This window comes from Puntigrus tetrazona, chromosome 9 (genome assembly GCF_018831695.1).
Source record: "Puntigrus tetrazona isolate hp1 chromosome 9, ASM1883169v1, whole genome shotgun sequence".
In the NCBI taxonomy this organism is placed as follows: domain Eukaryota; kingdom Metazoa; phylum Chordata; class Actinopteri; order Cypriniformes; family Cyprinidae; genus Puntigrus; species Puntigrus tetrazona.
Genome location: NC_056707.1, coordinates 3776100 through 3897506, shown reverse-complemented (window position 1 = coordinate 3897506; position 121407 = coordinate 3776100). Strand labels below are relative to the sequence as shown.

The 121407-nt window shown below is 38.1% G+C and overlaps 1 pseudogene; it reads left to right on the top strand.

The window, feature by feature from the left end:
* Positions 1 to 1437: 1437 nt before the first annotated feature.
* On the top strand, positions 1438 to 66281 carry LOC122351450 (annotated as a pseudogene).
* The last annotated feature ends 55126 nt before the right edge of the window (positions 66282 to 121407 follow it).

Genomic DNA, 121407 nt, shown 5'->3' with positions numbered 1-121407 from the left:
CTGTCGTGTTGCAAAATCCAATAAAAGGCATGATTAAGGTATATATAAGTCTATAAGCCATTTAAATAGACTTAAGGATGTCTCAAGGGACAGTTCACCCAAAAAATTATATTCTATCTCCTGTTAATTACTCACTTGTGATTCATTTTGATGAATTTTGAGAGCTCTCTGACCCTCCACTGTTGCAAGAGATATTTATGATCAACATCCAGAAGCGTATCAAAGGAGATGAAGATATCATTAGAGCGGCAGACGATTCTACTTGCTGCGGAAATTACCTTTGTCACGCCAAAGAAAATATCATTATTGAACAATTCTTATCTAATACTGTTATTGTTTTATTCTTATAGCTTCAAAAATTCTTGGGATGTTCCCTGATTTCACATAGACTTTATTTTACCGTTAGTATAATACGTTGCTGTTTATGTGAGGGTCAGAGACTCTCAGATTCCATCAAAAATTTGGTTTCAATAAGATAAATGAAGGTGAAGGCACAGCACTTTATTTTAGCAGTTTCCACTCTAGTAGTGGCTTATTACTTAGACCATGTACTAGAATGTTAAGCTAATCCTACCAAATAGCTCAACTTGACAACTACCCTTGCTAACTATTAGCAAGCAAATAAAGAATTTGTTGGAGGAAAAACTGGTAGTTAATAAGTTAGCAAGTGTTACCTGAGGAGCTTGCGGGTTCTGGGCACGCCGAGTTAAAAACAGTTTTGTTTATTTTTGGGTGAACTCAGCACTCCCTAATTTTATGTATGTTTACTAATTAGTCTGACATAAGATTAAGGTAATCAAAAACCTGCTTGGACATGCTAGATTCTTAATCAGTCTTAGTTGAGTTAAAATCTAAATATTGCTGTCTATGTGGACGTGCTGAGCGACATGTGCCAACTTGTCACTAAGACACAGTAATCGTACTGAAACAAAATGTTTATTGCCCTTACCCTTGATGCGCGCATTCCTCTCAGCCAAACTAATCAAGCGAACCCCCAAAAAACAAATTGCGAACTTGCGCTCCTAGTGCTGCCGTGTGGGTGCATAGAGCTACTGGAGCTAGGCGCGTTTACCGATGCTAGTTCATATCTGGCTTTCTCAGGCCTCTGCTGGTATTTTGTACTAAATAAACAGCGGGTAATGTTTTCTGGGTGGAGAGCTCATTTGCGTTCAAAGGCTCTTAAGGCTGCGTCATTGAGCTTCTATTTCAGATGGCGCTCGTTGTGTACATGACTGGTGCAGTGGTCTGATCTGGGGCTGATTGCAGATTGAAAGCTGCTGATAGGCGGATCAGGAGAATTCTGGAGCACACTGGGCATTATACTTAGCGCTGCAATGAGGAGCGACACATGTTTGGAGACTGTAAGCAGTCCCAAGCCCCGCACATTACAATGCTAGCCTCCATCTCATTGCAGGAATCATCGGCAGACGCAGAAGAATGGCGCTGCTCCACCCAGGATACCTGATCAAATCAAATTTGCCGCGCAGGACGGGAGGGTGAGCGTCCTCTGACCTTGTGTGGGCTGGTCTGTGGAACCAGGAAATCATTTGTTTAGGCAACACTCTGGACTACTCGCTCTGTTTCTGCTGGCACCATCCAAGTAGGCAGAAACCTTCACTGACCTTTCCTTTCAGCCTGGGAGAGCACAGTGGAGGGCCTGCTCATTCTCCACAACACATTTATCAGCTTTTTGTAGACAAATACGGTCTTTCCAGAGAAAGCGGGTTTTGGTTCTGCCAGAACGTTCTGGGAATGTTAGGGTTTGATTCTCCGGATCGTTCCCAGGACTGAGCTGTTGAAGTTATTTTTAGTAAACAGGAAAAGCTTGTAAGAAAAGTGTTTGGAAGTAGAAGTTGCCCTTAGGTTCCATGATGGCTCAGACAATGTTGTACATTGTTCAGACTTTATGATCAACTACCTGTTTGGGTAGAAAGCCATTAAGAATGTCTAGTTGGGTTATTTTGCTATTATTTTCTATATACTAATGACTAAAAGAATTTACTATTGACCTCTTTTGACACAATTGTATTTTGTATAAATTATAAATAAAGGAATATTAAAGTATTGTTTAATATTTGTAATTAGCTTTTGATAATTGTTTCTTTATTTGGTATTTTTAACAAACTGTTTTGTTAAAATTATGTTTATTTCGATTAACTGTCAAAGGAAACATTTCTAAAAATTAAAATTGAAATGTTTCATGACGAATGTAATAAATATATTTTAACAGCTGAAAGTACTATAATTAAAGCAGAAACTTTCATAAAAAATACAAATAATATAAACAATTGTGAAATACTAAATAATGAACAAAATAATATAGAAATAATTGCTTTTTTTAGTTTTAGATTTTAATATTATTATTATATAGTCTAATTTCAGCTATGTTTAAACTTAAAACCAATTTTTTAATTACCAACATTATTTATAATTTTTATGTAACTTAATGCATCTTAATACATCCTTTTTCATTACTGTAATGCAGAGAAAATATACTACTTAAATAGTAAAGTGTAAACACAGTGCAGTAATATTTGTGCAAATGCAGCTAAGACTGCCACTTCAGGTTAAAAAGAAATAACCAAAATGCTGCTACAGAGAATTCTTTAAAACCTGCCTATTACATTAATGATAATCACCACAGAAAAATGGGAATGAAATAAGTTCAATGTAATGCAATGAGTGTTTAATGTACAAAGAATCATAATTATCCCAAATGCTGTTTTAATTTTCTTTTATGCAGGGCAGTGTTTTGGCTAAATTAGCCTTGCACTTACACACGATCTGGTTATAAAACAAAGATCAGTCTAGAACCACCATAGTTAAATGCAAAAGCACAGATAACAAACATGGGACGATGATGTGACGTGCTAATGTCGCCAGGCCACATTGTGTTCTCGGAGCCCTTCCATATAGGCCCCATAAATGGGCTGTTGGTGGTGTGCCATTGGTGTGTTACAAGGCAGTGTGTATTGATTCAAGGAGAGGTGGCCTCATTTCTCTCCTCTGAGGCGCCATTGTGGAGGTTCCAGGACAAACAGAGGAGGCTCTGATCAGTGCAGGCCTCTCTGAGTGCCTGGCTGAGCTCTCCTAAGTGCCTTTTACTTGATTTACAAATGGACCACTGACTGAGGAGGCCTGCTTGCCGACCCGTTCGGACGCGTATGTGAATCCATGGACATTCATCAATGTCAGCGTATTGAGTGCAGCCCGTAGTGCCGAGAATCTGTTTAAATATTCACTCTGTTTGTTTATCCTCAACACATGATCACATGCAGCTTGTTGGCGTGTTTGAAGATGTATAAACTTTCGGAAACTTTGTTAGTTAAACTGCGGCAGAGCTCTCGGGCCCTACGACTGGTTGTCATGCAGTGCCAAGATAACTAACAGGAGAGGCTCTGCGGAGTCTCGGCTGCACTGGCGCTCTGAAGCTATCATGAGTCAGGTCAGAGGGTCATTCGGCAGAAGACTCTTGAGAGTGTCGTGTTGGCAGTGATTGAATTAGCAGTGGAAGTGAAACCCATGCATGCGCTTCAATTATAAGTTCGGCTTTTCCCATGATGTACCAAACAGTGGTCTCAACCCAGCATCTAGTGATATGTTTTAAACTTTGGGCCCCAAACTCCTCTGAAAATCAACCGTCTCTCTGCTATCGAGACATCAGAACCAGCTTATCATGGTGAAAGTCTGGATTGCACTTTAATTCTCCTTGATTGTTTTCTGCAGACCGCTCATAGTTTATTCATAATTGATTCCATCTAATAAATAAATCCTGTTTAATCTTAGGTTTTGCTATTCCAAATCTTATATATAATGATCCATTTAGCCACCATTCAAAATAAAATAAGATTACTGGATATGTCACTACATTTTGGCTGAGTGCCTGAGCTTATTATTTCTATTCCTTCTATTCTATTCTATTCCTATTCTATTCCTATTCCTAATACAGTCATAAATCACACCAAAGATTTAAAACACCTCTTTAATGAAAAAATGTTCAGAATAGAATAGAATAGAATAGAATATTAGAATAAACGAATAGAATGGAATCTTTTTGGGTGGGATTTTGTGACAAGAAGAATTACTATTGTTATTTTTATAAAAATCCCCCAAAATAATGTGTATTATTTGAAAAACTAACAACCAAGTAGCTTTTTTCCCTTTTTACAGAAAATTTTATTGTGTGCATGTATCATTATTATTATTGTTTAATAAAGGCATATTTTAATAAAAATATAAAGATATCTCCTTTTCATGATCTCAGACACCCTTAATTTCAGACATTTTGAGTCAGACAGTACACGATTGTGTGGAGACAGACCTGACCTTTGTGGACTTTGCTCTAGTCTCCCTGAGAAGGACATCCACTGTAGGCTTTTTCTTTGGAGGCCAGCGGAAGTCAGATACAGTTTCACAGGCAATTGGTTTGAACAGTCACTGAATAGAATACGACTATTCCTGTATATCCTCTGCCTCTTCTGCAACTCACTATATAAAGAATACGCCCGAAACAATCCGCTTGCTTGCCATTCTTCGTCACATTATACTCCTAATGATTGATGGATCCACGTATTTGTACCAGGGAGAGTCTGCTCTCATATCATATCAGCGATTGCGATCACACAAGACTCCTTACAGCTTTCCGTTCACATAGCCCAGAGGGACGTTTTATTTTTATTAATCTTAGCCTTTTTATCACGTAGCTACATCTTCCCATAGGACATTTTATTTCTCTGAGGATTTCTTTCATGTTCCAGATGATTTAATGCAGAGATCAGTTCATTCCATTCATTCAATCATTTTTTTGCTTCTTTCTTTCATGTCTTTCCTTATTTCGATTTCTTAAAACGCTAAGAAATTTTATTTATTTACACTCAACTTCAGTAAGAGTTGATATTTGTACTTGAAAACAACATTAGTTAATACATTTAGTTAACATCAAGCTAAAAAAGAGTGCTATACCTCTAAAGCATTTATTAGAAGACTTTACTAATGCATTGAGCGATTGAATTTTTATTAACTAAGATTAAGAAAGATTAAATAATGCAATGTGTTTGCTCGTGTTAATTAATGCATTAATAAATGTTGCCTCATTGCAAAATGTTACCAATTTTGCACTATATATATAAATTCAATTTAGGTAGAATTTCATTCAAATATCTTCATTATGTTGTTGTCAGAAACAATTCATTTCACGGGATTTATTTTTTCTCGCTGTTTGTTTGCGCGCTTTGGGAGCTAGCTCCTGAGATTTCTTCCCAAACTTTTGCCCCCCATTTGCTCTTCACCTGCGTTGCTGTCCAGAAGCGACAGATTTTTCATTCCTCTGGGGAAGATTCCTTTCACGGCTCCGCGTTGTTCCTCGGCCTCCCCTCCGCCGAGCGTGCGTCAGTACAGCGAAGAAAAGATCGACAAAGTAATAAGATCATCTCTCATATCCTTATTAGGTGGCTCCGGGAGGCGCGTGTGTGTGTTCTTGTTAAGAGCGAGTGCTGGGGCCTGGATGAAATGCCTCAGCGCCCCCTCTGCAGCGCTCTCGCGCTCCCCTTCCTCGCCTGTTAGCGGGACTGGGCCCCAGGCGTCTCCTGCGCAGCGCGCGTGTAATCAATAACAGCCCACCGCACCACACGCACACCTCAGCACGTCGGCGTTAGACACACAAGCGTATACATCATGCCGCCGCACTCAGCGCCGTGAAGATCTGAGCGTCGGGAGCCAGCCCGGAGAAAGAGCAGGCGCAGCTTTGGGTAATGTCATTCAGCCAGCGCCGCTGCAGTCAGAGGTTGGAGAAGCGCGTCCGGCCGCTTGACTTCTCAGGCTTCTATTAAAGAGCTGTCAAGACCGGCGCGCTTCGTAGTGGAAACTGGGACACCTTTCTCTCCGTCGCCGCCCGCTTCACTGTGCAGCGCGCTCTTCTTCTACGCGTCTCCTTTGTTTATTTTGGCCTTTAACGTAATTTATTTCTATTTATAATATACGGTCGCCGTCGGCGTGTCAAGGCGTCGTGAAATCAAGGATGATCAAAGGAAATCTGAGTTTTTCACGCACATTCAAATGAGAGTCTAGGTTCTTCTATAGAGCAAATGTTTTCTTGTTTGGTGTTGTTTTCTTTTGGTTGAAAGGTTTAGCAGTTATGTTATTTGCTTTTGTATTACATTATATATTTCTATTAGGGCTTTTCAAGTTTTATTTTTAGCAATTTTAACTAACTTTGTTTTTATTTCAGTTATTTTGAAAACAACATTTTCATTTTAAATGTAAGGTTTGTTCTTTGTTTTTAACTTTTAAATAATTAATTTCTTATATTTTCTTTCCTCCTATCCTTACGATTAATATTATTTTATTTTAATTCAATATACCCCCATGAGTATTATTTTCCATTAAATCCATTTATCATTTATTTATAATATTATATATTATATTATTCAGCTTTATTTATTTAAAATGGCAATTAAATGTTTTATATAATTTTACTTTTACACATTGTTAAGCTTTTCTGTCATTATTCTGGAAAAAATATGCTCACTCAGAAAAGTAAATAACCAACAACCTTTTAATTTTGGATGAACTATTCCTTTAACAACGCTGAGACAACCCCCGAGCATTTTCAAGATAAACAAACACAAAAGAGCACATGTAACTAAGACCTTCCAGCGCGTCTCCACCTCTGAGCTTTCAAATGCTCCTCTGGGCTCTTTGAAACACACTCTGGCCACATAGGTGTGTGTTTATCACATTTGGGACTCTGATTATGCAAAGGTAACAGTCAGATTAGATTTCCTGTAACAAATGCTATTAAGAGCACCTGCATTTTTTCTTCATCCTCAATTTGTGCAAGTCCCACGGAAACCTCGGAGAGAAAGCGGGTTAATGTAAACCTGCATTCCCATGCATCACAGCAACTCTCAGCGCCCGTCTTCTCGCTTTCAAGAACAGCTCTCAGGAGTAACATCAGGCACGTAGGTGCGAGTGCACTGGTGAATGTCATGCAGATTGTGAGATAGGTGATAAACATTAATGATATGTTAGGCGGTTGCCCCAAAATACCTTTATTAAAGCGAATGAAAGGTCTTCTGCTGGATTCCCAGGAAAGAGGAACCTGACCTCACTGCATTTATAATAATAAAGCCCCTTGGTTTTCTTGCCATGAAGCAGACTTCAATTGATTGTAGGAGGATGGCGCTGACTTGACTTTGGTTCACCAACTCTGTATCAGGTTTGAACCTTCAACAAGAAGGAAGTGGAATACAGATGTGTGAGGCACAGTAATTAGCTCATCATGATTTTCCTCTTCATTCACGGGTAATGGAATGGGATTCTCATGAATAGGGAAGGATGAGCTGATGAGTACACTTTAATAGCAGAGATATATATTTTTCCATTTTTGAGTGTATTTGCATAATTCATGCAGCCGCCACTGAATATGACATTAAAGGAGACTTTAAGAGTATTTTTTAAACACACTTCATCACATAGCTCTGACTTGGCTTCCCAAATTTTCATTTCCCGGAGGAAAAATTAGCTCATAAGCGCCAGTTTTGCGCTCCCATAGCTCAAAGAGACTCAATTATGTTTCAAGCCAAACAAACTTTTTTCAGATGTTTTCTCCTAAAATTCCTCAGGTAAAGCCACGCTTTGTAGCCGTGTTGTTTTCTACGGTTTCAAAAAAAGTTTCTGCTAATCTAAAAAAATAATGCTTAAAATTTATTGTGGTTGCAACTTTTTGCTTACACACCAAATACAATTTTACTACTTTTTACAAATTTTGCTGTCATTACAAAGGTATGTTTTATAACAGATGACATTTGGTAGAGACTTAATTATTGTTTATATAGAATGATTTACTAAATTGATCCAAAGTGGAAAAAAAATCAAACTATATGTGAAAATATGTTAGAAAAGTTTGTTTCGGCATTGTTCAGTTCATCTTTGTGTCCCAGCATGCACGCATTTTACTAAAATGTATTCATATGGAACACAGTTATTTCAAATTATAACAACACTTAACACATATTTTTATTGACATTTTAAATAAATAAATGCACCATTGGTGAGCAGATTATTTAATTTTTTTATATTACTGTAGTGTTCAGTAATACTGTTCTACAGAGTTTCTTTCTATGATAGCATTTCCTGTTTTTTCTTATCTAGGTATTTTTAAGCTTTTTAATGGCCTTTTCTCCGTGCAAATTCTTGTTTCCGTCACCCTTTCCGCGTCAACGTTTTTGAATATAAACTCTGGCTAACTTCTGGCATTCGACGAGTTACGTACTGGCGCTTCAAACTTTGATATTTTGGCGGTTGACTTGACAGCTGAAGACACTGTTGAAGTCTTTTCCAGAAACTCTGCTGTCTAGAAAGTATATTTCTTAGCTATGAGGTCATAAGATCCGCTCGGATGTGCGTGTGGCGGCCCCATCACGCACATCTCTCAGCGCTGTGGGTACAGCTATTAGTTTGTTTAAGTGCGTGCGGATGAGTTAAATGTCTTTCCATTGTGTCTGCCGATGCATATGGTCATGTGAAATGATTAAGCTCCATTAAAAGTGGCAGCATAGTAATGGGGTAATGAATAGCCCTGTTGGCTAGAGACTCCCAGCATCTAATTTGTCTTTCCTCTTTTGTTGTCTCCTCAGCCTGCCGGCCCGGCTTCTATAAGGCCTCTTGAGGAGCGTCAAGTGCTCCAAGTGTCCTCCAGCACAGCTACACACACCAGGAGGGCCGTACACTGCAGCTGCGAGAAAAACTACTTCCGTGCAGAGGAGGACCCGTCTCCATGGCCTGCTCACGTATGTAGAACCGCATTTTATTCACATTCTTCAGGTTTAGGACTCGGTTTGACCCACTCTTGATTTTTAACTGCTTGAAACGCTGGTTAAACTGCTGATATCTGCTTCAAAATGCATGAGCTTTTTCTCATTTAGGGCCGTCAAAGTTTTCGAGCGGATGCTGTAGGTGTGTTTGGAAAGATTAATAAAAACTCTAAAAATAAAAAAAAATTGACAATTTTAAAATTGAAGACCGTCGTTAACTTGAAATCGAAGAGTTGTCTTCTTAATCATCCAATCATAATTTACCATTTTCTCATGCATTTAGGTTTCATAGTCAAAAGAAGTACAAAACTGGGAAATTATGTTTTTTAAATATCACTAACTAATCTGTTGCAGACAAATATATATTATTTATTTTATTTTAGTTTGTAGTTAAATGCACCTTAGCGTGCAAAGAAGTGAAAATAAAGGAAATGTAAAGCTAATTTTGAACCTACAAATATTTGGCTCAAATCGACCCCTAACAGAAAAAAGGCCAAACTGTTTGTTTTAAAATAATATAAATTATTTAAAAATAAATATATGTTTTTAAATTCAGCTAATCGCCAACCCACATCATTTCTCAGTTTCAAAAATAACTTCATGCGGAAAATAACAATATAATAGTATTTACCAAAAACACAAAGAAAACTAAATAAAATGAAATAAAATAAAAATGTAAATAAAATTTAAATAAAAATGGAAAAAGCGAGCATAATAACAATATCAAAATATTAATAAAATTATCGTAGTATAAGTAGTCACACAAAAAGTAGAAGTTTTTTGTTTTTATGATTTTTTTCTTCTTTTTGTCGATCTGCATAAAGAAACCAGTTAGTGTCTGTGTGACCGCGCAGCTCAAAGCGTGCGCGGATGTTCAACACAACAGTGCAGTGCAGTCTGGCGAAATCTCCTGAAGCGTTCAGAAGTGATGTTGTAGTGCGGATAATTATTTATGTTACTTGAAGCGCGCAGCGTTCCTCTTAGCCGCGCAGCCCTCAGAAGCGCCAGAGCTTTTTGAAGGATGGTGTTTGTTCAAGGATTGATGAATTTGTGTTAGCTCATTCTGACAAAGCTTCCGATACCCCCTCAGCGGCCTTCAAGCCGTCCCATCGAGAATAGCCCGTGTTTGCTTATTTTTAACCGTTTCAGCCCGGCAGGCCTCATCCTTCGCCCGGCGAGCGAAGCTAGCCATTCTCTTTTTGGAGAAGCACGCAGATGGTAGACAGATGCATGCAGCGACTGCCAAGCATTCAAAACACGTTATCCGCCAAATCACCGCATTGCTATCAGTGCTGATTCATATCACATAAAACCACCAAGAGCCTTATTGAATTCTGCGGCCAAGTTTAATAGGGTGTATCTTACGTGACATCCGAAGTAGTCAGCGCGTCGGATCACGCCACGCACATGCGACTCGCTTTTTTTATTTTGGCTGTCGGAAGCAATGGCGAGTCTTCGTTTCCCTTAGCGCTCATTGCCAATGTTAGCTTAAGACTTTGATGGGTACAGTGAGCGGAAAAGGCGCTTGGCGGAGTGTACGACTTTAATTTCTCCACTTCATACTGTCATAGCCCTCGAGTTCGTACATTTATCTTGATAGAATCTGCTCGGATGCAGGCAGCGGAGCGGATCGCTTTAAGTGCAGCTCTGAGGCGGAACTGCAATTAAAAGAAAGGCGGACGTCACGATATTATCTGCAATAATTGTGGAAGGTCATTGGAGTTCTTTGGAAATGTGTTTTTTTTTTTTTGCATGTGAATATAATTCAGGCCATGGCTGTATTATGCGGGCAGTTACTCCGTGAGTTACAGCTTTGTAAAACTTACAGTTTATGTTGCGAGCTGCGTTGTGTCAGCGGAGGTCGGCATTTAATCACCGGCGAATGTTTCAAAGGGATACATATTTATGCCTGTTTTTAGTACGTATAAATGGACCTGTTTATTTCTGGCGGCCTCCTTTTTATGAGCTCATAAAGGCGATGTTCTGCTGCGTGAATCTATGAGCGTGAGAAAATGTCAGCGGCAGACACGGTATATAATTGGACCCAATGCTGGGTAACTGATTACATGTAATGTACATCTGGATTAGGCAAGCAGATTTCAAAGCTAAGTGCATGTAATTGGAGCATGCTACATTTGAACTTGTTCATAATCAGATTACGGATTACATGATTACATATTATTCACACAATTCGCCTGTTCTAACTCCCAACTCTTGGACCCTTTGGTGTCCCTTTTTGATGCACAGGGTCCTCTTTGCAATTATTTTTTGATGTGCAGGGTCCTCTATTGTTTTAAAGGGGTACTCCACCCCAAAATGAAAATTTTTGCCATTAACCACGTACAAGCTTCACAGTTTAAGGTATTTTGTATGTAAACCATGAGGCTTGCATCTCCAACCCTACCATCAGGGTTCAGCCATAATATTATGAAGCTATGAGAATACTCTTTTGCACAGAAGAAAACCAAAGTAAAGAGTTTATTTAGCAATTCGACAAGCATAAAAAAGTCACCGTAGCGCCATTTTGGAGATCATCTGGTACACAGAATTATAAATGCATGATTAGCAATGGAAAGATATGTCTTGTATGTGTATTTACGCTCCGATTTGTACAAACAGCGTTATAAAATATCTTAAATTGTTTATTTGAATAATTGAATATTTTACTATTAACTCTATACGATATCATATTATAATGCTATTGAAAATATTATAGTGAAGCTATGCTCAGAGTTTATATTTACAGTAATATATTAAATGATGTGTCACACAGAAACATGAAAATAGTGTAGATTGGTCTAAAATTATTTATAATAATAATGAATTTATTCTACTTAGACACTAAGTAGAATAAATTCATCCATTTAACAAATTTATTTCATTTCTAAAAATCCTATAAATAATTTGCGGTAACTATTTTACGGTTACACCTATTAGCATGCATATTACTAGAATATTAGCCATTTATTATTGCTAATTAGCACATATTAATGCCTCATTCTACACGACCTTATCCTACCAACAACCTAAACTTAACAACTACCTCTCAAGCAATCAGGTCGAGTATGAAGCAAATTATGCAGATTATTGATGTAAAGCTGTGAAGTTTGTGTCTTCATCCAGTGCATTGGATATAAAGCTTAAAACTAGTTTGATTAAAAAAAAAAAAAAATCTAAAAGTGATCTAAAAAGCAGTCAGATAGCATTACCTAAAATGGGTAACTTAGATTGTGTTATTTTCTACAGTTTTCATCATGTCTGTACGTCTACACTGTCCTGATCATATCTTTTATCAATACCAGATCTTCCATATGTCACAGGGATAATTTTATGGGTTCATCATCGTTCAGGACTGCGGTAATAACAAGGCTGTAGTCACACTTTTGTGGACTGCCTGTCCGAATAATGGATGGCTCACCCTGACACACCCCACATCCTCCCGCTAACAGGCCAGCGAGTCTGTTAACATTACCTGCTCACTGTGATTTCTATTATATGTCAGGATCAAAGGACGCCATGCTCTGGCAAAGATGTTACCTTGTGACATATAATGACTTTTCCTCCATCCTATAAAAAGAGACTTTGGTTTATGCTGTTGCCACTGCAGACTGAGCCACATTAATGCATTTTTTATCTGCGCTGACACAGACAGCCTCCTTTTTATGATATCCTCTTTTTTTTTAAAAAGGAAAGATTAAGGTGTTGTAAAACAGAAAATCCACTATACGTTAAAATAATAAGGAAGGTTGTTCGGTCAAATATTAAAATCCTCACCTTCATGTAATTTCAAGCGCGTAATGTTTTCTTTCTTTCATGATACACTAAATGAAATGTTAAAAAGAAAGTCCACTGCAGTTTGTTGTTATTTATTTAGTTTTCATTTTCATGTTTCATATTATTAAGCTTAGGTTTTAGTAATATTGTTACAGGTACATGATGATGATGATGATTATGATTGAAATGTTTCAATTCACTACTATGCAGATTTTTGTTTGTTTTCTACTAATTTTTATTAATTAGTATTACTTAAAAATAGTTCTTCTAGTTTCTGTTGATAAAATGTGAAAAAAAGTCATAGCATAAAGCGGTATAAAAGTTTGAGAAGGTCTGGTATAAAATATATATATATATGGTTATGTGCTGTATTCTATATCTATTCTAAAGTCGTACCATTGTCATGTGAGGACCAGACCAATATTTAAGACTTTCAGTCTGCCCCTCCTTAAGAGCTGGTAAATGTGATTATAAAATTACATTTTGAGTGAATTATTCCTCAAGGATTGTTGCTCTTCTTTCTGTAAGTGCTTTTGAAAAGGCCAGTGTGGTGAATTCTGTATTTGACCTTGAAGCTAAACGTCTGATTTATGGTCGTGTCAGAATCAAGGGAAAGCAACAGGGAGTGTTCTGGAATGTTCCAGAGTGAGTTTGTGGAGGAGATTCCTTTGTGTAATGTTCTATTTCTTAATGTAGGATCAAATCCTATGTCTCCTCCGCTTTCTTTCTTAGACGAAATGTCTGTCAATGTCTGTTCTCAGGTCGAATCAAACCAACCCAACACCGCACTCCTGATTTCTTCATTCACCACCATTTGTAAGCCAGGAATGTAGTTTTAGTATAATCATACCCAGGGGTCAGATATTAAATATTCCAAAATTATTTACTGGCTTTGAACTGCTGTCCGTCTCCTTACTCTGATCTTACTGAGATTTCACTCTTGTTCATATATACGCAGAAGTCTGTCACTTATTCAAATAACAGCTTGCTTTGCAGGACTGCTTTTCCAATCAATAGAGCACCTGGCCACACTTCTTTCCCTATTTTTTACCGGGACAATCTTTTAAAGTTAATAAAACAATACAGAGAGGACACTTGCGAACTCTGGAGAAATTCTAGAGGCTTAGCCAACATTTTAACAAGGGAAGGACATGCCTGCCTAAATTCCGTATCCATCCATAACTGATGACTTTAACGATTAAACCCACACTTTTTAAAGTAAATGTACTTCCCCAGAGGGACATTTTATTGCTCTTTCATAGCTCATGAGATTTAATGGAGTTCTCAGTTGTGTTTCTTTTAAGTATAAACTTTGTCCCAGATGTTTCTCCTGTCATCCCTTTGTGAACCGGACTTTAAAAAAACACAAACGAGTTTCTCTGCAAAATGAATGAATAAATCAATAAATAGTTTGAGCTTGGTGTAATCAATGAGAAATGTTTGAGTTCCAAAAGTATCTCCATTTAATCTCATTGCCGGAAAATAAGGTTCCAAAATGGGTTTTGGCAGGAGAAACGTTTTGGGTTCCTCAAAGAACGTTTTAGTGAACAGTTCGTCATGTGAACAATATTTTAATAATCTAAAGGACTGAGGTGACTATAAAGAACCTTTTGCGGTTTTGTGAATGTTAAAGGTTCTTCTTGGAACCATGAATCTCAATAAAGAACATTTATTTTAAAGAGTGTAGAAGAAATGATGGGTTTCCTGGGTCAGTATTGGTTCACCTCTTCAGCGTTGAATATGCATTTCGTACAGCTGAAATTGATTTTCATCATGTTATGCTGTATTTTTATAGCTTGATTTAAAAATTATGAATAAATATTATATCACATATCTTCTTTCCTCAGGGCCTCCATCTGCCCCACGGAATGTGATCTCTGCCATTAATGAGACGTCAGTGATTCTGGACTGGACCTGGCCGGCTGACAGCGGAGGGAGGAAGGACGTGATATTTAACGTGGTCTGTAAGCGTTGTTGGCGGGTCCCAGGCAGTGTGAACCCTGTCGAGGGGCCGTGCGCTTCCTGCCCCGTGCCACCGGCCTCACTAACACCACAGTGACTGTGGTGGACCTCCTGGCGCACACTAACTACACCTTTGAGATCGAAGCCCAAAATGGAGTGTCCTCCCTGGCCCCCACGATCCGACAGTATGCTGCGGTCACCATCACCACCAACCAAGCAGGTGAGTCTCCCACCTCAGAAGAAAGATTTCACCACCCTTTCCAAAAATAACCAAAAAAACAATAATAATCAGGGGAAAGATATAGGTCATGGCTGTTCTTTCAGCCATGAAACAAAAAAAGGTGAATTTTTGAAGAATATCTTGAATCTTTTTTTCTTAAATTAAACTATCAAGCTCCAAATTCTTGATAAAAAGCCCTAAATGTATTATGGAAGAGGTAAATATGATTCAAGCAATGTACTCAAAGCCATACAAAGCTTTATCTGAGAAAATGAATGAAATAAAAAAAAAAAATCTGAATCTGTTTATCAAATGGCTTTAGTGCCATTATATGGCCATCCTATGCTCCGTGCATAAACCTCAATGCAATGCCTCTGCCTACACTTTTGTAGAAAACCTACCAATATGCGCATTTTATTCCTCTAGAGGCAGTAAATACAAACTACTTTTGTTCCTTTTCACACGTATTACAGGGGCAGATCAATGTATTTATTATCAATTTAAAAATACCTTGGTTTAGGGTTGGTGGTACATTTTTTAGCACCATTAAACCAGATATTAATATGTACAACTAATAAAATACAACGTTTGCAGGTTTACGTTCATTTAACGAATAAGAAGCAAAAAAGAATAAGAAGTAAATAAGAATAACATTTAGTTGCCACAGGCACGTTTTTCAGAAGAGTCTGGGTTGAATATAGCATGGAATATTGTAATAAAGCACACGTCTTAACATTTCTGATCATTTCATTGTGCTCTTTTTGCAATTTTGCGGCATGGCAGGCCCATTCATTAAGGAATAGATCAGCTAGGATTATCTTCAGACATTCACCTTTTGTGTTACATCACAGAGGTTCAGAACAATGTGTGAACTCTCTATTTAATTCTCCCGGGTCTTCTAATGGGACATTAACACAATATTCCCAAAAATGACACTTCATTCAAAGCCACGTCTTAACAGGAAAATTGTCATCACGGATTTCCATTGATTGAGTGAAAGGTTTTAATGGTCCCCCGAGATAGATTGAGACGTATTCACGAAGACGATTCAATTTCCACTCGGCGATGTGCGACAAAGCTCAGCATTCCAGTCGGAAGGAAGAAAGGAACCGTTTAATGCAAAAGCTTATTGCTCATCACAGCTGTCTGTGGACGTATCCTCCTGCAGGTGCTGGCCTCTAGTTTGGCTGCCTGAAGGTCACGACTCCTCGGGTTACTAAAGCTGAGGGATGCTGAACGGCAGGCCATCTGCCTCTCATTCCATGTGGGCTTCCTTTGTGAAGACTCGTGTTTCTGTTCTCCGCCCTGTGGGGCTCAGGCCTCTGTCGGTTCAGTGCCGGCTGTGGAGTGATAGGTACAGGTCCTGTCAGATGATTTAGAGTAGGCTTTGGTCCGCAGATTACAGGCTTTGGGGTCTGGTGTCATGAAATAGTAGGCAAAGACTACTTGGACTACTAGAGGTTCAAAGGCTAGGGATTGATAGTTTTGCACCCTTTTACCACAGGGAGCAGTTGACTTTGCCTGGGACCTCATAAAATCCTTACTGTCATTGCAAGAGGACTGCATTTTCACTCAGCAGATCTTTCATCTTCTGTCGTAGAACAGATGCTGATTTATCTGTGAAGAAGGCATCTTCTTTCAGGGTGCTTGGGCTCTATGTTGTCTTCCCTGTCTGAGTCACTCAACATTCATGTTTTCAACAATATTTTCATTATTCTTGGGTAATATCATCTTAGATTAAAATGATTTAACAACAAGTGATATTGAGGAAACGAGAAAAAAGTATGAAATTATATTAAATAAACACAGTATTAAATAAACACAATATTTAGCTAGAATATTCCATATTTAATTAGAGAGGGTAAACAATAATTACTAAAGTAATAATATTAATTCATTAAAATTTAAACAGAATTTTATTTGTAATTGAGCTTTCTTATTCTTCTTCTTATTATTATTCTGAATTTAATGGTGCCTGAATGAGCGTTCATTTAGATTTCGAGTTTTCCAATATACTACAACATATAGATGGGGTCATAAAAGCGTACTGTATGACATAGAGTGACCCTGGCTACAAGCACCAGAGTTTGTTGCGGGTTTAAGGTTTTTTAGTGTTGATGGGTCACAGCTTCGCTGTTGAAGGTGTTTTTGTCAGAGGAGGATACCTTGAGGGGACAGATTTGTGGCCCCTCAGACCGATGGGCAGTAAATATGGATTTAACGCTTCTCTTCTCTAGTCCTTTCAATGCATTTATTTTTTTCTAGAATATGAAGGCCATTTGTTTTTAATCATTGGCTGTTGATTTCCATAGCCTTATTACCCTCTAAACAATTTATTAATCCCTTTAGACATGCACACTCCCACTCGCAATTCTTACTTGCTTTCAAAGCACACAGTACAAAGAAGCATGCTTTGGCTAAAGCTCTCCGGTTTATTGCGCCGCGCTGGTATTCATTTCCTCGCACAGAGACAGCGCTACACCCTCATTCTCTGTCTTTTCGATCGAGTTTTTCAGTACAGACTGTTTCAGAAAGCGAAACCAGGAAGATCCTGACCTCTCTCTCTGTTCTTTTCTACTTTTCGCTCTTAGACAAATAATCCGGCTTCCTTTACTGTCCTATAAAACACAGCCAGAACAAGGAGATGGATCTAGTGAGTCGGGCCTGCAGAGAGCACATTTACGAGGGGCTCCGAGGGCTGTCATCCATCTAAACAGAGCCAGCATGTGCTCCGCAGCCCAAGGGAGACAACACACTCAAGCTGCCCTCGGTCTCTGCTCGGCTCTCGACCTCGTCGGAGCTGTAAAACGTTTGCGTTGAGACCCGACGCTTCTGCCGTTATAACCGGCTGATTCGGGGCAGGGCAGAGAGCTTCGGCAAAGCCGGAAAAGCGTGTGGCCTAGCTTTCAGTAATTCCAAGTCTCATACTGCTGTGCTGGGAATGTTTTGGCACAACTGGGAATGAGGAGCGAATTGAAAAAAAAGTACCGTGTTTGAAATATTTCTATCACTTTCACTGCGTTTGTTCTGTATCATCCTCTTTAAATGATAGTTGATAAGCTGTGAATTGCAGTTTTGTGACCTATTGGAGCCGGTCACATTTCAAAAGTCTTCAAAAGTGACTGAAGAATTGAATGCCATTTCTGAATAACAGCATTTATTTAAATTTTAAATACACTTTATTTAAACCAGAATCTTAAAAAAAAAGTATAATAGTTTTCACAAAAATATTGGTCGACTGCTGTTTTTTTTATTTATTTATTGTTGTTGTTATATTTTTTTTCTATTTATTTAAAAACAGCAAATCATCATTAGGATTTCTGACGCTGAAGACTGGAGTAATGATGCTGAAAAAAATTACATTTTGGTGTGTATTCAAATAGAGAACAGCTATTTTAAATATTTAACATATTTAACAATTTTACTATATTTTATAAAAGCTGCAAAATAAGACAGAGTAGTGTATGTTGCAATATCAAGTAGTATAAAAAAAATGCTTTGTAGAATCGCTCACATTACATCAGTTAAGGTCAGATAACATTCTTTCAGTTGGATTCAAACCATGAAATGTTGCAGTTCCTTATAATGTTACCAGTCAACAGCCGGAGCCAATTCTGACTTGCGTTTGGCACTCGGCGAGTGTTAATTTTGGCCCCGATCTGCGTGGAAGTGTTTAGCTGGATCACGGCATTACAGAAGGTTTTCCATGACTCACCCATGCATTCCTGAAATACATTGTTGCGGTTTGCCTCTTCTGTTTGGCGTCTGGAGTTTTTTGGGGGAGAAAGGTCTGCACCCACATTAATGCCACGTCTCTGTCCCACATCCACAGAGCCATGTGGAGGACATTTTGAGACCATGTTCTGCAGAATGTCATAATCCCGACGCTAACGTCCACACTGCAGCGCACTAGCAAGTATAATAATTGTCAGGCACACCTGTAAACACAGCGCTCCGATTTCACTCCTCTTCTGAGCTTGCGGCTCAAGAACAGCGAGTTCCCTCCCCTTCTGCGCTTTCCGTAACTCGAATATTCTTGCAGCATCCCACATACAATCATGCGGTTCTCTTTGCCGGTGCTTTCTTCTAGGAGGTTTGTGGGATTTCTCTTGGCTTTGTAACAGAGGTGATCTGTTCACAGGGAGAAAGCTGAGAAATGTACGCAGCTCCAAAACCGAGAGAACATCCTGTTGAAAGATGCGCGCCACACACAATTATGAAAGCCTTGACTCACGATTGTTTCTGGTAGAGTTTGGCATTAGCGTGTTGCTAAGCCAACAATTCAAAATTCATCTTTTAGCAATTCAAAACTGTCAACCAAACTCTTGTAACTCTATTTGTTTGTTTGTTTTACCTGTCACTAATTCTGTGATTTGATACTCTGTGAAGGATACTATGTTAGAAGAAAAAAGCATGAAATTAAATCTAAATATCATCAAGAACTATTTGGATGCATCCCAATAGTGAACCTATGTTGCCATAAAATGCTCACTTAGTTTCGAAAACATAATCATATAATAAGTCACATTTCTTTTACTTTATTCACCAATTGTTTGCCAGTTTTTACCTCAGCTTGTTGCTAATTGGCGCTAATTCTTTGATTTGCTCCTCACTGAAGGTACATACAGTATCTTAGACCTTTTGGATCCTTAACATTGAGGCTGTATCTGAAATCGCTCTTACTCCTGCTTACTCTCACTCACTATTCCCCACTAATACAGTCCACTGAACAGGTGAGTGACAATAAGTGAGAAAATTCAGGCGTCAAGGACACAAGAAGTGCTGCGTGCACCATTTTCTGGCAAGAGTGTGGAATTAATTCATTGGTTGTAACCTACTAATTGAGATGCATTATGGGAATGAGTGCACTTGACAATATATCTACTCGGCTGCTGGACATCACTTCACATTTGTCTCTGAAATAGTGCACTAAATAAGGGTACAGGGGCAATTTTGTAATAAATTATATGCTAAATATTATACTATAAATAACATTTTTGTCACTTTTGATTATTTTTTTTACTCATTTGGTTAATTAAAATTATTGAATTTCAGCTAGCTGCCAAGACGATATTTCTCATTTAGATTAAGTCGAAGTGCTAAAATAACTAAATGCTAATATGAATCAATAAAATTAAATGCAATTGTAAAGATTAATTGAATAAATGAAAATAAAAGATAAAAATGGCAAAAAAAGAGAAGTGAAACAAAAAGTAAATATAAAATGTAAAAAATTATTTGTTTATTTATTTATTTTCAAAATCCAGTAGTGTAGCTATATGACATTAAATGCTCCCTAATAAGGCTGTTCAGTTGGTTTCAGACACATAATCATAATCTCTCACTTTGCTCTTTGCTGCACATTCCTTTAGGTTTGTATAAACCAGTGCTTTTTTATTTGATTTTAAGACAAAGTTGATCTATTCACGCTGTGAACACTGAGAAAGATACACAGTGTCAAATGAGCCTGCTGTCCAGACATTATAAATCATAGCTTCCATAAACTGCGGCCACTATAAAACTTCAATAATTCCTCCCCTATCAGAGTGCCGTAGGGAAGGAGCCTGTGCAGCGGGGCTGCAAACTCAAACAGACTGAGCCCATCTGGATTCATTAACAAAGAGAAATAGACGAAGAAAAAAAACCCAAAGGGTTCCAGGGGAAAAGAAGCATTTCAAGGCTGTATAATCACAATCAAGAAAAGCTTGAACATTTGAAAGAACAACATGTTTTTTCCTGTGGTCTAATAAAATTAAAACACAGGCAAGTCAGATGCATCCATGGCCTCATTGCTGCCTTGCAATTACAGAGCTGTAAAGTTGAAAAAGAACACGAGCGCCAAGCAGAATGAGAGCGAGACTGGCTCTGACTTGAATTACACTCACAGATTGTGACCATGTGAAGTGCCAGAGCGGAGCGAGACTTTGAGCTGCCTGTAGCACACTTAGAGATGTGCATATACAAAACTGCATACACTTTTTTAAATAGTTAACTAGTTGGAGGGTTATGTAAATGACTAGATTGTAAATCTCTAGGATACCTGGAATAATCTGGGTCACCAGACCTTGATCACTCGATGGAAAGGTTTTGAGACACATGTGTAAAATTTACAGTTATCTTGTAGGCTGTAAAGAAAGAAAGCAAAGATTAAATCAGCATTTTGGCACACTAGAATCGTAGGACCTTAAGGAGAAAGGATAGAATAGAATAGAATAGAATAGAATAGAATAGAATAGAATAGAATAGAATAGAATAGAATAGAATAGAATAGAATAGAATCTTAGGAGTTTATGAAGGAATTAAATTGGATCAAATCGCAAAAATTTAAAGATGAATAATAGAATAGAATAGAATAGAATAGAATTAAATCATGAGAGCTTAAGAAGGAATAGAACAGAACACAATAGAATAGAACAGATGTATATAAATACATGAATTTAATATGTATAATTAGTATGAGGACACATGCAAAGGAGAGTACAGACATTTATAACGATTCAAAATATTTATAATAATATATTTATTATTATATAGTTTGTATTTTTATTAATACGTAATTATTTATTATAACAGTTAATAATGATTAGAAGATATATTTATCATGATATTTACATCACATGACAAGTTGTGTTTTGGTTACTGTATTTTAGTCAAATAAAGGCAGACTTTTAGATAGATTTTAGCAACCTCAATTGTTTTGAAAGGTGTTTTCATTACCTAGAAACTGGGTTACTCATGAATGGATTACTTCATAATTGGGGTCCTTAGCATCAAAAAAGCCCTGAATTAATGAGCCGTGCTCTAAATGTAGAGTATTGACTTGACATGAAAGTGGCCACTGTTTGCAGGAACCAGCCGTTGCCTGATTGCATCAATTTGTCTTTCAGTCCCAACTTTCCCAACTTTGAAACTGGCCCCCAGGAGAGCAAACTCGATTAGGTCAACAGGAACCAGTTCACAGGATGCAAATTGTTGAATGAAAATGTCAGCTGAACTTCCTGTGACCTTAGGCTTTATGTGCTTGTAATACCGTCACAGCCAGAGTGGAAACAGCTAATCCGCTTTTTTTCCATTTATGTGTTTCTCTCTTTCTCTCAGCTCCATCTGCAGTGGCTGTCATCAGGAAGGACCGAACATCCAGAAACAGCATCTCACTGTCATGGATGGAGCCTGAGAGACAATGGGATCATTTTGGACTACGAGGTCAAATATTATGAGAAGGTGGGGGCAGTTTAATTTTGATTCGCTGTGGGCATTCACTGCATTAACATTTCCATTTGAATCACTTTGTCCTTTTATTTGGCATCGTTAGGAATCGTGGTCCAGAGTGCACATCTATGTACCTGGGAGCATTTCAAGTTATTAGTCGATGTTGGCTTAATTTGACTATAGGGGGTGAAACTGATTCTGTCTGCTCTGCCGAAGGATGTTTGCCTCAAATGAAAATTTTAACCCGGTTTCAATGTTTCCTTCAATTTAGCTTTCATTCAGCAAAACCTATTTCTGTTGGACAGACCCTTTAGACTCCTGAACAGAATCATTCCAGTCTTCACTGTGTCTGATATCCTCCTATTTTTTAACAGTTAAATGCTTTAGAACTATATAAAAACCAGCCGCATTTGAGATAAAAAGTCAAGTAGTTTGCATCATTGGATAGCTGTCGGCCATTAAACATTCATATCATTAAACAGTTGACTAATATTAAATTATCTGCAACTTCCCTGCAACTTGCATCATTCTCTTTCAACATTAAATAGATGATTTGTGCAGAAAATCATTCTCCGCTGCTGTGAACAGTAAAACTCACCTACTTTGATTCGATTGGCTAATTATTGACTTTATTTATTACAAACTGACCATTTCTAGTTTATATATAGTGGCATTTCATATAAAAGCCAGTACATTAAAACAGTACACAAAAAATGCGTAAACAGAAAGCAAAGTAAAGAAAGAAAACAAATTAGCATATTTATGCACGATTTCTCACAGATCCAGTTCCATCATGGATCCGGTCCATTCAGAATCAATGGACACGCAATGCATGAAATGGACTTGGGTTTCAGTATTGTGTCTAATCATCTAGTTTTGTTTGGAGAGCTCTCTGTCACTTCTGAGACTGCCTACTGCACAGATTTCTGTCCCTGTGTGTAGGAAGTGCATCAGGCAGCTTAGAGGAAACATTGCTTAGTGCTCACTGACCAGGTCTGTTCGTTTTAAGCCTTCTTAACAATCTGTGAAAGTGCCAGATGAACTCAGAGGCACTGATCTAAACACCACCTGCCCATTAAAGCTTGCGGCCTACAAGCCCATGCTCGCCCATCTAAAACAACCCTCACAATCTCTGTAGTCTGGACCCAGTCCGGTCGGCCCCTCGGCTGCTTTCCTACAGATGCCGTATGATTAATGAGCCGTGCAGGGACTGGGTCTTGATTGAGGGTCAGTATTGTTGTGCTACATCGGCGCTGCTCTTTTAGGGTCAGTTTTCAGAGGGCTCTTTCATGCTGTCAGATCCTGTGATGTCTTCTGCTCTAGGTGAAGTGGGTAACGTCTCCCTCGCTCCGAAGCAAGCACGTCTCTCGGTTTGGAACTTAACTGGGCCCTGACATTGTGGGAGTCTCCTCTCCCGAACTGGCAGGGGATCTGAGGGTGTGAAAGAAAGCCCAAGAACAGTCTCCAGTGGCAACCGTCCAGAATTCTTCCCGCAGCAAAAACATTCCTTTGCTTTAGTGGCTAAATTTCTTGACTGTATGACCACACAGAGACAGGCATATTGAAATTGTAGACAGGATTCGGTTGCCTCTGAGACATGGTTCATCTTCATCATGACAAAAAGGTCTTAAGTTCAAAATCGAAAGCTTGTGCCAATGCTTTAGACCGGCAGCTTATTTTATCCTGTACTTTTCATTCTCCAAATGCTAAGGCTGAGTGATGCAGCTTAAAAAGATGGATAGATAGATAGATAGTACTATTTGGCGAATATTTATCACACAATTAATCTGTAATGAGTTATCTTAAAGTAAGCATTATCTGTTAAGTAACTTTGACGTTGCTTTTGGAGTTAACAGATTTATTTCCAAACATGGTTTAATACCATCATAATTGTGCTTCATTTTTACCGCACTGAACACAAAAACAGCCATTATATAACCTAAGCTTCTGCAGAATGAGCTAATAAGTTAACCATAGAATCGCTGTAAAAAGTTAAGCCTAAATGTTTCTTCTGAATCGTTCTTGAACGAGCAAACTTTATTAGTTGACCTTTTGAGGATAGCAGCTCAACTCTCTCGAGCCGAGTTACGCTCAGAATGCCTTCAACATTTACATTCAGTCCAAATATGCTGATAGCGCTTTTCCATCTGCTTCCTACAGAGGACCTTTGTGAAGCGTCTTTCTGTGAGATCAGTGAGGCCCAAATCTCAGCCAGTGGAAATGCTTTTGCTCGGGCCGTAATCCCCTTATTTGCAAGCAAAAGGCAGCTCATCGCGGGCTATTTTCACCGTCTGGCACAGGTACACTCGGGGGCTCCTGAAATCCCCCATGTCTCATTTGACCCTGGGTGGCACAGTGTTCCCCCTTCACAATGAAATCTAGTCCGTCTCTCCATTGATTCCTGTTAATTACACAACCTTGCGAGGCACTGCCTCATCAGGCATAGCTGGAGTCGCCCAAATCCCACACAAGCGGTGCTGCCATGTGGAAAAGCCAGGGACACCCTCGGTAAGACCCTCGGTGCCCCTTGATCTAGGCTGGCAGAGGATAACAAGCCACCTTCACCCTCACAAAACACACACAGGGAAGGAAAGGGGGCCCCAAATCTTCTTACCGGATTCACTGACGCACAGGCCGCAGACTCGAACATATAAACCTCATAAAAGAGAGCCAGATCCGCTAAGTGACTCTGTGGCATCAACAGGCCGAGTTCAAAAACACCATGATGTTTACACTGCATAATGTTGTAGAGCGCAAAATCAAACAAACTGCTCTTAATGGATTCCCAAAAGGGAATCGAGATGCACGGTAACCCGAGTGATGCGGCTCCTGTGAGAAAGCGCCGTCCAATCCCAGAGGTCCAAGAGATCCATGTTGCTTCGCTTAATGTAAATCTCTTTTTGATTATACGCCAGGGGGAATGCTCTGCTCTTTGTGTGTATATATCAAATTAACAATGCTACGAAAGAGGAAAAGGGCCTTACAATTCAAGCATCTCTAAATACTTGAGCGCTCTGGTTCATGTTTCCCTGACGTTACAGCACCCCGAACGCGCTCGTCTTTTTGGAAACGCTCTAAAATTAAGCTTTTTAGCGTTCTGGAAACGTTGCTGATTTTGTCCGTTTATCGTATTGATCTCGGAGCGTATTCGGGTATGTTTACTTCTCCTCCAGCTTGGAATGCTTTGGAAAAGCCATTTCGTATTTACAGAATTTCTTCTTTAGCGGAGTGGAAGGCTGTAAGCCCAGATTGCAATATTTAGACTGTCAAAGTAGAACATGACAAGCATATTAAATTCCACCAATAGCGCACTTGTCGAAAAGTAACAATTGCACGCCTTGTCAAACCCCGGAGCTGGGAGGTGGCTGATGCGGACCTAGGACATATGGTAAGGATATAGTTTTTTGCAGCGAAAATTTCCACACACCTGTATGTGATTTCCAGCTGATCACATGATGTCGTGAGCGGTGAACGGTGACAACCTGTGAAAAGATTTATGACTCGAACGGAGACGCGTACAATACGACGCGAGGTATTGGTTTCGTCTTCCGTGGAAGAGCGAATTTTTATATTCGGGGCCTCCTCGAACCATAAAACCTGATGCGCTCCATTTGTGGCTTTACATTCAAGTCTGGAGGTTTGAAATGGTTTGTGTGCTGCGTTTGGGAAAGGAGTAGAAATGATTGTCGTCAGATCCAGATCAAATGTGATGTTTGCATTAGTCACTGGGTTTCCACTGGAGTCATGTGTTCGTTTCTTTCCGTGATGGGTTTTGTCAGTCGACGTCCTACCGCATTTATAAAACTACTAGATATATACAGATCTACAGATTTTTTTGCGAACAGAGGCTCGCTGGTGACACTTACAGGCTCTTTGGGCACCCCGGAAAAAGCTGTTCTGGATTAGTTTTTCATTTGAAAAGTGCTGTGAGAGGAGCAGGAACACAGTGTTTCCAAAATATCGCTTCCAATTTAGGCTTCTGGGGATGTATTACAGAAACTTTCGATCTGATTTCTCGACGCAAGATCTTTAAAGGTTGAAATGGCCTCGGTTACTCAATAGATCAGATTCAGAGTTGATTCAAAAGTTTCTCTAATACATCTTGGACATTTTAACAAAACTTCCAAAGCTCAGATGCATTAACAGATGTAAGGCCCAAAAGACCATCTAACAGAAAGCCTTGTTTTGCCATCATCGCAGTACGTACTGGCTCTTTGTGAATAAAAACCATGCAATGCTGATAAAATATGGCTTTTCATTTATTTTGAATGCTTTAAGTAACGCGTTCGGTCTAAACCAGCGGTCTGCTTTTGATTGTATAAGTCTGGTCAATGTCAAATATTATTACTTATGTGGTGAAATGTGTATTTAAGCAGTGAAGACGCATATTGCCTGTGCATGTTTGTTGCTTTTATTTTTTGCTTGTATTCCACGTCTTCCACAGGATTTAGCAAATCCATGTGAGGTCATTTATTCAACATTTGGATACACTTACAACTGAAACAAAAAACACTATGCATCATATAGTTTTTGCTATTATTGCTATGTTATTCAATCAGAATTCTATAAATTCTAATATACCAACATTCCATTAAAGTAATAGTTCACCCAAAAATTTAAACTACTGCATATTTTACTCTCTGAAAGTTTGTCTGAAAGAAGAAATTAATATACACCAAGGATGGCTTGGGGGTGAGTAAAATATGCTACAATTATCACTTTATTTATTTAAACAAGAAACACTCAAATAAAGCATATACTCTACATTTCTAAAGTTTGGAATCAGTAAGAATCTCTTTCTGCTCATTAAGGCTCCATTAATTTGATACAGTAAAAAATATATAGTAAAATATTACTGCCATTTGAAATAGCTGTTTTCTTTTTATATATATATATATATATATATATATATATATATATATATATATATATATATATATATATATTCAAATAATGGCAAAACAGAATTTCAGCTCCATTACTGCACTCTTCAGTGCCACAAACATCGTGCTGGTTTTGTGGAAATAAATAAAAAGTTGTCATACTTGTGGCGTTTAATATTTTCGGTGAAAACTGTCCTACATTTGGTGATGAATAGAACGGTCCAAAGACTCAATTTAAAACATTTTCTTCTTTTCCTCTTTTTTCTCACCCAAAGCTTTAACTTTTGACGTTGAATCTGTTTTTCCATAGTTCCGTGTGCCAAACTTTCAAGCTTTTTTTCTGAAAATCCAAAAAACAAAAGCAGCGTTTTAGCGTTTTAAAAGCTTTGTTTCTTGTGTACTTGCAGTCGCCTCGGCGCAGCATTGTTCTAAATGTGGCTGCGCTAACATTGCTGTTTTATTTGTTTCTGATTAGTGGATAAGCAAAGGATATTCAAAGAAATCCAGCGTATGTAACTGTACCCTCTTCTCTCATCCAGTGGCGTCTGACAATTGCGGTCCATACCAGCGCGCATCAAAAATCCTATTAGCATTTGTAGTCTAGACATGAAACCCAATAGAGCTTTAATCTGTTACGTGTTTGCCGACCCTCGAAAAGATACTCTCAAATCTCATTTGCCATTAATTACTTCAGAGTGGGGAAATTCGATATCTACAGTGTGGACAAGTGAGCTATTCTTAGAGGTCAACGATGGAGCAAAATGCAAATGAACTTTTGAAGGTTTGCCATAACACTAGCCCTGGCCGAAGACTGATACGTTACATGGATGAATGTGCTGGATAATACCGGCAAATGAGTGATCCCTCTGTTTGTGGGATGTTTTCCCTCGTTTCTGGACTCCTACAATAAACAACAGAAACCTCGGTTCTCTCTCCTTCCACCCCTGCCTCTTTTTTTCCAGTCAGAGAAACATCTGGAAACAATGGTTTGAAAGCAAAGACGCCCCATAAATCAGTTCGGTTTTTTCGCTTGTAGAGAGGATCAACGTACCACAGAAATCTTTAGGAAAGCCATAAACATGTGAGGAGAAGGTGGCAGTATATTAAGATGAGCTTGCACTGTCCCAGGCATCCTTGTATGCTCCTGACGAGCACGCAATTTCACATCCGGTGAGACATCCCTCTCCTGTCCGCTCTGACGCTCACATGTCAGACAGACGGATGTCTCTGTGTGCCTCTAATGAGATATGATTCACTTCAAATGCTCGTTATTCCTCTTTGAGACAAGGCTCTGCGTAAGTGGCCTTAGGTTGCTCTGAAGTCTCTTTAAGGCGGTTCAGTGCATATTAGAGTCCCGGGAAGATGTTTTCTATGTAGGTGGCAAACACACATCTGCTGGAGCAGGACTTTTAAATTACACCCACTTTTATAAAAAAAAAAAAAAAAAAAGAATAAAACAAGCCTCACATTTATGGCACATTTTCTTGTTGAAAATCCTGCTCTGCTCAGAAATGTACTAGCAAGCTTGGGGTCAGTTTTAATAGTGTAAAAATTAAATTGATGAAAATTTATGCAGACATCTGTAATGTCAAAATGTTTATTTTTCAAATAAACGCTGTTCTCTTAACATTTGTATTAATCAGACAATCCTATATATATATATATATATATATATATATATATATACATATATTTATAAAGCTATATTAAGCTGCTCAACCATTTTGAGCACTGATTATAATATGAAATCAGCATATGAATTATTTCTGCAGGATATTTTGGAATATTAATTATTTCAGTAAAATGTGTGAATAATTTAAATATTTGATGTTGTTTGTACTTGAGATTATTAATTACATTATGTGGTGAAAAGCTCTTCATGTTGACTTTTATCTTTGTTGTTCTATATTCTATTCGCGTTTTCAAACAATTAAAAACGATTGATCACATCCAAAATAAAAGTTTTTGTTTACATACAATACATATTTGTGCTGTGTTTATTTATTGTATGTAAACATCACATTTTTCTTAAATATACATGCATGTGTTTGTATTTATATAAAGTATACGCAGTACGAACTCATATGTAAACACAAACTTTTATTTTGGATCTGATTCATGACAATTATTCATTCAACAGTATTTATTTCTATCTATAAAAGGTGTATTTGACTCGACATCGATCAGATTTTTTAAACTGGCGAAAGATGTTTATGTTATGCTAAAACTAACTTACCTCTTGTTTTCCTCTTATTGCTTTCTATCTTACAGCAGGAGCAAGAGACGAGCTACACCATCCTGAGGTCAAAGGGCACAAACGTTACACTAAACGGGCTAAAACCCGACACGACCTACCTGTTACAGATCAGAGCGCGCACCGCGGCCGGATACGGCGGCAGCAGTCGCAAGTTTGAGTTCGAGACCAGTCCAGACTGTAAGCATCAGCGTACTTCCTTTCATTCTGTTCTCTATTTACAGTCACATTCCCTTGCAGTCGCAACCCATTCGCAGCTGTGTAGCCCAATGAACAATACAGACAAAGGCTCACAATTCCCTGCTTTCTGATCCGATACACTGTCGCACAAGTCATTCACACAGTATAAACCACTTGGTTAAAACGATCGTGTGCGCATCTTTTGTCCCACGCTGGCAGCTGTTGTCTGCAGCGCGTTAAGCACTTAGATCGAGTATTTCGTAAACCCTGTATTGTGTCGCAGCATTGCTGAAGGCCTTTTATCTAATGAAACATTTATAGGAAATCAATGCACACTCATGTAATGAAAAGATACATGCGAGTGGCTCTCCGCTGGTTTCTGAGCACGATCGGTGATCCATAGGCGCCTCTGAGTGTATATCTGGTGTGAAATGTACACCAAGGCGCATAATTTATGCATAAAATGGAGTTATGTTTCAGATATTCTATAATGAAAGAAAATGTGTTATGGATATATGTAGGATAGCGTAAGAACTGTGTATTAATCTGTGGGAAATAATGGTAATCTACGTTATTGTTAAAGGTTTATTTCTCAACATTGATTTTTTCTTGTATTAATTCATCTAATGGCTTGATTATTGAGTACTGGGATGAAAAGCTACAGATCCAAGAAAGAACAAATCTCATCAGTATAATCTGCTGTATTAATTTACAGCGGCGCCCAGTCTCCTGCTGCTTCCATTTCTTCACAGAATATGTTTTCTTTGCCATCACTCAATATGTGTCAACGCCATCTGATAGAAAAAGGACCCTGCGCTGTCATGTCGCATATTCACGTTAAATATTTAAAAACTAGCATTCAGCTTTGATTAAGAATGGATTGAGAATTCAAGATTGTTTCAAACTTACTGTCAGCTCCATCTACTGAAGAAAAACAGACGTGTTGATGGAGTGACAAAGTGAACTTTTCACATCACACGTGTATTTAAAAGCAGCTGCGATTTTATTTTTCTGGCTTTTTGACTACAAATGGCAAATGCTTTGAATGTGGGATATTATCCAAAAATTACAAATGCTGTTTTTGAGTTGACGCATTGTTGTGACAGAAAATATGCGTACAATTACTTATAATTTACACTTAAATTCACATCAGTCTTTGTGACCTTATCAAACTCTTAGTGGGTGAATATAAAACGACTAAAAGACATCAGGACTCTTGTTAAAAAGAACTGCACTTTAAATTAAATGCTGAAGTGACTGGAGTGCTTTTTTGTGCATATTTATATGTAATTTCCTAATTACTAGTTACTGCAAATGCTTATGTTTGTACCTAAAGGGTCCATTTTGGTACCTTAGTACTGTCTTACTTATTATTATTGCTACATATTAGTGCTTAAAGTGTACATATTTAAACCTAATAGTTACAAAAGTGTACTTTATCTGCAATACACACACACATATACACTAGGGCTGCACCATTACGACGATGATTCCCTTGAAAATGCAATTGCATTTATTAAGTAAGAATTGGACGACTTACACTGAAAGATGTTTATACCATCGTTGGAAGCAACCGCATGCCATATTTTTACATTAACATAAGTTCAATTCCTTTACTTTTAGAAAACTGTACATTTGCGTTAATTAACCTTCAACAGCTACATATCTGTCCAATGTGTTTTTAACACGTCTCTTATTCTGTCTCTCTCTACAGCCTTTTCCATCTCCAGTGAGAACAGTCAGGTGGTGCTGATCGCTGTCTCCTCCGCGGTGGCCATCATCCTCCTCACTGTAGTGCTCTACATTGTGATAAGCAGGTCTGTCTGTCAGTCACACACACAGAGGTTTAAGTGTGCCCATCTTGAAGCTGTCACTTCGCTGTCTCAAGTTCCTCCCCAGGACCCTTGATCTCCCACCCTTCAGATATGAAGTATGAAAACGTGTGCCCTTCATGTCTGCCGCCTATATATAGTCGTAGACGATTCCCTTTGGCAGAAGCTGTGTTATTTTTCCTGCCGAATGTAACGGGCACCGGAGTGTCGTGTCATGCAGAGGGGCTGATTTTGGCAGACGGCACCATCGAAAGAGTGCATGAATCTATGGCTTATTATAAGACCCCAGAAAGCTGTCATGCCTCATAGAGAAGCAAAACAGTCGAGTTGTTCCTGGCTCTGAGTTTTGTCTGTTCAGGTTTTAGTCACTTTGTACATCGTTTAGAGAAGAAAAAAAAAGTTCCAATTAAAGCCGTTAAGAATAATTAACGCTTTTCGTCACTTTATTTGACAGGCTCTGTAGATATAGCAAGTCCAAACATCCAGATGAGAAGAGGCTGCCCTTTGGCAACGGCCACTGTGAGTATATGAATACCTCAATAATTCTTCAGTCTTGCGAGTGTTCAGGTTCTTTCCAGGAGTTTCATTCTCATTCCTCACAAGTAGTAAGAATCAAAACAAAGTTTTGCTCTAGTATTTATTTTTTAATGTCATACAGCCCCACAAGAACCCGGGAACGGCGGAGGTTTTTATAATATCCCTTTGCTCCAGAGTTACAGCAAGCCAATTGTCCGTATGCTGCCATTTTTCACACTGGCAGAGGTATCAGGAAGGAAATTTAATGGAGGCCCACACAATTTTTCTTAGATTAACCTGCATGAGGTGCCCTGTAGGACTATAGCTTAGCTAACTGATTAGGTCATCCATAATAGACCTATCCATCTTCAAACCCAGCAAATTGCATTTCTTGACACCCTTAGCTTCCTATCGTTAAGATTCAAATCAACAACCTCAACGATGGAATATGTTTTTTTTTTTCCACTGGACCTCCCAAGCACAGCAAATGCTGCTCACAAGCATCAGTATTTTTACAGTGCAAGGCTTTTTTTGTGAGATAGCACCCTATTAATAGTCCTCACACATTCTAATTACAGTTTTTTTTCTAATATGTCACCCCAGAATACATGATACGTGCAGACATACATAGGAATTACACAATAGAGGGTGAAATGCAACACGAAAAAATTTATTTGCAATTTAAGTAATGAAATAAAATATAAAAAACATCCATAATTGCTTTAATTAATGTACAAATGATAAATTATAGTAAATTATGTCACGATTCCTTTTCATGTTGATTGTGCGATCACAATTTAGCTTTGTTCTGTCAAATTTTGTTAAAAAAAATCAATAATCAGCCTGATTGACATCCGGTAGAAAAAGAAATTTTAGACACTACTGCGTGGGAAGAGATTCATAACTTAAAAACCAAGCCAAAAATCTCCCTTTAAATGAACAGAATGCTCAACATCAATGATCTTCTCTTCTGAATCAATTCAAATACTAAACTCTACTTGATTAGTTGTTTGTTTTTGGCACCTAGTCAACCATACAGAGCGAAACAGTTGGGTTCGAGAAATAAAAATGCCTTTCATATTCTCCATAGGGAAGTTGATTTTTAATGATAAACGTAATTTTTTAAGAAAGGTTGTTAATCGATACGCTTTTAATGAAGCCATCAGTTTGCATTATATCAGTTGTAGTTTTCCACCAGGGATTCCACTGTTAAACACATTACCCATGCTATAAAAAACACCAGAGATGCAATTACAAAAGAAATTACAGCATGCACCAAATGAGCACGCAAACTCTATCCCAAAATGAAAATGTTGTCATTGATCGTTTTTGCTCCATGTCATTCCAAACCCCAAAAAAGCTTTGATCGTCTATAAAACACAATTTAAGATATTTTAGATTAAACAGGAAGGCTTGTGACTATTGGTCTCAAGGCGCATACTGGGCGCACTTTTTAGCAAGCATTACATTTCACTACGTATTTACAGAGTTTAGATTTTTACACAATTACTTGAAGTATATCATGTTCCCTTTCAGTCGGTCACTCCGAGTCACGTCGGATGACCGACGAATTGGGATCTCGCCTCGAGAGACCAATCTACTTCGAGTGTATCTAAACAAGCCAATTGAAGATTGGCATGCGCTAATCGCATCCAGCTGCCGCTGATCACAGCGCGTGTATAAATAAGCAGCGGGTGCAGCGCATATTCAGCTTTTCGCCGAGCGGGCGGCGTGACTGTTCCGCTCCAAAGACGATCTACGAGTGTTGGAGTACGGCGTTTCAGCGGAGGTCGTTTTCCTGCGTCGAGTGGATTGCCACAATCAGGCTGCACTACCCCCCTGTTTGTGTGCAAAACGGCTATCCCCTGTTGCCGCAGCACTAAAGAGCATTCGCGGGTGCGTCTTTTTAAAGACGACGTTACGTCTGGCAAACTCGACGCGTCTTGGAAGACAGCGTGGGTCTTGCTTCAGACTACGATACACCCGTGTGTTTCTGGATGCGGTTGTTACCTGGTGTTAGGTGATGGTCACAATCGTTGCCTCGTGTGCCTGGGCTTAGCACGCTGAGGTGGCGGTTGTGGATGAATCATTTCTCGCGCGGGAGATGGTCATCTCGGAGTGATGGGCGGGCTCTGTCGCCTTGAAAAAGGAGGCGGAGCTTGTGTTTGCTCGACTTGGTTCTCATTCTGGCTGCAGACAGGTGGGCTCCATTTCGTTGTGACACAAAGCTTAAACTCTGCAACCAGTGGAGCTGCAAAGGGGCAGTCTGGACCCTCACGTGGGGTATCAGCTGTACCCTCTTGGGCTCCCCCTGATGATCAGAAGTCAATCGCTGCATCGGAAGGTGAGCCAGACATTTCTGGAAGTGAAGATCCGGTTGCTCTGCGTCTACCAGGCGTTGAATGTACTGGATACAGATCTAGAAATGGTGGCTATGCTTGCCCAGGCCGTCGAGGTGATCGGGATCAAGTGGAAACCTCCACTGCTTCCCGGGCCCTCGAGGCTGGACGATTGGTATTTAAGGGTGGCTTGCGCTGGTTCTCAGGGCCCCACCCTGGTACCTTTCTTCCCGGAAGTGCATGAGGAGCTTACTGGGATGTGGAAAGCACCTTTCACTGCCAGAAACTGCCCCAGTGGCTCCTCCTCCTTCACCACCCTTGACAGTGGCACAGCCAGGAGTTCTGGTGATCGCCCCAGTGGAGCGGTCAGTTGGGATGCAGCTGTGTCCCAATGCCGTTTCCGCTTAGTGCGGTGATCCTGTGCTCCCCTCCGGGCCTGCAGGTACTGGCGTCGCTCTGAACGGCAGTGCCTTGTGCGGCCTGTGGACAAGCTGCGTCTGCAGTACACGCTTTGGCGTTGTTGCAGGTTCATCAGGCCAAGGCACTGAAGGATCTGCACAGGGGTGGTCATGACCTGGAAGTTCTGAAAGAACTCTGTATCGTGATGGACCTCGCGCCACGGCGCGACGAAGGTCACAACGCGGTCTCTGGGTTGTGCGATGGCCACTACGGTGGTCCAGAAACGCCATCTGTGGCTGTGTCTGGTCGACATGCGCGAGGTAGACAAGACACGTTCCTTGAATGCCCCATGTCCCAGACCGGCCACTTCGGCGACGCAGTGGAGAACTTTGCCCAGCAGTTCTCCGCTGCCCAGAAGCAGACTGAGGTAAGAAACATCCTGCCTCGGCGTGCAGCTGCTGCCTTCACCCAGCCGCCGACAGCCCACCTCAGCCAGCTCGTCGCCGAGGGTGCCCCTGCTGCCGCCACCGCTCCCGTGCAGTCAACGCAGCAGCCCCCATCTAGGCAGCACCGTGGAGCTGGCAGCAGGGCAGCCACCCAGCCTGTCCAGGCTCCTGCCAAACCTGGAGGAAGCGCAGGTGCAAGAGGCCCTCAGATCCGGGATGGAGGGAGCTGCTCTGCCGGGCAGAGAATGTTGCCGCTACCTAAAACCTCGACAAGGGCGGTTTCCTCTGTCTCTGGGTCCCCAGGGAGCGAGGAGTTGAGCGGGCCAGTTCCGCGCCACTCACGCTCTCCTTGGGCTAATATGCAGCAGTGGGAAGACTGGGAGGACGAACCAACAGCCTACCCGCCTCACTTCTGCGGGATGCAGGTAAGAGTTGCACACACTCAGACCCCGCTCGGACCGGCCACGAGACGCCCGAGCCGGGTCCCTGCACTCCCCTCGCTGCCCCATCGCCTGCACGCCGGTGGTTCCGCTCGAGCCGCTAGTTCGGTCTCTGGATGCCTGGTTGAATCTTCCCAGGCTATCCCGGTGGCTCCTGCGAACCCTTCGACTTCGGCTATATGATTCAGTTCATCCGGCGTCCCCCCCAAGTTCAGTGGGATTCGCTATATGTCAGTGAACAATGCGTGTGCCCCTGTCTTGTGGGCGGAGATTGCTGTCCTTCTAGTGAAGGCACGATAAAGCCGCTTCCTCCAGCCGATATGAGGTCGGGGCTTACAGCCCATACTTCATAGTGCCCAAGAAAGGCGGTGGGTTATGACCAATCTTGGATCTGTGAGTCCTGAATCGAGCACTCCCGTTCAGGATGTTGACACAGAAACGCCTATTCAGTGCGTCCGTCCCCAGGATTGGTTGCAGCGATCGACCTGAAGGACACGTGACTTTCATGTGTCGATTCTTCCATGCCACAGGCCATTCCTGAGGTTGGCGTTCAAGGTCGAGCATATCAGTACAAGTCCTACCCTTCGGCTCTCCCTGTCGCCACGCCGCCTTCATGCAAGTCGCGAAGCAGCCCTTGCTCCACTGAGAGAGTAAGGCGTTCGCATTCTCAACCAACTGGATGACTGGCTCAGTCCCGGGCTCAGTTGTGCGAACACAGGGATCTGGTGCTACAGCACCTCAGCCAGTTGGGGTTTCAGGTTAACCAGGAGAAGAGCAAACTCTGTCCAACGCAGAGGATCTCTTTTCTTGGGATGGAGCTGGATTCGATCGATCAGATGGCACACCTCACAGAGGAGCGTGCCAATTCGGTGTTGAACTGCTTCAATATGTTCAAGAGCAGGATGGCGGTCCCACTGAAATATTTTCAGAGGCTCCTGGGGCATATGGCAGCCGCGGCCACAGTGATGCCGCTGGGACTAATCCATATGAGACCGCTTCAACATTGGCTACACGATCGAGTCCCGAGGTGGGCGTGGCAAAGTGGCACTCACCGGGTTCAAATAACACCGCCTGCCGCCAAACCTTCACCCGTGTGGTCAGACCTCTCGTTCCTTCTCGGGCGGAGTGCCCCTGGAGAAGGTCTCCAGGTATGCTGTGGTTTCACGGATGCCTCCACCACCGGCTGAGGGGCCACGTGCAACGGGCATGCAGTGTCAGGGGTTTGACGGGCCTCAACTGCAATGGCACATCAACTGCCTAAAGTTGCTGGCAGTACATCTCGCCCTAGGCAGTCTCGAGAACTGCCTTGAGGCCAGCATGTACTAGTCTGCACAGACAACATACTGACCGCTGCGTACATCAACCAACAAGGTGGTCTACGCTCCCGTCGTATGTCGCAACTAGCCCACCACCTCCTCCTCCTATGGAGTCGGAAGTTCTGAGGTCGCTTCTCGCCATTCACATTCCAGGAGTGTGCAACCAGGCAGCCGACGAGCTGTCGCGAGCTGCACTACCCGGAGAATGGAGACTCCATCCCCGGGCGGTTCAGCTGATTGGGAACGCTTTCCGAGCCACTCAGGTAGACCTGTTTGCCTCTCCAGAGACTTCCCATTGCCCACTGGCACACAGCTGGCTGCGGGGCCTTTGCAAGTATGTATTTCCCCAGTGAGCCTTCTTGCACAGACACTGTGCAAGGTCAGGGAGGACTAGGAGCAGGTCTTGCTAGTAGCACCCTACTGGTGAAGACTTGGTTCCCAGAACTTGTGCTCCTCGCGACAGCCCTCCTTGGGCGATCCTCTGAGGAAGGATCTTCTGACTCAGAGATGGGGCACTTTTGGCACCCGCGTCCAGACCTCTGGAAACTCCATGTCTGGTCCCTGGATGGGATGCGGAGGCTCTAGGTGACCTACCTCAAGAGGTAGTCGACACCATTTCTTCGTCTCGTGGACGGCACTCTAGCCAGGCCTATGCCTTGAAGTAGAGCCTGTTCGTCGAGTGGTGTTCTTCTCAGGGTGAAGACCCCCTATCAGTTGTGCTTATCTTCTTGCAGCAAGGGTTGGAGCGAAGGCTGTCTCCCTCCACCCTTAAAGTCTACGTGGCTGCAATCGCTGCAAATCATGACCCCATAGATGGGAGGTCTGTGGGTAAGCATGGCCGGATTATCAGGTTCCTGAGGGAAGCCAGGAGGTTGAATCCTCCACGGCTCCCAACAGTACCCTCTTGGGACCTGTCTGTAGTGCTGACAGCACTGCAGTAGGCTCCGTTGAACCCTTGCCAGCAGTTGTGCTAAAGTTCTTTTATCTATGAAGACATTGCTCCTGCTCGCATTGGCCTCCATCAAGAGGGTAGGGGACCTGCAGGCTTTTTCGGTTGACGATTCGTGCCTACAGTTTGGGCTCATGGATTCCCAGGTACCACTGAGGCCACGGCCCGGCCACGTGCCCAAGGTTCCCACTACCCCTTCAGAGACCAGGTGGTGAACCTTCAAGCGCTGCCCTGGAGGAGGCAGACCCAGCCCTGACGTTGCTTGTCCCGTCCGAGCACTCCGATGCTACGTTGACCGGACACAAAGCTTCAGGACCTCAGTCCAGCTCTCGCTTGTCACAGAGGCCGGCAGAAGGGGAGTGCCGCCTCCAAGCAGAGGATGGCTCACTGGATAGTGGACGCCATTACCCTAGCGTACCAAGCACAGGGTATGCCCTGCCCCCTTCAGGTTGCGGGCACACTCAGCAAGTGTTGCATCGTCCTGGGCGGTGGCTCGTGGCACCTCGCTGACAGATTGTAGAGCTGCGGGCTGGGCGACCCCAACACGATTGCTAGATTCTATAGCCTACGTGTGGGACCGGTATCCTCCTGTGTTCTCACCTCAAACTGGTAGAAGCACTGAGAGGCCCGGTTTCGGTCGGCTTGTTAACCGCTCCAGAGCGTCCATACAGTAGACCCTGTCGAGCTCCTCCATTCCTCGGCAGCCAGATGTTGCGGAGCATCCGCGCCAGGCCCTCTCGATGAATCCGTGAGAACCGGTGAGGGCTGGGAGCCATGTAAAGTACCCCAAGAGGACTTTATGTGTGTATTTCCACGGCATAGCCTTAGAGCCCCGTGTTTCCCGGCAGACCTTCTGCCCGTCTAAGAGGGTTCAATCACCTCCAATTTTCCATATGCAAACTGAAATACTGTCCATATGCGTATTCGCTCCGAGACCTCCCTACGGGAAGGCTGGACTTCCGCACGCCCCTGTTCACTAGAACGTGGGGCTTTCCCAGTGTTCCAGTCTTACGAATGGGTAGTGTTACAAAAGTAGCTGGCTTCTTGTGGTTGAGCCCGGCCTTCGCCGATAGACTGAGGGGGCTTGTGGGCTCCCACAGGACACTGGAAGAGGCAGCGTCCATGGCGCTTTGGTAGGATCCCAATTGCCGGGTCATCCGACGTGACTCGGAGTGACCGACTGAAAGGGAACGTCTCGGTTACGTATGTAACCCTCGCTCCCTGAAGAAGGAACGGAGACGCCACGCCCCGCCGCCCGCGGTGCTGCACCTCTGCTGAAGGGGCCGGGTCACTAGCTCGGCTCCTCAGCGAAAACCTGAATATGCGCTGCACCCGCTGCTTATTTATACACGCGCTGTGATCAGCGGCAGCTGGATGCGATTAGCGCATGCCAATCTTCAATTGGCTTGTTTAGATACACTCGAAGTAGATTGGTCTCTCGAAGCGAGATCCCAATTCGTCGGTCATCCGACGTGACGTCTCCGTTCCCTTCTTCAGGGAACGAGGGTTACATACGTAACCGAGACGTTATGGCTTCAAAACAATATTATTATGTTGGGATATTTGAAAACTGATGCTTTTGAGCACATATCCAGCTTCATATCTATGTGTTTTCATAGACGGTACCTGAGAGATGAGGAGCAGTTCAAAACAGTTCAAATCCTCATAAAAGGAAATTGAAATGACATGGTTGCTTCAACAAATGCATTTTTATATAACACTATTTTGTAGGTTTAGGGTTGGGTTTGTTGCAGGACATATTTCCAGCATGATAGAGCATTACTGTTTAGCAATAGTCCATGGATATTTAATGCAATAAAACATTAATATCAACATATTAAAATGTGCCAGGGTTCACATATTGAATCTGTGTTATAGCACCACTCAGTGGACATTTCTCTTTGAAACTGTGAAACGTGCAGTAAGGAACGTAAAAAGGGTGTTGCACAAAAAGTGCACAGAGGTACATATTCTGCAAAATTCCCTGCTTCGCAAGCATTGGTGTTTCCTTCAAACTAGTTTATTTTGTTGTTTTTTCTCAGTGCGACTGCCTGGAATCAAGACCTACGTGGACCCGCACACTTACGAAGACCCGAGTCAAGCCGTGCATGAATTCGCCAAGGAACTGGAAGCGTCCTGTATCGCCATCGACAAAGTGGTTGGGGCAGGTATGCGGCAACATTCGCTCTCTCAGGTGCAATGAAACAAAGTTACCTGCCCGGGACCAAAATACACTTGTAACAAACATGGCAGGTGGTGTAAATGAGAATCATTTAGCACCTCAGCTGGAGGTGTGTGGCTTTGAGATGGGGAAATGGTCCCTCCCAGTGCTCATCCTCACTGCCTCAATGCCTTTAATAGACTGCCTGCTGCCGGAGCAGAGGAGCATGGGTAAGCAGAGCACACCTCCGGCTGGGATATTATATTTCACCCCCCACAGCTCTCTCTCTCTCCCCGCATCCCTGATGTCTTAAACAGCCAAGCACATATCAAGATAATGCCTTGTGATTCATGGCTCTGTAGACAATGCAGCAAATAAAGGAACCGCTCACTTTTGATGTACCACCGTAAGGTCGGCATACAAACATCAGAGCTCACGCACTGCAAATAAGCACATTCCCTGCTTCGGATGTCACTTCTTTTGTAAATCTGCATTTTACGGCTTTCTTATGCTTTGGCAAGCGATGCAAAAGTGCAAAAAGGGGGTTGTTTTTTATACAGCTTGGAAAATGATCTATTAGCACGGGTTCGGTAGACCTTCATTTGTCTGCATAGCTTATCAGAGCGATCACTGCTGAGGATTAGGCCAGGTTGATATTTAAGATGCTCAACATCATCTGAACGCTGGCCAAGTCCAGCATGGCGGCTGTTTAGACAGCTTGCAATTATTCCGGCTAACTTTTTCCAGACAGCAAGCCTGGATTTCACCCATCCCTCTAAACTTGCATGGGAAATAAAGTAATTGCACGTCGAATTACGCAAACAGGACACGGCCCTGGCTTGGATGTCTGGGTGGTGACATCATCTTTACCCAAATGTCCATCCAAGTCTCTGTCAGCATCGTCCGTTGTGGAGATCCGATCTCCTGCTGAGCCGTTTGATATGTGCTCTTACACCTGCGTGCAAGCCCTAGAAATCAGTTTGAAGGGTTACTCCATCCCAAAATGAAAATGTTGTCATTGATCACTTTCCTCCATTTCATTCCAAACCCGAAAAAGCTTTGGTCGTCTTTAGTACACAATTTAAGATATTTTAGATGAAAACCGGGAGGCTTGCGACTGTCCTATTGACTGCCAAATAATAAACACTGTCAAGTTCCAGAAAAGTATGAAAGAAATCATCTGAAAGCTCCATCTGTCTTCAGTTTTTCAACCATAATGTTATGAAGCGACGAGAATGCTTTTTGTATTCATTCAACAATTCACTCCTTCTTGTAGCTTTATAACATTACGGTTGATGGCAGATGGACTAATTTGACAACGTCTTTCATACTTTTCTGGACCTTGACAGTGTTTATTACTTGGCAGTCAATGGGACAGTTACAAGCCTTTTCCGAAAATTGTGTTCCGAAGACAAACAAAGCTTTTACTGGTTTGGAACGACATGGAGGAAGGAGATGAATGACAAAATTTTAATTTTGGGGTGGAGTAACCATTCACCATTATGTTGCGATTGACCTTTCATTAAGTTCCACCTCGAAATGTTACTGACCCATACTACCTGTCCATTTTTTATCATTTTATCAGACGAGCAGATGCTAATATACTGTCATTTTCAAATATGAGAAGCATTTGCCTCCAGTCTGAGTTGCAGTCTTTACAGTTTATAATCGCGTTACTGCATTATTTAATAATTGCAAAGAAAAATGGCAGAAGATGCATAACGATGCATGGCAAAATGCATAACAGTGTCAAATTTCATTCCATACCACACAAAGTATGACTTTTAATATATTTTTGCTACTTTATAAGCACATTTTACCAAAAATGTTCACATAAATCTAATTCCCTTCGGATTATGTTGTGTTTCTTAGACAAAGCTAGATGTAATTCTTAAATCCAACAACTCCTGCGAGGAGAGCTAATTAACATGGATACAGTTTCATTAAAACACTTTCTCTCATCAGGGGAGTTTGGAGAGGTGTGCAGCGGCCGACTGAAGCTGCCGTCTAAGAAGGAGATCTGCGTGGCCATCAAGACACTCAAAGCCGGATACACAGAGAAGCAAAGGCGGGACTTCCTCAGCGAAGCGAGCATCATGGGACAGTTCGACCACCCCAACATCATCAGGCTGGAGGGCGTGGTCACTCGCAGTAAGTTACACACCTGTTCACAATTTACTTCTGATACCATTTTATTATCCCACGTTAAAAGTAGAAAGATGAATGATGTGGGGTTTTTGCTGCATGTGTTTGAAAAGCATACGGTGAGTTGAGTCTGCTCACAAGATTCATTTATCATGTTTAGATTTGTTAGTTCAGAGCTCGTCCTTTTGGGAGTATCTCATATAAAGCATTAGCTGTTTCCAGTTACGGAATATTAGTGGATGTCATGAAGCACAAAAAGCCACTGTTTTATTGACCTCTTTCTTGTAAAGTTGGGCCAATGTCCAGCATGAGAGACAATTCACATAGGGCTGTAAATCACGTATGCTTGTAAATCTCCCTAGATAAGTCTCTATTATGTGGCATGATCAAAGCGAGATTCTTTAATCCGTTCCACAATTCTCCTCGAGGGCTTTGTGGGGCTGGGTTTTCTTAATGATATAGGCGAAAATGTAAAAAATGTTCACACTTTACCTTATCTGACTTTGAACAGACTGCTAGTATTAGGTGTATTTAATTTTGCCTTGAAAGCACAGCACACAGCACAGATGGACATGTTCAGTGTGTGCACATTACCAAGTGAACACAATCGAGTTGATATTTGAATGTTCAACCGCTCGCATCTGGCTTTTGATGATTTTTGTGTGCATGTCGTATTTTACAATGCATACAGTACCAGCCAACAATTTGGAATAATTATTCATTTTATTTTATTTTTATTTTATTTTTTAAGTAAAAATTAAAAAATATGATATTATTATAATTTATTATTATAATGCGTTTTCATTTGCAATGTATTCAGGGGGATACAATGCAATGGATGGAATACAATGTAATATTCAGCATCAAAACTTCATGTGTCATTCTAGTATGCTCATTCTAGTATGCTCAAAATCGATAAATAAATGCAACCTTGGTGAGCTTAGAAGACTTAATGCTTCAAAAACATTCAAGAAATTATTCCAAACTTGTGACTGGTAGTGTATTGTTCAAACACATACAGTATGTTTAAGTAAACAATAACATAGCATACTATTATACAATAAAAATGTAATAATAATAATAATATGTTGGGCTTTTGATTTTATGATTAAACATAACACTTGTGTGAATAGCTTTAAGGAAAAAAACAGTGTAAGCAGCTGAAAAAAAACTGTAACATCAAAATGTGCCATGAATACATTTTTTTATATTTTTGCAAATTGCGATAGTGCAGCTTTTAATTTTTTTTTTTTTTTTAATATTATAATTTTACCTACATTTTGTGATTCCTTGAGGCTTCAGTAGTGAAAAACTGTGTTGCTGGCCAAGTTTTGCTTCATTTTGCTTTAAGTAGAATTCGGAAAGGAATGTAACAGTTTCCTTTCATGTCCATAATTCCTCATAAAATGAGGATTACGTTGGCTGAGTAAATCTTACTCTGCTCACGCTCAGAGTTCAGAGTTCCTGACTGTAAAATAATGGGAAAACTTCATTGTGTGTGTGTGTGTGTGTGTGTGAGGTGTGTGTGTGTGTGTGTGTGTGTGTGTGTGTGTGTGTGTGTGTGTGTGTGTGTGTGTGTGTGTGTGTGTGTGTGTGTGTGTGTGTGTGTGTGTGTGTGTGTGTGTGTGTGTGTGTGTGTGTGTGTGTGTGTGTGTGTGTGTGTGTGTGTGTGTGTGTGTGTGTGTGTGTGTGTGTGTGTGTGTGTGTGTGTGTGTGTGTGTGTGTGTGTGTGTGTGTGGTGTGTGTGAGTTGTGTGCCGTGTGTGTGTGGTGTGTGGTTGGTGTGTGTGTGTGTGTGTGTGCCTCTGTGCGACATGATTTATTAACTCTGCCCTGTTAATTGGGGTGCAATAATCCAGAGACTTTCACACTCCCATTTAACCTCTGCTGCTTTTGGCCCTCTTTCACACCCCATTTAACCTACTGTTAGGCAAAATATTTGTGGAGCGGCGATTGCTGCTTCACAGAGATGAAGGGGCCAGGATACTGATTACGAGCAGGATTTCAGGATCAAAAGTTTGTGTGGTTTGAGGAGGAGGGATTTTTTTGCTATCAGAAACCATAAAACAACTCAACTGAAATCTAAAGGCCGGTCCATTACAGTCTGGGTAATGATTTAACTGGGCAGAGTAAAACATTGTAGTTGCTCAACTACAAAAACCCGCATTTCTGGCTTGCATCCCAGTAAAAATATTCAGGAATCATTAAAACAGATATTTATTTATTCATTACATATACATCTCTGAACAGCACTTAATGTATTTGTTTTAGTTTATTCTCATTATTGTATGCAATTTTGCTTCTCTGGTCTCTTTTTAAGATGCAAATACTGACCAAAAATATATTTTGCAGAATTTACAATAAACTGTTGTTACAGCACATTCTTGAGTTGTACGCTGCTGCTCTTCTCCACTTATTTTAATTGCACATGTTTCATAAACCTCATTCATCACAGTGCCGTGCCGTCAGGAAGAAAAAATAGAAAGAAAATACTAAATTATGGCTACTGCACATACATATCGTGACAGCACGGACCGGTCATCGGGCTATTATTGATATAAAGTCGTTTCACGTACAGGTTTTGAAATAAGGCACAGAAAAAGCGCAGATGATAAAACCGGTGATTTATGAGCGGCAGGATGGAGAAAATAAAGCTGTCAGACAGTGACAGTTGACCTTGTGGACCGTCCAAGTTCAGGCCGAGACTCTTTTCATCCTGCAGGGAACTCTCATTTAGGTGAAGTCTCAGTAAGTCATGGTTATGATTTCTGAGGCGCTGTGTCAGAGGTGTCATGTGAAGAGCTGCACCTCTGCTCTTGTTATAGGCTTCAGATAATGTCTGTGATGTGCTGAAAACCTGGTGTGTAGCCATCAACCTGATCTCTTCACCTTCTCAAACTCTATAAAAAAAAAAAATCAAATCAGCTGCTTAACCCAGAGCCTTTTATAACACACATGTGGCAACGCTGAGCACTATGAGAGTGAATCCCACCAAACCTGTCAGGAACTCAGATCACATTTCAGCCTGGAAACAAATTGTGTTTTAAATTATATTCTGCTTGAAGTAATGACGCCTCGTGACTGTTTCATGGCAATTAAGCATATTCCCTTTCCTTTGTAATTCTCATTATCAATACTGATGCTCATTCAATTTTCATTCCTGTAATAAAAATACTGTGATACATTATGTTTTATTAATCAGCCCAAATTAAAGGCAGCACACCAGATATTACCAGCCACATTAAGCATGTTAAGAAAGTCGATTTGGGTAATGAAATAATAAAAGAATATACACATAAAAAATGAACCATTACCAGTTACACTTAACCTATCTTATTTTATTAATATTTAGTATTTTATTTTATTTTATTTTATTTTATTATTTGCCGCTCAAAAGTTTGGGATTAGAACTGTACACATTATGTAGGGTTATGGACACACACACACACACACACACACACACACACACTCATTCAACTAATTTTTACCCTTTTAATCGATCAAAAGGGACACTTTAAGACATTTCAATACATTTATAATGTTAAAAAGACTTATATTTAAAATGTAAATATATTTATATATAAATTAAAAATCTAAAATCTAAAGGACCCAGTGTCACTGAAAAATCTGAATAGATTCAAATACTTTAATTTTTCACAATACTTTACTGAATATTTATTAAATAAATGCACTCTTTGCATTTCAAAAACAAACACAAAAAAACCTTACTAAAAAAAAAGTTACTAAAAACAAATTATTTAAGAAACTTAAGAAAATAATTTTTGACAGGTTTCGTGACCCGTTCGCTCATAAAACTCTTCCTGACAGACTCGGCCTCGTCATTGAAATAACTTTGCGAAGTGGTCATGCTGAGCACATAAACTCCCGGGTCAAACTTATCCATGCCTTTGAATGTATTATATATTTCTTTGAAGATGTTTATTTTTGTCCAACGTAAGCTCATTAGTTTGCAAATTGGGTAATTCAACCTTCCAGCAGAAATGACACCGCTGCAGCAAAGCACGGCTCAATTTTGGCACATCATTTCTGGATTAGACTGAGACACGTCTGCATTTTCTCTCTCCTCAGGTAAACCCGTGATGATAGTGACCGAGTACATGGAGAACGGCTCTTTGGACGGCTTCCTGCGAGTGAGTGTGACACACTGAGCGCATTTAATGAGACTCCATTATGTATGATCAGAGGAAAAGCGCAGAGGGCTCATCTTAAAATCATTTAAAAACCCATCTGCGTCTTAGCTCCTCTTGCTTCCTCTCACGGTACCTGCTTATCACGGCATGCCTGACATTCTCCCGAGCTCTCTGAACGTTTCATTCTCGTTTATACAAATAGACACAAATTGCTCTCACCGGTGTCTCTCTTTGCTGCGGTAAGATTCGATTTTTTTAAAACGGCGCCTTTGTGTTCGCGACGTCGCCCAGATTCATATCCGAGGCCTCTTTTAATAGACGCCGACGCTACCTGTGTTTCAAACGCTTTGTAGTGTCAGGATTTCGCTTGAGCTTATATCCACAATGGCCTCGTTCTCTCAGGCAGAACAGACCAGGCTTGTCTTCAGAAGAGAGAGCGCTGTCTGCCAGCCCGGCCGTGCCAGTGAAACAGACTGGGCATGCTCTGTCCTTCAGATGACTTCCTCTTTGCCCGCCGCTCACAGTGCGAAAATAAACAAGCAAACAACAGGCTGTGGGACGGCCCATCTGAAAAGTGCTGATAAATGCGCTAATGAGCTCATTAAATGGGTCAGCTTAACCTTTGGCTGCGGCCATCCTGCCTTGGCTCTGATACACCTGACATATGAATTTATCAGCCTCGTTTCATTTTTCAACAGTTTACCAACCCCGGCGCTTGCCAGGCAATCTGCTATTTGGAGAACAGAAACGAACACAACAGGCTTTGGTGCGTTGGATGGACCTCGCGCTCGTAAACATATCTGAAAAATTGGAACAAATTCATTTTCGCACTGTAGTGATTTTTTGTCCGACGTAGGGTTTCTAAACGTCCAGTGATTTAGATACGGGCGGTATCTTTAGACTGATAAATATACAGCAATTGAGTCTGCAACTTTTGGGTGTTATATTCTCAATCGAGTAATTCATTTATATTTTTAATATAGGCCTCTGACCTTAAGCTACAAGTTGATGTGTTTAAAAAAAATGTAAAATAAAATAATCTGTAATCCTAAATAGAAATCCACCAATCAGAGAAGTCAGTGTTACCAGAGAAAATAGCTTAGTGTTTGTATAAACTGCTTAATATTTTTTTCTTTAATGAATAGAAAGTTCAAAAGAGCAACATTTATTTGAAATAGACATGCTTTGCGATATTTAAAATTATACTGTCATTTTGTGATCAATTTAACGCATCCTTGCTGAATCAAAAAGGTTCTGATTGTTAGTATATAAATAATATTTTATGGTAAACTTTAAATGCATATTATATTCGAAAGTCTTATAATTGCTAATAAATTAGCAACATATAATTTCTAGATTTTCGAATGCATTCAAAAAAATATTCATTGAATTTACAAAAAAATAAGGTAAGTGACTACAATCAGTTTATTTGAGCCATATTTAAATAAACAACATTTTTGGTTTATTTAAATGTAGCTAAAATAAATAAGTCTAAAAAAAGTAGTAGCATTTTTTTCAGTGTACATTTATGCCCATTCAGTGAAAAAAAAAAAAAAAAAAATCAGAATCAAGGCCAACAAAAAAGTGAATACTAACAGCTCTATTGAAATGAGCATGCAGAGGCAGATTATTAAAACAGCCTGAGCAAACAGGGCACGAGTGAACAGGACCTGTGCGTGGTTCTGCACAGGATCTCACTCCCAAACCAGAGAAAAGTTGCAGTGTTCTGCAGCAATTTCCTGCGCCCTGCAGCCCGGCCTGCTCTCTATCAAAGAGATCTGTCATCCTCCCTCCGACACGTTTCCTCGCCGCTGCTCATGTCACTATTATTAGCAAGCCTTTGAACCTCTCCGAGCTCCTTTCTCTTCCAGGTGGTCCAGGGTTTATTTTCATCCAAACTTAGTTTGTATGCAGTACATAAACAGTCGCGTAGAAAGAAAGTGAAAATAGGGTGGACAGAGGCACGGGACGAGAGGGACGCTCGCGTTGAACATCTAGAAGAAGAGTTCAAACGATAATAAGCATCTTGGCGTTGTTTACGTCTCACGTCGCTCCAGACCTGTTTGATTTTCTTTGTTCCGTGGAAGCAGACGGTTTTGGAGGACGCACTGGATTGGACTGAATGGGAACCGGAGGTGTCAAGTTCGGAACAACCGAGCATCGTGAAAGTTGTGCAAATAAACCATGCCAAGTCTTTTGAGATGATAAGATGGTATTTTGTGAGAAACAGACTGAAACACGTGATTCGCTGAAGCATCTTGACATCTGCCCGAGCTTTTCTCAGTGAGTTCGGGAAAGTTTATGAGAGAAGTGGATTTCTTGAATGAGGCATTCAGACCAGATTTCTAAAAGTGGATCAAACGATTCATTTCAAAAAATAGAAAAGGAAAAAAAGAAAAGGAAAGAAGGAAAAATCTTACATAATATTTTATAACATCCTTTTTAAAAATACGAATGATCCAGTTTGCATTATTTATTATGCTAGCTATTAACTTTAACTAAAACAAACTGATATAAAACATTACATTTCATTAAAAAATAGAAAAAATATTTACACTACCTGTCAAAACTTTTTGAACAGTAAGATTTTTCATGTTTTCATCTGATCCAAAGTACACAAAATAGTAAAATTGTTAATATTTTTACAATTTAAAATGCTTTTTTTCCTATTTGAATATGTTTTAAAATATAAATTATTCTTGTGATTTCTGAAGGATCGTGTAATTTTTTTTTTTTTTTTATGACACTTCATGTGAATCATGTGAATTTCTATTAATTTAGAAAGCAGTTATTTTAAATAGTACAAATATTTCACAATATTACTGCTTAATTACTTGATTAAATAAATGCATGTTTGGTGAGCAGAAGAGAAAAAAAAAGCAGTAAAAAGTCAAATATTTCACAATACTGTTCAAAATAAATGCTTAGTTGCCTAGGAAGAATTTCAAATTTGTGTGTACTAAAATAACTAATTATAAAACGAATAAAAACTCATATAGACCTTAGATAAAAGCATAGCTAACCTACTAAATATTGTATTAAATTACAAAAATAATAGCCTCAAAACATATTGCCAACTATCATTTCAGTGAATCAGTGAAACAGCAGGGACAGGGTAACCAGCACATTCTTCACAACTTCATCTTTTATGTTTTTACGGAAGAAATAAAGTCAAACCAATTTGGAGCCGTTATGCATGAAGACGACTCAAAGCTTTTTTTTTTAGGACTGCAGTTTGCCTGTTTTCGGTATAGAAAGCCATTTCTCCAGAGCTCCTGACAAATCAATGCTATCTCACTCATCCGGCCAGTCTCTCCTCTTCTCCCGGCGCTTCCTCCTGGCGTTTATCTCCAAGTCCTGAGCATATCATTCTTGGTATAAAAGGCCCATTCACGCGCACCAGTGTAAACACTGTGAGTCTGCCAGTGGGCTCCGCTTCAGATGTGTTCTTGCGTACATCCTATTTATATTCTTCAACAAGTTGCCTCACACCGTGGATTGAACCAGAAAAAAAAAAAAAAAACAGTCAAGCGCTCCTATTTATTAAATCAAAGATCTGCTGCTCTCAGCAAAGCCATTTCATGAGTGGTTTTGAGTTAGCTCGTGACAGATGACTTTGGAAATGTCAGGCAGTGTTTTGAGATATGAGTCACCGATGTTCCATTGTGTTTTATAACCCGTTGCGTGACTTATGTTTATACTCCTGCAGATATAAAACAGCGTATTTGACTTTTCCCTTCTTCCCGTCTCTGTCAGAAACACGACGCCCAGTTCACAGTGATCCAGCTGGTCGGCATGCTACGTGGCATCGCATCTGGTATGAAGTATCTGTCGGATATGGGTTACGTGCACAGAGATTTGGCTGCTAGGAACATCCTGGTCAACAGCAACCTGGTGTGTAAAGTGTCAGACTTCGGCTTGTCCAGAGTGCTGGAGGACGACCCGGAAGCAGCCTACACCACAAGAGTAAGCATATTGAGTATATAAGTCTGTGCTGACTTGTCATGAGCTTGATTAGGTCAGAGGAACTTGAAAGAAAACGCTATCAAAAAGTAATTTTTCTAATGCCGGGAAACGATTAATTATGATGAATAACCTCAAAAATAAAAGTTGTTGTGTACATAATATATGTGTGTATACTATATGCATGTATGTATTTAAGAAAAATATGTTGTGTTTATATAATATAAATTATATGACTATAAATACATGTCAGTATTTATATAATTTTTTTAAGAACAGTAACATTGTGAAATATTAAAACAATTTAAATAAAAGCAGTTATATATTAATTTTGAATTTATAATAATAATGTAGAATTAAAATATTATATTTAATTTTCTATTAATAGATTTGATATGTATTTCAGTTTCATACTTGAAAAAAATAAATAGCTTTATATATTTGGACCCACTTTATACTGCATGTCTTTAACATTAAATTAAATAATACTAAATACGTATGTGTACTTACTATAATTACATTTTATTTAATTGTATTTAATTCATGTTTGCTTTTCACGTAAGTAGTAGTAGTTAAAGACTCCTAAGTGGGACCTTTTTCGGATTGTTTGAGCGTTTATTTCAGGCAGGAATCTTTTGCAACACTGTAAGTGTTACAAAAAGCAAGTAAAAAAAACTTACTGACACACAAATCTTTGAATGGTGACAGATAGATGGATAGATAGACAGACAGACGTTTCTGTGTTTGCATAGCAAACAAAATTGCTTCACAAGGTTTAGATTTGTGGAATGAGTAACTGTCTTCACTTAGAACATGTTTTATTGCTTTATTAGCAAGCCTCAAACTGAAGGTTTTCTCCCATGCCATGATTAGACCCAGACGCAATCTCTGCTGAATCTGTGGAATGATTCGAAACATGGTAAAATGTATTAAACAGAATTGAGAGGCCTAGACTCTTGAAGCAGCCAAAAACATCAGAATCGACACAGTGGGGTCAGGCTGTGCGAATGACCAGCTTCCCACTTCGGCAGAAACCTACAGAGCTAATTCCATATGGGCCAAAGCATGATTGACAAGCTCACTGTCTCCCCTCAGCCACGATGTCTGATCTTCATTCCCTGGCATTAATAACCATATTCTTCAATCCCATTCTTAAAAGCAACATCCATTATCGGGAGAGATAACTAATGCCTAAATACACTTAGAGTCGGGCATAAATCCACAACATGCGAGGCTATAAGAGATATTGCTGCTTAAATTACCAATACAAGTGTCACCTAACATAAGTGTTACACTGATATATGGCATATGCTGGGGAGGGGTGCTTTGACATGTTATTAGTTAGATAAACCTAAATTTGTTGGGTTTTACTTGTGTCTGACAGCCAACGTAATGTATGTTTTTACCGTTACAACTAGACCCCCCACCGCATCATTGGGCAGCTACGAGAGCCTCGAACCCACAAGAATGCTGGCAACTTTCGCCTTCCCTTTTTATTAAACCAAAAGGATACATTGTGTCACATTTTACATTCATTAGCAGTGATCTCGCAGGGACTGTTTGTACTCGCTCAATGGGGAGGCCCGCGCACAAGTGGGTTTATTTTTTAAAGGTCTTGTGTTTGGAGAATGTGGGGTAGGAATTGTGTGACTTGGCCAGGTTGCTGGTTGGCTTTGGCTCTACCCTGTTCTCTCTCAGTCTACCTCCTTCATGACGGTTGAGTGTAGAGTTACCCCAGCAGCCGAGCTGGGTAAATACAACACTGATCCTCAGAGAGAGAAAGAGACAGGACCTGAGCCTATGAAACAAGCCCAGCCAGATTTCAGACATGAGGACGGGATCGATGAATGCGGTGGCATACCACAAACCAAGAGCTAAGATAGGATAGCTGGAAGGATCGGACCACTTGTAGAAAAAATGAATTAAAAATCAATGGTGGTTTTAGGAAGTCCTGTCTTTGAGTTAAAGACGCCAAATAACTCTTTCAGTTGTTTTTAAGGGATAGTTCAACCAAAAATTTAAACTCTGTCCCCTGTTACTCTCCCATTGTGGTTTAATTAATCCTGAGAAATTTCGGTCCCTCCCTCAAGTCTGAGTAACCAGAACGTTGAAGCTTCGAAAAGTTTGTAAAGACACCATGAAAGTAATCTAAGTGGTTCAATCCGTGTCTTCTGAAGAAATACATCACTTTATATGATGAACACATTGAATGTAGGTGCTTCTTCACATTTAAACACTGATTAATGCATATACATACTCTCCGAACGGGGGTTATGTAGTGTCGGGTTATTGCATAGAAGAACCATTTTTGTTTCCCCAAAGATTTTTCAAAATTAGAATTTTAAAAATGATCTTTAACACAGCTCTACATGAATAAAAATGAGCTGCAAAGTTTTAAAACTGAAAGTGCACCATGTATAAAAAAAATTCTCAAAAGAAAATCATTTTAAAGCGATTCCCAAGCTTTTTCAATTCATTCCTTACCGCTAGGTGCTGCTTTTTGCTTTTGTTTCCCGGGTATCGCTGTACACGAAGCAGCACTGCACTCACAAACACTGCTTTATCAGACATTACAGACATGAGATGAAAATGAGACCAATTACAGTATATTAGAGTCACGAAAAGGAGGAGTTTGGAAACATATGAAACATGAACCTTTCATTATCCATAAGAGTAGCACTTCAAAGGAACCTTTTTTAAGTTAATATGCAGAACATTTAAAAATTTAAAATACCTTTGTTTCACCGTAAATAGCTGAAACAGAAACAGAAAGGTTCAGTTGTTGTTAAAGGCCAAACAACTTTTATTCTTATAAGTGTAGGGTCCATCAAATATTTTAAATGAAAACTCAACCATACTTCACATGCTGTCTTTTCTTGGCAGTGCAAAGAGCATACCAGATTGGCAAATCTAACCATAATTTGCTCATAATGCTGTGTGGGACCCGTATAGAGGACCTGTATAGAGCCAGGGTCCCTTGCACTTCAGCTAGAGGCTGTGTCTAAATCACATTAATACTGGTGCTGTACAGTCACTTCCACTAACAAACAAATCCTAATGGCATCTCAGAGCTTGTTTCAAACTTTGAATTTCATTCACTGGATACATGGTCTTCTCAGAATCCACCTCCCCACCCACCATTCACCCGCTCTGACACCTTACATATGGCCTGTTTTAGACGCCAATGCATACAAATGACATGATTTGGCACATGGAAGTTAGAATACATGTTTGTTATTCAACTAATAGTAGAAATATGTTAGTGGATATTGTCACAGATGGCAAAATGTTTCCTTGACAGATGGATTTTGTGTTTTCGCAGGGTGGCAAGATTCCAATCCGATGGACTGCGCCGGAGGCCATCGCCTACCGCAAGTTCACCTCGGCCAGTGACGTATGGAGCTACGGGATTGTCCTATGGGAGGTCATGTCTTACGGAGAAAGACCTTATTGGGAGATGTCCAATCAGGACGTGAGTAGAGCGGCTGTCAGAATAATCCAACGTCTTTCCTGCCAAAATAGATCAGTGTGACATATGTTTGATTTGATTTGAAGAGTCTTTTGTATTCCGCAAGACAAATTACATCTTAAGGGGCCGTTTACACAGAACCTGTTTTTCCCATTCTACTGCACTATTTTTCTATAGTATTTTTAATGTAAATGTGCTAGATGAATGAGTTTGAGCGTAGCCCTGGTGTCTAACTCATTACGCAGCATTCTAAAACCGCAGAATTAAAAAATGTAAACATTCAACTTTTTAAAAAGCATCTCACAATTTTCAGTTAACCACGGTTTCACTACAAATTAAACAAAAAACAAGGTTAAACCATGGTAACTACAAATTAACCATGGGTTTGTTACACAAGTATATACACAAATGTATATGAATGGTAATCAATACACCAAAAAAAGGTAAACTAAACCATTGATAATATGTGGAGGCAATTCCAAACATTTTTGCATTTAAAACTGAGAGACACAAGTTTTCAAAGCAAAAACAGCATGTGTTCACACAAAAAAACAATGGAAAAGTAGCACAGCAGAATGGAAAAACACATTCTGTGTAAACAACATGGGAAAATCGTGCTTTCTTGGCAAACAATAATTAAATTAGCAAGATTTTCCATGATCAACCAAGCTACCAAGCTTGTATTCAAGCTGCTTTTAATTAATAAAAAAGTTAGTTAGCTAAGGCTAGCTTTACAAACCCTGCTGAAAAAAACGCTGGTTAGGTATATTTTGAAACTGGGATGCTGTTCCTTTGCTGGTTCTTTGCTGGTTTATGCAGGTTTAAGCTGGTCCATTTGCTGTTTTATGCTGGTGTTTTACCAGCATGTGACCAGCATAAACCAACAACAGGACCAGTTTAAACCAGCAAAGGACCATTATAAACCAGCTTAAACCAGCATCCTAAACCTACCAAACCAGCTTATGCTGGTTGTTTCAACAGGGAAGACACACAATGAGCACCCAATTGCGAAAATTTGCTTTTCAATTCACAGGCCAAAAGAAACTATTATGCTATAAACCTTATAGAAAGATAAGAATAAGAGCCAATGTTTGGGATTGTGGTAAATGTGTAGTGGTTTGTTATGAGATCTTCTTGTGTTGATAGTGTTATTAGTTCTTTAGCACTGACCCTGAGCAGTGGCCTCGTTGCTGCAGTTCAGTAACTTCACCCTGAGCAAATAAGGCCCTGAAAGTTTATTTGAACTGGTTTATGGCAGAGCTGATGATCGAGTGATGAAAAGCAAAAGGGAGTTACAAATCTGGAGCACTTATGAGGCAATTGATTTTATGTTGTTGCATGAACGGAAGTGCTTTATTTTTGTTTCATCCTATTGGATGGTGACAGTTGGCATGCGTGGAAAAAATACATCCAGAGGAGCAGGAAATGTTGGAAGTTTTGACAGAATTTACTCTTTTTTTATATTTTCTGAGAAACACAAAAAGAGATCAGAAGGTGCGATCACATTAATGGTTGTTTGCCAGTTTTCACAGGCAAAATGCAGTCATTTAAATAGGAATTAATGAGTGAGGGTGAAAAATTTCCCAACACAAAAGAAATTCGCAACAGATTCATATTGAAAGCTGCTTGGTTTGGAAGTGACTTCTGTGTGAGTTGTGCTTCATACATCGTTGCAGCATTGGGCAATGAACAATGAATCATTTTTGCCTGGAAAGCTTTGCTAATTTGATCTCACTTTTAGACAGAATGACAGAACTTCAGCTTAACCATAATTTCCTGTGTGCCTCAGGTGATAAAAGCGGTGGATGAGGGCTATCGTCTTCCGCCACCCATGGAGTGCCCTGCCACGCTTTACCAGCTGATGCTGGACTGCTGGCAGAAGGACCAAACAACCGGCGAAATTTGAGCAGATTGTCAGCATCCTGGACAAGCTCATCCGCAACCCCAGCAGTCTCAAAATCACGGCCAGCACCACGTCCAGGTACGTCACCCAGAAGGACTGGCTCTGGACCGAGCCCTAGATGCCTGTTCTGATCCCAAATTGCCTTCTTCTGTTTCTTTAATTCATGTCACGTTCAGATCATCTTCTCATGCTCCCTAATGAGAGGAAATGCTCTGTCTTCCTCCCGAACTCTAATTCTATCTTCCCCTCAGGTCTAGATTAATCACACGCTCCTACAGCTGGTCACATACAGTTATGACTGAGTTGTTCTTGAGGCCGCGTTGTTTTCTGCAGATTATTTTTCTAGACAAAATCGGTTTATTTTCGGAGCCAGTTTGCAGAAACAGTCCTCAGTCAGACAGGCAGTATTTGTGATAAACATTTGCTGACATCCTGTTTCTCCAGTATACAGGATGTAGTACTAATGTTATTCAAGGCATTATACACAACGTGGTCAAAAGTTAACACCCCCTTCTGGTTAACGGAGTTGCCAAGATTTACCCTTGATTCCAGCGAAGTCTTACTCATGACATTCTAGTTTTGTGTACTTTGTGGTAACAGTTTGGGAAAGTTCTGTTCTTGTTACAGCATGACAGTACCCTTGTGCAAGGTCTGTTTTGAAATGAGTTGACACTTTGTGGTGTGTAATAAACTCGCACAATCCTGCACAAAGTTCCACTGAACACCTTTTCGATGAATTGGATTGATGATTGTGAGCCAACAGTATCACCCAGTGACCTCACTTTATGCACTTTTGACCATATTGTTTATTTGTGTTGCAAGGATTATATGCATCCTGATTTTACCAGACCGCACAATCTTTCTCCCAACTTAGAGTGAGAACAGGGTGTTCTAGCATGTCCTGATTTTGCTGAGTTATATATATATTTTGTTGACCCTGGAATGACATTTTAACAGAAATGTAGTCAACCATATCTCTAAACTTAAACCTAACCCCATGAGCAATCCCTGAAATCAGAGGAAAGGATAGATGGATAACACTGATACACAAGCACCAAACATTGATTGCGAAACTAAATGTCACAAAAACTATAAACTAGGTTTGCGAATGTGATGTTCTTCCAAAAACATGAAACATGTCGCACTTAGTAAAATCAGGTTCTGCTGGTGTTCAGTGGTGAGCATGTGGGAATTCATTATATATCAATATATATTTAATCTCAAAATAATTTTTCCCAAAATAAATTCCTACTTTACTTTCCTCAGCTGCAATAAGACTCAATTCACTAGGGGTTTTGTCCGTTACTGGTTGCCCGGGGTGGTGTGGATGAAAATGGTATAACCAGTAGCTCTATTATTATGAAGTATGTAACAGTGACTAATGGCTTCTTAAGAAAGTGAAAATGGGTCCCAGGGAGTTAGCATGTAATTTTCCTGATTGGCTTTTAACATGGCCGATCGGGGTCCAGCGCTGAGCCCAGGTGATTTATGGCTCTCCGGGCGAGACACACTCTGAGGTTCCACTGCCGCCGGTCTGCAGTCACAGCTGCGTCCAAGCCCTTGCACCTCATTTATCTACATACCCCGCATGCTAATGGGCGGCATCCCAGCCATTCTCATGGATGGACCCTGGGCCTAAAGGCCAGACCCGGAGAGATGGCGTGCAGATGCTCGGAAGTAAAATGTCGGCACTCTCGGGGACGAAAGTAGGTGCATGATCCCAGAGTCTCCTCGCAGCAAGAGATGCATTCTTGTCCGTGACGAAGCTACCCAGATGTTTCTCCGTGAGGAACGTCCTCCCTCCTTTCCCATCCCTAGAGAACTTTAAAAACATGATACTAAGCAGCCTCGGTTATTTAGAGGTCACTACACCAGAGGGGAGAGAGGAAAGCAAAAGAAAAGAGAGGGAACCAGCAGAGAGGCCGAGTGTTTACCTCTCTTCTTCCTCTCCCTCTGGCCTGGTGTGCTCCTGTCGACTGATGCCTCAGATCTCTGACGCCAGCAGCTGATGCAGTCAAAGGCAGGGTGTATACACCAGAGTTTAAGCTATCGCTTCTATACTCAACAACAAAGAATTTCTTTTTCACATTGTGAGTTTTTGATAAGGATGCAGCTGCACATCACAACAAACAAAAGAGGACTGGACATCTCTTGGTTTTCCTCTCTGCTTTTTTTTCCTATTTAGACCGTTATAATTACAAATACAAATTATTTAGCATATTGCCACAGTGTAGACTCACATAATTTAAGTAGCTGAGTAGGTCAGTTAACTTTTTTCAGCATTTAACACGATAATAAATGTGTCAGTCCCATTGAATAAAAGCTGAAATAATACAAAAAATAGGCCCACTACTAAATATTGGGGTGTACGATTTGAATGTGCTCGCTGTACCTTTAAGGCCAAACGTAAACGTGCATGCGGAATTAGATACAGCTATGATGTGCACGTAGTTACAAGCTGCAGGTTTGAAGTTAAGTCCAATGCGATCTTTGCTGTCCCTCCCTTAAATATAACTATAATATGAATATATAAGTCTTTTAACAACTCTGCATCACATTTAGAAAGGTTCACAAAACAACCGGCACATAAATGGCTGCTCAAACTGTGAAGGTTATGCTAAACCGATCAAAGACATTGTTAAAAATAAAGTTCAACCACTCTCTCCTGACACTAGGAAAGGATTTCTAAAGATCCTGAGTGCATTGGTGCAGTACTTGCAGACAGCTCTATTCAATGAGCTGTGTCAGCACTTACCGATCCTCTTTGCCAAGCAACTTGGATCCATTCAGCATTCTTTTCCAGTCAACTCAGCGTACATTATTCTTTTATTTTCATCACACAGTAATGGAACACTGGGAACATGTGGATCTGAGTGGACTTCCTGCTATCTTAATTTGTTTATTTACATGAATATAAATAGCAGTCCCCAAAGGAATTGTAATCTGATTTCCGTCTGTTGCCCTGGTTCCAATCAGGTGTTATTGGACCTGAACTGTGGATTTCAGATGCTGTGACAGGATCACTTATATTTAGAACATAACTCTTTTATCTAGCATGTCCGTACATTGTCCGAAACGGCAAAAGGGAAGACCTCCGATTATCAGTAGCTACCTAAATATCTGTATAATATTGGCCCGGTTTCATAGACAGGGCTAAGTCAGAATTAGGCCGTAGTTCATTTAGGACTTTTAAGTAATTTTAGAAGCTTGCATTAGAAAAGTGCTTTACTGTTGTGAATCTTAAGACAGAATAAAGGCACTGACATGTTTTAAGATCAGTCAGTGCAAGTTTCTTCCAGTTGAAAAAGCTCAAATTTACATTTTAGTCTAGGACTAGGCTTATGCCTTGTCTGTGAAACAAGGGGAATAAGTTCTCATTTGATGAAGTATAAGGATGATTTTAAACTGGTACATTTAAAATATTTTTTTATGCTATTTTTAAATTCAGTTTTTTAGTTTTGTTTAATGTATTTTTTATTATTACTTATTATATTTTAGATGCATTATTACAGTGTTTTGTTTTACACTTTCACAATCTGGAATAGATGTTGAATTTCGTGATGCTGTTTTTAGAGGGCAACTGAATGTCATTTTACTATACTTGCCCATAAAAGGATGACATATAAACATCTCCACGCTGTATCCATATCTTAAATATACTGTATTTTTTGTGCGAAGGCTTTGGTTAACATGTTAGCCTTTTACCCACGCAATAAACAACGGAAACTAGCATTGGAATGCGAACAATGGGAAGTCATCAGAAACAGAGATGTCTGTGTATTCAAATAAACATTCCTAAATGTATTGCTTTCTTCCTACGGAATGCTTGCCATAACACAGATGGAGAGAATCAGTCCCACTTCTCTGCAGGTATTTCCGTACGGAGACCTTGGATGCAAGCTTGCACATCGGGTTTGAAGGCCTTTGTGTTTAGCCTATGCCTGCACTTTCATAAGCTTGTTTTCTCCGTAAATGACATTTGTCGAACGTGATGGGAATCGCAGACGGCCACAACTTCAGTGTCGTATTTTTTTCAGCGTCAGCGAGTTGTGTTCTCTTAAAAAGCTGTTGCGTATTGGTTTTACCGAAGTACTATGCGAATGAAAGTTACTTGTTTCGTTTTTTGCACAAACAAATAATTTGCTATTGACAGTGCTAAAAGTGCTTTCTACGATTTTCATCTCTTCTCAGACCGGTGAATCTGCTTCTGGACAGGACCAGCACTGACATCACTTCCTTTCACACGATGGGTGATTGGCTGGAGAGTGCGAGGACGTTGCCCTGTAAAGATGCATTCAGTGGAGTCAGCTACAGCTCCTGTGATACACTGGCCAAAACCTCAGCAGAGTAAGAGCATTTTACTGGACGGCTTTTCTTCTTTTTTGTATTATAAAACTAAAAATCTACACTACCGACAAAATAATTTTTTTGTATATATCCAAGTATATGTCCACTAATGCTGCATTTATTTGAATAAAATACAGTTATTTACAGTTATAGTTACAGTTGAAAAAAAAAAATTTTCTATATTAATATGCATTAAAATGATATTATAAAAATAATATTTCTGTGATGCAAAGCTGAATTTTCAGCATCATTACTCCAGCATTCAATGTCACATGATCCTTCGGAAATAATTAAAATATGATGATTTGTTGCTTAGATATTAAAAAATAAAATAAAATAAAAAAAGTTATGTTATACATTTACATTATACATGTCTTTATTTGATCGCATTAGTGCATCCTTGCTGAATAAAACAATTTATTTTAAATGAATTACATTTTTAAATATATTAGAAAGCAGTCATTTTAAATTGTAACAATATTTCATGATAGTACCATTTGTAGTTATATGCAGCCTTGGTAAGCATTCTTTCAAAAACATTAAAACATCTTGATTGTTCCTTTTTTAATGGTAGTGTATTTGTCTTAATAATCATAATTGCAAACATACGTTTGCATACAGTGCATATAATGAATGAATAGTCAAACATGAAAATTCTGTCATTTTTTCCCACTTGCTTGTTATTTAGACACAAATGATATTCTTTCTTCAGTGAAACAAAAAAGGGATAGTTTTTTTCCCCTTATTCGGTCATTCTTCTATTATAATTGTCCCCGTGCTTAAGGGTTAGGATTCTGTACTTTTCAGTCCAAGGCAAAAGACAAGCGATATAATTTAAGTTTGTTGGCATAAAAGTTTAAAACCGATGCAGAAGACGATGACAAATTTATTTACAGATCATTTTTCAGTAAATGAAGCCCAGCTTTGGTAAATCCTTTAAAGGTGGCCATTACATTTGTTATTAATCTCCAGTGACAGTGCTCTAGTAATGTTTTCTTCTATTGTAATCCAATAAATGGAAGAAAGGAAAAAAAAACAAAACCGCTTTTGCCAAAAATAAAAAGTGCTGTCCTCCCATAATCCCCAGTCTTGGAAGCGATCTAACGGCTGGAGTTGGGCACATTCCCCTGAGTCAAATTTCTAATAATAAAGACTCTATTCCGCTTCAGAGTATGGATCTGCATTTATGGGAAATGCTTTGTAGATGTTGATTAGGAACCATGCCTTGCCTGGTTAGCATCTCCTGAAGCCGCTTTACAATTCCAATGACGAGGTATTTGACAATGTAAATAATTTGACATTCATAAGTTGGGAATGATCAAAGGGCCCGGTCTGGGAACAGTGGCAGTGCTGAGCTGCATGTTACCCTCCGGACTAAACATCTAAACACTCAGCGCTCTGTAATTAAGGCTGCTTGTGGTTGTATTTTATTCAGATGTCAGCCTAAATAATCACATGCAAATAGCGGCCCTCATCCATGACCCAGATTGGGTTATTTAACATGCATTTCGTTTCTCAGCGTTTGGCCCTTCGGTAGTGAGTGGACGCCACCACAGAGTTGAAACAATTAGTTTTGTGGCAAATATATTGATTTATATGTTTTAGCTGCTGAAAAGACAGAGATCTACATTATATATTGTGTTCTACACTAACTGAACTCAACTTTTCTGCCTAGCCTGTTAAAAATAACTGCATACGCTGGTAAGGTATATTTTGAAGCATGGAAGCTGGTCTTGAGAAGGAGCTAGTTGAGTCGAGACCAGCTTAAACCAGCTCATGACCAACTAGGGACCAGCTCAAACCAGCTACCATCCTTTAAAACATACCTAATATACCCACCGCACTTATTTTTTCAAAGGGGAAACTAGTTCAACCAACAAAACCACCCACCCACTCGATAAAGACAAAGATTGACATCTGACCGAATAAATTGCTTTATAAAATTGTTCAGATTTCGCCGTGTAAGCCAATGGCGTTTAATGGGTCTACCAGGAGGTTGAAGAATCGCAAGAGAGAGATCATCATTGATCACTTATCACTTTACCTTGCTTATGGTGTTGTTGGGGATATAGTAAGTTTACCAGATGTTTGGCCTCTTACTGAAATTTCATGGTAAATTGTGCTGAACGTTAGGCTCTTTAATCTATCATTGAAGGTTTTACCTTATTTAGCACAAGCTGCATTAAAACTGCAGACAAATCTCAATTGATATGGCAGGCCGCGTGCAGTAGTTGTACTTTCTTGCGCACTGTTGAGTTATTTCTGGCAAAACGAGACATTTTCTTTGAAAAAACGAAAGTTAATAGAATTCAGTATTATATGCGTTATAAATTGTCACTTTAAATAAAGTTCCAGGGTTTTTTTGTGCTTTGCTTAGTATACTCGAAAAAAAATAATTAAAAAAGTACTTTACAGGTTGGAATAAAAAAAAAAAATGCAAAATACGTTACTACAATAATAATAGTTAAAACACTTTATTACACACACAATTAAAACAGGTATAATATATTACAATAAATAAATAGGTTTTGAGACCCAATCTAATGTAGCGCATTTGCAAAAAAAAAAGTGTATTTGGTTTATAATTGTGACAAATCTTTACAAAAGTATTCTAAGTATGTTTGGCTTGTAAATGTGTTCACTCTTTTGATAGAGTGGCCTATTACATTATGTACTCCAGCATATGTTTTACCTCCTGATAAACGTACATGTTCAAATTTCTAAAAACAAGTCAGCTTTGGGGTGGTAAAATAGTCCGTGAGTGGAACTGAACTTAAGCTTTTTTGGTACACAGTGCTATTAAGCCACGCAGAAACAGATTGACATTTGTATCATTTAATAGTAATTATTTTATAATGCGTGTAAACTATAAGTATGATTTTAGTTCACTAAAGGAAAGCAGTTCGAAGTACTATTATTTTTGAAATGGATTTTTAAAAAGAAAATTATTTGACCAAACTACTTAAGCGGCAAGATGTCTTACAGCTGTTACAATGCTTTAGCGGTGACTTCTTGATTTCAGCTGTTTGCAATCCCAATGCATCCCAGCATTTTTTTCATTAGCATTACATACAGCATGCCCCTGAATTGGTTAAATCCACTTTATTGAAGCTTGAATTCGACTCTGTAGTAGATCAAACAGGTTTTGTCACACAGAAATGTTGCAGGCCTGTCTTGATTGACGTTGTGAGCGTTTGTTTGGCTGATGTCAGTGCGTTAGCGGTGCATTGACGATAAGCAGCCTGTGTGTCAGTGGATCTAAAGCTGTATTCTGCCCATAGAATCTGTCTGACTGAAGTCAGACCAGCAGCCACGTGCCCTGAGTGGGAGCCGTCCATGGGAATTACTACACTTTAAGGCTTATAGACTGGATGGTGGGTTCTGATCGTGGCTTTTCTGTTACCGGCTGCTCCCTCAAGCTCTTGCTTGCGCTCATGTCCAGATCAGGACTAAATCGCTGCTTCACTAATTAGAAGTGTTTCTAACAAAATTCGTGCCTGAGGTGTGCTTAGACTGTAACTTAGATTGAAACTTAAACCTGCTTGCACTAATATGCTATAATGATCTTCACTGCACAGCTTTTGCATCCGTTGATATGACAATGCCAAGAAAAATGTCTTGTTTTTGTTTTTTTTTTTGCAAATGCTTCTGTATTTGAGGTGTACGTTAAAGTGATTGGTTGGCCACATTTTTGCAACGGATCTAATGGGAAAAACGTGAATTAAGTTTTTGTAAAACCTGCAAATTGCTGCAGTTTCCACTAGAATTGTCCATTGAGTTGAATTGAAGGCCTTAACAAGGCTAAACAAGCCAAGCATGTCACCAAATAATAGTATAGTGACTTACATACCACATACAGGAATAATATTTTTTAACCTCATTAAATTTCCAGAGAGCGAGTCAAACCCAAAACACAGCCTCTATCAGTAGGACTTGAAATAGATATACAACATAGCATTTGCTTCTGGAGAGTGGGTGCAAAAAAATCATTATTTTAACACATCCAAAAGTGTTAGGTTAGGTTATTAAAAAAATGAAAGAAATCATTATTTCAGTATTATTTATTTTATTTTAAAATAAAATTGCAATTGCAAAAGTTTGTTTCAGAGAAATACTTTTCTTTTGAACTATTGTATTCATCAAAGAATTGCTGAAAAAAAATATTAAGCAACACAACAGTTTTCTACACTGACAATAATGAGAAATATCCCTTTAAACGGCCCTTTTTAAAATAATGCAGGCTTGATATAAGGGTATAAGAGATTTTGAACAGTGTATATTCTGAACACGTGCAATAACCGGTAACATTTTAGAAACGGTAGCACTTGTTAATTATTCACTAAAACTTTTTCCTCAATAAATTCTTAATTTGCTCTTTATTAATAGTTAGTAAGGTAGTTGTTAAGTTAGCTATTGAGTAGGATTAGGGATGTAGAATAAGGCATTAATATATGCTTTTTTAGCACATAATAAATGGCTAATATTATAGTAATATGCATGTTAAGAAGCAACTAATAGGTTAAAAACCGTGTGACAGTGAAAGTGTTCACCGCCGTTTCACTGTTTGTTTCACCTGCAAACTTACTGCGACAGTACCTGCAGCGGCACATTTTACGCCGTGCAAAAACGCATGTAGAATCACGTTTTTCCTATGAGACCAAGTCGGATATGTGCACACGGGATGAACTCATCCATATGGTAAGTCTGGAGAGTCTATCCACGACTGTAAATAATGCAAGCTCCTGTCAGCTGTTGCATGGATCTCATTAAATGAAAAATGTCGTTCTTTTTCCCTCCGGGCTAACCCTGACAGTGCCATTCCTTTCAAATTACAGTAGAAATAACCGACTAAGAAAATGAAGCAGCTACTCCGATTTCTCATCACAGGAAGCTGTAAATCAGCCCAGTGTTTAAGTTATAACACAAAGTCTGTCACGAGTCCAGCTTCTCGGCTTATTGTATGCGTATGGCAGCATGGCGTCCTCCTGGAATACTTCGGCCTACATGACTGACACGAGCGGTCTGAGGCTGAGCGCCGCTGCCGGCTTGTCATTAATGTCACCGTATGTCAAAATATGAGCACTATATTACCCGTCTTCACTGTCTCCTTCTCCTCTCTGGCACGCAGGGACTTCAAGAAAGTCGGTGTGACGATCGTTGGACCTCAGAAGAAGATCGTGAGCAGCCTAACAACGCTTGAAACACACTCAAAGAACGGTCCAGTTCCTGTGTAAAATTTAAAAAATCGAGCGACGGAAATGAAAGACACCTGAACCAGATTGATGCTGCTTTGGCTTTAACAGACAGGAAATAGATATTCAACGAAAAGAGGAAGTGGAACTACAATTCTTGAACACATGTGCGAAGCAGAACAACCTTCCTCGAGAAAGATCACGTCTTCCCGGGCACGAGGTGCAAAGACGATGAGCGTCTCCCAGCGATTATCTGCGTTGTTTAGGAGTCTACGGTCATAGAGGAAGGAAGCCGGTCCGAACGGATTTAATGAAGAGCTCTTCACATGTGGCAGGGGAGCATTAAAAAGCCTTCAGGAAAAAACTTTGCATAAGCATCCGTCTTCCTTTTGGAAGGTAGCACTTCAGAGAGGCAATAACTTGCACCCCAGAGTTTTTGGTGGTTTCTTGTAGAAAAGCCCCCTTTAATTCTTCTGAAGAACGGCAGGAGAAATACAGCTGGTTACTGTTTGAGCAATCTGGTGAAGCTTCTTAGGATCTGACACCTTTGGCTATATATTTGATAATTAAGCATTAATCTGCAAGTGCAGAGAGCCATTCTACAGAATCAGGGATGGAGAAGCGGAGACCTTGGGTAAACATGCCATTTTAAAGGTTTATTTGTTATCGTCACCCAGGACACGTGTTTGTTTGCACCGCTGTGTTTCGGATGATATATGAGTTCATTATCAAATAAAAACAGTAAAATATAAAGAAAATAAACTGTTTACTAGAATCAGCAGCAGTCAAAATAAATCACATAAGAAAAACAGAATAGAGTCCTGATGCGTTGCTGCAGGTCAAACCAAAAGTTAGTATCTCCCATAGGATTTTGCCGTTGGTTTTTGGATTATTGCAGAAAATAGTCTCTTAGACTTCTAGAGCTTATTTTACGCATTTGAGCAAAAGTCCATTTACAAAATTCCTATCTGGTCTCATGCCATAAACGTACCTTGGTGCACGTTTTAGCGAGACACATTTAGTATGTATTTATTTATGTATTTAGTATTCGAGAATACTAAATACATATCACTGCAGTTTCCAAAAGAAATGAACACTAACTTTATTCTTTTTCACACAAATTGAGTTTCGATTAATAAAGTGTAATTTTTCCACAATTACTTGATGAATATCGTTGTTATGACTTCAAAACAATAGTAATATCCTGGGATTAAATGCTAGCATCACACATATCCAGCTTCATATCTATGTATTTTCATAGATGGTAGGTTTGTTTGGTAGAGATGACTAGCTGCAGGTTTAGGGTTGGATTTGGTGTAGGGCATATTTTCAACATGAGAGCGTTAACTTTTAGCAACAGTCCCCTGATATTTAACGTAATAAAACACAACAATGCATATCTAAAATAACGTAATAAAATGTGCCAGGGTTTACATATTGAACCTGTGTTTTAGCACCACTCAGTGGATATTTCTCGAAACGTGCAGTAAGGTACATAAAATGATGTTGCACTAAAAGTGCACAGAGGTATGCATTTTTATGAGACCAGGTTGACAAAATCCATTGACGATGGAAGCAGAAGTGTTAAAATGTGAATTGTTTTGACCTGCAAATATATGTCATCCCTTCAGAAGTCATGAAATGTCATGAAACCTCATCTTGGTTAAGTCAATGACATCCAATTATCAAATTTAAAATAAATCGGGTTCCTTTGCATTTTTAATCCAAATGTGTAAAAATCATACTGACTTGATTTCAATTTGACTTGATCCACCTCAGATATGGCTTCACTTTTCGTTTGTCCCTACAGATGCTCTCCATTCCAATCACCTGATTACATTCTGGCAACACCAACTTTTCTCAATCCAGATCAGTTCCCAAATGATTAAATAACAAAGTCCCACCCTCGCCTTTTTTCTTGTTGAATGTCCTGGAAATCAGATTACGGAAAGAATATAAATTGTGAATGTCACTTCGTGTTGAGTTTAACATTTGGCAACAAATCAAATACTGAGTCAACAAAAAAAATTAAGCATCACTTCTGAATTTTGATCTTTTTTAAAAAACTAGTTCACCCCAGAAATGAACATTTGGTCTTCATTTACTCAGTCACTTCAATCTAGACCTGGCTTTATTTCTTATGCAGAACATAAGTTTTTTTTATTATTATTATTATTGTGCAATGAGCAAAAGAATTCAATGTGCACCAAAACTGTTATTCGAAATATCTTTTGTCTTCCACAAGCAAGAGAAATTCATCCAGTGTTGGAACTTTTTTGGGTGAACTATTCCTTTAAGCGCAACCCCGCCTCACAGTCGATTTTATTGGTCGACTCAATTTGTCAGTCACCTGTCAAAAGAGGTTTGGAGTCATTGGACCAATGAAATCCGCAGGGCGGGGTTTGCTCTGAACTGCTTTGTGAAAAAAATAACTCAACTATTACAGCTATTTACTGTATTTAGTTATGCTGGAAATGGAAGATCAAATCAAACATGTTGCATTGTGGGATACAATGTTCTGTTTGGCTCTGTTGAATACTGCACATTTTGCCTGGAGATTATATTCAGAATATTTGCATAATGTGTGCAATATAAAAGCTAGTCCTGTCAAACGATTAATCGCGTTTAATCACACCCCCCAAAAAAGTTTTAGTTTACATTATATAAGTATGCTGTTGCGTATATTTACTATGTATATTTAAATACAAACATGTATGGATATATTTAAGAAAAATATGTTGCTTATATATTAAATATATATAATATAATATAATAATATAAATATATAAATGTATATACATGTATTTAAAAAATGTGTGTTTATAATATATATATATATATATATATATATAAATAAAATATATTTTATATTTTTTATTTTGGAATTGATTAATCGCGATTAATCGTTTGACTGCACTAATATAAAGTATATTATATACTTCAGGAGTAGTATGGCTCACTTTGCGATGAAGAATATGAAATCTTCACTTTCATGTGGAGGGTTTATTCAGAAAGGACAGCCGTGCTCTGAAGTATCAGCAGTTTTCAAAATACAAGGTTCTTCGTCATTTATTATTTTGAGACTGAATATGGGCTTAGTAGCATTATCCGAATATTTTCTTAAGACAGCCTGATCATGAAATCCAAAAAGAGTCTGATCACGTACTGCACTACCTTGTGAAGGAACAGTCCATTATTTCCCCCCCATTCTGCCTGTAAATGTTGCTTTCTCCTGCTGTTAGCATGTACATACGTGAAGCGGACCTGTGATGATAGCAGTGGTGACTGTAGAGGTATTTACCCGGCCATCGCTTTGTACAAATGTCTGTATGTATGTATAAAAGAATGAACAAAATATCTGTGCAACCTTTACAAAACTCATTTGTATGATATTTTATGTTATTTTGTATTATATTTTTCTTTACATAAAAACAATTATAATGACTTATTATTTATTTCTTAACAACAAACCACAATACACAGTGCCGTTGTTTTTTTTTTGTTTTTTTTTCGTAGCATTCAGTAAGTTATGACATGGTTACGTTTCAACCCTATCAGTGTTTTTATATTTTACTTTGTTGAAGATGATGTTTTGAAGAGCAATACTGTTTTGCGTCCTGTTCCCCTTCTTTAGATTAATGTGAGTGTGTGTGTGTGTGTGTGTGTGTGTGTGTGTGTGTGTGTGTGTGTGTGTGTGTGTGTGTGTGTGTGTGCGCGTGTGTGTAGATGGCCTTGTCTACTAATGTAAAATGATTTGTAGTGGAAACATTTATATTTTTATAATAAACATTCTCAAAATATTTTCTAAAGAATGAATGCTAAGAAGAAAGTGTCTCGCTTTGATGTTTTTACACACACACACACACACACAACGTTTCTAGTAAAAACATACATTATAGTCAATAAAGTAACAATATTCTTGTAGGTTACCGAAGCCTCACTTTTATTATTAAGATTGGTAATTGATTTAATTGAAATAAATTTTGAAAATGAATGAAAGAATGAATGACAAAAATGCAGCTGTAACTGTCTGGAGATCGTAATAAATACAAATTGTTATATATTGTAAAAGTTTAATGACTATAAAATGTCAAGCTAGTAAAGTATTTATGTATAATTCAATGATATAATAATAGACAATTATATAATAATTTTCTGTTTTGTATATATAAAACACACTGCTTGTTCCTTACAGAATATCAATTATTAGTTGTGCTTAACTTGTGATTAAAAATGAATATATAAATAAATGAAATAATTAATAAATAAGTAAAAAGTCCTTAAAATGAATGTCCTTAAAATTGCGATATTTATATATACCGATAAATATTTATGTGTGTTGTGTATATTGTAATTATGAATATAAATACAAACACATGCGTGTATTTATTTCAGAAACGTTTAGTTTAAATATTATTTATATATTTAAATACATTTATATATAAGATATAATAATATGAATATATAAATATTTAGTTGCAAATATATTGTGTTTTTATATTCATATAGAATAATTATACACAGAACACTTACATTTATAATGTAAACAGAAACGTTTATTTTGGATGTGATTAATCACAAATAATAGTTTGACAGCACTGATATATATATATATATATATATATATATATATATATATATATATATATATATATATATATATATATATATATATATATATATATATATATATATATATATATATATATATATATATATATATATTTTTTCTAATTTTGCTAAAAAATATGTTTTCTTCCCCATAATTCTTGTCTGTATTAATCGTATATTTATAATAGTTTTAATGACTTAGTATAGAAATAACACTGGCAAGTCATAGTCACACAGTATCCAGTACTTCCTAGTTCTTCTAAACGTATCAGAATAAACAGATGAATTAGTGCAAGCTCTTGATCAGCACCTCTTGGGTGTGAATATCAGGGCTCTCAGAAGGTGTGAAGGAGGACGCTCCGAGGCAGTCTGATCTGGGTCACAGATTCTGCCAGACTCAGATAAGACTGAAACACACTATTATGTTTAGGCCTCAGGGAGCCCCACACGGCTGCTCTTTAGACGCCGCTCTGGACACATGCTCTATACAGTGGGTGGCTAATAGATTTATTAAGGTCATCTCTGTGGTGCATGGACTGTAAATGAACACCTGCTGATGCACCACCCACCCTGGATAAACAACTATTAAAGGTCCGATGATAAAAAGGATCCTCAGATGATGAATAAGAGTGAAAAAATCTAGTTTATGATGTGATGTGATCTTTATATTAATGTTGGTTTCTCACACACATGCATGCACATGCACAAAAAAATGTTTACGTTTAAAATGTCAAATGGTGTAACGTCAATAACATAGATAAACTACATATCTCACAAGTCTGTGTTTATATCTTACATATCTGGCAACTCTGTGTTCTACATTTATTAAAATTCTGTATGCATTGTGATGAGTTAATATATATATATATATATATATATATATATATATATATATATATATATATATATATATATATATATATAATATATTATTTAAGTAAATATATTATTTAATTAAAGATTATTTAACTTTCTGGAATGGAATATTTATGAATATATATATATATATATATATATATATATATATATATATATATATATATAATTATATTCCAAAATGTTCCATTCCAGAAAATTAAATAATCTTTACTTCAAATAAATTGCTTAAAGAATTCTGAAAAACAAAATATTAAGCAGCTTTTTAACACATAATAATAAGTAATTTGTGAAGGATCGTGTTCAACGTTTCAGCGGTTCAACTTTTGAATGATTACATATGAAACACGAATCCATTTATAAGACTGAATTAATAACTCGCCACGTGCATTTTAAAATAGATTTTGTAAGGTTTCTACTTTTTTCTATCCTTATTTGTCACTGGCCCATATCTATTACATTTAATTTTCGTTCATACGTTCTCCGCCTCTATTTTAGTCTATTTTTTTTAATAAATCTTTATTTCCAGACGCGGGATGATTATTAACGTTCAGCAGACGTAGGCACTATCTAATTAGTGGGATTTAACTGCTCTGTAAGTTTTCTGTCTTACCGCTGTTCCACTCCAAACAAACTAAAATAACCTGCAAATCACCGAGATATTTGGCACGCACCGTACCCATCGACAGCCACAAAGAAAGGTTTTAATTAGAGGATGTAATTTTTGCCATCCATCAGCGGTAAGTCTAAGACTCCTGTAGTTTTGGTGCGCAATTGAAAAAAAACCCCTATATTTTCCTTCCCTTTCCATTAACATCACAGTCTTCCACTCATTGGCTATTTGTTGGAGCGGAGGCCCGTTTGAACAAAACAGGCATTGTTTAGGCAGCATGAGAGTGGCATTTTTGGACTACCTGGTCTCATGGAAGAAACGTGCCTTAGTGCACTCTAAATAACAATTGAATTGAACGGCAGAGGCCGTAAAACACCCTTTAGGCGCCTATATCAACGTAATAAAAACGTGCCAGGGTTCACGTATTGTGTGTTTTAGCGCAGTAAGTGACGTGCAGAAACGTGCAGTAAGGAACGTAAAAACGGAGTCGAATATTGCCACGCTAAATCTAACAATGAAAATGAGTGTTTGGGGAAAAAGCGACAAGGCTTTTCTGGCAGTGGCTTCAGGTTTAGCACTGCACATGTGGCTAGCAGCTCCACTAGCTTGCAGGCTTCTGTTCACAGAACATTATGGATCGTCTGAGAAGGCCATGCTATCGATAAAACTTTTCATAGCCTTACAGATATAGTTAGGCGCGTAATTTATTGCGAGATCTGAACGCGCACTATCTTTAGAATGCCGAGGCAGTCAAACATGGCTGATCCCAGCAGGATGAATGATGCCGGCTCGGCTCTACCTAGAGAGCTTGAGAAGGAGCAGATGTGCCGCTGCAGATGTGCCTGATGTTCGCGGGAAGAGCCGCTGCTCCTCGCTTCGGAGGCAATGAGTTCAGTATGTGGGATGCTGCTCAATTTGTTCAGCGGGTGATCTACTGCCGCTCCGCTCCAGGAGGACTCGTGTGGGCTGGGGATAATGAAATGAAACGTAAAGCAGACAGGCAGGTATAAGCGTAGAGTCAACGCCTTTGACTCGCTGTATCTTTCCCACATAAGTGTAACAAGGCCACAGGAGTGCTGTGTGTGATAATGCGGTCCGACGGGGTGCTCTACATTAGTCATGTGAGATGGCCGCTTTTATGTGCTCTTCGGGCACCGAGCTGGGATTTCTTATGAGGACTGTTAGCAAACACCTAGTGCAGGCATCTGAGATGCTGGGGGTGTCTAGGAAACATTTTAGTTTTTTTTATCATTTAGTTTAACTTTGAGTGAAAATGAATTGCATTTATTATGACGTTCCCTTTTGTCCAGATGATACATTAATTGATGTATTATAAGATGCAATATTGCAAAATAAGGATCCGAGGGACACAATACATAAGGATCTGAATAAATGATCATGATTCTATTTACAGGTGTGTGTGTGTGTGTGTGTGTGTGTGTGTGTATATATATATATATATATATATATGTGTGTGTGTGTGTGTGTAGAATTTCCATCAGTTATTACCACCATCTAAAGTGTCAAACGATCCCTCAGAAATCGTTGTAATATGCTGATTTATTATTAGAATTATCAATGTTGGAAACAATGTTTTGTTTTGTTTTTTTAGAAAACTGCTATACTTTTTTCAGGATTCTATGACAGATTAAGAGCTAAAAAAAGAACAGCATTTAGTGAAAATATTATTATTATGACAATTGAAATATTTTAACAATATCATATCACTTCTTACCAATTTAACACATCCTTTCAAAAAAAGAAAGAATAAACATGTACTGACCCACACTTTTGAATGTTAGTGTTTGTGTAATTTTGTTTATTTTGAATAAAGGATCTTCTTTTTAACTTTTCATTTATCAAAGATTCCCTTAAAAAAGCATATTAACAGTATCTAGCCCTGATATCAAATATCAAAAACTAATTAACGCATTAATGAAGCCTACAGTAACTCGATAACACTATTAAAATAAAATTAAAATAAAAAATATTCTGATATCATAATGAAGAAAAAAGCCTAATCAGGGTTGAAGTAGTTTTGGAAAAATATTTAATTAGTCATTTTATTAGTATTTCAAACTTAACATTATTGGTATATTCAAAACAAACATTTTAATAAAACTGCTTACTAATATCTAAATATGTGATGTACTATGCAATATGAATATTAACACTTTACTCAAATCGTTTATGTACAATACATCCTTTATATATAAAGGATGTATATATAAATATATTTAAATCCTTTATAAAATGCATTATAAAAGTAGATTTCCAGCACGGCCTCAGAGCAGTTTGGACATGTCGCAGAGTTCAAGTGTAATGATTCCAGTCTGATTTCATAGCTGGCTTCATTCCAGCGGGGTTGTGTGAGTAGGTCATAGTAATCTCATGCTATGGTAAGTTACGGTTCAAAGTGCTGAAATTTTAGAAGCTTTCGTGTAGTCTTTGTCACGAATTTCAGAAAGAAATCGCTAAAAAAGTCCACCGTCCTCAACGGTGTGGCTACAAGCAGAGGATTAGGGCAGTTCCTCCGAGACAAAGTAGGTGGCAAGACTTTGAAGTCAAACAACCCCTGAACTTCCACTCATGTGCAACGGATCAGATGACCAGAATGACAAACAAGACAGCTGAGTTTTCTTGAAAAAACTCCAGCGCTTTCAAAAGCCTCCAGCTGTTTGCAGCTGTAGCATAAAGCAGAACAGCACCTTGCAAAGCCATAAGCAGCCTTTCTTTTGGCAGTCTCAGGGCTGAGCGAACGTCGTCCTCGCAGGTCACTTCCTGGAAGGAGTCCTGGGTCACCGATAAAGCTGGCATGTCATGTGTTTATCATTTACTTGTTTTTCTGTCCTCAAAGACACTCGGATTCAGAAGAAAAATGTAGAAATGGATCGACGCCACAACCTCGGTTTCTGTTTCGACAACGCTGAAAAAAGTATTGTTCGCGATATCCAATGTTAACTGAGAAGCAAATGGACAAATATTTTGAGACCTCACTTGCAATGTTTTTATTATTAAATATTTCATGCAGTGTATAACATGGCTGTTTGTGAATGTTATTGATCCAATACAAAAGTGCTCATTGAATAAAGTTATTGTTCTTTCCAAAGTAAAAAGAATCAACTCTATACAGCCTAAACGAGCCGTTGCTAATTTGAATCCCATTTCTTTTACGCCTACGTTCAGTTGCAGGCCGCCAACAACTTGACCCCGCCCACAAACACGGCATTTCACTGCCGTACACAGCAGACCAATCACAACAGAGCGGGCCGTCTGACCAATCAGAGCAGAGCAGGCTCACGGAAAGGAGGGCTTTCTATAACGGAGAAAAAATCTACAGAAGACCAAAACACTGATTATTAAATAGCCGTTCAAAAATTCCTACAGCAACATGCAAATAGTGACTGAAAAAAACAATTAAAAGAGTCGGTTGGTGGTGTGATTGACTGGAAGCAGGGCCTCGGGGCCGGAGTTCTGGCCTAACTGTGTTTTATCACACACACGGCATGAGCTGAGGAGATGTGTGCTGTGTGTGCCAGAAAGGATGACGGCTGAGACATACATTGAGGAGGGGGTCTCTGTAGTACCGAGACTGGACGGGCTCGTCAATCTCACCGGAACCAAGGGAAAAGTCAATGTCACTCCAAGTAGGAAACAGGTCGGGGATTAAACACGCTTCTCTGTTCTTGTCTGCTTAACAAATGATCTGTCAGATGCGCAGGGGAAATTATCATCACAAATGCTCCACAATGAGGTTTTTCCACTTACAGCCGAGGAAAGAATCTTTTCTCTCCATCTCTATTTCATACAAATCTCAAGGCATTAAATATTAGCCTGTGACATTCTGCGCAATTAATATTGCATCTTTGGGAAGCATATTAATCACTCTGATGGCTTGTTTTTTTCGTACACCGCAAAAATTAGAATCGGAGATGAAATCAAAGGATCAGAATGCAGAATATTATATGCTGTTTGGCTGGTTATCATGGCCCAGTTAGCCTCTGTCGGTAACTGCTGTAAATACATCGTTTGATTTCTCTCTCAATTGATGTCTACCTAAAAGTAGCCAATGTGAAGCCAAGTAATAGATAAATCGCTAAATACATGACAAATATGTTTGTGTATATATATATATATATATATATATATATATATATATATATATATATATATATATATATATATATTATATGTTAACATGTTTGCATAATACACCTGTGTAATAATTGTATGCTGTTTTGATTTTGAGTTAAATCCTTTCACTTCAGAAGAGGTCAATTTGTTCATTCTCAGATTACCTATTATTATTATTATTATTTAATTATTTGCTTTTTTTATTTCAAAGAATGTAGAAATTGGAAGATATAGTAATAACATGATAATAACACTTAGAAATGTATTAAAACGTATTCACTCATTAATGAGACATTACTGATCAGATACAATATGGTTTTAGTCTGAAAAATGATAACAGCTCCAGTAATGTAGTCGCATGTTAATTTTGAATGTAGTATTGGGGTTAAGAGCTCAGGAAAGTCTCTATTAAAGATAATAAGCAGTTTCTGTAGTGCACTTTATATAGTGTAATCTAGGTGAATTACAAAAATAAACCAGATTTTCAAAAAACCTTTGCAATTACTAATGTTCTCACAATTATTCATACCTTACAATATCTTATAAGAGCTAATGTGTAGCAAAAACTGGAATCAAAACGCATTAATAAAAAGCTCAGCAATTGAAATCCATCAAAACTTCTTCATCTCGTAAAAACCCTAGCGTTTTACACCTTTGTCTGTCTGAAGAGCCTCAGGCCTGCTACAGTAGCCACGCCCCAAACTCTCGCTATTGGCTGACCCGAAATGATTAACAGACGGCTCTAAAAAATGTTGATGGTGTCTGGGATGCTTAATGTTTTGGAGTGAGTAAACCCATGACTAGCATACTTGTGAAAGAACATTAAACTGGGTTAAGATTAAGCATAAAAAATAATTTAGGTAGTGTATCTGCAGCAGGACGCGGACCTCCTTGGTTTAGGCAGAAGCTATTATTCCTAAAATTCGTTCTTTTTCCCTTTTCATGTCTTAAAGATTTACCAGATGATTCTGTGATTGATTGCGTTGAATCGTCTGAAGTGGGACAACTAAAAAAACCACTCAAGCACACTTACTCATTTCCAAACATTTTCCACGGAGATGAAGAACAGACGTCTTCATTTCCATGGTCTGGATCAGGCATCTTTTCGCCGGCTCGGAGAATTAGCTCGGGTCCATTACATCACCGCTCCTTTGCGATATGCGTGTCGACGTGAACTAATTACGAAACCCTAATCTGTACATCCCGCAACAATACATCACGGCGAGCGTTTTTAAGCGTGACAGCTATTGAACGTTGGCGTAATTACGTTTGTCCTGAGTTTGCGGATGAATACTACGGTTGTCTTCGGAGTGAGGCTAATAAGTACAGAGGGCAACAGCTGGGTCTGTGATGTCTGTCGCGAGCGCAGCCTCCATCTTCACTATGATAATTGATTTCAGATAAAGGACGAGTGATTCGAAGAGGCTGCTCATCGCACAATAACCCAGCCGGGCCACCACAGCTCCAGCTCGTCTCCGGGCGAGATACTCTTGATTATGACATTTGCTTGGCGCCGCCGGAGCTGCTGCAGTTCAGCCTTTACAATCGCCCCGACGTCCAAAGCTCCCGCTCTCTGATCTCATATTGGAGATATATTTCATACAGTGCTGCCACAGATCAAAAGCAGTTAACTGAACCCTATAGAAGATTTACAGGCCTCTAACAATCATCATCTTTCCCCTTTGACTTTTATGGTATGGACCAGAGGCTGGTGATGGAGTGCCCTTTTGCTGACTGATCTCTGAAAGCTTCCCCGCTGACCCTGAATGTGACACTTGGAGGTGCGACTGCTGTGATCCGTGGCTCTTGACTGTTTGCCGTATTTTACCAGCTGTCCATTTAATGAGCATCAGATTAATTATCTTGACTTATATTGCTTAAGTTTAGACGTTATGGTTGGTGATCCATCTTTGTTGCAGCATGCTTGTGCAGTGACTTCTTTTTTTTAAATGAGGGTATGTTAAAATGCTTTCTCGATCTCTGCTGAAAATGCAGAAACAGCTACACTGTAGTTATAAAAACAGAGGACAAACCTTTAGAGGATGGATGGATGGATGGATGGATGGATGATAGATGGATGGATGGATGGATGGATGGATGGATGGATGGATGGATGGATGGATGGATGATAGATGGATGGATGGATGGATGGATGGATGGATGGATGGATGGATGATAGATGGATGGATGGATGGATGGATGGATGGATGGATGGATGATGGATGATAGATGGATGGATGGATGATAGATGGATGGATGGATGGATGGATGATAGATGGATGGATGGATGGATGGATGGATGGATGATGGATGATAGATGGATGGATGGATGATAGATGGATGGATGGATGGATGGATGATAGATGGATGGATGGATGGATGGATGGATGATAGATGGATGGATGGATGGATGGATGGATGGATGATAGATGGATGGATGGATGGATGGATGATATAGATGGATGGATGGATGGATGGATGGATGGATGATAGATGGATGGATGGATGATAGATGGATGGATGGATGGATGGATGATAGATGGATGGATGGATGGATGGAAACAAAAAGAATGCACAGTAATATTGAAGCTGTTTTCATTGAAGTCCATTGATTTCAAAAGAATTAATCTCAGGTAATTCTTATTTTATTAAGTGAACTATTAAAAAAAAGATATTTGCTATTCTTTGCATTGATTGTTCTTGTAAAATGTAAAATTTTTAAGAACATATAAATGGGTAAATATAGTAATAAAATGATAATAACAAAGTAACAATAAAAACTTAGCAAAACATATTCACTAATGAGACATTATTGATCATATACAATATCATTTTAGTTTAAAAAATGTTCATTCCAAACAGACCCGGTAGTGTAAATGTTGGTTTCGAGTGCATTATAAGGGTTTGCAAGGAAAGCCTTTATTAAAGGTGGATTATATAGCATCATCTAGCAGAGTTACAAAAATAAAGCATGTTTTCAAATAACCTTTGCAAACACTAATGCACTCGCGCAATTATTCTTACATTAAAATATCTTATAAGAGCTAATGTGTAGTAAAAATCTATAGATGGAAAGCTCAGCAAGTTGATTGAAACCCAAAAAATAGATAAATGAATATCATATTACATAAAGGATTTCAAACTGGGAAAAAATACTTCTATTAATTCTTCTCACACAGTATAAAGGAGTCCTAAAATGTATGTTCTCTATTTTAATGTACTTTGCATTGCATTAAATGAAACTGCACGCAATTTCTAAGACCGTAATCAGCCTAGACGTTTTTGAAGTGCGCTATTATTTAAAGTGATTTGAATTAGAACAGATGTTGTTGAGTTGATTTGACTGAGGTAAACTGTGCTGGAGCAGGTCAGGCCATTGCACTGAGGACTGGTTGACCGGGCAACATCTGGACACCAGGGGGACGGGGCGGACGAGGCTCCCCGCGGACAGCAGACAAAGACACCACAGAGCAGCCTGGAAGCTGCACGCTGGGAGGAGAGCCCACAAGAGCAGAGCTATTAACCAGCCTGAGAAGAGCAGAGGGACTCGGCTGTATGCAGGCCATAACTCACTTGTAAAACAACACGGAGCTGTGACTGTTTTGACCCGAGAGCTCTGGACGTTGAGGCAGACGAGGTCCTACAGGCTGCCATCGGCTGCTCTGAAGCCTCCAAATCCACAAATCTTGAGGAATGCAGTTGTTTTTGTGTTTTAATTCAATTCCTTTCATTAGCTTGTCTCGCCTCCCCCTGCATGCAGTATGTTTCCGTGCTCTTCAGACATGACCAATCCTTTCCGCTTTCCACCATGAAATCCGGTCCAGCCTTAAACATAGTAATTCCTCGGGAATTTTGAAACCCTAATCTCACTGCTGGACTCAATTCAAATCAGGCTTTTCATATCTGGTCAAAGACAGTGTCCTTCAAATGACTTCATATATATATATATAAATATATATGTGAACCTGGACCACAAAACCAGAATAAATCAGCTTCCCATTGATGTATGGTTTATTAGGATAATATTTTGCTGAGATACAACTAACTGAAAATGTTTAATCTTAACTCTAAATATTGAAAAAATTGCCTTTAAAGTTGTACAAATGCAATGCATATTACTAATCAAAAATGACACATTTATATATTTATGGTAGGAAATATATTTATCTTCACGGAATATGATCTTTACTTAGTATCCTAAAGATTTTTGTCATAAAAGAAAAAATGATCATTTTGATCCATACACTACAAATATGTGCTGCTTACGACTGCTTTTGTGCTGCAGGGTCACACACACACACACACACACACTTTTTATGCATAACTTTTGTTTGTTTACTTTTTTTAAAACTTGCATGGTCTGAACATTTTTATAAACTTTCATAAAATGTTGGTTCTCAACATTAGTAGGTCAAACAGACAAAATATTTTGAATATTATATGAATAATATACAAAGCTAAAAATATACATAATCACTGAAAGGAAAAAAAAAAGAAAATACTAAAATTTGAATTAACAATTTAATTAAATAATTAACTCTTAACTTAATTTGCATTTTATTTGGGGCAAATTTTATGATAACAATTTATCAAAGATTTATAAAAAAGTTGCTTGTGCCTCTAACGCTTAAAAAATAAAAATACGGGAGCGTAAAGGATTTTTATTACACGTACATTATTTGTTCTCAAAGTCACCGACTCTTTCTTCTTTATCTTGTTTGCATCTTTTGGAATAGTGCTAACATTCTCAGCTCCACAAACTGCAAAGCATACTCTCTTGTTGGATTTAAAAAAGCGTCGAGACGCGGTTGCTGTATTTATCTCATGGGAAAGCGAGAAATAATTTCGTGTTTGCGTCTCGGATGAAACAGATGTTGTGGCGATAACAAACTCTTTCATGAATCACAAACCACTTATTATGCTATTGTTCATTAAGTGTAACATGTTTCTCCAATTAGGCGCTGTCACAACAGGGTTTGTTCAGTCGGAGTGCTCTGCCAGACAAAAGCCTCCCTTTGGGAAGAGGGAGCCTGTTTTCCATGGATTCTGCATTGTTGATCCCCGGCACAAAGGTACAGCTATTTATTCCCCTCTTAATTACGCCTGACATTTACAATTACTGACCATTTGGGTTCTGGCCGTGACACTTTCGCTGGTGCTTTGGATTGTCAAACACTGTTAGGAGGGCTTAGATCAGGCAGGGCTTTATGAGGACAGTGCAGAGGCCTTTACAAGCACGTTGAGACTCGTTTCCAAAGCTTCTCGGGTTACCTAGTAATGTCACAGGCATCATTTAATTGGTCTGCCCAAATCTAGATGTTACAGCGGGGACGCCTTTGTAAATATAGATAACTTTAGCAGGCTTTGGGCCTCGGATGAGAGGGGAAGAGATGAGTTGGGGAGGACGAGAGCGGTGAACGGAAACGGGATTTGTTTTTGGGGTCAGAAACTGCAGCAATTAGATTAACCTGTCTCATGTGAAGTGTCTCCGTTCAGAAGAACGGGATTTCTTGTGGCAGGCCTTTTCAAACAAACGGGACGTGTTAGTCTGTGAATGGAGGTATGAGTCTAGTACGGTTTTTATTGTTTGATGGTCCACTAACACTTGGGGAGAAGCTAACTGAGGACGTATGTTATGCTGTCGGCTAAAATATTTCATCTTCGTTTTTTAAGTCAGAGAAATGATCTTTCGGGCAGCTTTAATGCGTATGCTTCACGTTGTGTGAGATTTTCAGGCATATGTTTCATCACGCAAGTCCCAGGATCGCTATGAGAAATGAAACAATTGGACAGCTAGTAGATTTTCGCAGTGGAAACAATGAGCTTCACCATGATTTTTAAGAAATTGTTTATTTTATATTAACTGATCTAATGTTGTTATATCATTAGATTTTTTTGTTCAAACCATCTTGCATGAGCCCACAGTCAAAACAATTTAATATGATACACACCAATTTTCTCTCTTTAATTAATTTGTTAATGGGTTTTTTCATCTCTTCAAAGGTCCTGGAGTTTTCAAAGAAAAAAAAAAAAATAAATAAATAAATATATATTATATAAATACTACAAATTTTTCTGTCTTCAATTTTTTTTTTTCTTTTTTTATCATGTCCTATGATAAAAGTGTGTGAAAAACCATAATTAATGCATGGGTGCATTCTAAATTATTATGTTTAATTTTGGAAACTAATTAATAGCAATTCTTACACAAGAGCCTCAGTTGTGACAACCTAACCCTAACCCTAACCCTAATACTAAGCCTAACCCTAACCTAACCTAACCTAACCCTAACCCTAACCCTAATACTAAGCCTAACCCTAACCTAACCCTAATTAATCCCTAACCTAACCCTCAGTTACATAAAAAAATTAATCATATTTTTTATCTTCTTTTTAGGTAGACAACAGTAAAGAGGTTGAGATATATGAAATATGAGACATGATGTATAAAAAATATTGTTATTGTTGTGTCCTGTTTCCTGTCAAGTAAATTGTCAAATTATGTGAAAAGTGTAAAAATAAAATTTTGTTTCCATTTCAAAACATTTTTTTTTTCCGTTTATAACTTCTTCATGAACGTTGAGGGACAGTTACCTTGTGCACTGGTGGACAAATTCCATAAAAAAATAAAATTAGTGAGTCTAACGAAAAGCGTGTTTTGACAGAGATCACATTTTCGAAGATATAAAAGCAAACGCGCTCAAACGGCATTGTCACAGTCAGTTAATCTCTCTATCTTGAACACATTAAGATGTCTGAGTATTTATACTCAAAGTATGAAGTCTAATCTCGCTTAATTCTCCTAGCAATCAAAGGCCGTGCGCGTCGCTTGTTGTAGATGTTGTATTTGGACAAAAAGCAATCTGGTTTGTTATTATCCAATCTCATCTGGAAGTGGCTTTCACTGGCAAAACATTCTGAGTCTAGTGTGTGGCCCTTTGAATTAGGTTTGAATCCGCTGAGCTCGCTGATAATACAGAGTCTTTATTGAAATCTGCTCCTGGAGCACACCCAACATTTCATGCGAGATATAAACAAGTCAAATGGTCTGCACAGCAGGTATTGACACTGTAATCATACCCTTGGTTTGTCAATTCTGTTTAGTGTGCAACCAATCAGAAAAACTGTCTGCAAATACTCTACGTATGGGATCCTTTTGTTTACAGTGCTTTGAAAAGCCCTCCGCTTACGTCTGACAGCCTAGCTTAATATGATGGGATGTTTAGATTGCTGCAATATGTTTGAAATAGTCTTACCCTCTATAGCCATTTAATTACTGCTTATTATGATCTTTTGAAAAAGACGCGCCATACTTTTCGAGACTTGTTATGGAGATAATACACTTGAAACTATTTTTACTTAATTGAGAACGGAATGTAATGTTTTCCAGTTTAACTGCATTAATTGCAATTAAATGAACAACTGTTGGTAACACTTTAGAATAGGGATTCACAGTTTTACAAATTTTTCATTTGCTGCTTATTAATAATATTAATAGCTCAGGTATTGGGTAAGATTAGGGTCATTTAGAATTAGGCATTTATACGTGCTTGCCACTAATAAAAGTCTATTATTAATACGCATGCTAATAAACAACTAGCTGAGAGAACTCTAAACGAAAGTGTTACCAAAGTATGCAAATTAGCTGAAATTTAATATTATATCAAGTACAGGGTTTTTAATGCATTTTTATGACTTTATGTACTTCATTAGTACTTCATTTTAATGGAGCCTCATTTAGCATGTATGGTAGGATTATTAATTTAGGAAATTACAAGACGTTTAACCCATAACATGCATGACTAAATATAATTTTTATTTCATTTTATTCTATTTTTATTTCAAAACTGATTTATATTTGAGTGAATTTAATGCACTTTCACGCTAAAATTACCACATTAAAATTGCCCTCTTAGCAAAATTTTTTAAAGATCAACATTTTTGACCTTTCTTGTGGGACATAATTATGTATATACTATATTATGCCTGTATTGTAATTTACAATGCACAGGTAATTAAATTCAGACTAGTGCACAATCCTATTGTATACCCTGTTAAAAAAACAGCATATGCTAGTTAAGTATGTTTTGAAGCATGGCAGCTGGTTTGAGCCCGTTTAAGCTGGTCCTTGGTTAGTCATGAGCTTGTTTAAGGCACAGTAGCTAGTTGCTTAGGACCAGCTCATAATCAATTTAGAACCAGCTTAAACCAGCTCAAATCAGTTGCTGTGCTTCAAAACATACTTAGCTGTTTTTTCAACGATTGTTTCTCCTCTAAGCCACGCCCCCTGAAATGCATGGATTTGTACAAAGCCCATTGTTCTGAGAAACGGGGTGAGCTGTGATTGGCCAGATATCCAGTGTGTTGCGATTGGTCGAAATACATGTGATGGAAGAGTGTTACGCCCCTCACCATAAAGTGATACCTGGCGTGATGATACAAAAAAAAAGTTGGGGAGTGTTTAAGCGAGCCGTTTTAGGGGGGTGCGGACGAGTCATAACTTTTATAAAGATTTAGTTTTGAGACTTTGAGACTTCAGGGATCTTACCTACGCACTGACCGCTTGCAACACTCCAAAGAGAAAAGAAAACGCGAAATCTCATCATATGACCCCTTTAAATTCTAGCATCCCAACAGAAAACCGCCACGATTTAGTGTGACCCGGAGGGTTTTCAGTCCTCCTGGAGACGTAGTCACAGCAACCAGAGCTCTGCGATGCTCCCTCACATGTAGATTAGAGTAAGAGGTGGTGTGGATCACACCTGCGACAGAAGGCCGGGACGTCACCACACTCACACCGCAAACACCAATCTCACACACCTGCGCGCCTGAAGCGCTAATTTATTTTAGAGTGTAGGCTGAGAAACGAGAAAAGATATACGTGCTGCTGACATACTCCTGACCAGCCCACAGAGAGATTCATCAAAGAATTACTGCACTTAAAGAGTCATGATGTAGCCCACAGCCTCATTATCATCATTATATTCTCTAATCAGTTTGGGATACGGGCTTCAAGTTAAACCGTCGGACCACCATTTAAATTAAAAATGAAAATTCAAGTTTGGTTCGGTTTTCCATGCAGATGTTTTCCGACCGTTTTTAAGCCATCAGCCTGCAGATGCCTTTTCAATTTAGACCGAGCTGACTTTGAAGTAGCCACTCTTTTACCTTCAGAACTTGCAGTTTACTTTCAGCTGAAAGACTGATTGCAGTGTGGTAAGTCGCTTTGCTTGGAAAAAAGAGACTCCGGTCCACTCAATGAAGGCTTTCATTGGTGCACATGTTTCTAAATGGCTCATAGAAGGCTTCTGGACATGCACTTGCATATCATTAATCAAAGACATTGAAATAATGCATGAGGCTTATTTGTAACCTGGGAAAATATTTTCTGCAAATTAGGATGAGGTCTGTTTTCTTTGGTCACACCTATAAGGTAACAGAACCGCTCCGACTCTCTGCTCAAATTATGTTTCCCAACCGAGTTTGAAAACAGACGTCCCTTGATATCGTCTAACAACCAAGTATTACATTTAAATTCGGAGCATTAATATCCAGAATGAGAGTTCGTCAAACAGCTATAACTGACTCTAGGGAGGTTAGACGTCAGCGACAACGCAACACATTTGGGGTAATCTGTTCTTTGGAATTAAAATCACATGTAAGCCGGAATGACGATAATTAGCCCAATTCTACAGGAGTATAAAAATGAATGAGAAAGGCTTGTGCAAACTATATCTGTCATGTGGGTGGGTATGGCTCACGATCAGAGATAAATTAGGGGAATGAAGCAGAGAACTGAATCTTGGGGGATTGCAGTGGACTGTAAACGTAATGCCACGAGCAAAGGGCAACATATGTGTGCGGTATGATTGCCTCGCTGAAAGCGAAAAGAAACATTCTGTGCCTACAAGGTTATAGGCCTCACTACAAATGGGTTGCAGATTATAATGTTTAGCACTCAGAAGTTAGCATTACATGATTTGTGTGTTGGTCATTCATCAGATGTTCAAACATCTTTATGCATCTGTTAGTAGTTTTTTTCTTCTTCTTCTTCTTCTTCTTCTTTTTTAGACCAGATGGATGATGTATGACGCAGAGGAGACCGTACTGAAACAAATCCCTTGAGAAAAAAAAAGTTTGCTTAATTGCACGGAATGTGAAGATCTATTGTATTTGAGCACTTAAAAGTACATTTATATTTAAATTACCGGTGCTTGCATGTAAGGTAATATCGATTAAATAGAGACTGAAAGAGTAGAACTTTCATAATAGACCTAAATATATACTTTTTAAAAGTAAAGTTTTTTTAATCATCATTCTTTGTCATGCTTTAAAGAAATACGTATTGATACTAAACACATGGAAAGCGACTGAGTTTTCAATTGCATGTTCAGTATTTTATAGTTAATATATTTTAAATGTGTTAAATTGTACCTGCATTATTAAAAATGTATAATTACGTGTAATTAATTTAACAAAAACATATTATATGTATTTATATTCGTGTGTGTGTGTGTGTTTCATTTATAAATAAAATATATTGTTTACATACATGGGCGCTACATATAATATCATATATAAAAATATTATATATTTTGATGTTATATTATATATTATAATATTATTATTACTATGTTTTAAACGTATATCTTCATGCATAGCCAAGGAATGCATGTACCCTCATATTAGAATGCATATTAAATTATATTTACATATAGGATGCAAAAGTACTATGACCACCACCTACCAGATTATATGAATATGTTTGCTATTTTTTTATGTGTAAAATGATTTAGGAGTGGTAAAGGGGAAAAGGGGAAGCTGCTATAGGCTATTTCAAACACATATGGAAAAAAAAAAAAGACAAAATGTATTTCAGCACTCTTTGGTTCACCCTAATGCATGCAACATGACTTTGATATCATACTTCCTCCCATAAAAACAGCAGGTGAGCTCTTATCCAGCTGCTACTTGTGTTAGGTTGACCTTGGCGTCAGTCAGAGCTTCACCTGAACTCATGAAAGCAAAGAGCTTTCATTCACCAGCATCAAATGGAACAGGTGTTTCTGATACACTGAGATGGATTGGATTTGTTTGTGGATGAACACTTTCATGAACAGACGAATCCTGCGCACAGAGAGAGGACTGACATCAAAAGAAGTATCCGTGGTTTACATTAGAGCTGCCCTGCAATCTGTTTCTCATAAGACAACCAGCATTAGCCGCCGTCATTTAGCTAATAACATCAGTGGATTTAGTTGAGCTGCAATATGACAAAGCAATACAGTGTAATTCAGCAGTTAAACAAGAGCAGCGATGCTGGACCGTCGCCAGCCGCCGCTCGCTGCATCCTTCTTCTGTCTGTGTTCCTTAAACATGATGTATTTAGTGTTTTATTTCATTGTGCTCTACTGAAGATATGCTGTGATCATATTTGTAGTATTAATAAGGGCATTAGGTTCTTAACTGAGTTGTTTTTTCCCGTTCTACAGCAGGAAAAAAATGCTCTGAAGACGGAAACTTTTGCTATTAGGATTCGATTAGGTTTCGAGTGAAAGTTTTTAGGATGGGATTGTATTTCAGAAACGTCCGGAGGAGCCATATATGAATGGAAAAACAAATATGTATAGCTAGAAGACTAGGATGACCGGGATGAATTATTTTACGGCGAGTCTCCAGTTTAGAAAATCTAGAAACATTCATTAGTCAGTAATAAAATAAAATGTTTTCCTGCTTTGGTATTACACCTTAGTATAGCTTTACAAGAGAAAAGAAATTATAATAGCATGCTAGTAACCGCGTAGTAACACTTTAGGGAATGCATATCTACTATTAACTAAGAGGTTTCTCTCAAAGAACTCCTAATTTACTACTTATTAAAGGGATAGTTCACCCAAAAATACTTAAAAAATACTTAAAAAGTTACTTAAAAGGTAATAAAAGTTATCTTTATCAGCTTACCCTCAGAGCACTGAAGACGTAGGTGATTTTACTTCCATACACACACACATATGTATATATATATATATATATATATATATATATATATATATATATATATATATATATATATATATGGAAAAACTGTAAAACAGAAACCAGAAATGTAATGTAATTTTACAATATAATGCTGTTAATTGTACAGTTTTTAGAAGTAAATAGAACAAATCAATGTATCATTTACAGTCAAAAACTGTAAAATGATATTCCCAGAATTGGGAAGTGAAAAAAGTTTGCTTTAAATTGTCATGATTTTTAATAGGTTTTTGTTATCAGTCATGTACATTTGGGCTTTATGTTGCAACTTCTTGTGTTTAATGAATATTTATAAGAGTCCATAATTGTATTTTGTGTTTGCATGATGTGCACCTCCTATAGATCAGTATATACTTCTGCTTGTGGAGAAGATACTTGTGATGAGCTTGGATTCTTCATGTGACTTTCCTTTTTACCAACTGCATTATTATGGTATTATGGTATACTGTAAAAATGTTTGTAAAAATTTGTAAAGTCTGATTTTTTTTTTTTACAGTGCACCTTAAAATAAAGCGTAACCAACTTTTGACACGATTAGAAACTGCACTTCTTAAAAATATCACGTTACGAGTCATAAGAGTGTACTTTTGAATAAGCATTTCTTGAATGAGTTATAGTCCATTGCATCTGACCTCATTAATATACACTGTATGGTCACGCGTGTGCATTTATCAGCCTTTTATGCTTTTTAACTCGGCTCATCCAAACAAAATTTATAGACCGACCTACCCATATATAAACACCACGTAACAACTCTCGAATTCAACTTGGAAATTATTCCAGATATTTGGAAACCATTCATTTCTAACACATTTATGGTCTTATTTTGGTTTTGAATCATCAGAAGGATTCAGGTCAAGGTTGAGTTCCACTCTTCAGATAAAGATCGAGCATGGCCCGTTCATTTTTCACCGTAATCTAACTTGTTTCTTAATTTCAAGCCACAGCTCTCAGTGAAAAATGACTTTGCTACCCTCTCTTTATCACCTGGCGGCACCAACCTGAGCAACACTTCCACACTCCTGCCCAATTCCATTTGCTCTTCTCTTCCGCTGAGATGACTAAGTATTCCCTCCATTAGCGGCCGTGGATCAGTCCCAGCCTTTTAAAATACAGTTGTGGGCTCTCTCATCAGTCAGCAGGGCCCATTTTAAAGCCCAGCATTTACACAGCGCCTGAGTGATTCATCACGAAGACAAAGCGCTGCTGTACTCCTGTAAACGATTGTTTCCCTTAAGATAAAAACAACCAGGGATTATGCATCGCTTTTTATGGATGCTTTCCGCAAACAACTGGCTGCACATTAAAGGGCTCCGAAATAAGCTCACGGATCAAGCCAACAGTTCGCAGTGGGACTGATGGGATTGATATGTCAATGCTTGAGGTAGAACGCTGCGATTTTACGTAAGCGATGACAACAAATAGGGAACGTCCCGAAGAAGATGACGGGATAAATCCTGTTATTGTGTTTTTTGGCTCGGATGCTTCCGCTCCCTAAACACTAACTCATTAAATGCATTCAGAAAAGAAGAAAGAGGACGAAATAATGAAAAGCAGACATTCGTCTGGAATTGTTGGAGTCAATTAAGGGAGAGTTTGTTATTATTTCATATAAAATCAGAAATGGGTTCTATGAAAGAGGTTCAAAATCATAAAAATGTGTATCTTTTTTCGCACTTTTACTGCACATTTCAAAGAGACGTGGCGCTAAAACACAGGTTCAGTACACGAATCCTGTAACGTTTTTATTACATTGATATAGGTATGTATTTTGGCGGTTAAGAATTTAAATCAGTAGACTGCTAAAAGTCAGTGATGAGAATAACAATATTAAATGGCGTTACTAAAGGCATTGTTTTTTCCAGTAACAAAAAAAACGCTGTTACCGTTACTGATCATAAAATGCAGCGCCAAATTATTATAGGCTAATATTTTTCTTATAGCTTTGTTTAACACATGCAAAGAAAGAGAACATGTAAACAATATGCATGAACAAAATGACAAATATGCATTGTAATTAGTATTATTCTAATTAGTAAAATTTGTCATCTTATAACGCTAATTACGAACAAAATAATATTATAATAAAAATAATAACGATTTTATTGGCAAGGTGCCCACACAGAGTAGATAATATTTATAATAATATTGAATTTCATAGGTGTCTTTCACATTGGCCCAATGACACAGTGTAGGTTAGTGTACAATGATTCATAATAATAATTTATTCTATTTAGTGTCTATTTCGTTATTTAACATATTTAATATTAGGGACATCCAAGTTATTTGGCAACATGTACATTTTATTTTTATTTTATTTTATTTAAAGTAACGGAATAGTTGGTAATTTGTTACTTTTATAATAATGTAACTCAGTTACTATTTGTGAGAAGTAACCAGTAACTATAACTATAGTAATACTTACTTTTTTAGTAGCATGCCTAATACTGCTAAAAGTTAATATTAGAAACCAAAATCACGCGGTTCTGACGGTGTTTTGAGGAATATGGGTACGTTCTGTTGCTCTGAAGCCACTGCATCCACTTTAGTTAGCCCCGACTCTAACATTCATCAGCACGATCCCAAGGCATTCACACGCTCCAGGGCACTTTCTTCTGGCCGGCGTTCTCACACAACACTTTGATTCAGGATGTTGACAGATCACCCCGGTTCCCTGACACAAATTGGTTTAATTGGGTAGAAGTCAAGTGGTGGTAGAGGGTCAGCTCAGCACTGCAGGCTTGTGGGTGTATGGAGGGTGGGATGTTGTGGGTAAACAAAAGAGGGGACTACCACTGAGGAGGTCAACTGGGTTCTGCCATTCTCCCCCACGCAGCAAGGCCTGAGAGCTGAAGCTGTGTGTGCTCTGATGGAGTCTTTAAACTATTCATCCTGACACTGAGATCCAAATCTTCTGCGTCCTATCATTAACTCAACATAAATCACCCCCAGATACATGTTTGCACATCCTTTTTAGAATCTTAGAATCTGTAAAATCTTTAGCATTTCAAAATTAAGATCTTAATTTAATATATATATATATATATATATATATATATATATATATATATATATATATATATATATATATATATATATATATATTTATTTTTTTTTTTTTTTTTTTTTTTGGTACAGTTTTGGTTGATGTAGAATTTTTTAAATAAATAAATAAATAATAAGTAGGACTTATTATCTAATTAAATGAACATAACCACATAAAGAGCAAATTAGCTGAAATGTTTAGCTTTTTAGAGTCTCTTGAGCAGTATCTTTATTTGTAATTTCATAATTTTGTTAGAAACAAGGTTAAAAAGCAGGATTGGCAAGCATTTAAGGTACACTAAAATATATTTTAATGTTATTTAAGCTGAAACTTGTATGTCTTGTATTTAAATTTATTTGTAATTGGAATAGAAAATGAAATGAAAATGAATCTTTTATTCGAAATGTACGTAAAGTTGCAACTGAATAATTTTAAAATATTTCAACTTTAAATGCAATATTGCACACCTTATTTATAGCTATTTATAGTAATTTACATGTGCTTTAGTATGTTAGTCAATAAAGCAATAGAAATATTTTTTGAACGAATAAATTAAAATGTACTTCAAAGTAACATTTCACTTGACACTGTACTTTTTTATAAAAATTCTAAGATACCTATAATGAAATTTTATCTAAGTATATCAGATATATATTAATATTACATTAATACAAAGAGTTCAAATGTAATTTCTCTAAATTTCATCAGATGTTTTCTTCTAAAATGAGTCACACTTTAGTGATATGGGCAGGTTTACAGGTGGGTTGAGGTGTAAGGCATGGGTCAACAGTTCAAATATACATGTAATTACAGAAAATAATTACAGACTTAATTACATGTAAAAACATGTATGCATTGCACCAAATGATTAATTTAAATGTAGGTACACAATAGTTACGGCTATATTTATATTCAGATGTTCACTTTGATTGCATAGAAAAGCACTTATACATTGAAAGCAATTGTTAATCCATTAAAGTAAAATTGCTAACAAGTATACATTTAATGCAATCAGATTTTACGATCATTCCTTCTTTTAAAAATAGCTGGACATTATACACATCCTGCAACGCGCGTGTGAATCCATGTGGAAAAGCTCAGAGATGAGAAGTGTAAACAACATGCTAGTCGAGCACACACATCAAACACACATGATGGGGCCTATTTAATGTCCATTCTTCTATTTGGTCTAAATGACTTCAGAGAGCCACTGGTGGCCAGAAAATACAGAAGCTGCGAACATGGACCGCACAGAGGGGAAATGCACGGTGGGTGGTATTTCATGCTGGACTATGTTTCAATAAGTCACGCCAAGCCGCAGTGGATTTTGGCCCCAGTGGCATTTAGCGGAGTCGTTCTAGCTGTAAATGTATTCCATAGAGTTAGGTTAGTTGCTTCCCTTGCTACGCTCAAATTCCGCTGGTGACAAAGTGTGACAGGTGAGATAGTTCGAGAAGCCTGACCTTCACTGTGAGCCATAGGAAGTGTCGAAATAAGAGGAGAGCTAGTGCAGTGTGCGAAAACGATCAAGGAATGTTCTGGGTTCAATACGAGATAAGCTCTTTTGACGGTATCTGTGACATGCTGTCAATTACCGCCCAAAATGTTTTGACTCATTGTAAGTACAGTAAAGCACTTACCACCGGGTCGACATTCCAGAGGCTTTCAAGCACTAAAATAAAGGTACAATGATAATTATTTGAAATGTAGAGTTGTCTAAATCATTTTTTTATGGTAGGGCTACTTTTCTAAGTGGATGAACCCGTGGTGGAGCATTACTCGTGTAATTCCTGTTGATTTACTATCTGGTTTTACATGCATGACACAAGTTAAAAGAATAGGAAAAGACTTTGCACTGTTGTTATTACATTTTTTTAAAAAACTACCTATTAGGGCCATATGTAAATTATCAAGGCACCTTGTAAAAAAAAAAAAAAACTTCAGCAGCAGGCTTTTATGTTGTAATGTTTTAGGAAATATGCATAGTAGCAGGTGTTACACACATCCAGAAATAATACAAGGTCAGGTGGATTTCAGTGGAGCTAATGCCTGGAACACGACAAACCAACATCAAATAACTAGCTGTGATGAAAGTTACGACTGTGTCTGGACAAAATAATACAACACACCGCAACGACTTTCTGCGCGAGAGGAAGTACACCAACAGCTGACAGCAGTCTGTGTTCATCATTCAGAAAGACAAACTAAGACTGAGAGTAAACAAACCGTACACAAAGCAACACTCACAAATGTTTCAGTATAAATCACGGTGATCGGTCGTCTTTACGTTCTTCGTTCCAGGCTGTCGTTATGAGAATATTTGTGTATCGAATAGCTCAGATAAGACGAAGATAAGCTAACAGGGAACATTTTCAGAAACTTCTCAAATGAACACATTTTCTTCTGATTATGTTATCTGATTTTGGAATATTTTTTGAAACATTTTGGTTTGACATTAATGTTTTTGTTTTGTTTTTTAAGCATTTACTTCTTTCGTACCTTTAAGAGAATATAAAAAATGTATGTTCTTGCTATTAACTAGTTGCTTATTAGCATTTGGCTGTTTATTAGTACTTATAAAGCGTGTCTTTTTCACTTTTCAGCCAATCAGAGTGATTTCTTTCACCGACTCTCACCTGACGGACACTCAATGATGACTCACAAGAACAAGCCTTTTCTGTCCAACGAGAGTTGTGTAACATGTAAATATTTTACACTACAGAAGACCGTGTGCTTTCTGTTTTAAAGTGTCCGTTCCATAATCAATAATTACCAATGCTTCTTTCTTCATGCGTTGCATGCACATGTGAGATCATGTTAATATAAGTGGGAAAACTTTCAAGTGCTTCTATGAAAGCGCATTATATCTACTGCAATTAATCACAGTTGCAGCACATTGTTATCCTTCATTATTTCATTCTCAGCATTCCAGAGAGTCCTTCACTTAGGTTTTGGGGTATGCTTCATTATGTACGAAAGCTACTGTGTCTAAAGGGGCTAATAAATTTCCCAGTTCACTATATAATTAAAGGGTGGGATCTTCAGCCATGCTTTTGTGAGATGGTAATAACTGTTGTTGAGTTTTATGGGCCGTACTGCAATAGAAGTTTCCAGATAGAGAGAGGGGATCCAAGCCGCAAGCTTGATGGATTAGGCTGAAGGTTGAACAATGAGAGCGGGAAGTGGTGTGGGAAGAGATAAAAGCCTCTATGGAATGATGATGGTTTGCTGTTCATTGATTGCTGTCATTGCACACAGCGGTCACGACGCACGTGCAGAAACACGCCATTGGCGGTGGAGTGAAATGTTTATAGATTCTCTTCACAGGTATGTTTTTTTTTGAGGAGGCTGTGATACCTGGAGAAAGCTTTGTTATCCCAGTGATCTCAATGGTAGCTGCTCAGCTGGAGGAATGAAAATTATGGACGCTCGGTTCTCTACGCGTTCGTTTTTGGGGCCAAGTCGTGTTTCCATGGAACCGGTGACTCAAGGCCCCAGGAAAATTGAGCATTAGTAAACATGTTAAAATATAATTAACTGATTTCATGATCGGATAATTAAATGGGTTACTCCACCCCAAAATGAAAATTTTGCTGTTTAAAGCATTAATGAGATTGGAACGACATGGGGGAAAATGATTATTGATTAAGGACAAACCCACAGCTAACCAATCATCTCCAGTACATGTATTTGGAATGAAATGTTTGTTTAACCTCTCTAACACTCTTTAGAGTTTAGTTAATTGTTGTTGACTGTTTTTCACCTTCTGAAACCAAGGGACTGACAAAACATCTTCCCTCACTTCAGCCACATGAGGCTTACAGACTTATGTGAACATGTCCTGCCTTGATCTGCGATGCTTTCCCTTTACAGCGTCATAGAAGCTGTTTTGATGTAATGTGGATGATATCACCGAGGGCAGACATCTAAACATATTTCTGCCTTTACTTATCTCTGTCAGGCGAAATCCTTTTAATACCATCTGAGCTGTTATTCGGAGTGATTTAGTTCACACATGATTTCCATTTGGAAATCAGATAAGCACCCTATCATAACAATATTGTATGTTTTGAGCTGGCCATGGGTTTGGTAATGACTTGAGGGAAGCCAGAGACTTCTGCAGTCATAGAAGGGATTCAATTTATGGTGGATGGTCGCTGTGGAGATGCAGATAGAGACGCGTCCAAGAACACATCCTTATCTTAATAGGATTAAACAGTAATTTCCCATTATTCCCTCAAAGACTGAATTGGCAAATCAAACGCCTATGAATTTTAATCAAAGTTCTCAATACTGTAATCCAGGTCTTTGGGTAATGCATTTAATTTATGTCTTAGCCGAAGACGAGGAGGCTGGACCAGAATGGAGATGGTTTCCTCATAAAACAAAATTACGAACGACTCGTAAAACGCATGTTAAATAAAAACCATTATTTGATATTTGAGGCTTAAGTAAAACAAAAAGTAATTTATTCCTGTGATGCATTACTGAATTTTTCAACATTATTACTCCTGCTTTCATTCAAGTCATTCAAATGATATACTGAAGAAACATATTCTATTATCACTGTTGCGTTACTTTATATGCTTTTCAAAAATGCTTGGTAACACTTTAGAATAGGTAACACTTATGAACTATTAAATATTACTTTATCATCAATAATAATTTGGAAATAATTTGCTGCTTATTATTAGTGCGTAAGGCAGTTGTTAAGTTAAGATATTAGGGATTTAGAACAAGGCATTAATATATGATTAATTAGCGATTATAAATGGCTAATATTATAGTAATAAGCATGCTAATAAGCAACTAATATGTGTAACCGTAATATAAGGTGTTGTCAAACGTAGAAAGCTCAACAAAGGTGCATTTATTTGAACTAAACATTAAATGTCTTTACTGTTATTTTTGATCAGTTGAAATAAAAGTCTTTATATTTTAGAAAAATTACATATTTTTTTATATATATTTTTAAACTGGCAAACTTGACATGGTGTAAAGATTATTGACACTTTTAACAGCATATGAATAACAGAATATGAATGGTCTTAACATATATGCTTATACCATTAGCATGAAACTCAAATACGGTTAGCGTATTACGAGAATACCGTATACTCCAGCAACATTACATACAGTAATATTTCCCATCAATGTGCAAAACGCAATGTCTAGAAAGCAAAGAAAAACTAACACAGAGATACAGAACAAGATGGTTTTCACAGACCCACCATGATTGGAGCAGGAGAGAAAATCAAGTTCTCAGGATGTCTTAAAAACAGGAGTTCAGTCTGTCTTTGTCGTATATCATCAAACAGAGTCATTAGGGTGACTGTGCTGCAATGAATCTGCTCAGAGCAGCTGTCCGATTCATATCTCCTTTAACAGTACATTTACTGCTGCGTTCACAGAGGTGCCCGTACAGTAAATTATTGAGCTTCCAAAGAGGAGGTGAACAGTTTCGAGTGTAACTCTATGAGGCTCTACCCTCTCCTGAGTTCAGCTAATGCTCAGAACAGTAAATCTGTCAGCTGATGGTTTTCCAAGACGGCAACGATGGGGCGGTCGGAAATGGGAGGGTGGGACTCAGAGGTTCAAAGTTGGGGTCTTCGGGGATGAGGGCCTCTGAGATGCTGCACAAATGATGTGATAGATCTGGCCGCAAGGTTGTAAATAGCCGGCACACTGAGGACCGGGACGCTGGGAGGTGTACTTTGTACGTCAACATCCTCTCTGAAACACGACCCATCGCACTGTTTTACAGCTTTCTCTCCTCACAGTGCATGTTTATAGCAGAGCATGTACATTTTAAAAAAAGTATTTGCAAGAGACAAGTCAAGGACCATTGACGCTTCACCTTTTTCTCATCATTTTAAAAAAGTCTCAGTCTTATAGTCATCCCTATTTTTAAGACTTTTTTTAACTTTTGTTTTCCATTCGTTTATGTTCCATGTTCTCTTCTCATGTAAATAAGATCTTATGTCAACATTTTCTGTCTATGCATTCATTAATATTATAGATAACACGTAGTCACGAATAAACCCCTTCTAAGCCTCTCCACTTCACATTAGGCATGCATTCTGCAATGATGCTCGGTTTTCTGCACGCTATCCACTGCTGACTTTATTGCCAGAATCACTATTTCACAGAATATGAATTGTGAAGAATACACGGAAATCGAAGTCAAAGGAGAGCTGCTGCTACACTAAACACCATTCCTGCGCCTGTTTTCACACCTTTTTCCATGTTAAGTACCACCATGCCTGCCGTAACGCCCGCTCTCTAATACAACACAAGCCTGGGTGTGAATGTGAGGGGACAATATTAATTGAACAGTGTTTTATGGTTGCAGATCTACTGGAAAATAGGGGCAGGTGAAAACAGCCCAGCTGAGCAGCGAAGATCACCGGCCTCCAGGACTGGCACGTCTTCGCGGTGAGGTAAGTGAAAATAGCTTTTCTTCTCATCAGAGGCTTCATTCAAGGTCGGTCAAGCGAGAAGGAGCTTAGAGGGGCCTGTGTTATGCTTTTCTTTTTTGTATTTCAACTCGCTCTCTTCGAAAGCGCAAAGAATATGGCTCCTATTTTTCATTACAGTATCTCTACTTGAAGAGGCATACGTTATTAAAATATATTGCAGAGTTAAAATGATTGATTCAATGTGTTATACTTTGATTTGCTTAATACCAAGTGTTTAATGTCAGGTATTACAGATATAAAGTGGGATTGATAAAAACAGAGGGGGCATATCATAAATTCCTTTCTACATAATAGATTTTGAATGAATCACTGGCTGTGAATAATTCCTGGAATTTATATCTATTTAGCATGAAATATAACAGATAATGCCGTCGAAAAGCCTGTTTTGCTCAAGGATATCTATATAATACCTGAATAAAGATATTTGTTAGCATTTTCATTCATTTTAATTATTTTGTTAGCGTTTCCATTAATTTCAATTACTGAGGGTTTAATGGTTGTTACGCTAATAAAAATGCAATCAAAATCTTAATGAACACCAATAGTAGTGGCACCAATAGGGCAATGTTTTTTTTGTTTTGTTTTCCCAATTCTGCCATTTTCCAAGATTTACTAACAATCCAAAACTTGATCCCATGGTTTTACTTAATGTGATCCTGAACCACAAAACCAGTCACAAGGGTCAGTTTTTTTATCTGAATGAATAAATACGCTTTACATTAATGTTGGATTTGTTAGAATAGGACAATATTTGGCCGAGATACAACTATTTGAAAATCTGGAATCTAAGAGTTATTGAAATATTCAGAGAATACCCATACAGTTGTTCAAATTAAGTTCCTAAGTTCCTTCTAATCAAAAAATAAGTTTTAATATATTTAAAGTAGGAAATTTACATGGAACATGATCTTTACTTAATATCATTCACCGCAAACTTTTCTAGCCTAAAGTTTTTGTTTTGTTTCCAGCCAAAATATCTAGAAATTGATTAATAAAGAAGCATTTTTGAGAAAAAATATTCAGAAAAACAATTAAGTGAGTTTTTGAGTTTGTCCTCCAACAAAAAGCAACCCTATAGGTCATTTGTGCAAGCACCTTATTTCTGCCTATTTTAATGTTTAAAACTTAAGCGCTCTTAATCTTATCAATCAAAGTGCCTGTTTTGTTTAAACTGTTGACTTTTTACACCGATCTCAAGGTGATTAAAACATATTTTACTAGGTTTGTAATTCGTACAAATGACCACACCAATCCATTCCTAAACCTACCTGTTACAAAATAGTGCAAAACCGTTATTTATAGATCATATACCTTTTATGAGCCCAAGCATTCTCTTGGTTCAAGCCCACGATCACATCTCATCTTATAAAGCAATGCTCTACAAATTAAGCTAACCATAAATACAAGCAGCTAAAATAGTATAAAACATTAATATGCAAATGTACTTTTAGGGCGCAATTGTAGTATGCGTTCTGATGGGTTGTATTTCAGGGATTTGCACAAGCGACCTATACGTGCGTATTGGTTGGAGGACAGGTTGGGAATCTTTTATTCTTGTGGGTCACATATGTCATGATTGCATTGTTGCTCAGCTCATACGCGCTGCTGAGTGAATCTCTGAAACCCGATCAGGCTAAACCATGCACCCGCACACAACACCTCTTCCTCTTCCTCCGGTTTATCGCGTCTTATAGGAAGACGAATAGCATTGACATTGTCACAGCCTGTTCACACCACAAACCTGCGATTCTCTGAGGCATCTCCCCTTCATCAGCTGCTGTCTGAGCAGGTTATGTGACTATAAGCTCTACCAGAAGGCCTACTGAATATTAATTGGCTGTACGGCAGATGGTTCTCAATAGGGAGCAGGGTCTGCCCTGTGTCTGTTAGACCTCCAGGACCCATAAATGCATGTAAAACAAACAGCTTAATTGCATGTGAAAGGCTACTGAGTAGGGTTATACTCCTCAGTAGGGCACAAGGACAGAGCTACGGCCCTGTCTGAACATCATCGATTGCTAATGTACGCTTGCTTATTAGCAACATGGGCAAAATTGAAACGCGGAGCTAATAAGCATACCTCAATTCAAACTATCACTCAGATATGCAGTATACTTTTTCTCGACTCAACTGATGGAGGACTGTCAAGATTTAATAAACGTATACTATACTTAATGCACGGCGTGTAGTACATTTAGTGCTTGAACTGTGTGGGTTGCTTCTAACACATAATACTGACTTTTGCAATCACGGTGCATGTGCGAGCGTTCGCTTCGAAAACATTTGTACAGTCTCTTTAAAAACACCTATCATGTTGCCCGAATGTTGTTCTGAATGTTGTTCATGTGTCTACAATGACTGGAGAGGGATAATAAACTTCTATAGATGGTTGACAGTAATGGATTGTAAGACTGATTGTTCTTCTCAGGGAACATCTGTCAGACACCTCAAATATCTACTCCATGTTTTCTCTGCCTAGAGAGCTTGTTGATCTGGGTTTACTTAGCGAAGGAGCCATCTGAGTTCAGCGTTATAATTTATGAACTACCCGGTAATTTTAATTGGTTAATAGTACAATTGTGAAAAATAATATTAGGTTTAACGAGACTGGAATCTGATTTAAAAGTATGAGCTTTTATTTTTCTGGCAATCCCAGCTGACCACTCTGCCATAAATTTAGCAGCAGACTTTTGTTCAATTATCCCACAGAAGTTTCATGGGAAAAAGGCAAAGATCGAAGCGCTAATCGTATCGGATATGAGTCGGATAGGAGTCAGGTGTTTCACAGAGTCTTCACACTTTTTGCTTTTTTATCCAAGCAAGCCGTTATGTGAAACATGTTTAAGCTTGCGCTGTGTTCAAGCAAGGACGGAAATAAATGCACGTTATGTTAAATTAATAGCGGGGAAAAAAAACAAATGGAGCCCCAGAGACAAAATAAGCCATTTTCTCATCATCCATCTGAGAAACAACACATACAGCCTATTTACACCTCTGCAGGATGCCTTTCTGTGTGTGTGTGTGTGTGTGTGTGTGTGTGTGTGTGTGTGTGTGTGCCCGCGTGTGTTTTGGAGACGACAATAGATTCTTTGTTTTTCTCAGTTATCTTGGTCACATCTCTGCCAAATTCAGAAGGCTATAACACATAAATGACACATGTGACACATAAATAAAATAAAACATGTATCTAGAACTTCTAGTTCTTGCCGAATGTTGCCGAGTGAAACAGTAGTTCTCAACACCAAAAAAACAATTATAATAATAAATAAAAAATTAAAAAATTACAAAATTACAAATGTAATGGACAAAAACTCAATCAATCCACCAGTCAGTCAGTCAGTTAATAAATAAGCATTGTTAACAGTGAGGCTAAATTATTTTTTTTTTAATTGGAAGTATAATAAGTTTCAACCTTCACATACCAAATTGTATTATATTTTGTAATATAAAGTTATATTACAAAATATATTTAAAGAATAATATACATATATATGTTGTTTTATAGCATCTATGCCCATTATATTGATCTAAGGCAGCAGCTTTGGTGGTAAAAGTGTCCTGACAGAGCAAGCCGTAGTTTACTTTCACCTTGAGTGAGCAGCAGACACTGCCAGCGTCCAGATGGCCTCAGACAGAGTGTGAAGAAGACAAAGACAGGGACGAGTGCACCAGAGAGAGAGAGAGAGAGAAATAAGACTTTGACATCCCATTCACCTTTCAGCCATCCATGTACAACTCATCGCTCACAGGTCCATTGTTGATGTTACTTTGAATGTATTATTCTACGAAACAGATAGTTCACCACTTCACATGATCCTTCATGTAAATGGCACGCTGATAGGGAGAGTGTATCTTCTTCTACAAACATCCTAGACTGGGGACACAGTGTCCTTTGACAAATAACGGAAACCAAAAAGGCCTCTTCGTCCCAGCACTCTGATTTGTTTAACCAAGATAAAGTAAAAACCTACAGGACCATTTAATAACAACCCATAACCATCACAGTCACTACATTATAGAGTGATATCACATAAATAGCATGAAATTTGATGAGGTTAAATGGTTGGTTCACCTCACAATGCGTGGGATGAGAAAAGAAAGGCTCTCAGCTGATTGTTCGATGACCTCCGTCGGGTGACCGGTCTTAATAAGGTTGTGTCAGCTGCCTGGAGCGAACAGACTGTTTTCAAAATAAGCAAATTCCTTCGGAGTTGGTGTTATGGTGGAGATCTAGCCCTCCTCCAGATCACTGCCGTCTTGTGTGTCCCTCACGCTCTGTTATGTCTGAGGCAAACAAATAGACAAATATGTTAATTATATTTCTCAAGGGAGAACGTTTTTTTTTTGTGGAAAGCATGGGTATAAAATATCATAATGGCTAAAAAGAACTCTCAAATTTGAAGTCTTCTCGGTAGCAGTTCATAAAGCAATGACCCAAATCCCAAAGCTACCATCATTTATGCAGTTTTTCTTACTCAAGAAGTATGTAAGGGAAAGTACAACAGTTCTACTGTAACACCACAAGTTTAAGCAATTACATGTAGAAATCAGCTTCAGGGCTGAAAATCGAGCATTTGAAAAAATAACACACTTTACAATAGCGTTCCATCATTAATGATTAACAAAAACACATGAGTAATGCAATTTTAGCTCTCTGATTACTCTGCACTCTGACTTTAGCCCCAGTCACTGATTTGCACACGCCGTAACAATTGTTTCAACTTGAAATAACTTGTTACCCTGCTGCCTAAACATTTTTAGCTGAGTCAACTTAAAATTGTGAGTTGTTGTAATTGTTAGTGCACGTATTGTTTACGGGAGAGACGAACAAAGCCTACGCAGAAAGCAAACGATAAAGATGAGACACTTTGCATTGCCTTCCCTCTGATTCCAACATTTAAGAGTTAATGAACTTCTGAGGTCAGTAAGAACTTGCTCCTTTATTCATTTTACCAATGGGTTTGTTCACAAACAAAGGAAGCATTGCATACAGGAACAATTGATAAAAAGACCATGCTGTGCTGACTATATTATATGCTATTACTTATTACAGATGCTTTGATATGTATTTATGTGTTTTGAACCGGAAAGTGTTACAGCCTATTAGGTGCAAGCATTAAAAGAAAGAATAAATACGTGAGATTATATTGCAGTAACAGATGTTGAAATAAAACACTACCTGATCTCCCTGCAGTCGCTGAATAAATGGATGTCACACTTATCAGTCGCATATACCAACTGCATCTTTGTCTCCCTTGGTCTATTGGGGTGGTCTAGAAGCAGAACAGTTAAAAAAGACAAATAGCGAGGGAGGACTGGTCTGCATCAAAGCAAAACATGTAACCGTATCCCAGACACCCTTGGAAAAAAGACTCGTACATATCTTAGATAGGCACAGTTCAAACACACATCTGTATGTTTAAATCTTCCTGCCAGAAGAACACTGGCTACATTTGTAGGAATAATTGGAGCGCCATCACGCAGCACGCTGAAACGCTTTTCGCACAGATAGTAAAAAGCAAGGGTGGGTTATGGAGGAGAGGAGGTCCTGGTGGGGGTGATGATGGGGGGGGTGTCGAAAGATTGATGTCAGTGCTGGTAATGAATCAGCCATTATCTGTGAAACTGTGGTGTCCTTGAACTCCAAGGTTTGCCATATGTTGTAGAGGACAGAGGGTCTGTGGAAAGGTGAGCACCTTAATCAGAGCTGTTTCCTCGACTCGGAACAGGTCAGTGAGACCTTGGTGGGTTTGAGACAAAGAAAGCCCTTGGGACCGGTTTGTGGGTCCAGTAGCTGCTTTCTTTTTACATCAATAACCGTTATTAACACCACTATAGCCAGCTATTTTTAAATGTGGAAAACGGTGTGGAAATTTCCTGTGGAAATGTAAAGGGGAAAACATTGTTTATGCTATAGGAACATGCATTTACTTTACTATAAGCTTGGATTAATCAACTGCAGCCAAAATAAGTTTTTGTTTACACGATGTTTAGATTTATTATGTATATGTAATAAATGCACACACATGAATGTACATATTTAAGAAAATTCTGATTAAATAAGCATAAAATATGAAATATATTTATTTATAATATAAATGATGGGAATGTAAATGTAATCACGTAATTACGTGTCAGTATTTTTTAAATATATACTGTGTTTCTGTATATGCATAGTAAACATATAAAGAACACACACATATGTTATACAAACAAAAACCTTATTTTGCATGCGGTTAATCGTGATTAAATGTTTCACGGCACTAAAACTATGAATTAAAATGATTTACATACAGTATACCAAAAATGTGATACATACACATTAGGTTTATTTAGCGTTTTAATCATTAGGGACAGATACAGTAAGCATAGAAACTGAAACTATAGCTAAAGCTAATTTGCAACACTTGTTCAAAATGTTGACCACAAATGACCAAGAAATTAATTTTTGTGAATTTTAATGATGTTTCGCTTTTTTTTCGTCTCTGTTTCTGGCTGCAAAAGTGAACATAAAAGTGACACATGTACTGCAAATAAATATGTACTTTGCAGACAAAACAAAAATCTATTACACTCTGTGGATAAAAAACCTTTTTAATTGTATTGAAGGTGCACTTTAATGATCGTTCAAATCTTAAAAATATATTTTAAAATCTTCACTTGCAGAAAAAGTAAAGAAGTAAAGGTCCACTTAAAGACAACACGTTTTATGCACACTTAAGGGAAAAAGTGCACTTTATTATAATTAAAAGATTTAATTTCAATTCATGATGTTTTAATAATCGTTGCTTGAAAGTACACTTATTTTGATGTGTTGACCAACATACTAAAACCACATCATTTCAACTGCAGTCTGTTTGATAATTTAATAAATGAATATATTTTTAAATGTACTAAATTGTATGCATAATATTTCCATAAATACTCTTTTAACTTTTCTCACAAGGGTCGTCATTATGCACAGTTGAGCATATCTGCACTGACTGCATTATTTGTCGGTTTCAAATGAGTGAAACAATGTCCTCCTGAGACTTTAAATTCTAACCTCTTTCTGTTTTTTTTTTCTGCGCATATCAAGTGTAATTCAATTAGCTTTGTTTTCTTTTGTAGCGAAATGAATAATAGCAGCTTTAACATGTTAATGGATTAGTTCCAGTAAACAGTGTTTAAGAAATTCGCAGGCTACACTGGCATTGAGAAATAACAGAATGACTCAATTAATTTAGTTTTTTTTTTTCACAAAGAGCCTTCTCATTTACTCACAGAGAGGAGACTCAGGGGGGAATCGACTAAGAATGAATTGATAGTGCTGTCATTCACTTGTATGCCCTGTCTCTGGGGTTTTAGCACCCAATTCATTGGAGAAATCATGCATATCATGCGTATCAGTTCGTATGGATTTGTACGAAACACACACAGGTTTAGACAAATCGCACAAGTGAGGTCATACACATTTGTAGAAATTAACTACCTCTTAAAATACGTCTGAAGTGGTCGTGAGATGGTGTCGGAAATTCACTTTTCTCTTAAGGGGTGATTTGCCAGGTGTATTTTTTTTACTTCAGTAATAACTTTTTTTTACAATTTCTTTCTGTTTATTTAATGAACTGAGGTTGAATAAGTCAACAAAAATCAACTAAACGTATCTTTGAGTCATTGAACTCGCTCACGAAACGCAGCAAAGCAACTGACTGACTTTATGAATGAATCGTTGAATCATTCGCCTAACCAATCGGTTCAAAACCCAGACTCAAAACTGGGACAGTGCCTACAAAAAGTTTACATTTGTACTTTTGGGGTATGTATGTCGCCGTAGTTGATGTATCGATGTATTTAAGATACATTTCTCATGTTATTTGTACGTTACGTTTTTTTTGTTGTTTTTTTGATACTATACTATCCCATTGTTATTTGTCAACTACACTTTAGGTAGTTATGTGTACTTTTAAGGTACCAGTAATGAACCCTTTAGATACAAAGATGTACCTTCTGAACAGGTCCCAGTGACAGCTTTACGTTTTTTTGCAATTTTGTGCTACATTTTGGCGCACACAAAGCTTCCATACTAAAAGAATACCACAGGAAAAGAACATTTTTGTTAAGAAAACATGCCTAAAAACACACGCACACATTTTTGCCCAATCAAATATCTTGAATTAGGATGTCCCCTCGCAACTCACTATATGTTACAATAAATGGTTCGTGGCTATAACACGAACTAAAGCCTGATGACGGCTCTGAAAAGGGACAAGCTCTTCCGTGCTCAAACCAAAAGAAGTGCATGCAGTATAGGCCTGTTTAATAAAGCCATCAGGCTTACATTCACCAATTGCATAAAGTACCTTCAAAGCAGTTTCTGTAATAGGAAAATAAAAAGTGCTCAGTGACAGCTGGCAGTGGTATGGGACACATCAGGAGACATGTTGGGTTCGATTGCAGTCCCATGCAGTGACTATCCATGTTATGACTGGAATGCACTGTTAACTCCTGTTGGTTACAGAAAGACCAGGAATTCCCAGTATTTCCGAGTTGCTCGGGGCATTTTTTTAATATATTCAGCGTGCACCGTTAAATAAACATTAACGATATGATCGAGTGTAACTTGCATTGAATAACCTATTCCCTTCACTGAACTTAAAAAGACACTACCGATCAGACTCGTGAAAAGTAATGAGCGCTGGTCAAACTAAAAGAATGGATTGTGTTAATTAAATAAAACTGTAAATTCCCTCCATGTTTTACAACAAAGAACAGCTCTGAGGCCGTGTTCAGATGCCACAGAGGTACGGGACATAAAACTGACAAGCAAACTAATTATCTCCAAAATTACAGCATCTTAATGTCCATGCTCATAAGACAGCTATGCTCATTAGTCAGGGAAGGAGGCCATTAAATTTGTTGTGAACACAGGCAGCTGTGTGGTGTTATAATCACGCCTGGCATAGAGATGCCCCTCTCTCAGCTACAGGAGGTGAAGAGAAACACCACAGTGTTATTACACAGTGTCATTTACTGGAATATGCTCGTAGTCACTTGCCAATGGCATTGTATTGGTGTTTGCGTTAAGATTTTTCGTTTTAGACATTTTATTCTCGGTCAAAACTGATCTGAATGTGACAGAAGGGTTAAAATGTGTGTGTGTGTGTGTGTGTGTGTGTGTGTGTGTGTGTGTGTGTGTGTTTTATATTTAAATATTTATTCCTGGCATAGAAAAGTGATATTTTCATCACAATTCTTCCGAACCTAAGCTATTAGCTACACATTGATTTCAGAACTGTATATAACAGCAACAAAGTTTTACATCTTTCAATATTCAGAATACAGCCTCTTAGTAATATTGTGAAATATAAATATACAATTATAATTTTAAAAAATGTGAGCATTTATAGGGAATTTAGTGTTAAAAATTTTTTTATATTTTTTTGTATCAAACTGTCCTTGAGATTAAAATTAGCCACCCTAGCTAAGCAATTAATATAAATAAATAAAATAGAAAAATAAAATACATTTAATATATATATATATATATATATATATATATATATATATATATATATATATATATATATATATATATATATATATATATATTATTGTTATTATTATTATTATTTTATTACTATTATTTTTATTATTATTTTATGTAATTTATTCCTATTATGACAAAGCTGAATTTCCTGAATTTCTTTACTCCGGTCTTTAACATCGCATGATCCCTCAGAAATCACTCTAATAAGTTTATTATAGTTACATTTTTTTTACTATTATTTATTATTTAGCAGATACAGGAGGGTTAATGTATATATGTATATGTGTGTGTGTGTGTGTGTGTGTGTGTGTGTGTGTGTGTGTGTGTGTGTGTGTGTGTGTGTGTGTGTGTGTGTGTGTGTGTGTGTGTGTGTGTGTGTGTGCGTGCGTGCGTGCGTGTGTGTGTGTGTGTGTGCATGTGTGTGTGTGTGTGTGTGTGTGTGTGTGTGTGTGTGTGTGTGTGTGCATGTTCATGTCTGTGGTGTTAATATCACGCCTGGCACAGAAAACATTTTCATTTTTATACATTTTTTCATTTTAATTTCTTCTACACCTAAATTTGCTCTACACATTGATTGCAGAACTTCATATAACTGTAACATTCAAATGTTTGACATCTTTCAACATTCAAAATTTCTCTTTCTTAATAATTTGGTGAAAAATATACAATTAAAAGGTTTTAGTAGTGAACTAGAGTATTTAAAATAGTGAACATTTATAGGGAATTTAGTGTTAAAAATGTGAATTTATTTTATTATTTTTTATTTCGTTAATATATGATGAATTCCCTACGAGTGTGTGTGTGTGTGTGTGTGTGTGTGTTTTACCCATTTGACGTGGCTCTCTGGTCCTTTGCTGCTCAGCTTTGCTCATTTTGTTTCACTTCCTTCACTTCTCTTCTCTCTTCTTCTCTCGGCCCTGTTTCAGCGTAATCCTGGCGTTCACATTCGTCTCTTTTTTGACATCACACAGGATCCAGATTGAGGGCTAATCTCCCATCCGTTGTGAGCGGCAGAGCTCTAATCGGGGCCGGTAATGAAAGTCACGCAGGCTTACCTTACTTAAGATCGTACAAGACAAGTCAGTCCTATTCCCCTCCAGAGAGTTCGGGCTACAAGTCCCTTTACACTTTAAATACGAGATATCCGAGCCGGAAATCCCACATGAATGTCACACCGCTGTTTGTAGGAATCACAAAATGTGATAAAGGACAAAGCTCACACACTACATTGATAATAAAACTTTCTGTGCTGGCTCCTCTGTTATCACACAGACAGAGATTAACACGAACAGACACGTAAGGATTTATTTCGGACACAAAACTCGTTTTATTTAACATTTTTTTAGTTGTTGTTTTTGTTTTTTCAAACAGCATCCAGCAAATACACTCTTGACTTCAATATCTCAGTTTTCTCAAAGGCAGCGTGTTGAAGGCTGCGGTGATTTCATCTCACGTCTCACAGATTTTAAGACACGACATTAAGAAAAACGACATGTTGATCACTATTCTTCTAAACCTAAATCAAATACCTTCGCTTTCATTTCATAATTATTCAAAATTTAGACTTTTTCAATTCTGAAATATTATTACAAGTGAAAAAAAGGTTGTGGTTCCTGTGAAAAAATAAAAATAAAAATAAAAATGTGGTTGACTCCAAATCAAAAATGCAAACATTAAAGGGTTTATTTTTTTTTTATTATTATTTTTTTACTTAAGAAAAATTATTTAAGTGCGCTGTCCCTGATTAAATAAATGAATAAATAAAACAGAAAAATAAAATACATTTTTATTTAAATATTTTTTTAAATTGTAATGTATTCCCGCTGTGACAAAGCTAAATTTTCCGTATCATTCCTCCAGTCTTAAGCGTCACATGATCCTTCAGAAATCAACTTTATTATAATTTGATTTACTATCGATGTCAGAAACCTTTGTGCTTCTCGATATCTCTGTGCAAACGTGACAAACACTTTTTTTTACACTTTGTATAACGTTCTCTGTCAAAACTAATACAACCCCCACGTTTTTGAGGAGCAGTGTGTGTACGTTCTCATCGTCCATCTCAAGTCGGGACGATTATACTTCTCTTTAAGACTAAGGCAAAACGCCCTAAACGAAAGCCCTGAGCCCATAAATCACATCTCTGTGAAACAGCGCCAATCAGCCGAGTTGTGCTCTTCAGACGGGCAGCAGACTCCATTATACACACTCAGCAGTGATGACCTAGTTAACAGACTACAAACAACAAGACTGTACTTCCCTCAGACTGCATGTGCGTGCTGACCTTTCCGTCCACGCGATATCCCGGCTTATTACAGCCAACGTTGGCGCACATTTCTCAAACCGGTAGTTTTTTTTTCCTTGCGAGTCTTTGAAAACGGCAATGATTCGGTCGCACTGGGCAAACAACAAAACGATGATGTTTCGACAGGTGTTCTGTGCTCAACCTTTTTAACCGGAGAGAAAAAACGAGGCTTGAAAGCAATCGTGGACGTCTGCTCGAAGCGTGAATCCAGCTGGACCTGCACAAGAAGTTACGTTACAAAAGCATCCGAGCGTGTATTTTATCCGGGTCTGCTAATGTAAGTAATCTAAAATTATATCTCCATAAAGAAAATGAGAAGCTATTCGACAAAATCAGAACGGTCGGTGGCCAGCAATGCATTCCCTAAGTCTTATTAATTTCCTCATCAAAATCCAGCCGAGACTTATGACCCCTGCTGAATTCTGTTTCAGAAAGGCAAAATGACGCTATTACTGCCAGAGAAAACCAGGGTAAGGGCTTCTGGAGCAGGCAAAAAATAAAATCAAATCAAAGAGTTGAGTGGAGTGGAGAAATTATTCAATTCTTCTTTTGAAAGGAGCGGGCCAGTCAACTATTTACTTTTGCTGGTGGAGGAGAGCTCTCTTTGATGCGGTAATGAATAGATACGGCGTGAGCTCAAGGCTCAAGGCTGTTTCATTGAAAAAATGCATATCGCTCTTATTCTTTCTTACCCAAGACTATTAATTTCACATGCAGACCTTTCAAGAGAAAATACGGCCCAATGAAAGCGCTTAGAATAGGAGGAAAAGGAAAAGAAAAAAAAAGAGGAAGCATAAATGAGATACGATGTCAAGGTAGTAATTACCATGGAATTTCAACACACAGATTTCCTTCGTACAAAGAGAAACAGCTTTAAAACAGCTGCAATGAACAATCTAATTACACTCTCCTAAGATTGTGTCTAATGCAGGTTTTTTTAAGTAACTTTTATGTTATGTTATGTTATGTTATGTTATGTTATGTTATGTTATGTTATATGTTATATGTTATGTTACGTTACGTTACGTTACGTTACGTTACGTTATGTTATGTTATGTTTTATGTTATGTTATGTTATGTTATATGTTATGTTATGTTATGTATGTTATGTTATGTTATGTTATGTTATGTTATGTTATGTTATGTTATATGTTATGTTATGTTATGTTATATTTATGTTATGTTATGTTATGTTATATGTTATGTTATGTTATATGTTATGTTAGTTATGTTATGTTATGTTATGTTTTATGTTACGTTACGTTACGTTATGTTATGTTATGTTTTATGTTACGTTATGTTATGTTTTGTTATGTTATGTTATGTTATGCTATGTTTTGTTATGTTTTGTTTTGTTATGTTTTGTTATGTTATGTTATGTTATATTATGTTATGTTATGTTATGTTATGTTATGTTTTGTCATGTTATATTATGTTTTGTTGTGTTATGTTATGTTGTTATGTTATGTTATGTTTTGTTTTGTTTTGTTTTGTTTTGTTTTGTCATGTTATGTTATGTTATGTTATGCTATGCTATGCTATGCTATGCTATGTTATGTTATGTTATGTTTTGTTATGTTATGTTATGTTAAGTTATATTATGTTATGCTTTGTAATGTTATGTTTTGTTTTGTTTTGTTTTGTTTTGTTTTGTTTTGTTTGTTATGTTATGTTTTGTTTTGTTTTGTCTTGTTATGTTTGTATATAGTACATATATAGCGGTTGAAAAAATACTTGTCTGTTTTGTTTCATTTGCAGTTTTCTGTCTCTTTTTAGTCTTTTGTCAGTTTTAAAAAATGCTTTTTGTTTTTGTCCTGTCCTGTTCTGTTTGTTTGTTTATGGTTTTAAGTCTCTCTCTCTCTCTCTCTCTCTCTCTCTCTCTATATATATATATATATATATATATATATATATATATATATATATATATATATATATATATATATATATATATATAGTAGTTTTTTTAATTGTATTTTTTTACTTATTTTCATCTACTCTGTTTTCTGTTCTGTTTTGTTTGCTTGATTTTAAACTAGAGAATCCGTACATATAAAGTAGCTGTAAACTGACTGTTTTCAGTCTCTTTATAGTCTTGGCAATAAATGCAGCAAAAAACATACACGTAAAGCTTTAAATTGTTACTTATTTTGTTTGCTTGCTTGTGATTATTTTCAGTCTCTTTACTTCCTTTGTCTATATATTCCATATTTCTTTTGTTGTTTGTGAGGGGTGTTTGTTTGCTTTGTTGGTCTTGTATAAAAATGGATGAAAATCAAGCTCAATGACTGCTCTCACTTTTTTTTATTTTGACATGATTCTAAACGACAGAGCCAACATCCGTGCTATTAGATCACCCTCTGTTGGCCAAATGCAGTACAACCTTGCTTCCAGACTGGCTCCTACAGAGCTAAAAAAAAAAACAGTACTGACTGCACATTCTATGTTAAAGTGTCCATTGTCTGTTTTATTTTATGTATTTACGTCTATATGCTATAACACTAAAAGTATGGTCATTTTCAAAATATATATTGCAAGTCAGTGCTGCTGATTTCAAATAAATATACTGTATTTCACATTATTTACAAAGACTTTGTTTTGTTTGAGAATTTGAATAAAGTTTTACAGCATGACTGAATAAAGCACAATCCAAACACAAAGACAAAAGGCTTTCAAAAGTCCTTTTCAAAAGGTGTAAACTTTAATAAATACAAAAAAAGTTTGATTTTTTTTTTCCTCAAATGATACTCAACAATGCACAATCAGAACTGCATATTCAGGCATTTTCAAGCACTGTTTGAGCCAATAGCCTTGTGTGATTTATTTATTGTTTTATCTTTATAACTTCAGATACTGTCTTTGAGCTTTCTAAAATGACACAAACATCCAAAAATGATCAGCGAAGCGTTTTTTTTTCCTGGTGAGAGTCGGTCTGTCTCCATTTGCCGTGCCATCACTGTCAGCAGCTTTGTCCCTTCTGCATCTTTCTCTCCCGGCAACGGGAAAGGCAAAGCACCACCTCCTAACCTTGCATCCACTGAAGCGTGGCCAGCGGTGACATCAGCTAAAGCATCTGTGCTCCGGCCTGCCTCTGGAGGCCCCCAGCTCCGGCCCCTGCTTGAGGAAACTGGTGCATGTGCACATGTGATACCAGGGGACGCTGACCCCCGATACATCCTCCACTCTTCTGACTGTGTGACAGACACTCGGACCTTCCCTCAGCTTTGAAACATTATTATTCCCACGCAGAACAAGGAGCGCTGATGCCATCGTTTGGGAATATTGTGTGTGTCTGCTATATGTCTGTTCAGTAACCAATAAAATGTAGAGTTGTTGATGAAAAGCAATATTTATATTCATTCTGGTTTCACTTTTTCCTTGAAGCTTTATTATTAATTTTTAAATGAACGCATTAAAAAAATTACATATAGTTTTTAAAAAATAAATATGTTATTTAGTTCTGTTCTGTTTTGTTTTGTTTGCTTGTTTGTTTGTTGCTTTCAGACTCTTTATTTTTGCTTTTTCGAAAATATTCAATACATATAAAGCATCTAAAAAATAATAATAATAATGATAATAATAATAATTTGTAGTTTGCATGTTTGTGGCCTTTTTCCTCTTTTGTTTATTTAAAACAAAATATTTGTTTATTTAGTTTTTTGCTTGTTTGTTTTTGTTTTTTTTTTTTGCTTGCTTGTTTGTTTGTTTTGTCTATGAATGCAATGTTTTAAAATCCTTTGTTTTGTTAGCTTGTTTTTGGCTTTAAGTCTCTTTCAAGTCTTTTTTTCTATGAATGCATTAAGAATATTCTGTTTCATATACAGTAACACATTCCTGTTGTTCTACTTTGTTTGCTTTTCTTCTTTTTCCTCATCACTATTAGTAAAATAATAATTGTTCAATGTTAGTTCAAGTTAGTTCAAATGTTAGTCTTACCAGATAGCCTTTTTGATTTTAATATTGTGTTTGTATTATGTTACGTATTAACGTTACGTAGGTAACGTTTTAAATTAAACCTTATTGTACTTTATGCTTTTTCTTCTTAATTCAACATTGGACAATAACATTGTTATAAACCATTAAAAACAAAAATATTCCCACTTCACTTCCTGTCAATTCTAAACTATTGCCCTGGTCAAAATGCATTTAATACCAAACTTGATGCACATTTTCCTTTCTCTAATTCAGAAATATAAATATGTCCGTCACAGGTTATGTGTATTTGAGTCACGTCACGAACTAATGACTTAAATAATGGTTTTTACAGAAAATGAGCCAGGTGTGCAGAAGCACAATGTTTGTCTAATAAGGATGACTCTGGAATAGGAATTCATACCAAATGTTGAGCCTGGAAGCATTTGATCATTTAATCAGAAGAACTGTGGAGATCTTAAAACACTGGTTTTATTTAGCAGGTTTCATCATGGAAAAGCTCTTACTTACATCTCAAACCTGCTGAAGTAGGTTTGATTCTGCTCTTGTTTTCCGCAATCGGAAGCCAAACGTTTACCTCATTGTCCTGTAGCATGAGAAGAAAATTATTGTTTTTCGATTGGAAAAATGGACCCTACCTACTTGCGGTGTGACTCTCAGCTTTGGGGCAGATGTCTCTGGCTGACCCTGCTGGAGGTCTGGTGTCTGGGCTGTGAGCTGAAGCGTGGGAGCAGGTGGAGGAGGAGAGTAAGACTGAGGCGTGTGCATAATAACATCCATCTAATGCTGACTGGACCCGTCCAGGAGGAGAAGCTCATCTGCCTTCGCATGACGCTTTGATGATGCAAGGTTGGGGACACTTCTTGCTTCCTCCTACATAGTGGTTCTTGACTGTGTTCTGTTTTTTGTTTTGAACCGTGGTTCTAAGTTTAGTTTTGTTTGAAACGGTAGTTCTGAGCTGAACAGCGTTTTATGTTTTGTTTTCGTTTTGTTTTGTTCTCTTCCATTTTGTTTTGAACCGTGGTTCTGAGTTTTCTTTTCTTTTGTTTTATTTGGGTTTGAACCGTGTATTTTTTTTTTAAGTAGTGGTTCTCAGTTATTTTTAATTTACAGGAGTTCTTCATTTTAATTTGTGTTTTGTTTTGAGAAATAGTTCTCAGATTTGTTTTGTTTGTTTATTTTGTTTTTGTGTTCTGTGTTTTGTTTTGAACAGCAGTTCAGATTTTTGTGTTTTTTTCTTTGTTTTCTTTGTTTGTTTGTTTGTACAGTAGTTCTGTATTTTGTGTTTTTATTATTATTATTTATTATTTATATATTTTTTTTGTTTGTTTTTTGTTTTGACCAGTTTTTGTTTTGTTTTGTTGTAACTACATTTTTTTAAATTATGGCTGAAAATTATTATTTTGTCTGTAGGCCTTGATTTGTTATATATTAGTTTGTAAATGGCCCTTCAAAAGTACATACCTTATATTATAAAGTTAAAACATAGTTTAAAATATCCCCAAAAAAAAAAGAGATAAAATAAGTAAATAAAGATAATTTTGTTCAAAACCTATATCACTTTTTAATGAATACAAAATAAGGATGAAAGGATCATGGGACATCCCTGTGAGGCAAAGCTTTCAGCATAATGTCTCTAGTCTTTAGTGTTACATGATTATTTGAGATCTACTATCCTAAATGCTGCTGAAGAAACACATATTGTCAATGTTGAAAACAGCTGCATAATAATTTTATTTAAACAGTGATACATTTAATTTTTTCAAGATTTGTTGATGAATAGCAAACTTTAAAAGTCTTTAAAAGTCTTTACTGTAACCGCTGAACAATTTAAATAGAAATAAAATGTCTTTCCAATAATAAAAATATGTATTCTGATTCAAATAAATAAGTGTAAGGACCTCATTGGTCCTTGTGTTGTCAGCATGATTTAAATGCAAGGGAAGTCAAGGGAAGTCTCTGATAATGACCTCCTCAGAAGACTTCCCTAAGCCCTATATTTTGAGATCACCGGTCAAAGACAACAACAGGCCGGAGGTCAAAGTGAGGTGGCGAAAAGAAAATGCACGTGCTGATGTCTGATGCAGACAAAATCCAATGCGTTTCGTTTGGTTTTTGATTCAGACAGCATGATTATCATGTAGTGACAGTGGCTCTTCTGCCCAAGTGTTCTCGAATGGATTATCAGCCGCAGCTTTTAATCTACAGCGTTTGGCAGAGATCCCTGTCTGATTGGACGGGTCCTGCTCCCCGAACGACTGCGCTGGAATGATATATGCATTGGAAACGGCGATCCCATATTGTGTATGAGCAAGTGAAAGCTTCGCTCCGGAATAACGCCGATAATTTATCGTGCTCTCCTTTTGTTACACGAGTGCACTTTATTTCCACTTCGCCGGCGGGAGGTTTTGTGCACGCGCGAAAGAGTGTGGGATAAAATAACTGCCTTTTTTTATTTTTTATTTATTTATGTATGTTTCTGCGTAATATTTTCAGCGAGGGTGGGAGAGCCGAGAGTCCTCGGTGACATTGCCCACAGCGCTCTCACAATTGCCCATTTGTATGCGTCCATGTGTGAGTGTACATCACTTGCAACAAGCTACACCCACCGAACAGCAAGGGCACGGCTCACATTTGCTTATTGAGTTATAGGGCATTGGTGTGAGAGCATAATGGAATTTTCATTGACTTGATTTATTCCAGGTATGATCTGTCATGAAGAAGAGGGTCACGGGACAAAGTCACTAACAAGCTACAGATACAGGTCTGATGAAGAGAGCGACTCGAGAACGGCTGCCGGCCAACACCGTATTTAAAACAGTACCAATAAGTGTTTCTTTTTTTATTATTCGCTAATTATGGCTAGTCGAGTCTATTTACATTGCACATACGCAATGGTAATTCGAAGTGCTTTGCATAAAAGGAAATTAAAAATAAAAGCACACAAATATAAAACTAAGAACGCAGGACGGGCTTAATATTATATAGAAGCTGTTTTCAGTCAGAAATTGCACAATTTCAGAAATAAAAATGAATTAAATGGGAAATTTGGAAATAGAAAAACTGAAATAATACCTGATTGTAAAATATACTACAGTAATATTTATTACACCTTTTTTATTTGCACCTTCGAAAGACTTGAATGTAGTTAAGTGCAAACTTTATGTAACGTTTTATGTTATAGCTTATTTGTATATTACATAGACTTAAGTATCTTAAGTCTAAAGTTAAGTCTTTTTTAAATCTTGCATGTCACGTGTTTAAAATATATTTGCAATTACACATTTATAATGATGAAGCTGAAATGTATTGCATAATTTCTTTTAAAACATGACAAAACTGATCTTTAATTTAATCACCATTATATTATCCGCAAGTGCTCTTTCTAAAATGTATTCATTTAAGATTTGAAGTAAACTATAAGTGCACATTAAATATGATTCTTTTACACGAAGGTGAATTATTAGCCGCACCAAAAAAGACCAGTGTTGCAGTTTTGCATTAGTATCTGTACAGGACGTCAGTTTTCAAATGATAAAAGAGTTTCCTGCCTACACATCTTCTCAGGCCAAAGGCAGGGGAATGCCCCAAATGGACGGCCAGCCCAAAACGGTGATCCACAGCGCATATAAATCAAGTGCCCAGAAAGTTTTGAGACAAACAGTGGAGAAAGTCTGCGTGTCTTCGGTGGAGATGCAGTCATCGATGATCCACACAGATCGCATATCTCCAGTGCATTGTTCAACGCTCTGATCATCCTGCACCTGCTCGGGAAACTCGACTTTTATGAAACACGTAGTTCTGTCTTTGAATTTAATTGAAACGCAGTGACATCTGGTTGCAATACGAGGAGAGGGACGTGCTATTCAATACATCCAAGCGCTCTTAATTTATGACATGCAACGGTGCTCGAGCGCTGCGTTCGAAAGTCACGGGGTCCCCTTTTGTGGGTCATCCATCAATAAAGAATTTGGAAACGTCGAAAGACGCCCAAGCCAAAAACATGACACTTTCTGCATGCTTCCTGTCAAACGCACTTTTTTTTTATTTATCGTCTCCGCGCTTTTGTTTTATTGTTCTTTCTAGAGCTCAGCTTCGACGCAGCTGATTTCTCTGCTTTCTGTTGACTGTCAGCCTGATAAATAAAGCGAATCAGCCTCAGATGTCCAATACGTTGGCCGAGGGCCGGAGAGAGTGATCGGGGCTCTCGGCGCGAGAAAGGTATCGGGAAGAATCGAACTGTGTGGCAAACCATCTGTCAGTAAACCGGTTACTCTGAGGCGTGATGAATTCGCTAAGGTGGGTTAGTAAGCAGCAGTGATGGGATTTTAAACTGCAAAAGAGTGCCTGGCCAGCCTCCCTGACCCCGTGCTATTAGACTGTCTCACTTTATGTGCGAGGGCATTATTTGGATAGACTGGTGATGTATGGCGCCTCGGTGTCATTTTCATGTTGTGGCATATGATAAAGTGGGCCAGACTGTGGTCCAGAGCATCTCATTACATTCTCAGCTGTTGACTGAAGGTCTAAAGTACACAATTCATAATTCTCGAGCGGCGCACACACCGCCACTTCATCCTCAATGACCCATTTACATTCACACTCTCAGATCATGGCTTCCTTTGCTCGGGGGTGCAAGCGGAAACGACCACACCATGTGCGTCGTTCTGGAAAGGAAATCTGCTTAAAAGTCTCGCAATACAACGTGTAGACGTAGTACTGTCATGAAACTCTTCCGTAGCACTTTCTGTAACACCGTTTGCTTTACTGTACGTGCAATGCGTTATAAAGGATGCATGTAATTGCATGCATTATTGCTGGTCATAAGTAATTGGAACCGAAATTAAAAAGCCAAGTGTTACGATCGATTAACAACTGTGGGCCAAATCAAGGTATAATTAATGCATTACAACGACTTTTATAATGCATTATACATTCAGGCTTAAAGTAACTTGAAATACTGCACTGAATGCATGCGTTTAAAAAGCATTTTAACAAATAATGTATTTTAACAATACATCACAAACATGCGCTCATACTCTTTTTATGCACATTGATCACTGCTGATATTTAATTTTTAGTAATACAATTTTTCCCCCCTGAGTGAATGCTGTAATTATCAGTACATTTTGTTGCATTTACACCCCATTCTTATCAGTAAAATACTGTTAAAATCCATTTCGAGAGTCGTTTGGTTGTTTTTTTTATCAGAACTGTAATTTCTGGTGAAAAGGGGCACCTAAAATAATACAGCCTTTCTTTAAAAACATCAAGCCATGTATTATTTAAAAAGAGAGGCATTATGAGCTTTTTGCCCATTTAGTTTTACTAGTACTAAGAGTTTTCCAGCCTCGCCATAGATGTGGTTTTCTGCTCACACCATGAGCTCCGTAAAGAGGCTAGGGAATGGTGATTGAATTCATTTTATATTTAGATTAAGCCAAACGACAGAGCTCTGGCTGTAAATTTTAACGGTTCTGGGTCGTATCTGACCTCCTTCGCAACATCACGGTCGGATTGTCGGAAAAACGCTTAACATGCAAACATGTTTTTAAGCTTTCGTGTTCACTGCGCTTCACGTTCTCCGTATGAAAACCAAACGTGTTATCGGTAATCGATGCGCTGCCGTTGAGAGCGTGAATTCGGCTCGGCATCTGCTACCGCGTCCGACTCATACCAAGGAAGTGAGCGTGCTGGGTTACACCGAGTTACACCGCTGGAAGAAAACGACTGGCGCAAAACGGCTCCGCGTGAGATCTCCCGTTAACAGAGAAGTCGCCGTGAGACATGCATCATTCATGTGACATAATGAGGTCATAACCACGTGAGTATCCACAGGAACACAAACATTTAAACGGCTGCTTTTCTTTCAGCTCGACCGTTTCTCAAAGCCGCGACTGTCATCGCTCGAAAGGGTTTGCTTACGCGTTGGCTGCATTTTCCTCCCTGTTTCAGCGATCCTGTCGGTTGCCCAGCGTGATCCCGATCGCGGCCTACATGAAAGCGCTCACAACAGACAAGAGGATGACTCAGTCGTGATTCAGAGCCACAGTTTAAACGCTCGGGTCTCGATTCACATTCAGCCCAGACGAGTCCGCTTGATGCGCGTCCAGCATTTCTCGCGGTACATCGTGTAACGCAGACCGCGATGATAAAACGCCGTTAAGGACTTCAGGAATGCCGTTATGTTCCATCTCAGGAAAAAAGTCATAAAAAGATGAAAAATTGTTGAAATCGAGCGCACTTCAGGCACTTTTATTAGCCACGGGCTGATTTTTATTAACACTAACAGAATTGATCTCTTTTCTGTGCGAAGGTCACGTTTAAGACTCGTGAAAACTTTTTTTTACAAGGTTTTTGTCATTTATTGTGCTTTTCAAGCAATGTTTTTAATACATAAATGTTATGTTTTGTCTCAGACACAGACATTCAGTCTTCGGCAATGAAAATCCATTCAAATAAAAAATGAATGCTAAAATGTATTTGAAATACGTTTACTTCATGCTAAGTATTCTACAAACAAGTGTGTGTATTTCATTATTACTTTTAGTTTGCTAAACTTGTACGCTTGATCTGAAGTCTGCTAAACGAAACTGCTTTTGTACTTGAAGCACTTTAATTGTGCAGAAGTGCTGAAGTTCAACTAAAGACATAAGCGTATTTAATTCTGTGCCAAAATATTGCAAGTATACTTTAAGTAGATATTTTGCATATATATATATATATATATATATATATATATATATATATATATATATATATATATATATATTAGCAAAATTATCTACATTCATATTTACACAACAAGTGAAAAATCACCCATGAACAGAACATATTTATTTTTTTAAATTAACAAGCAGCTGTAACAGTTAAATTATGAAAAGGTGATAAAATAAATCTCTGCAAGACGAAAGGAGTCTGACATCTCCATCCCAGAAGTAGATCCTCTGACATATCCTGGTGCTAGAAAACAGCTTTGTGACGGAAAGCGTGAAAAGCGTATGTCTTCTCTAAATGTCCGCAGGGTCAGAAGAAACAGCTAGGACTGAAACAAAAGCTTCGCTAATTTTGCATATCAGTGCAGATTCACATTTTAAGCCGACAACGACGTCACTAATGCTGATGAAATGCATGAAACGGTAATGTGCAGTCATTTCCTCACACAATGAGGCTTTGGAAAGTCTAAGTTATCTGGGAGATGATTGCTCATCACCCGCTGCCAAGAATGTAGATGATCGTTTAAGGCCGGATGAAATGGTGTTCAGGTGAGCGTCGTCAGAGGGTTTCATGAGGGTTTTAATGAAGTAACTGGATTGGGAAAAAAGGCACAGAATAGCACTAAATGAGTTGCACAGCCTTTCTGATGAAAGATTTAAAACTAAAACCTTTCAGAATAATGCAACTGTACACTCAAGTCTTCAAGAAACCAATTTCAGCGAGTCTGAGGTTAATGGAAAAAATCAAATAAGCCAAGAGCGTAATATCAAAGCTTTGTTATGCCGCAATTTTAGAGGAATTTCAGACATTTTGCGGCGGTCAGGGGTTTTCTCGTCATTGTTTGAGTTCAGGAGAGAAGAGAGGTTTTAAAGGCCTGGCTGGATGTTAAAGATTTTATGGACGCTTTTATTCACTTGTAACTCTTCGTTCTCCTGCCGCAGTAAATAAACACAGTGATATTTCACCGTTTCAAAATGCGCTAGATTAAGAGCACGAGTCCATATAAGATTGAAGCAGTTAGTCTTCAGCAGTTAAACACACACACACACACACACACACACACACACACACACACACACACACACACACACACACACACACACACACACACACACACACACACACACACACACACACACACACACACACACACACACACACACACACACACACACACACACACACACACACACACACACACACACACACACACACACACACACACACACACACACACACACACACACACACACACACACACACACACACACACACACACACACACACACACACACACACACACACACACACACACACACACACACACACACACACACACACACACACACAGACACACACACACACACACACACACACACACACACACACACACACACACACACACACACAGACACAGACACACACACACACACACACACACACACACACACACAGACACACACAGACACAGACACAGACACACACACACACGGATAGAGGCATAATGTAACATCATCTCTAATCTAAACCTTACACTTGCTTTACATTCTAATGATGTTTGTATGTGAAAAAAGTTTGACGTTCCATCTTTTTAACTTGTTCTGTTTTTCACTAATGAAATTTAGTTTTTTTACTAAAGAAAGCTGAAGTATTAGACAGATATTAATGCTTTTGGACACTTAATTGACAAGTGCTATTAAATCAAAAATTTAAATTAAATGCAATAAGCTGAACTTTTGTGTAAATTTGTGCTATATATTACATAATATTTATATATTATATATTATGTATTTATATATTATAAAATGTATATAAAAATAAAAAAATACTGAAAAACACACTGTACATGTATATGTGTGTATTTAAGTAAACACAACAAATATACATGTTACACGTACATAAACTTTTATTTCGTATGCAATTAATCATTTACCAACACTAATAACAATAATACCTGAATGTAATATCTAACAACTGTTAAAATGATAATCTAGTTATTATAATCAAGTCTTTACAAGTGCATTAGCATGTTAGTAAACACAATAACATTTGATTAGATTATTCAAAAATGCATATTTTAAATTCATAAAGCAAGTGCACATTCAACACAATTAAGCAGTCTTCTTATACATGCAGTATAGACTTCACGTCCCTAAAATCAACCCATTTCACAAGCTACTCTTTGTTTATTGCAAAACACATGAAACAGTTCTGCTGAAACTGCTTTTTTCTGGCCAAAACTCGTTTAAGGGCCCTTTTAAAGTCGC